Below are 141,722 nucleotides of genomic sequence, written 5' to 3' on the forward strand. Positions count from 1 at the left end.
GGAGAAAAGACCATAACTAGCATAGTCCTAAATGCACAGTAACATTGAGCTGCCTTTCCACGTATCATGGAACAGCGCAGTGAATATCTGTTCTACTTGTTCCTAATTCTGTAGCTGGTGACCCCTCCACATAGTGGGGACTGTGCACCTTCTCCTGCCTAGAGCAGCTAGGTATGAGACGGGGAACATCCTCTCTTAATCCTCCCCCTGTCATATGGAGATAGACACATACTGTACATGGCCTGGCTCTGTCATATGGATCATATTGAGCTTAAGCATGCAGTATTTCATATGCAGTATTCCGTACTCAGTACACAGTAAGCAGTATGCACAGGGCTTGTGCGCAACTGTACATAGATTCCAGTGTGTGAAAAGAACATATGTTTACCCATACTACTGAGTGTGCAGGGGTCAGCGACTAGGTCAAAACACAGTTGGACCAAAAGGTTTTTGGAATGGACAAAAATCATGCTTCTACCCATAACATACTAAATAGACTGTCATCCTAGAGGAATTATTATTGACCCACCTTGAGCAAACACTTCTTCACAGCATTGACAGACACACCCTAAAGATATTGTGAATCTAAAAATGTGTGTGTGTGTGTGACATTCCGTTGGTTTACAGCTCCCTGAGGCAGGGATGGAAAGGAACCAGAGACAACAGAGAAGAGAGCAGAGGAGCTGTTCCAACATGCAGAGAGAGAAATTATTTCCCTGAGCGCAATCCAAAACCTCACCCTACCCCTCCCTAACCCTGTAGTTACTCCTCCCTCCCTCTCCTTCCCAAAACCTCACCCTACCCCTCCTTACTCTGTAGTTACTCCTCCCTCTCAAAACCTCACCCTACCCCTCCCTAACCCTGTAGTTACTCCTCCCTCTCCCTCCCAAAACCTCACCCTACCCCTCCCTAACCCTGTAGTTACTCCTCCCTCTCCCTCCCAAAACCTCACCCTACCCCTCCCTAACCCTGTAGTTACTCCTCCCTCTCCCTCCCAAAACCTCACCCTACCCCTGTAGTTACTCCTCCCTCTCCCTCCCAAAACCTCACCCTACCCCTCCCTAACCCTGTAGTTACTCCTCCCTCCCTCTCCCTCCCAAAACATCACCCTACCCCCCCACTAACCCTGTAGTTACTCCTCCCTCTCCCTCCCAAAACCTCACCCTACCCCTCCCTAACACTGTAGTTACTCCTCCCTCTCCCTCCCAAAACTTCACCCTACCCCTCCCTAACCCTGTAGTTACTCCTCCCTCTCCCTCCCAAAACCTCACCCTACCCCTGTAGTTACTCCTCCCTCTCCCTCCCAAAACCTCACCCTACCCCTCCCTAACCCTGTAGTTACTCCTCCCTCCCTCTCCCTCCCAAAACATCACCCTACCCCCCCACTAACCCTGTAGTTACTCCTCCCTCTCCCTCCCAAAACCTCACCCTACCCCTCCCTAACACTGTAGTTACTCCTCCCTCTCCCTCCCAAAACTTCACCCTAACCCTCCCTAACCCTGTAGTTACTCCTCCCTCCCAAAACCTCACCCTACCCCTGTAGTTACTCCTCCCTCTCTCTCCCAAAACCTCACCCTACCCCGGTAGTTACTCCTCCCTCTCCCTCCCAAAACCTCACCCTACCCCTCCCTAACACTGTAGTTACTCCTCCCTCCATCTCCCTCCCAAAACCTCACCCTACCCCTGTAGTTACTCCTCCCTCTCCCTCCCCAAACCTCACCCTACCCCTCCCTACCCCTGTAGTTACCCCTCCCTCCCTCTCCCTCCCAAACCCTCACCCTACCCCTCCCTAACCCTGTAGTTACTCCTCCCTCTCCCTCCCAAAACCTCACCCTACCCCTCCCTAACCCTGTAGTTACTCCTCCCTCTCCCTCCCAAAACCTCACCCTACCCCTGTAGTTACTCCTCCCTCTCCCTCCCAAAACCTCACCCTACCCCTCCCTAACCCTGTAGTTACTCCTCCCTCCCTCTCCCTCCCAAAACATCACCCTACCCCCCCACTAACCCTGTAGTTACTCCTCCCTCTCCCTCCCAAAACCTCACCCTACCCCTCCCTAACACTGTAGTTACTCCTCCCTCTCCCTCCCAAAACTTCACCCTAACCCTCCCTAACCCTGTAGTTACTCCTCCCTCCCAAAACCTCACCCTACCCCTCTAGTTACTCCTCCCTCTCTCTCCCAAAACCTCACCCTACCCCGGTAGTTACTCCTCCCTCTCCCTCCCAAAACCTCACCCTACCCCTCCCTAACACTGTAGTTACTCCTCCCTCCATCTCCCTCCCAAAACCTCACCCTACCCCTGTAGTTACTCCTCCCTCTCCCTCCCAAACCCTCACCCTACCCCTCCCTAACCCTGTAGTTACTCCTCCCTCTCCCTCCCAAAACCTCACCCTACCCCTCCCTAACCCTGTAGTTACTCCTCCCTCTCAAAACCTCACCCTACCCCTCCCTACCCTGTAGTTACCCCTCCCTCTCCCTCCCAAATCCTCACCCTACCCCTCTCTACCCTGTAGTTACCCCTCCCTCCCTCTCCCTCCCAAAACCTCACCGTACCCCCCCCTACTTTGTAGTTACTCCTCCCTCTCCCTCCCAAAACCTCACCCTACCCCTCCCTACCCTGTAGTTACTCCTCCCTCTCCCTCCCAAAACCTCACCCTACCCCTCCCTACCCTGTAGTTACTCCTCCCTCCCCCTCCCAAAACCTCACCCTACCCCTCCCTACCCTGTAGTTACCCCTCCCTCCCTCTCCCTCCCAAAACCTCACCCTACCCCTCCCTAACCTTGTAGTTACTCCTCCCTCTCCCTCCCAAAACCTCACCCTACCACTCCCTACCCCCTGTAGTTACTCCTCCCTCCCAAAACCTCACCCTACCCTTCCCTACCCTGTTGTTACCCCTCCCTCCCTCTCCCTCCCAAAACCTCACCCTAACCCCCCTACTTTGTAGTTACTCCTCCCTCTCCCTCCCAAAACCTCACCCTACCTAACCCTGTAGTTACTCCTACCTCTCCCTTCCAAAACCTCACCCTACCCCTCCCTAACCCTGTAGTTACTCCTCCCTCTCCCTTCCAAAACCTCACCCTACCCCTCCCTAACCCTGTAGTTACTCCTCCCTCCCTCTCCCTCCCAACACCTCACCCTACCCCTCCCTAACCCTGTAGTTGCTCCTCCCTCCCAACACCTCACCCTACCCCTCCCTACCCTGTAGTTACTCCTCCCTCCCAACACCTCACCCTACCCCTCCCTAACCCTGTAGTTGCTCCTCCCTCCCAACACCTCACCCTACCCCTCCCTAACCCTGTAGTTGCTCCTCCCTCTCCCTCCCAAAACCTCACCCTACCCCTCCCTAGCCCTGTAGTTACTCCTCCCTCTCCCAAAACCTCACCCTACCCTGTAGTTACTCCTCCCTCCCTCTTCACCCCTCCCTAACCTTGTAGTTACTCCTCCCTCTCCCTCTCCCTCCCCCTCCCTAACCTTGTAGTTACTCCTCCCTCTCCCTCCCAATACTCACCCTACCCCTCCCTAACCCTGTAGTTAGTCCTCCCTCTCCCTCCCAATCCCCACCCTACCCCTCCCTAACCCTGTAGTTACTACTCCCTCTCCCTCCCAAAACCTCACCCTACCCCTGTAGTTACTCTTCCCTCTCCCTCCCAAAACCTCACCCTACCCCTGTAGTTACTCCTCCCTCTCCCTCCCAAAACCTCACCCTACCCCTCCCTAACCCCGTAGTTACTCCTCCCTCCCTCTCCCTCCCAAAACCTCACCCTACCCCTGTAGTTACTCCTCCCTCTCCCTCTCCCTCCCCAAACCTCACCCTACCCATCCCTACCCCTGTAGTTACCCCTCCCTCCCTCTCCCTCCCAAACCCTCACCCTACCCCTCCCTAACCCTGTAGTTACTCCTCCCTCTCCCCCCCAAAACCTCACCCTACCCCTCCTTAACCCTGTAGTTACTCCTCCCTCTCAAAACCTCACCCTACCCCTCCCTACCCTGTAGTTACTCCTCCCTCTCCCTCCCAAATCCTCACCCTACCCCTCCCTACCCTGTAGTTACCCCTCCCTCCCTCTCCCTCCCAAAACCTCACCCTACCCCCCCCTACTTTGTAGTTACTCCTCCCTCTCCCTCCCAAGACCTCACCCTACCCCTCCCTACCCTGTAGTTACTCCTCCCTCTCCCTCCCAAAACCTCACCCTACCCCTCCCTACCCTGTAGTTACTCCTCCCTCTCCCTCCCAAAACCTCACCCTACCCCTCCCTACCCTGTAGTTACCCCTCCCTCCCTCTCCCTCCCAAAACCTCACCCTACCACTCCCTACCCCCTGTAGTTACTCCTCCCTCCCAAAACCTCACCCTACCCCTCCCTACCCTGTAGTTACCCCTCCCTCCCAAAACCTCACCCTAACCCCCCTACCCCTGTAGTTACTCCTCCCTCTCCCTCCCCAAACCTCACCCTACCCCTCCCTACCCCTGTAGTTACCCCTCCCTCCCTCTCCCTCCCAAACCCTCACCCTACCCCTCCCTAACCCTGTAGTTACTCCTCCCTCTCCCTCCCAAAACCTCACCCTACCCCTCCCTAACCCTGTAGTTACTCCTCCCTCTCAAAACCTCACCCTACCCCTCCCTACCCTGTAGTTACTCCTCCCTCTCCCTCCCAAATCCTCACCCTACCCCTCCCTAACCCTGTAGTTACTCCTCCCTCTCAAAACCTCACCCTACCCCTCCCTACCCTGTAGTTACCCCTCCCTCTCCCTCCCAAATCCTCACCCTACCCCTCTCTACCCTGTAGTTACCCCTCCCTCCCTCTCCCTCCCAAAACCTCACCGTACCCCCCCCCCCCTACTTTGTAGTTACTCCTCCCTCTCCCTCCCAAAACCTCACCCTACCCCTCCCTACCCTGTAGTTACTCCTCCCTCTCCCTCCCAAAACCTCACCCTACCCCTCCCTACCCTGTAGTTACTCCTCCCTCCCCCTCCCAAAACCTCACCCTACCCCTCCCTACCCTGTAGTTACCCCTCCCTCCCTCTCCCTCCCAAAACCTCACCCTACCCCTCCCTAACCTTGTAGTTACTCCTCCCTCTCCCTCCCAAAACCTCACCCTACCACTCCCTACCCCCTGTAGTTACTCCTCCCTCCCAAAACCTCACCCTACCCTTCCCTACCCTGTTGTTACCCCTCCCTCCCTCTCCCTCCCAAAACCTCACCCTAACCCCCCTACTTTGTAGTTACTCCTCCCTCTCCCTCCCAAAACCTCACCCTACCTAACCCTGTAGTTACTCCTACCTCTCCCTTCCAAAACCTCACCCTACCCCTCCCTAACCCTGTAGTTACTCCTCCCTCTCCCTTCCAAAACCTCACCCTACCCCTCCCTAACCCTGTAGTTACTCCTCCCTCCCTCTCCCTCCCAACACCTCACCCTACCCCTCCCTAACCCTGTAGTTGCTCCTCCCTCCCAACACCTCACCCTACCCCTCCCTACCCTGTAGTTACTCCTCCCTCCCAACACCTCACCCTACCCCTCCCTAACCCTGTAGTTGCTCCTCCCTCCCAACACCTCACCCTACCCCTCCCTAACCCTGTAGTTGCTCCTCCCTCTCCCTCCCAAAACCTCACCCTACCCCTCCCTAGCCCTGTAGTTACTCCTCCCTCTCCCAAAACCTCACCCTACCCTGTAGTTACTCCCCCCTCCCTCTTCACCCCTCCCTAACCTTGTAGTTACTCCTCCCTCTCCCTCTCTTTCCCCCTCTCTAACCTTGTAGTTACTCCTCCCTCTCCCTCCCAATACTCACCCTACCCCTCCCTAACCCTGTAGTTAGTCCTCCCTCTCCCTCCCAATCCCCACCCTACCCCTCCCTAACCCTGTAGTTACTACTCCCTCTCCCTCCCAAAACCTCACCCTACCCCTGTAGTTACTCTTCCCTCTCCCTCCCAAAACCTCACCCTACCCCTGTAGTTACTCCTCCCTCTCCCTCCCAAAACCTCACCCTACCCCTCCCTAACCCTGTAGTTACTCCTCCCTCCATCTCCCTCCCAAAACCTCACCCTACCCCTGTAGTTACTCCTCCCTCTCCCTCTCCCTCCCCAAACCTCACCCTACCCATCCCTACCCCTGTAGTTACCCCTCCCTCCCTCTCCCTCCCAAACCCTCACCCTACCCCTCCCTAACCCTGTAGTTACTCCTCCCTCTCCCTCCCAAAACCTCACCCTACCCCTCCTTAACCCTGTAGTTACTCCTCCCTCTCAAAACCTCACCCTACCCCTCCCTACCCTGTAGTTACTCCTCCCTCTCCCTCCCAAATCCTCACCCTACCCCTCCCTACCCTGTAGTTACCCCTCCCTCCCTCTCCCTCCCAAAACCTCACCCTACCCCCCCCCTACTTTGTAGTTACTCCTCCCTCTCCCTCCCAAGACCTCACCCTACCCCTCCCTACCCTGTAGTTACTCCTCCCTCTCCCTCCCAAAACCTCACCCTACCCCTCCCTACCCTGTAGTTACTCCTCCCTCTCCCTCCCAAAACCTCACCCTACCCCTCCCTACCCTGTAGTTACCCCTCCCTCCCTCTCCCTCCCAAAACCTCACCCTACCACTCCCTACCCCCTGTAGTTACTCCTCCCTCCCAAAACCTCACCCTACCCCTCCCTACCCTGTAGTTACCCCTCCCTCCCAAAACCTCACCCTAACCCCCCTACTTTGTAGTTACTCCTCCCTCTCCCTCCCAAAACCTCACCCTACCCCTCCCTAACCATGTAGTTACTCCTACCTCTCCCTTCCAAAACCTCACCCTACCCCTCCCTACCCCCTGTAGTTACTCCTCCCTCCCAAAACCTCACCCTACCCCTCCCTACCCAGTTGTTACCCCTCCCTCCCTCCCAAAACCTCACCCTACCCCTCCCTAACCCTGTAGTTACTACTCCCTCTCCCTCCTAAAACCTCACCCTACACACACACACACACGCACACACACACACACACACCTACCTTTAGAAAGTATCCCTATCCCTTGACTTATTGCACAACGTGTTGTGTTACAGGCTGAATTCAAAATAAAATACACTGCTCAAAAAAATAAAGGGAACACTAAAATAACACATCCTAGATCTGAATGAATGAAATATTCTTTTAAATACTTTTTTCTTTACACAGTTGAATGTGCTGACAACAAAATCACACAAAAATGATCAATGGAAATCAAATTGATCAACCCATGGAGGTCTGGATTTGGAGTCACACTCAAAATTAAAATGGAAAACCACACTACAGGCTGATCCAACTTTGATGTAATGTCCTTAAAACTAGTCAAAATGAGGCTCAGTAGTGTGTGTGGCCTCACGTGCCTGTATGACCTCCCTACAACGCCTGGGCATGCTCCTGATGAGGTGGCGGATGGTCTCCTGAGGGATCTCCTCCCAGACCTGGACTAAAGCATCCGCCAACTCCTGGACAGTCTGTGATGCAACGTGGCGTTGGTGGATGGAACGAGACATGATGTCCCAGATGTGCTCAATTGGATTCAGGTCTGGGGAACGGGCGGGCCAGTCCATAGCATCAATGCCTTCCTCTTGCAGGAACTGCTGACACACTCCAGCCACATGAGGTCTAGCATTGTCTTGCATTATGGGGAACCCAGGGCCAACCGCACCAGCATATGGTCTCACAAGGGGTCTGATGGCAGTCAGGCTACCTCTGGCGAGCACATGGAGTGCTGTGCAGCCCCACAAAGAAATGCCACCCCACACCATGACTGACCCACCGCCAAACCGGTCATGCTGGAGGATGTTGCAGGCAGCAGAACGTTCTCCACGGCGTCTCCAGACTCTGTCACGTCTGTCACATGTGCTCAGTGTGAACCTGCTTTCATCTGTGAAGAGCACAGAGCGCCAGTGGCGAATTTGCCAATCTTGGTGTTCTCTGGCAAATGCCAAACATCCTGCACGGTGTTGGGCTGTAAGCACAACCCCCACCTGTGGACGTCGGGCCCTCATACCACCCTCACGGAGTCTGTTTCTGACCGTTTGAGCAGACACATGCACATTTGTGGCCTGCTGGAGGTCATTTTGCAGGGCTCTGGCAGTGCTCCTCATGCTCCTCCTTGCACAAAGGTGGAGGTAGCGGTCCTGCTGCTGGGTTGTTGCCCTCCTACGGCCTCCTCCACGTCTCCTGATGTACTGGCCTGTCTCTTGGTAGCGCCTCCATGCTCTGGACACTACGCTGACAGACACAGCAAACCTTCTTGCCACAGCTCGCATTGATTTTCCATCCTGGATGAGCTGCACTTCCTGAGCCACTTGTGTGGGTTGTAGACTCCATCTCATGCTACCACTATAGTGAAAGCACCGCCAGCATTCAAAAGTGACCAAAACATCAGCCAGGAAGCATAGGAACTGAGAAGTGGTCTGTGGTTATCACCTGCAGAACCACTCCTTTATTGGGGGTGTCTTGCTAATTGCATATCATTTCCACCTGTTGTCTATTCCATTTGCACAACAGCATGTGAAATTTATTGTCAATCAGTGTTGCTTCCTAAGTGGACATTGATTTCACAGAAGTGTGATTGACTTGGAGTTACATTGTGTTGTTTAAGTGTTGCCTTTATTTTTTTGAGCAGTGCATTGTTGGGGGGGACATGTTTTTAGACATTTGTGCAAATGTATTAAAAATGAAATGCAGAAATTTCTCATTTACATACATATTCACACATACATATTCACATGTTAGAAATAAAATGTTGATTTGGTTTTAATTTGCCTTATTTGCCTTCTGTTTTATCTAACTATACCAAACGTAACATATCATACTAATTTGAGTGTACCAGATTTATTAAGTCACCTTCTGTTTTATCTAACTATACCAAACGTAACATATCATACTAATTTGAGTGTACCAGATTTACGTTTAAAAAGTTACATCAAGTCTATGAGACCAGGTTGATTGCCCAGAAAATATAATAAGTATGAAAATAATGTCTTGCTATGGTACAGCGGTTCAGGAAGTTTGTTCTAAACTGTTTCAACGAGTATTGCATCAGCTGACACAGTTGGATTAAAGCTTCTTTTGAGACAGGCAATGCTGAAACATCAGCAACATCTGATATGTATTCATATTATCTACTCAATCATCCACTTCACTCCTTCTTTGTGCATCCTGTCTTTTCAGCAGAAGGGAATTATGCTTCTCCTTAGCAAGGTGTCACCTAGATAAATCTGATCATCTGTTCTATAAATCACCTGATTTACAGTTAACTGAGCATGACCAAATCAATCAGTGAAATGCATTTACATCAGTAGTTGTTGCAAAGTGCTTATACAGAAACCGAGCCTAAAACCCCAGAGAGCAAACAATGCAGATGAAGAAGCATGGATCCCTACGATATTGAGATGAGTGAATCTGCACAGAGAGGACAAACGAGCAATATATCTACTTCCTTTGATACTGCCATTCCCACAGGAAGAACACACCCTCGTGACTGGCACACTGGCACTAGGTACAAACACACCCAGTGGGCAAGGAGTTTCTCTCAAATGTTTAAGTCTGGCTACAATAGCCTCAAAGTGGAGTTATTTTACACAACACTGTACTATAGGGATAATATAAACATGGATTGTCTATACCAGGTCAAAGCAAAACTTTCACATCACACCCAGCCAGTTCTTCTTTGATCAAATATTGGATAGGTAATTCATTTTTTTTAAATACTTCATTATCAAATACATACAAACAGATGAAGAATGCACCAACTGCCTCTTAACTATTCCAGGAATTTGCCCTGCAAAAGATTCTTGGTGTTTCTTGATAACTGTAAACCTTGATTTGAAATGTCATTTTATGATTCATGATTTTATTCAGATCCCATTAGCTGTTGAAGAAGCAGCAGCTACTCTTCCTGGGGTCCACACAAAACATGACATAATACTGAACACCAAAAGACAAGAACAGCAACACAAATTTAAAAACGAAGAACACTACGACTACAGAACAATACAGCTAAAGTATCTAACATTTCATAATTAGACATTTCCATTGAGGCATCAGTGTGGCTTACATTACTTTGACAATGTAATAGCAGTAAATGTTATGTTTGCATTTGTCTTCCTCCTAAACAACACACTGTGGCGACAGCCAGAGCTGGGTTTGAACCAGTGACCCTGCGGAAATATAGCTAGTGCACTACCACAAGTGCCATAACGCTCCTGACATGTTGGTAAAGGGCCTTGGCTTTTATGCATACAGGGATACTGTTATTACTAAGGCTACAGGCTGTACATAAAGAGCCGTGCAAGGCCATCTAGTGGCCATGTGGTTATCAAGTACAGTAAAATGTCCCCCATGACTCAACACTAATGTAAAGTAAAGGAAATGGAGGGGTCCATATTGATAGTCTTCATATGGACAGGTGATGATATATTCATGGTGCGCTTTCAACTAGCCTGTGTTTTCAGATAAAGGCAGAGGAAGGAGAGGAAGCAACTTCAGACTATTGAGACACAGCCTAGCCTATACCCCACTTGCAGCTGCTGCTGTGGTCTCAAGATCATGATTTATATTTACAGTGGAGTCAGAGGTAAGCCTTAATGCGTGGTGGGCACACATAGACAGTGTAAATATACCCTCAGTCACCCTTAATGGTTGTTTTGCTCGCCTGTGTGGGTGAGCACTGGCGCCGTTGGTAATTATGAAGTGTGTAAGGTGGAGTAGACTATTGGTATGTGTCTGCCGGGTTGTAGCAACATCACACAAAGACCCCCAGATGGCGCCATAACCTCTCGCTGATCCGAAGGTGAGTGCGAGTTGAGCGCACTGAGGGCGAAACAAATATCCAAAAGCTTACAACATTCTCTGCAAGTGAAAAAGTTATAACAAAACAAAAAAAACTACAAAATATATAAAACCTTTGTCATAATAACAGATTGTATAATAAGGGTATCGAATCCTGATAACATGAATTGGTATTAAGGTGTACAAGGTGTCACAGTCAAGGGGATTTTTCTTTGGCTTCTTGCCCACCCATCAGTCTCCTGGTTCACGTCACACCAGACCGTCTCATCCAGAAGAGCAGACACCTGAAGCTTCAGTCATTCCATGGCTTGAATAGGAGATGACACCACTCCAACATATCTAGGCTATGGAGTAGAAACAGATAAACGGTTCATTTATTGACAACTCTCATAATAACAGTGGGCTATTTGATCATAATTTGCCACGTGTAGGCAATCATTGGAGACTTAGACAGTGGACAATTACCTTGGAGAACTACTTTTAGAATAGAATGGAATAGAAATATTATCTTAAAAGACTTAATTTCGGCAGTTGTTTGCAGGTCTGCATAGCGTTATGGTGCCATAACTGGAGTTTTACAGACTGCTGACACAGCTATGCAATCAACTCAGACTACCTCGATTCACTACACCATGCACGACTCAAAGGAATCTCAAATGTTACCCATTTCAAGGGCTACAGGATGCAACTTCTTCCCTAACCAACCAACCGGACACTGCTCGGATCCACCGCATGCCCAGCTGAAGTTTGATTCTCATTCTTTGCTGGAATATAATGGGAATAACGGTCTCTACAGTCCCGGGATGTATGAGTTTGGGTTCCCCACCTCTTACGGTGGTTACGGATCTTATATGGGCTCTTCACCTCTCACCACAGACACAGGTGGGTAACATTATCACAGTATTTCACTATTTGTTGATTCGAATGTGGCTGTGCCCTTGATTGAATGCCACTATTTGTCTGCTCCTAAGTGTGGACCGAGGTAAAAGTAGTTTGATATTGGATATTTGGTGGAAATTGTGTTTTATTTCATCAATAGCTATTGAACCAAGCGTGCCATGACTATGAAAATGTTATATTCTGAATCAGAGAAGGATAAACAAAAATCCACGGCTCTATACAAATAAAAAGTGGATTTTTCTCCATCCTCCCGATTCAGAATGTATCCTTTTCATAGTCATGGCAGGCTTTGTTTAAGAGCTATTGAAGACCCCCCTCGGTAAGAAAAGCACCACTTATTTTTAAAATTAGGAATCCAATGTGCCATTTGTTTATTTCTGTGTTTACGTGACTAATGCTACTACTTTTTGGAAAATGTGTTGTATAAAAAATGTTTTCTAATAATTTGGACAAAAGAAAAAGCGGTGGATTTTTGTCCATCCTACCTGATGAAGAATACACTGAGCGTACAAAACATTAAGAACACCTGCTCTTTCCATGACACAGACTGACCAGGTGAATCCTGGTGAAAACTATAATCCCTTATTGATGTCACTTGTTAAATCCACTTTAATCAGTGTAGATGAAGGGGAAGAGACAGGTTGAAGAAGGATTTTTAAGCCTTGAGATAATGGAGACATGGATTGTGTGCATGTGCCATTCAGAGGGTGAATGGGCAAGACAAAATATTGAAGTGCCTTTGAACAGGGTATGGTAGTAGGTGCTAGGCTCACCGGTTTGAGTGTGTCAGGAACTGCAACGCTGCTGGGTTTTTCAAGCGCAACAGTTTCCTGTGTGTATCAAGAATGATCCACCACCCAAAGGACATCCAGCCAACTTGACTCAAGTGTGGGAAGCATTGGAGTCAACATGGGCCAGCATCCCTATGGAACACTTTCTACACCTTGTAGTCCATGCCCTAATGAATTGAGGCTGGTCTAAAGGCAAAAGAGAGTGCCACACAATTTTAGTGATGGCTTTGTGTAAGAGCCATTGAAGAATGAAAGCCCCCCCCCCCAAAAAAATAATCACCATGGCATGCTTGGTCCAATAGCTATTGACGAGAGAAAACAGAATATCCACAGAATATCCAATATAAAACTAATTTTATCTTGGTTAAATGTGTATGTATCAATTATGCGCAGGTATGCAAATCCAAATGTGTACGCAAACGTGTAATACTCTCCTTTCATAACTAACCCATAATTTGGTCATTACTGTACTTTTCAGAAATATTGTGTTGGCTCTTTATGCCAGGTTTTGTTTTAATCATATTACAGGATACATTGTGTTAATCAATGATAGTACTACTATTAATGGTCATACACATTTTCTCAGAGAAAGAGGAGAAGGAGCCAGAAGTCCGAATGGTAAAGGGAAAACAAAAGAAAGTCCGGAAGCCCAGAACCATCTACTCCAGCCTGCAGCTGTGCGCGCTCCAGTGCAGGTTCCGAACGAGGCAGTATCTGGCGCTACCTGAGCGTGCGGAGCTGGCCGCTTCACTGGGACTCACACAGACACAGGTGCGCCATGTTCATTTTCTGACCATGATGGACTTCAATGATAATCATTTATGATTTCAAATATTATTATTTTCATTATATGCTAAATGTATTTCATATGTACAGTAAGTGCATTGTATTGTATACAAGTGCACTACACTACGCTTTCTGCCAAGAGGTCTGGAGTAGTAAGGCACTTGTCTGGAGGTAGCAGTGTGCTTGTACGACTGGAATTTCAAACCCCATCTATACTTCCTCTCCCAGGTGAAGATCTGGTTCCAGAACCGTCGCTCAAAGTTGAAGAAGCTATGTAGAAACGGCCAGATGCCACTGGAACAGCCGGAGACCCCGTGTGACTCCCCTAGGTCCAGCAGCTCTCCTCAGGCTACAACGGTGCACTGGGCCCCCCATGGTATTACCGAGACAGGAGGCTCAAGCAATGAGCAGAACTGTATCCCTCCAAGCAACCCATCCTTTTACAGTAACTACTCTTGGTACTCAGCAACAGACTCTGTGGCACTCTCCCAGCAGAGTCCAGTACTATATCAGCCACAGAATCCTTCAGTTGATGTGGGTTCAATTTATTGATATATAGGACTAAAGATAATGAAACCTGCTAATGGGCAAATCTGTGTGTGGACTCTGCTTTCACCTGGCAGGAATATGAGCAATTTTTATTTAGCAGATAACCAGTTTATTTCAACAAATTCCTGTATGTTTGAGAATAACATTGATATTGAATATTGTGTAATAAATGTGCCATATTGTACGTATGACAAGAATGTGGCCTAAGAAACTTAAAAGGCATCGCTTTAATAGAATTAGTGGAAATACCTAAAGCACGGTATCTAATTGGTCTAGAGGAAAAACTAAATAAGTTACTAACAATGTAGAGCTGGAGGTTGATGTGATCAGAGACTATTAGTAGGGCTGAATACGTCACACATGCAGCCAAACAACGCAGCATCAATAACATCATGACATAATCAGTCCAGCGAACGTATGATACTCTGCAAACCTTGCAGTCCTAACAACGTTAACACAAGATAATCTTATGATGCCGTCAATCAGAGAAGAATGTGCTCCCCAGATTAGAATTCATTTGATTTCCTGAAACATAAAGTCAAATGTGTTAAAGTAACATTGCAATGACCACATATTGTTTGCTAATATTTTGTCAGACAAAAAAAGTGAAAGGTAAAATATGATATGCTAATGACTCAAAGATAGACACTGTTTCTAATTAAACGTGAACTAAAGCTTTATTTAAATAATAAAATGTATTTTCTACACAGAAGTCATACAAAATAATGCACTAGTGCAGTCTCATTTGAGTCAATATCAATGCCCAGTTTTTCTAGTCTCTCTGTGGTGCTAACCCTGGGTCAATTTGGTGTTTTACCTCTTCATAGATGTTGATGTGACTGGGGTGTGAACAGCTGATCTGAAAAGAGTGATTAGACTCCTATTGGCGATGGCTCATCCTCCTCAGGTAGTTTGGTGAGAATATCCACACCGTCAGAGGTGATGACTACTGTGTGTTCAAACTGGGCTGACCTGAACACACACACATATACAGGTTAATCCGGGGTATCAGTGACACTTTGGGCTATAACCCTTTATGTCAGTCGTATGTAGGCTGTAAGTGACCTACCTCTTGTCATCTGCAGACACTGCTGTCCACTTGTCCTTCAGGATTCTGAACTCTGACGATCCTTCCATCAATATGGGCTCTGCATACACAGATTTAACATTAAAGGGATACTTCGGGATTTTGGCACAATGACTGGAAGTCTATGGGTATCTGCTAGCATGCTAGTAGACTTCCAGTCATTGCGCGAACACTAGTTAGCATTGGCTCTACCTCCAACTTCCTTCATACTGGATGTAGAGACATAAAAACGATGTAGGTAGCCTAGTGGTTAAAGTGTTGGACTTGTAACCGAAAGGTTGCAAGATCGAATCCCCGAGCTGACAAGGTCAAATCTGTCTTTCTGCCCCTGAACAAGGAAGTTAACCACTGTTCCTAGGCCGTCATTGAAAATAAGAATTTGTTCTTAACTGACTTGCCTAGTTAAATAAATAAAAGGTGAAATAAGGAAAAATCCTGAAGTATCCCTTTAACACACCTGCAGCTAGATATTCATCATAAGATGCAAAATTCATCATACTTGCTTTATGTCTGTATTTTTAAAGTTGTATATCTTGAAAGTTGACTGCTGCTAAACATTTTGGGACTATATCAACATTGGACTAATGAAACAAATACTAAAAGATAGTTTTAGGGTGGAGTTTTCCTTTAACATACACTGACAGACATTGGACATGTAACTGACCTATAGTGAAGGCCATCCCTTCATCCATGGTCATATCATTGGCATTAGCTGTCAGATAAATGAGAAAGTGATATTTAGGTCCAAATACTGTAGGTAGGGTTGCAAAATTCCTGGAACTTTCAATAAATTCCCCAGTTTTGCAGAAATCCAGGTTGGAGTCTAGATTTCCTGCTTATTCCTTCAACTGGGATTTCAGGAAAACCAGAGAGTTTATTAAAAGTTCCTGTCATTTTTCAACCCTAACTCTAGGTAATGGTGAATGAGTGGACCATATAAAACTGTAGGATTGCTGTGAGATACCAACTCTTACCATGGTGCCAGATCTCAGGATGGCAATGGAAGTAGGAGCCTATGCCATGCCCAATGAAGTAGGGACAAACATGGAAACCATTGGAATGGGCTATTTCACTGTAGAAGGAAGAGAGGGCCAGTAGATTATACAAAACAACAAAGGGGTTGTGTGTGTGTGTGTGTGTGTGTGTGTGTGTGTGTGTGTACCTGATGGTGTTACCTATAACACACAGTGGAGCCCCAGGTTTACAGGCAGCAATGGCCTCATCTCTACACTTCCTGGCTGTCTTCACTAGCTTTCGCCCCACCTCGTCCACACAGCCAATCAGGAACGTCTCTGAAGTGTCACCATGGTAACCCTCCAGATAGACCTGATGAAGGGGTTGGGGTGGTAAGGAATGTGGAACAGTGGATCGTGCCCGTGTGTGTATGTGAAGGGGGGTAAAACTCACAGTCACATCAACGTTGATAATGTCGCCATCTTGCAGTTGTCGGGTGTCAGGTATGCCATGGCAGACCACATTATTGACAGAGGTGCAGACTGATTTGGGGAACCCCCCATATCTCAGGGGAGAGGGGTACGCGTTGTGACGAATCGTCTCCTGGTGGACAATAAAATCTATCTCGTCTGTCATCATGCCAATCTGGGGGTCAGAGGTAAAAGCTATGACGTTATTAATTTGGAATGTCAGCAAACAGACAGACACACTCTCTTACTCTCTATAACACACACACACCTTGAGACTGCGTCCGGCCAGCAGCAGTATCTGTCTGGCTAGCTGGCAGGCTCTGGTCAGGCCCTGGATCTGCTCCTGGTCTTTGATCTCTATGTAGTCTGGCCAGTCTGGTACCTGACCACTGTTCACATAGTCAGGCCTCAGGATATGCTACAGACAGACAGAGAAAGAGAGAGACAGAAAGGGAGAGCGAGGGAGGAAGAGAGAAAAGGAGGCGGAAGAGTGAGATGGGGAAGGGGGGGAGAGGACAGTCATTTTATTGCATCACAAGTTTGAGAGCATCAAAACTGATATCCTGGGTAAATATCCTGGGTAAATTGTGATTGACTGACTGATCTACAAATCATATTGAGTAGTTATTCATGATGCAAAGTGATTTGTAGATCAGTCAGTCTCGACTCGCTATTCAAGTAAGCTGCAATGTTGAACGCGCCCAATGTTTGAGGTAAGTGATCCATTGTAACTTGGGCAGTGACTGGCAGAGTGAGATATGTGATGCATTGTGGGATATTGAGTACATACTGTACCTACCTTGGGCACTGAGTAGGCCGGTCTGACGACAGCCGGTCTGACTACACTGCGAGAGCTCTTCCACTTCCTCCAGAAGAACTGTCGGTGCTGCTGGGATTGGACACCCCAGGGTGAACCACACCCCCACAGACCACACACCCTCTGGAGGAAACCCCCCAATCCTGGAAAGAGACAGACACACATACAGATAAATCAGACTGAAAAGGAAACAAAACACCTAGATTGCCATTATGAAAATTGCTAAACAGTATCACTTTTTTACTTTAAACACACTCACAAAAACAGCTCTCCTCTAGTACATGATCACCTAATAGTACTGCTTGTGGGTCTTTGTGGAGTATTTCAGTGGTACACTCCCACCAATTACAGAGCGAAGATAATATTATTAGCCAATAAGGTTTAATGTAGTCAAAATATAACTATGACATGCCAGACATCTATATGACTCTGGACTACAGACAGTCATTCCATTATAGACTCTCTGAGAGGGTTCTAATAGAAAGTAATATCTTTAAATATTAGCTCATCCACTCATGGTCTGCCGGCTGCTTAACTAATTGATCAGTCACGTGAAAGTCAAGTGACTTTGACACTGATTGATTTGACTCAATATGACATGTAATGGCCTATATTAATCAACTCAAAGCAAATTGAGACATTTGCAAATGTCAGCTCTGCCCAGGAACTGATCTAAGGATAGTACATCTGGTTTCCACCCTAATGGCAAAGGTTAGAGTACTAATCCTAGAGCTTTCGTCAAGGGCCACTTCTGCAAGGTGCAGACACGACAGGCGCCCCACGTTTGTTTGCATCCGCCAAAGACAGCACCCACCTGACAGGCCGTCAAGCCTGCCAATCCCATAGGTCTAAAGTATATCCAAATGAGACATGTAGTTTTATTTCAATTACACAACTGTCAATATAGATTACAGCTGACAACCTCACGTTATGAAACAAGCGTCCTCTGATCAGTAATTCTCAGAGGTTGTCATCTATTTATTTGAAGTTCTATTAGAAGCATTGTTTTCATATCGCTCATTCGCCATCTTCGGATCAACATAGGTTGGTGGTTATCTGATTATTGACTTATTCGCGAATTCTTACCTGCTCTTGATAGAAGTTTAGCACCACTGGGCGCCGCCATATTGTTTGTAGTGGAGGATCACATTACTTTACGTCATGGATTGGATTTGCATAGATTCACTCAGGGCCATAACATGATGTTGAAGACAAGCAAGCACACACACATATATATATTTTTTTTATTTGGGAACTGACATTTTTCCAGTCCATCTCCCAGTCGAATGTACTGACCAATCAAATACTGAATGTCTTTGAGAGAAATACGATCTATTCCTTCTTCTTCGAGGAGGTTAAATGGCGGTTGGCATCCAACAAAATGTTGCATTACCGCCACCTACTGGACTGGAGTAAAATTCCCTTATACCTTGCTTAAATTTTACAAATACCCTACCATCTAATACTATACTCACAAAAAAAAGGATGGGGCACCACCACTTAACACACCCTGTAACTCTTCTGATGTCAAATCTCGCACACACAAATACCTCAAATACATCTCTGCAGCTGCCACCACAAACTCTCTTTTCTGCGACTTACGCTCCATCCCTGCAGTACAGTTGATAACCATTACTATAAATGCCAAAAATCCAATCTTACTGAAACATATATCACTTGTTGGTTTATCCCTCTGTACTGGTACATATATACTACTCACACCACTCCTCTCAGGATCCCTCCCTCTTGACCCATCTTCCTCTACTTTTTTCACTACCTCTGCATATGACAACTTCTGCACTACTCTGACCCTGGAAACCTCAACCTGCCTCTCTCTCGCACGGGACATTTCTGATCCCCAGCCCCATGGGCACCCCTGCAATACTACTACTTTCCCCAATGCTAGAAATTATTTTGTCTCATGCCCTTCTGCACACTTCTCACGCCTAGGAACCTCCCTCCTACACACTGCTGCCACATGCCCATAAGCGTGACACCTGTAACAACGTAATGTATTCGGCACAAAGCTCATACAGGATAACTTATATATCCTAACATCACTTTGTTGGGCAAAGACTCAACATCAAAACTCAAAAGAACAGACAATGACTCTTCTCTTTCACCACTCAGGCCACCCTGTCTGCGTCGCACCAAACGGCAAGCATCACAAACACCGTGAATCTTCCCCTTCAGTTGGTCAGCTTTGACATTTACCCCAGTGATCACTCCTTGACAGCAACACAGTTCAAATCTCCTTTCCCCATTTGTTTAACACTGAGTTCCTGACTCCCTCTGACCAGCAGAAACACAAACAATTATCACAAGATCTCTTCTGGTTACCCTCAACGATTCCACAGCACCCAACTCGGTTTTCACCCACCCTGAAACCACAAAGGAATCAGCCAGAAGGCAAAGGTAATTTTTTTCCTAAAACTTCACTCCTACTGTCAGAGACTCATCTTTATCCTAACCCTTGTTGCAAGCCTCAGGCTCCAAGAAATTCACCACACCTACCACCTCCGATACTTCGCCCTCATTCACTTCCATTTCTCCTCCTGTCTTAAACTCACTCTGCTTACACTTTCTACCATTCTTCTTTAACAAACCATCTCCCTTTTTTCCGCCATTTTTAACCGACTCAAGCTCACCTTCTTCCTCCCTCTCTCTTCTTAGACCTCCTCTGCCTCTCTTTTTTCCTCCACTCCTCCGTATTCCAAGTATAAGTCTCCTTACAATAATACTGCATTTCTCCTGACATACTTCTTGTTCTTGCCTTGTCAAGGGACGCTATTTAACCAGCTGTCACAATCTCTGTACAATCAGCACAAACCCCTCGGGATGTAGCGCTCAACAGTGCATCCCACTTGTAAAGCCTACAATCTATTCCAGAGGCTCATCAGCTTTTTATAGAGTGCACGTTCCTTCGCTTACGGCCATACCAGCCTGAATACGCCCAATCTCGTCCGTTGTCAGAAGCAAGGTCAGGCCTGGTAAATACTTGGATTGGAGACTGTCTGGGAATTCCAGGTGCTGCAAGGTTTTTGTCCAGTAGGGTGTACTGGTCTCTGGTATTATAAAGGAGCAACTGATGAGCCTTTTATTCATAACAGTAAAAATATGCAGGAAATTCACTTTAAAACTCCCCCCCAAAAAATGTCTGCTAACAGATGACTAAACTCAGACCCTAGCTATGGCCTTGAGAGAGAGAGATGGACTCAAATGGGAAATATATACAAGAACATATACTTTTTCCCAAACACATAGTGTAGAAACTCTAGTGTCCAAATAACCAGCCCGTCCTAGACCTTTTGTCTGAGGACCAACTAGGGTCATCCAGCCACATAATAATTCACACAGGCACAAACAACTTGAGAATACAGCAGGAAAGGGTGGCCACAGCACTCAAGGGAGTGATTGAAAAAGCTTATTCTACTTTCCCCAATGCACAAGTGGTTATCTCCACCCTGCTACCACGAAAAGACTTCCACCCTGCTACCATACAGCGGGTAAACGCAAGTATTTCCCGCGACCGTGCCTCAAAACCACAAGTTTACCTGGCCCACCACTCCACCCTAGACTTGAACAGCCTCTATGACCAGGTCCACCTATACAAGGCAGCAGTGCCCACCTTCGCCAGGACTCTAAAGGACATTGCCCTCAACCACAGCCCCAACACCTCACACAGGAGCAACAGATCAACAGACACCCCGCCCAGACCAGCGAGACACTGCTGTGGTTTTCTTTATTTTTACTATTTTCTACATTGTAGAATAATAGTGAAGACATCAAAACTATGAAATAACACATGGAATCATGTAGTAACCCAAAAAGTGTTAAACAAATCAAAATGTATTTTATATTTCATATTCTTCAAAGTAGCCACCCTTTGCCTTGACAGCTTTGCACAATCTTAGATTTCTCTCAACCAGCTTCATGAGGAAGCTCCTGGAATGCATTTCAGTTAACATGTGTGCCTTCTTAAAATAATTTATGAACTTCTTAATCCGTTTGAGTCAATCAGTTGTGTTGTGATAAGGTAGGGGTGGTATACAGAAGATAGCCCTATTTGGTAAAAGATCAAGTCCATTTTATGGCAAGAACAGCTCAAATAGGCAAAGAGAAAACGACAGTTCATCATTACTTTAAGACATAAAAGTCAGTCAATACGGAACATTTCAAGAACTTTTACATTTTCTTCAAGTGCAGTCGCAAAAACCATCAAGTGCTGTGATGAAACTGGCTCTCATGAGGACCGCCACAGGAAAGGAAGACCCAGAGTTACCTCTGCTGCAGGATAAGTTCAGGATAAGTTCATTAGAGTTAACTCCACCTCAGATTGCAGCCCAAATAAATGCTTCTCAGAGTTCAAGTAACTGACACATCTCATCATCAACTGTTCAGAGGATATTGTGTGAATCAGGCCTTCATGGTCTAATTGCTGCAAAGAAACCACTACTAAAGGACACCAATAATAAGAAGAGACTGGCTTGGGCCAAGAAACATGAACAATGGACATTAGGCCGGTGGAAATCTGTCCTTTGGTCTGATGAGTCCAATTTTGAGTTTTTTCTTTCCAACAGCAGCGGTCTTTGTGAGATGCAGAGTAGGTGAACGATGGTCTCCGCATGTATGGTTCCCACCGTGAAGCATGGAAGAGGAGGTGTGATGGTGCGTTGCTGGTGACACTGTCTGTGATTTATTTAGAATTCAAGGCACACTTAACCAGCATGGCTCCACAGCATTCTGCATCGATATGCCATCCCATCTGGTTTGCGCTTAGTGGGACTATTATTTGTTCAACAGGACAGTGGCCCAACACACCACCAGGCTGTGTAAGGGCTATTTGACCAAAAAGGAGAGGGATGGAGTACTGCATCAGATGACCTGGTCTCCACAATCACCCGACCTCAACCCAATTGAGATGGTTTGGAATGAGTTGGACCACAAACTGAGGGAAAAGAAGCCAACAAGTGCTCAGCATATGTGGGAACTCCTTCAAGACTGTTGGAAAAGCATTTCAGGTGAAGCTGGTTGAGAGAATGTCATGACTGTGCAAAGCTGTCATCAAGGCAAAGGGGGGCTACTTTGAAGAATCTCAAATATAAAGTATTAGATTATAACAGAACATGGCCAAGATGTTCAAATGTTCATAAATGACCAGCATGGTCAAACAATAATAATCACAGTAGTTGTCGAGGGTGCAGCAAGTCAGCACCTCAGCAGTAAAGGTCAGTTGGCTTTTCATAGCCGATCATTAAGAGTATGTCTACCGCTCCTGCTGTCTCTAGAGAGTTGAAAACAGCAGGTCTGGGACAGGTAGCATGTCCGGTGAACAGGTCAGAGTTCCATAGCCGCAGGCAGAACAGTTGAAACTTGAGCAGCAGCAAGGCTTGGTGGACTGGGGACAGCAAGGAGTCATCATGCCAGATAGTCCTGAGGCATGGTCATAGGGCTCAGGTCCTCCGAGAGAGAGAAAGAGAGAAAAGAGAATTAGAGAGAGCATACTTAAATTCACACAGGACACCAGATAAGACAGGAGAAGTACTCCAGATATAACAAACTGACCCTAGCTCCCCGACATATAAACTACTGCAGCATAAATACTGGAGGCTGAGACAGGAGGGGTCAGGAGACACTGTGGCCCCATCCGATGATACCCCCGGACAGGGCCAAACAGGAAGGATATAACCCCACCCACTTTGCCAAAGCACAGCCCCCACACCACTAGAGGGATATCTTCAACCACCAACTTACCATCCTGAGACCAGGCTGAGTATAGCCCACAAAGATCTCCGCCACGGCACAACCCAAGGGGGGGGGGGGGGGGGGGCAACCCAGACAGGAAGATCACGTCAGTGACTCAACCCACTCAAGTGACGCACCCCTCCTAGGGATGGCATGAAAGAGCACCAGTAAACCAGTGACTCAGCCCCTGTAATAGAGTTAGAGGCAGAGAATCCCAGTGGAGAGAGGGGATCCTTCAGGGGATGTCACGCCTGAGGGGCCTGTTGGGATCCTTGGGCAGATTATGTAGGTATTCCAGTTGTGAAGGATCAGCGGGGTTCCGTGCCCCGTACCGGCAGTAGAAGGGGTCCAGATATTGTAGCCGAGGAGTGGGCTTCAGGAGTAGCCCAGGAGCCCTAGCCGGGAGATGGATCTAGCATGGGCTTGCCCCAGGCCAGTTGGTGCTTGCTCTGGGACAGAAACGTTAGCCAGGAGAAGTCAACCCGGGTTGCGGTTAGCTAGCTGCCATGATCCAGATGAAAGGGTTCAGAGTTTGCGATAGGAATCCGGTGATATGGACAAACACAAACAGAACCCACAGAGCCCGAGGACAGCAACACAATTAGACCCAACCAAATCATGACAAAACAAAAAGATAATTACTTGACACATTGGAAAGAATTTACAAAAAAACTGAGCAAATTACAATGCTATTTGGCCCTAAACAGAGAGTACACGGTGGCAGAATACCTGACCACTGTGACTGACCCAAAATTAAGGAAATCTTTGACTATTTACAGACTCAGTGACTCAGTGCTATTGAGGAAGGCTGTCGAAGGGAAGACCTTGCTCTTAAGAGAAGACAGACTATGTGCATACTGCCAACAAAATGAGGTGGAAACTGAGCTGCACTTCCTAACCTCCTGCCCAATGTATAACCATATTAGAGACACATATTTCCCTCAGATTACACAGACCTACAAATACATTTTGATAAACTCCCATATCTATTGGGTGGAATACCACAGTGGGCAACCACAGCAGCAAGATTAGTGAACTGTTTCCACAACAAAAGGGCAACCAGTGAAGAACAAACACCATTGTAAATACAACCTATATTTATGTTGATTTATTTCCCTTTGGTACTTTAACTATTTATTATTTCAACACTGTATGTAGACGTAATTATTGTTAAATTTGACTTTTGTGTATTATCTATTTCACTTTCTGTGTCACTGTAAACATATGTTTCCCCTTAAGTTGAAATTGAAAAATCCCCTTAAGAGCGAGAGAGAGGAAAACAGGACAGAGCAGATAAGTGTCCCAGTTGTCTATTCTCCTCTTTCCTCATTACACATGAGACAGTTCCCATTAAAGCCCTCTGCACTTAACTGGATTGCAGCAGAGTTAAGGCACACATACTCTGTGTTCTGGCCTGGGCTTGGCAAAAGGGTGTCAGCTTTAAACTGATTTCAGATCTTCGAAAAGGGGGGATGTTTACACACATTGCTTATAGGTTTGGTTTCCAATTTTTATTTCAACCTGGAGAACAATAGGATGGGAAAACTTGCAGTTTGAATGTAGTCCCTATCAATAAACTAGTCAACATAACCTTTAGTTGATATAGCTTTCACAAGTTAGGCCTAACATAACATTACAAGATGTGTGTTATTGGTTTAGGCTCCTGCTTCATGTTTTTTTCTTCCAGTCAATCAGGTTGAGTGAGTTTCAGCCTCTGAGAGAGCCTACAGGTCATTCAATGATTGAATGATGTGTAGCATATTGATATATGCAACATAGGAAGTAGTTTGCAAGAGAATTAAAGGCTCAGTGCAAAAATATTAATATCAAAAGTATTAATATATATATATATATATATATTTATATGATTTTTCAGGGGGTGCTGCAGCACCCTCAGCACCTCTACTACCCACGGTTATGCTATGCAATATTTGTTCTACCACAAATAGGCTACTGTATTTGTGTGGCCAGGTTAATTATTCGATTGGTCTGACTAGCTAGCAGTCTATTTTCACTTTTCACTCAGGCTTAGACACTGTGCAATAGAAACGTGTCCTTACATCACCCTTGGAATGCTCGAACCACGACCGCTACAGCTGAAGAGACACATACACCCACTAGAACAGAGTCAGAGGGACACGCACTAGACTAGAATAGTGGGGTTGATACAACCGTCTCACATTAGACCGGAGTTTGCTTTTCAATTCATTTATTTGGAATTCTGCAGTGAAAGCGCCTGCGCCAGCTAACTAACTGTTCGTGACGTCAAAACCAACATGGCGGTCAAGGTGACTTCGGCATCGCTTGCTTTACGTTTCAGAAATCGCTTTTAATGTTGTCTGCATGTTTGATCTGTTTTGTATTGGGTATATGAATATATCGTTTAAAGGATTACTTGAGTCTCTTTTTGTCGGGTGTAGGGCATTCATTGCTCCGTGCATCACTGCGGTAACGCCCGGTCTCTGGCCTTGAATGAATATCCACAAGGCGGAGTTAGCGATAAGGCTAGCGTCTACATCTGATTAACATTGCGATACTAGCTATTTACGAACTCACAAGATTGTGCAATAATGACAACCGCATCACTCAACTACCATCGTGTGTCTAAATACCCTCTTATCCGTTCTGCTCTTTGCGGTTTTAAACCTAACGAGTCATTTGAAGAAGGGTTTGTGTCTTCATCTTTTGAGTAACGTTACTGTAGCTAACTAGCCAGTAGCTAGCTAGTTAGCAGTAGCAGTGTTTCCTGGTCAACTCACCTGCAGGAACATTTGGTGTGATACTTTACATTAGCATTCGTTTTGACAATAATGATATGTCTTGTAGGATAGCAGTCTTTCAAGTCCTCTTTGCTTTTGGAATCTTTTCATTTGAAATTTCAAATTGCAAGGAGACACACTTTATCCCAGTGTCAGCTAGCTAGTATTGATTACAAAACCAAACAGCTAGTTAGTTAACCGTTTACATTATGTAAATGTAACTAGTCGCTGTGTACTTGTTTTTTTCTGCAGAACGAGTCATTACCTTAACATTTTTATCTTAATCATATTGCTTGGCAGGTGCAATCCACCAAACGGGCAGACCCGAGCGAATTGAAGGTTATCTTTCAGAAGGTAAGAACAACTATTTGTCCTTCAATTTTAGCCTGCCTCAAATAATCACTATGCACAGTTTATATGCAAAGTGACTCACAATCTCAGCTTGGAATCAGCTACCCTCCCTAAATCCTAACCTCCGCCATCAGGAAGATGATGCGAAACGGAGTTCCTTGGGGAAACATCTAGGGTCACAATCCCCCCAGGGTGAACTGAAGTCATGATTTAGCTTGAGGGAATCTTGTGGGGAGCTGTGTCACCATGCTCTTTAAAGACCAACCCACACACTTTATGTAGTTCTGTCCTTGAGCTGTTCTTGACTATTAATGTTCAGTATTATTACATGTTTTGTGTGAACCTTAAGAAGAGTAGCTGCAGTTTTTGCAACAGCTAATAGGAATCCTAATAAAATACCAAAATACACACAACATACACATTCATGGTGAAAGGTGTATCTCAAGTGTTTCCACTTCATCTGTTCTACATGGACAAGAGGCTATAGAGTATTAATGCACCCTATGCATTAAATCACTGAGAAGCGCAGGCTGTAACATGTATGGGCATGGCATGAGTGCCCGGCTGGTAGCAAACATCAGTGTCATTTAACCTTGCCACAAGAAATCCCTCTGCCATAGCTTGAGTCATGTGACATTTGCCTGTGTTTGAATGTGGCAGGCATTCTGTGATGGAGTAAGCAAGCATCTATCGGCTGAATTACAAAGCTAAACGCCTGTGTTCACACTGTGGGAGGGCTGTCAGTTCTGCCTGTTTCCCTTCCTGGCAGGGCACCTATACACAGAGTGTACAAAACATTAGGAACACCTTCCTAATATTGAGTTGCGCCCCTTTTGCCCTCAGAACAGACTCAATTCATTGGAGCATGGACTCTACAAGGTGTCAAAAGAATTCCACATGGATACTGGCACATCTTGACTCCAATGGTATCCATAGTTGTGTTAAGTTGGCTGGATGGCCTTTGTGTGGTGAACCATTCTTGATACACACGGGAAACTGTTGAATGTGAAAAACCCAGTAGCGTTGCAATTCTTGACACATAAACCAGTGCGCCTGGCACCTAATAACCTGTTCAAAGGCACTTAAATATTTTGTCTTGCCCATTCACTCTTTGAATGACACAGATATACACAATGTCTTAAGGCTTACAAATCCTTCTTTAACCTGTCTCCTCTCCTTCTACACTGATTGAAGTGGATATAACAAGTGACATCAATAAGGGATCATAGCTTTCACCTGGTCAGTTAGCAGATGGTACATTAGGCTATACAAAGGGGGTTATACACATTTTACATACTGTATGTCATGTGAGAGTTTAGAGGTCATGTATTAGTCAAAAAATTGAAAGATTTACAGCATTTAGTATTCAGCATTTCTCAGAACCCGCTGAAGCTGTGAGTTCCATGTTGAACATAAATAAGGGCTCTTCTAAAGTGTATTCACAGTTGCACACTGTTGTGCTTGATCCTTCATGGCTCTGTGGATGAAACAGCAGTCCGTGCCTTGTATGGGCTAATAGAGCTACTGAAAACATAACATAAAGCCTAAGATGGCTTAGCTCACAAAGCTGGGGCGACAGCTAGTCCGAGCCGACTAGATGAAAAATTGGTCAGTGCGCCCTTGTGCTAGTTTCTTAACCCTAATTGCTCCTGTCAGTCGTTCTGGATAAAAGTGTCTGCTAAATTACTAAAATGAAAGGTTAGTTAAAGATACCTTACACAAAATACTTTCTACAAAGTTCTTATTCCTCTAAGGAATCTTTGTAAATAGGCTAGTTCACCTTTAGTTGTCAGTCGGACATGTCAAGTCATATGCATAACTGCGGGTAGGTGTGCTGAGGGTGCTGTAGCACCCCCTGAAAAATCCGAATTTAAAAAATGAACTGTATTAAAAAAAATGGTGCACTGGGCCTTTACCAGTATTAGCAGACCAATATTTGTTGCGCAGCAAAAAATAATTCAATCTCCGCTTTAGCAAGAAAGTTACTTGTATAATGAAGAACAGTATCTTGCAGGATTCAATAGTTGGAATTGTAAGAGTTGTTGCCCTGTCCCTTTATCTGTGATGTCATTCTAATGGAATCCAGAAAGAACAAAACCCTGTTCTCAAACATTTACATCAAATTAAATATTTTTCTTGATCAAATAACATGAAAAACAACCACTTTGTACAGTATTAATTTACCATCCTTACAAACCACTTAATGTAAATGTATATTACTGTATTGTACATAGGCTGGTCATCTTGGTTTGTACCTGTAGACTTTCCATCACCATGATGGAAAAACATTTAGTGCATTGAGACATCAAGTGGTTTGTGGTGATGTGGCTCAGTTGGTAGAGCATAGCGCTTGCAATGCTAGGGTTGTGGGTTCGATTCCAATGGGGGGCCAGTATGAAAATGTATACACTCACTACTGTTATTTGCTCTGGATTAAAGCATCTACTAAAATGTAAAGGAAACTGAAATGTTCATTTTAATGTAGAAAAAGTTGCATTTGCAAAGTATTTCAAGAGACTGGAAAACATTTCAAGGAAGTATTTTTATATTCCATAAGTATTTTCATAGTAACTGTTTTGTACAGATAATTATCAAACTCAAGTCACATGCTGGTAAACACTCACACATTTAGTTTAAATTATTTTCACAAAAGTAGTGCACTGGGCCTTTACTAGTTCTGTGTTAGTGGTCTGATATAGACATGGGCAAGAAAAAAATTGCAGCACCCCCAAACTACTTTCTGTGGCCATTGTCATACGTAGTTATATTTGGAGAGTGATGCTCATTGATTGAGTATATCTTATGCATATAGGCTTTCCAGTTGTTCAGACGGTGTCTACACACAGTGCACAGTTTATACTGCCAGAGTGTGAGGCCTTAACAAAATCAATGCCCTAATCGTGTGTGTCTACCCGGGAAGAAGTAAGAGCCACATTATAGCGTCACATTTAGAACCACCTTAGCGTGCCAGTGTGTTGGATAAGCGTTAAGTCAGGAACTCAAACTCCACCTGTATGCATTCTATCCTAACCCCCTCAACATGTCAGTGTTTAGCAGGAAACTCAAAATGACGTGATGTGGGTTTCTGTCGTAACCCTTCTAAGCATGACAGAGGAGTTGATAATGCTCAGGGTTATGATTTTTATAACAGTACAAGGAAGGGACCCAGTGTGACTCTGTCATAACCCCTCCAGCATGCCAGTGTGGTGGATGCAGATGGCGAGAAGTTGATGACCCCGGGGGACTTTGTGCAGAAATACCTGGGCCTACACACACAGATCCATCACAACCCCAAAACTGTCCAGCTCATCGCAGGTGTAGCTGATACCACCAAGGACGGGTAAGGAGCTGCCTACATTCACCCTCTCTCTGTCATCCTCCTCTATGTCTATCTTTATTTCGCATACCCTCTCTTCACCAAAAGATGGGTAAAGAGCTGCCTCCCTTCTCTCTCTCTGTTCTCCTTTTCTGTGGAACAGTTGCTCAAGCATCCTGCCTTGTCTCCTTCCCTTTCTATTTCTCTCTCCTGTGTCTCATTTCAATTCAAAGGGCTTTATTTGCATGGGACATATGTTTACATTGCCAAAGCAAATTAAATAATAAGAAATAAAAAATGTACAGTAAACATTACACTCACAAAAGTACCAAAGGTATAGAGACATTTGAAATGTCATATTATGGCTATATGCAGTGTTGTAACAATGTGCAAATAGTTAAAGTACAAAAGGGAAATACATATGGGTTCTATTTACAATGGTGTTTGTTATTCACTGGTTGCCCTTTTCTTGTGGCAACAGGTCATAAATCTTGAATTTGTTTTGAGAGCCAAGTCTGCCTACAGTGGCCTCTCAATAACTAGGCTAAGCTCACTGAGTCTGTACACTGAGTACTCTCTGTGCCAAATAGCATTGTAGTTTACTCATTTTTTTTCTATTTTTTTCCCCCCAATGTGTCAAGTAATTATTGGGCAGCGATTACAGCCTCGAGTCTTCTTCGGTAAGACGCTACAAGCTTGGGATTAGAGGTCGACCGATTATGATTTTTCAACGCCGATACCAATTATTGGAGGACCCCAAAAAATCGGGATCGGCCGATTAAAAAAATAAAATAAATAAATTTAAAAAATAAATATATATTATTAATAATAATAATAATAATAAAACATGTAATAATGACAATTACAACAATACTGAATGAACACTTGTTTTAACTTTATATAATACATCAATAAAAATCAATTTAGCCTCAAATAATAATGAAACATGTTCAATTTGGTTTAAACAATGCAAAAACAAAGTGTTGGAGAAGTAAAATTGAAATATGTGCCATGTAAAAAAGCTAGGGTTTGAGTTCCTTGCTCAAAACATGAGAACATATGAAAGTTGGTGGTTCCTTTTAACATGAGACTTCAATATTCCAAGGTAAGAAGTTTTAGTTAATATAGTATTTATACAAATATTTCGCTCTCTACCATTTGTATTTCATATACCTTTTGACTATTGGATGTTCTTATAGGCACTATAGTATTGCCAGTGTAACAGTATAGCTTCCGTCCCTCTCCTCGCCCCTACCTGGGCTCGAACCAGGGACACATTAACAACAGCCACACTCTAAGCAGCGTTACCCATCGCTCCACAAAAGCCGCGGCCCTTGCAGAGCAAGAGGAATAACTACTCCAAGTCTCAGAGCGAGTGACGTTTGAAACGCTATTAGCGCACACCCAGCTAACTGGCTAGCCATTTCACGTTGGTTACAACAGCCATTAGGCTGATAGACTTGAAGTCATAAACAGCGCTGTGCTTGCGAAGAGCTGCTGGCAAAACGCATGAAAGTGCTGTTTGAATGAATGCTTACGAGCCTGCTGCTGCAGGCAGATGTCAAATGTCAGTAGACATTTGACTTCAGATTCTAGTTAAGGCGATCAAGTTTTTTCCATATTTGTATATATATTTTAAAATATTTTTGTATTTCACCTTTATTTAACCAGGTAGGCTAGTTGAGAACACCTTTATTTAACCAGGTAGGCCAGTTGAGAACACCTTTATTTAACCAGGTAGGCCAGTTGAGAACACCTTTATTTAACCAGGTAGGCCAGTTGAGAACACCTTTATTTAACCAGGTAGGCCAGTTGAGAACACCTTTATTTAACCAGGTAGGCCAGTTGAGAACACCTTTATTTAACCAGGTAGGCCAGTTGAGAACACCTTTATTTAACCAGGTAGGCTAGTTGAGAACACCTTTATTTAACCAGGTAGGCTAGTTGAGAACACCTTTATTTAACCAGGTAGGCTAGTTGAGAACACCTTTATTTAACCAGGTAGGCCAGTTGAGAACACCTTTATTTAACCAGGTAGGCCAGTTGAGAACACCTTTATTTAACCAGGTAGGCTAGTTGAGAACACCTTTATTTAACCAGGTAGGCCAGTTGAGAACACCTTTATTTAACCAGGTAGGCCAGTTGAGAACACCTTTATTTAACCAGGTAGGCCAGTTGAGAACACCTTTATTTAACCAGGTAGGCCAGTTGAGAACACCTTTATTTAACCAGGTAGGCCAGTTGAGAACACCTTTATTTAACCAGGTAGGCCAGTTGAGAACACCTTTATTTAACCAGGTAGGCCAGTTGAGAACACCTTTATTTAACCAGGTAGGCCAGTTGAGAACACCTTTATTTAACCAGGTAGGCCAGTTGAGAACACCTTTATTTAACCAGGTAGGCCAGTTGAGAACACCTTTATTTAACCAGGTAGGCCAGTTGAGAACACCTTTATTTAACCAGGTAGGCCAGTTGAGAACACCTTTATTTAACCAGGTAGGCCAGTTGAGAACACCTTTATTTAACCAGGTAGGCCAGTTGAGAACACCTTTATTTAACCAGGTAGGCCAGTTGAGAACACCTTTATTTAACCAGGTAGGCCAGTTGAGAACACCTTTATTTAACCAGGTAGGCCAGTTGAGAACAGGCCAGTTGAGAACACCTTTATTTAACCAGGTAGGCCAGTTGAGAACACCTTTATTTAACCAGGTAGGCCAGTTGAGAACACCTTTATTTAACCAGGTAGGCTAGTTGAGAACACCTTTATTTAACCAGGTAGGCTAGTTTGAGAACACCTTTATTTAACCAGGTAGGCTAGTTTGAGAACACCTTTATTTAACCAGGTAGGCTAGTTGAGAACACCTTTATTTAACCAGGTAGGCTAGTTGAGAACACCTTTATTTAACCAGGTAGGCTAGTTGAGAACACCTTTATTTAACCAGGTAGGCTAGTTGAGAACACCTTTATTTAACCAGGTAGGCTAGTTGAGAACACCTTTATTTAACCAGGTAGGCTAGTTGAGAACACCTTTATTTAACCAGGTAGGCTAGTTGAGAACACCTTTATTTAACCAGGTAGGCCAGTTGAGAACACCTTTATTTAACCAGGTAGGCCAGTTGAGAACACCTTTATTTAACCAGGTAGGCCAGTTGAGAACACCTTTATTTAACCAGGTAGGCCAGTTGAGAACACCTTTATTTAACCAGGTAGGCCAGTTGAGAACACCTTTATTTAACCAGGTAGGCCAGTTGAGAACACCTTTATTTAACCAGGTAGGCTAGTTGAGAACACCTTTATTTAACCAGGTAGGCTAGTTGAGAACAAGTTCTAACCAGGTAGGCCAGTTGAGAACACCTTTATTTAACCAGGTAGGCCAGTTGAGAACACCTTTATTTAACCAGGTAGGCTAGTTGAGAACACCTTTATTTAACCAGGTAGGCTAGTTGAGAACAAGTTCTCATTTACAACTGCGACCTGGCCAAGATAAAGCAAAGCAGTGCGACACAAACAACGCAGAGTTACACATGGAATAAACAAACATACAGTCAATAATACAATAGAGAAACGGTCTATATACAGTGTGTGCAAATGAGGTAAGGCAGTAAATAGGCCATTGTGGTGAAATAATACAATTTAGCAATTAAACACTAGAGTGATTGATGTGCAGAAGTTGAATGTGCAAGTAGAGATACTGTGAAGCAAAACAATTATAATAACAGTGGTGATGAGGTCGTTGGATAATGAGGTCGTACGGTAATTTGGTAAAAAGCCCATTTTTGACATTTGATCAGTACATTGTTTTCACTGACGAAATGTACTGCTGTTAATAATAATGCAGAGGGTTTTCCCAAGGTTGATGTTGACACACATCCTACGGTAGTAATTGGGGTCAAATTTGCCTCCACTTTTGTGGCTTGGGGTGATCAGTCCTTGGTTCCAAATATTGGACTCCTTTAAAAAAAAAAAAAAAAAATGTAATTACATTTTTTTTAAGGCCTTCTTTGTTTTGTCTATGAACATCCCCCCGACACACCCATTCATTACCCCCACTCCTCCACTGTGAGGTAATACAGAATATTGCAAATCCTCTAATGTTGATGACTGGGTTCTTTCTTGTCAATTGTTTCTATAAAGTTGTGTTTAAATTGCTCAGCCATTACTATTGTATGCGGTATTAATGTTTGGATTACCCCTGTGCTGTGACGTGTGTGTTAGCCAGTGGAGAGAGAATATATCTGGCAAACAGGCTACCCTCTCTTCGGCTGATGTGTGTCTGGTAGCAGTACTCCATCTATCCTACTCTTTTCCTTTCAGCAGGGTTAATACCTGCCTAATATATATCTTTACCCCTCTCTTACAATACCGCTACACAGACACAAGCAGTTTCCAGGTAGCCTAGCGTCAGGTAGCCTAGCGTCAGGTAGCCTAGCGTCAGGTAGCCTAGCGTCAGGTAGCCTAGCGTCAGGTAGCCTAGCGTCAGGTAGCCTAGAAGTTAGTGTTGGGTCAGTAACCAAAAGTTGCTGGTTCAAATACCAAAGCCAACAAGGTATATAAAAAAAAAAAACTGTGCCCTTGAGCAAAGCACTTTACCCTAACATTCCCCAGGGGGCAGGCACACTACTATTATGGCTGACCCTGTAAAACAACACATTTCACTGCACCTATCTGATGTACAGTAGTTCCAGTCAAAAGTTTGGACACACCAATTCTTTCAAGCGTAGTTCTTTATTTTTACTATTTTCTACATTGTAGAATAGGGGTCAACGGATTTTATGATTTTTCAATGCCGATACCGATTTATTGGAGGACCAAAAAAAGCCGATACCGATTAATCGGACGATTTTTATATATATTTGTAATAATGACAATTACAACTACTGAATGAACACTTGTTTTAACTTAATATAATAAATCAATAAAATCTATTTAGTTTCAAATAAATAATAAAACATGTTCAATTTGGTTTATATAATGCAAAAAATAAGTGTTGGAGAAGAAAGTAAAAGGGCAATATGTGCCATGTAAAAAAGCTAATGTTTAAGTTCCTTGCTCAGAACATATGAAACATGGTGGTTCCTTTTTAACATGAGTCTTCAATATTCCCAGGTAATACGTTTTAGGTTATTATAGGACTATTTCTCTCTATACCATTTGTATTTCATATACCTTTGACTATTGGATGTTCTAATAGGTACTTTAGTATTGCCAGCCTAATCTCGGGAGTTGATAGGCTTGAAGTCCTAAACAGTGCAATGCTTGAAGCACAGTTAAGAGCTGCTGGCAAATGCAGGAAAGTGCTGTTTGAATGAATGCTTACAAGCCTGCTGCTGCCTACCACCGCTCAGTCAGTCTGCTCTATCATATCATAGACTTAATATAATAAAACACAGAAATACGAGCCTTAGGTCATTAATATGGTCAAATCCGCAAAGTATCATTTTGAAAACAAAACGTTTATTCTTTCAGTGAAATATGGAACCGTTCTGTATTTTATCTAACGGGTGGCATCCGTAAGTCTAAATATTGCTGTTACATTGCACAACCTTCAAAGTTATGTCATAATTATGTACAATTCTGGCAAATTAATGACGGTTTTTGTTAGGAAGAAATGATCTTCACACAGTTCACAACGAGCCAGGTGGCCCAAACTGCTGCATTTACCCTGACTCTGCTTACACAGAACGCAAGAGAAGTGAAACAATTTCATAGTTCAACGAAATTCATGTTAGCAGACAATATTAACTAAATATGCAGTGTCGTGGTAATTTCCTGTATTACTAAACATTGAGCGAGCAAACCACACAAGTCAGAGTTATATTATAAAGTCCATCTTTAATTATATATGAGCTTCGCCATAGCCCTGTGACTCTCAGATCAATTCAGTGTCTATAAATGAATTCTCTGAGAGTGCTTACAAAACAATTCTTAGTATCATTTATAGCTAAGACACACCCATCTCAACTCACATGACGAAACACTTAGGAACATTACAAAGGAAGACTTTACTTGAGAGAGGAGTATCCCATAGCTAGATAGCATTAGCTATAAATTATTGTTCAGTTTGCTCTCTTAGACGAGATTCTAATCTCGTTCTTGGTACCACTTAGGACCAAAACATTACCTCATCCAATGGCATATATCAATTGTCAATTCTAGATACTCCCATCTCAAATACAACCCCTCCTGGACAAGCTCACAGAGACAGTGAGCATCTTAGGTCATAAACTAAATCAAGATAATGGCAACCTCAGAGGGGACATACAATAGTTACAGACACATTCCCATAAGAAGACAAGCCTCCATTCTGTAATCCTCCCCTTCTGATATTCTTCATAGCATCACATGGTTTAACAGATACAATGACATATGAAGACCAGCCTGACCTCTCCCCTCTCTGGGCCCCTAGTGACTAAGCCCTGGAGAAGAGAGAACTGCAACTACCAGTATAGTCCAAAAATAAGATAAAACATCTTATTTATCTATGTTACCTAACTAATTCTGATTCAGCCACGACAGCAGGTATTGATTTTAAGAAAGGCGTTGATGTTTAGGGTTAGGTACACATTGGTGCAAAGACAGTGCTTTTTTTCGCGAATGCGCTTGTTAATCACCCGTTTGGTGAAGTAGGCTATGATTCAATGATAAATTAACAGGCACCGTATCAATTATATTCAACACAGGACAAGCTAGATAAACTAGTAATATCATCAACCATGTGTAGTTAACTAGTGATTGTTAAGATAGTTTTTTATAAGATAAGTTTAATGCTAGATAGCACCTTACCTTGGCTCCTTGCTGCACTCGCATAACAGGTAGTCAGCCTGCCACGCAGTCTCCTCGTGGAGGGCAATGTAATCGGCCATAATCATTGTCCAAAAATGACGATTACCGATTGTTAGAAAAACTTGAAATCGGCCCTAATTGTTCGGCCATTCCGATTAATCGGTCGACCTCTATCGTAGTAATTGTAATAATTGTGAAGACATCAAAACTATGAAACAACACACATGGAATCATGTAGTAACCAAAAAAAGTGTTAAACGTATCTAAATATATATATATTTTTATATTCTTCAAAATAGCAACCCTTTGCCTTGATGGCGGCTTTGCACACGCTTGGCACGGTGCAGAACCACACATCTGTGTCATTCAGAGCTGATTAAAAGTAATGACCTACAAGCAGCCAATCCCCAATGAACCTTCTAATTTTAGTTCAGTCTGGAGAAACCATGCAGTATTTTTAGAAATACTGCATGGTCTAATCTCACCCTACATCATTGTTGACATTTTTCTGATGTTTCAGCGAAAGCTGAGCCTTTCTCCTTCTGATTGGATGTTGTGTAACTGAAGCTTTGTCCTGCATGGCTTCATGTGTGTAATGTGTTTTAATGTTGCCTCTCTTTCTCTCTTTCCACAAAACACACACAGGCTGATCTCGTTCCAGGAGTTCTTAGCATTTGAGTCGGTGCTGTGTGTTCCGGATGCCCTCTTCATCGTAGCCTTCCAGCTGTTTGACAAGACTGGCACTGGAGACATCTCTTTTGGTACGTTACTGTGTGTACATGCTTTCGTCAACTGTTCCCATGGTTTCAGCCCAGAAAATGTTGCAATAATTTAATTGTTCATGGGATTACGATTTAGCACACTATTACGTTCTCTCTAAATCACTCTCTCACACACTTTTTAGTGCTTGAGGGGGGGTGTGTGTGCCTGGCATGCCTAATAAAAATTGTTAGTATACTCACTCAGCCTAAAGGTTACTGTAATTCTAAATCTCATGAATCTGGCATAGAATCAGAATGAGTAGAACAGATTGTCCCTGTGTTCACAGAAAGAAACAGATTTAAAAATGGTACACCCAATATGGCCGCTTTTTCTCCCAACACAACATTGCATTCAATGGCAAGCCCATTCTACTCATTCCAATTCTATGGTTCTCTCTCACTTTATCCTCCCCTTTAACAGAGAATGTGCGGGACATCTTCAGCCAGACCACAGTGCACCACCACATCCCCTTTAACTGGGACTGTGAGTTCATCCGCCTGCACTTTGGACACGATCGCAAAAAACGCCTTAGCTACCTCGAGTTCACCCAGTTCCTACAGGTACGCACACACACACACGCGCACAGGCGCGCGCACACACACACACACACACACACACACACACACATACACACACACAGTCTTCTTTGTCTACAGGAGTTACAGTTGGAACATGCGCGCCAGGCCTTTGCCCAGAAGGACAAGAACAAAAGCGGCACAATCTCTGCCATGGACTTTAGTGACATCATGGCCACCATCCGACACCACGTGCTCACACCGTTCGTGGAGGAAAACCTGGTTTCGGTAAGAGCGTGTGTGTACTGTAAATGTGATGGTGTGTTGGGGAGGTCAGGGGGAGGCCTGGCTGTTCTAACCCTCCTCTGTGTGATTGTTCTCCCAGGCTGCGGGGGGCAGCACCTCTCACATGGTCAGCTTCTCCTACTTCAATGCATTTAACTCTCTCCTAAACAACATGGAGCTGATCCGCAAGATCTACAGCACACTGGCCGGTAGCCGCAAGGATACACTGGTCACTAAAGGTAACACACTGGTCACTAGGGGTAACACACTGGTCACTAGGGGTAACACACTGGTCACTAGGGGTAACACACTGGTCACTAGGGGTAACACACTGGTCACTAGGGGTAACACACTGGTCACTAGGGGTAACACACTGGTCACTAGGGGTAACACACTGGTCACTAGGGGTAGCACACTGGTCACTAGGGGTAACACACTGGTCACTAGGGGTAACACACTGGTCACTAAGGGTAACACACTGGTCACTAGGGGTAACACGTATTCCCATCCATACCAATCGTATACCCTTCCACACACACTGTACTGTACCGACACACCAGGGTTCTCCCCAAAGAATGCGAGAGGCACTGCTCCACCTTTGTGGACTGGCTGCTCCACTATGTAATACAACAAATACAAAATTAACTACTTTTATTTAATATTAGCTTTTTTGTTGCGTTTTTCTCATTAGGCATTTTTTTGCTCTAGATTGCGGGAAATGGCAGTTACAGGTGTTAAACGCCCAAATCTCTGAGTCCAAAGGGGGGCACTACCACCCTCTGGGTCTCCTCCCCGGCCGTACTCAGCAGAACCACCTTGTTAAAAAATCCTGGGGAGTACCCTGTTTCGGACATGTGAGAGCAGTAGTGGGATCACCCTTCCCAGTCGTCTGTTAGCTGCCAGCAGAGGAACTGTCATGTTGAAGAGTCTTTGGCGAGCTCTCTCAATCTCTATGTAGTATGTCTGTGTTATGCAGACTTGTTAACCATCTCTTTTTCTCTATCACACTGTTTCTCTTCCCCTCTTCCTCCCTCTTGATCTCCCTCTCTCTAGAGGAGTTTATCTTTGCTGCTAACAAGTTTGGCCAGATCTCTCCCATGGAGATCGACATCCTGTACCAGTTATCAGGCCTTCACTCCCACTCTGGGTAAACACATGCATGAGTATCGCTCTTCAGCCTTGCACTGTATGCATAATGTATGTGTGCCTTACCAAACATACCTGTTCAGAATGCTGGGGCAAGCTTATTGTATACTGTCTGGTAATGGTGCTGTGTTTTGCCTCAGACGTCTGAACGTTTCTGACATTGAGAGGATAGCCCCACTGGAGGAGGGAGCGCTGCCCTATCACCTGGCTGAGATACAGAAACAGGTAAGAGACCTGTCTGTGTGTGCTAGTGTCAGTGTGTGTGCTAGTGTCAGTGTGTGTGCTAGTGTCAGTGTGTGCTAGTGTCAGTGTGTGTGCTAGTGTCAGTGTGTGTGCTAGTGTCCGTGTGTGCTAGTGTCAGTGTGTGTGCTAGTGTCCGTGTGTGCTAGTGTCAGTGTGTGTGCTAGTGTCAGTGTGTGCGCTAGTGTCCGTGTGTGCGCCAGTGTCCGTGTGTGCGCCAGTGTCCGTGTGTGCGCCAGTGTCCGTGTGTGCGCACCAGTGTCCGTGTGTGCGCGCCAGTGTCCGTGTGTGCGCGCCAGTGTCCGTGTGTGCGCGCCACTGTCCGTGTGTGCGCGCCACTGTCCGTGTGTGCGCGCCACTGTCCGTGTGTGCGCGCCACTGTCCGTGTGTGCGCGCCACTGTCCGTGTGTGCGCGCCACTGTCCGTGTGTGCGCGCCACTGTCCGTGTGTGCGCGCGCTAGTGTGTGTGTGTGTGTGTGTGTGTGTGTGTGTGCGTGCGTGCGTGCTAGTGCGTGTGCTAGTGTGTGTGCGCCAGTGCGTGTGTGCGCGCGTTGGAGCTGTGTGAGCGTTGGGGTTGTGTCTGCGTGCGTGCCCTAGCGTGCGCGCGCGCCAGTGTGTGTGTGTGCTTGCTAGTGCGTGCGTGTGTGCTTGCTAGTGCGTGTGTGCTTGCTAGTGCGTGTGTGCTTGCTAGTGCGTGTGTGCTTGCTAGTGCGTGTGTGTGCGCTAGTGCGTGTGTGTGTGCGCTAGTGCGTGTGTGTGTGCGCTAGTGCGTGTGTGTGTGCGCTTGTGTGTGTGTGCTAGTGTGTGTGTGTGCGCTAGTGTGTGTGTGTGCGCTAGTGTGTGTGTGTGCGCGCGCTAGTGTGTGTGTGCGCTAGTGTGTGTGTGCGCGGGCGCTAGTGTGTGTGTTTGCGCTAGTGTGCTCTAGTGTGTGTGTGCGCTAGTGTGTGTGTGCGTGTTACTGTTTGTGCGCTAGTGTGTGTGTGCGCGCTAGTGTGTGTGGGTGTGTCAAATAACTTTATTTGTCATATACACATGGTTAGCAGATGTTAATGTGATTGTAGCGAAATGCCTGTGCTTCTAGTTCTAAACATGCAGTAATATCTAACAAGTAATCTAACTATTTCATAACAACTACCTTATACACACAAGTGTAAAGGAATGAATAAGAATATGTACATAAAAATATATGAATGAGAGATGGCCAAACGGCATAGGCAAGATACAGTAGATGGTATAGAGGACAGCATATACATATGAGATGAGTAATGTAGGGTATGTAAACATTATATAAAGTGACTAGTGATACATTTATTACATCACATTTTTTATTATTAAAGTGAGCTGGAGTTGAGTCAGTATGTTGGCAGCAGCCACTCAATGTTAGTGGTGGCTGTTTAACAGTCTGATGGCCTTGAGATAGAAGCTGTTTTTCAGTCTCTCGGTTCCTGCTTTGATGCACCTGTACTGACCTCGCCTTCTGGATGATAGCGGGGTGTACAGGCAGTGGCTCGGGTGGTTGTTGTCCTTGATGATCTTTATGGCCTTCCTGTGACATCGGGTACTGTAGGTGTCCTGGAGGGCAGGTAGTTTGCCCCCAGTGATGCGTTGTGCAGACCTCACTACCCTCTTGAGAGCCTTACGGTTGTGGGCGGAGCAATTGCCGTACCTGGCGGTGATACAGCCCGACAGGATGCTCTCGATTGTGCATCTGTAAAAGTTTGAGTGGTGACAATCCAAATTTCTTCAGCCTCCTGATGCGCTGTTGCGCCTTCAACACACTGTCTGTCTGGGTGGACCATTTCAGTTTGTCCGTGATGTGTACGCCGAGGAACTTAACTTTCCATCTTCTCCCCAGTGTTGAGGATCAGCGGGGTGGAGATATTGTTTCCTACCCTCACCACCTGGGGGCGTCTCGTCAGAAAGTCCAGGACACAGTTGCACAGGGCGGGGTCGAGACCCAGGTTCTCGAGCTTAATGGCGAGTTTGGAGAGTACTATGGTGTTAAATGCTGAGCTGTAGTCTGAACAGCATTCTTACATAGAAGTCTGCGACTGGGCTGGTTTTCTTTTTGTAGTCCGTGATTGACTGAAGACCCTGACACATACCTCTCGTGTCTGGGCTGTTGAATTGCAACGCTACTTTGTCTCTATACTGACGCTTAGCTTGTTTGATTGTCTTGCGGAGGGAATAGCTACACTGTTTGTATTCTGTGATGTTTCCGGTCGCCTTGCCCTGATTAAAAGCAGTGGTTCGCTCTTTCAGTTTGTGTGTGCTGGTGTGTGTGTGCTAGTGTGTTTGTGTGTGTGTGTGCTAGTGGGGGTGGGGGTGCTAGTGTGTGTGTGGGTGGGTGTGCTAGTGGGGGTGGGTGTGTGCTAGTGTGGGTGGGTGTGCTAGTGTGGGTGTGCTAGTGTGGGTGGGTGGGTGTGGGTGGGTGTGCTGGTGTGCTAGTGTGTGTGGGTGGGTGTGATAGTGTGTGTGCGCGCGCGCGCGTGTGTGTGTGTGTGCGCGCTCAAGTAAATGAGCATGCATGTGTGACTCTCTCTCTCTCTGTCCCTCTATAGCAGAGCCAGGGTGATGGTTCCAGGTCAGTGTTGCTGCAGGTTGCAGAGTCAGCCTACCGTTTCAGCTTGGGCTCAATTGCTGGAGGTAAGGGACTGGGGAGGGGTAAGGGACTGGGGAGGGGTAAGGGACTGGGGAGGGGTAAGGGACTGGGGAGGGGTAAGGGACTGTGGAGGGGGTGATGCAGTAAGGGACTGGGGAGGGGTAAGGGACTGGGGAGGGGTAAGGGACTGTGGAGGGGGTGATGCAGTAAGGGACTGGGGAGGGGTAAGGGACTGGGGAGGGGGTGATGCGGTAAGGGACTGGGGAGGGGTAAGGGACTGGGGAGGGGGTGATGCAGTAAGGGACTGGGGAGGGGTAAGGGACTTGGGAGGGGGTGATGCAGTAAGGGGCTGGGGAGGGGGTGATGCAGTAAGGGGCTGGGGAGGGGGTGATGCAGTAAGGGGCTGGGGAGGGGGTGATGCAGTAAGGGGCTGGGGAGGGGGTGATGCAGTAAGGGGCTGGGGAGGGGGTGATGCAGTAAGGGACTCGGGGAGGGGGTGATGCAGTAAGGGACTCGGGGAGGGGGTGATGCAGTAAGGGACTCGGGGAGGGGGTGATGCAGTAAGGGACTCGGGGAGGGGGTGATGCAGTAAGGGACTCGGGGAGGGGGTGATGCAGTAAGGGACTCGGGGAGGGGGTGATGCAGTAAGGGACTCGGGGAGGGGGTGATGCAGTAAGGGGGGTGGGGTGAGGTAAGGGACTGGGGAGGGGGTGATGCAGTAAGGGGGGTGGGGAGGGGGTGATGCAGTAAGGGACTGGGGAGGGGGTGATGCAGTAAGGGTCGGGGGGGTGATGCAGTAAGGGACTGGGGAGGGAGTGATGCAGTAAGGGACTCGGGGTGAGGTAAGGGACTGGGGAGAGGGTGAGGTAAGGGACTGGGGACGGGGTGATGCAGTAAGGGTGGTGGGGAGGGGGTGATGCAGTAAGGGACTGGGGACGGGGTGATGCAGTAAGGGACTGGGGACGGGGTGATGCAGTAAGGGGGGTGGGGTGAGGTAAGGGACTGGGTTAGGTAAGGGATGGGGGTAAGGTTTCAGGTAAGGGATAGTACATTTGAAATATTTCCAGTTTCAATAGCAGACTTAGAAGCTCATTTGAGATGGTTCAAATCTTCTGTGTATGTCGACAGACATGTTTAACTATAGAATCATTTAACTATAGCATATTAAACAGAACAGAAGTTCTACCAACTGGGGACATTTGGACTATTTCTAGGCGGTTTAGGGTTTAAATTAGGGGGCCTCCCGAGTGGTGCAGTGGTCTAAGGCATAGCTAGGTGCGTCACTACAGACCTGTGTTCGATCACGGGCTGTATCACAACCGGACGTGATCGGGAGTCCCATAGGGCAGCGTACAATTGGCCCAGCTTCGTGGGGGTTTGGCAAGGGTTTTGCCGGGGGGCTTTACTTGGCTCATCGAGCTCTTGTGGCAGGCCGGCAGTGAGACGAGATCAAAAAAGGGGGTAAAATACAACAACCAAAAATAAAAACAATTAGGCTTGCTTGTTGAAGGTTAGGTTTAGGGTTAAGGTTAGGTTTCGGGGTTAGCGAAAATAGGATTTTGAATAGGAATCAACTGTGTCCTCACAAGGTTAGTAAAACAAGACTGTGTGTGTGTAGCTACGGGAGCGACAGCGGTGTATCCTATAGACCTGGTTAAGACCAGGATGCAGAACCAGAGGAGTACAGGCTCGTTCGTAGGAGAACTGATGTACAAGAACAGCTTTGACTGTGCCAAGAAGGTGCTGCGCTATGAAGGCTTCTTCGGCTTCTACAGAGGTACGGACAGACACCTCTTCCCCTCATGGCTGCTCTCCTGATCACTCTTCTTCCCCTCATGGCTGCTCTCCTGATCGCTCTTCTTCCCCTCATGGCTGCTCTTCTGATCACTCTTCTTCCCCTCATGGCTGCTCTCCTGATCGCTCTTCTTCCCCTCATGGCTGCTCTTCTGATCACTCTTCTTCCCCTCATGGCTGCTTTCCTGATCGCTCTTCTTCCCCTCATGGCTGCTCTCCTGATCGCTCTTCTTCCCCTCATGGCTGCTCTTCTGATCACTCTTCTTCCCCTCATGGCTGCTTTCCTGATCACTCTTCTTCCCCTCATGGCTGCTCTCCTGATCGCTCTTCTTCCCCTCATGGCTGCTCTCCTGATCGCTCTTCTTCCCCTCATGGCTGCTCTCCTGATCGCTCTTCTTCCCCTCATGGCTGCTCTCCTGATCGCTCTTCTTCCCCTCATGGCTGCTCTCCTGATCGCTCTTCTTCCCCTCATGGCTGCTCTTCTGATCACTCTTCTTCCCCTCATGGCTGCTTTCCTGATCGCTCTTCTTCCCCTTATGGCTGCTCTCCTGATCGCTCTTCTTCCCCTCATGGCTGCTCTCCTGATCGCTCTTCTTCCCTTCATGGCTGCTGTTTTCCCCTCTATCCATCTCTTCTGCTCTTTATCTCTCTTTCTATCCCTGTCTCCTCCACTCTTTTCTCCTGTTCCACATTTTTCATATCCTGCTCTTCTTTTACCTACACTCAGCAAAAAAAGAAATGTCCTCTAACTGTCAACTGTGTTTATTTTCAGCAAACTTAACATGTGTAAATATTTGTATGAACATCACAAGATTCAAATACTGAGACATAAACTGAACAAGTTCCACAGACATGTGACTAACAGAAATGGAATAATGTGTCCCTGAACAAAGGGGGGGGGGGGGGTCAAAATCAAAAGTAACAGTCAGTATCTGGGTTGGCCACCAGCTGCATTAAGTACTGCAGTGCATCTCCTCCTCATGTACTGCACCAGATTTTCCAGTTCTTGCTGTGCGATGTTACTCCACTCTTCCACCAAGGCACCTGCAAGTTCCCAGACATTTCTGGGGGGATTGCCCCACCCCCCCACGCACAGAACGAGCAGTATGGCTGGTGGCATTGTCATGCTGGAGGGTCATGTCAGGATAAGCCTGCAGGAAGGGTACCACATGAGGGAGGAGGATGTCTTCCCTGTAACACACAGCGTTGAGATTGCCTGCAATGACAACAAGCTCAGTCCGATGATGCTGTGACACACAGACCCTCCACCTCCAAATCGATCCCACTCCAGAGTACAGGCCTCGGTGTAACGCTCATTCCTTCGACGATAAACGCGAATCTGACCATCACCCCTGGTGAGACAAAACTGCGACGCATCAGTGAAGAGCACTTTTTGCCAGTCCTGTCTGGTCCAGCAACGGTGGGTTTGTGCCCATAGGCGACGTTGTTGCCGGTGATGTTGTAAGGCACGCCCTGACCAGACAGGCCTTCAGTCCAGCCTCTGTCAGCCTATTGCGGACAGTCTGAGCACTGATTGTGCGTTCCTGGTGTAACTCGGGCAGTTGTTGTTGCCATCCTGTGTACCTGTCCCGCAGGTGTGATGTTCAGATGTACCGATCCTGTGTAGGTGTTGCTACACGTGGTCTGCCACTGCAAGGACGATCAGCTGTCCGTCCTGTCTCCCTGTGGCGCTGTCTTAGGCATCTCACAGTACGGACATTGCAATTTATTTCCCTGGCCACATCTGCAGTCCTCATGCCGCCTTGCAGCATGCCTAAGGCACATTCACACAGATGAGCAGGGACCCTGGGCATATTTCTTTTGGTGTTTTTCAGAGTCAGTAGAAAGGCCTCTTTAGTGTCCTAAGTTTTCATAACTGTGACCTTAACAGCTTACAGTCGGTAGGCAATTAGTGGTTTAACGACAGTTCCACGGGTGCATGTTCATTAATTGTTTATGGTTCATCCCAAGCATGAGAAACAGTGTTTAAACCCTTTACAATGAACATCTGTGAAGTTATTTGGATTTTTACAAATTATCTTTGAAAGACAGGGTCCTGAAAAAGGGATGTTTCTTTTTTTGCTGAGTTTATTTTCACTGCTCTCCTCCTTCTGCTCTCTCTTCTGTTAATGGGAAAAGGACTGAAGGCTCCCATCTAGTGTTGGCTCACCCACACTGCAACACTAAACCTGCATCCATCCATTCACTTCTTCCTTGGTCCTTTTAATTCTTCCCTTTCCTTCATTCTCATCCCTGCACTCTTCTCCCTTCTCTCCTTCTACCCTGAGAAACTAGTCATCGTGAGATGTGGTTCATGTCATGTGTGGACTCAATCTCCCATGCTGCTCTCCAGGTCTTCTTCCCCAGCTCATAGGCGTGGCTCCAGAGAAGGCCATCAAACTCACAGTGAGTCAAACTCCTCTCCCTCCTGTTCACTCAGCCAATCACTATGGAGATGAATCCTTAATTAACACTACATTCTTTCTAAGAGGTTCCTGACAATTCCCTCTGTAGTATCTCTGCTGATTCCCCCTCTCTCTCTACCCCCTCTCTCCCTGTAGGTGAATGACTTTGTGAGAGATAAGTTCACCGGTAAAGGCGACACCATTCCCTTTGCTGCTGAGGTGCTGGCTGGAGCCTGTGTGAGTAAGACTGGTCAATCAAATGTATTTATAAAGCCCTTTTTACATCAGCTGATGTCACACAGGTGCTGTACAGAAACCCATCCTAAACCCCAAAACAGCAAGCAATGCAGAAGCACAGTGGCTAGGAAAATCTCCCTAGAAAGGCCAGAACCTAGAGAGAAGCAGAAGCAGGCTATGAGGGGTGGCCAGTCCTCTTCTGGCTGTGCCGGGTGGAGATTATAACAGAACATGGCCAAGATGTTCAAATGTACATAGATGACCAGCAGGGTCAGATAAAAATAATCACAGTGGTTGTGGAGGGTGCAGCAGGTCAGCACCTCAGGAGTAAATGTCAGCTGGCTTTTCATAGCCGATCATTCAGAGTTAGAGACAGCAGGTGCGGTAGAGAGAGAGTCCAAAACAGCAGGTCTGGGACAAGGTGGCACATCCAGTGAACAGTTCAGGGTTCCATAGCACAAGCAGAACAGTTGAAACTGGAGCAGCAGCATGACCAGGTGGACTGGGGAGAGCAAGGAGTCTTCAGGCCAGGTAGTCCTGAGGCATGGTCTTAGGGCTCAGGTCCTCCGAGAGGAGAGAGGGAATTAGAGGGAGCATACTTAAATTCACACAGGACACTGGATAAGACGGGAGAAATACTCCAGATATAACAGACTGAACCTAGCCCCCCGACACAAACTATTGCAGCATAAATACTGGAGGCTGAGATGGGAGTGATCGGGAGACACTGGCCCTGTCCGACGATACCCCCCGGACAGGGCCAAACAGGCAGGACACCACTAGAGGGACATCTTCAACCACCAACCTACTATGCTGAGACAAGGCCGAGTATAGCCCACGAAGATCTCCCCCACATTCTAGGGACAGTAAGGAGGCCTGTGTCTTGTAGAGGTTGACCGATTAATCGGAATGGCCGATTTAATTAGGGCCGATTTCAAGTTTTCATAACAATCGTAAATCTGTATTTTTGGACACCAATTTGGGCAATTAAAAAAATATATATATATATTTTTTTTTTTACACCTTTATTTAATCTTTATTTAACTAGGCAAGTAAGTTAAGAACACATTCTTATTTTCAATGACGGCCTAGGAATGGTGGGTTAACTGCCTCGTTCAGGGGCAAAAAATAAATAAAATGCATTGATGTTCATGGTTAGGTACACATTGGAGCAACGATACGCACCGCATCGATTATATGCAACGCAGGACACGCTAGATAAACTAGTAATATCATCAACCATGTGTAGTTAACTAGTGATTATGATTGATTGTTTTTTATAAGATAAGTTTAATGCTAGCTAGCAACTTACCTTGGATTACTGCATTCGCGTAACAGGCAGTAGTCTCCTTGTGGAGTGCAATGAGAGGCAGGTGGTTAGAGCGTTTGACTAGTTAACTGTAAGGTTGCAAGATTGAATCCCCCGAGCTGACAAGGTGAAAATCTGTCGTTCTGCCCCTGAACGAGACAGTTAACCCACCGTTCCTAGGCCGTAATTGAAAATAAGAATGTGTTAACTGACTTGCCTAGTTAAATAAAGATTAAATAAAGGTGTAAAAAAAAAATATATATTTGTTTTTTAAATCGCCCAAATTGGTGTCCAAAAATACCGATTTCCGATTGTTATGAAAACTTGAAATCAGCCCTAATTAATCGGCCATTCCGATTAATCGGTCGACCTCTCGTCTAAGCAGATGATTTGTTGCGGTTGCAAACGTAATAAAATCTTGGTCCGATAGTCCAGGATTTTGAGGAAAAACATTAAGATCCACAACATTTATTCCATGGGACAAAACTAGGTCCAGAGTATGACTGACAGTGAGTAGGTCCAGAGACATGTTGGACAAAACCCACTGAGTCGATGATGGCTCCGAAAGCCTTTTGGAGTGGGTCTGTGGACTTTTTCACGTGAATATTAAAGTCATCAAAAATGTGAATATTATCTGCCATGACTACAAGGTCCGATATGAATTCAGGGAACTCAGTGAGGAACTCTGTATACGGCCCAGGAGGCCTGTAAACAGTAGCTATACAAAGTGATTGAGTAGGCTGCATAGATTTCATGACTAGAAGCTCAAAAGATGAAAACCCAGTCATTTTTTGGGGGGAAATTGAAATTTGCTATCATAAATGTTAGCAACACCTCCGCCTTTGCGGGATGCACGCGGGATATGGTCACTAGTGTAACCAGGAGGTGAGACCTCATTTAACACAGTAAATTCATCAGGCTTAAGCCATGTTTCAGTCAGGCCAATCACATCAAGATTATGATCATTGACTATTTCCTTGGAAGTGAGGGATCTAATATTAAGTAGCCCTATATTGAGATGTGAGATCACAATCTCTTTCAATAAAGACAGGAATGGAGGAGGTCTTTATTCCAGCGAGATTGCTAAGGCGAACACCGCCATGTTTAGTTTTGCCCAACCTAGGCACAGACACGGTCTCAATGGGGATAGCTGAGCTGACAACACTGACTATACTAGTGGCAGACTCCACTAAGCTAGCAGGGTGCAGGCCTGGCAGAAGGCTATCTCATTGTGGAGCTGGGGGAGTTAGAGCCCCGTCTATGTTCATAGATAAGATGAGAGCACCCCACCAGCTAGGGAGGAGTGAAGGTCCTGATTTGTGGGTGAGTCCAATTATCTAAAAATTAAATATTTTGGGAGGGGCAGGAACGTTTTCAACCAGCGATTGAGTTGTGTAGAGCTCATCACTCCCCCTAACTGGGAGGGGGCCAGACACAATTACTCGATGCCGACTCATCTTTCTAGCTGATTTACACGCTGAAGCTATGTTGTGCTTGGTGACCTCTGACTGTTCCATCCGAACATCGTTGGTGCCGACGTGGATAACAATATCTCTATACTCTCTACACTCGCCAGTTTTAGCTTTAGCCAGCACCATCTTCAGATTAGCCTTAATGTCGGTAGCCCTGCCCCCTGGTAAACAGTGTATGATCGCTGGATGATTAGTTTTAAGTCTAATACTGCGAGTAATGGAGTCGCCAATGACTAGGGTTTTCAATTTGTCAGAGCTAATGGTGGGAGGCTTCGGTGTCTCAGACCCTGTAAGGGATAGAGGAGACTCTGACTCGTTGCTTAAAGGGGAGAACCGATTGAAAGTTTCTGTCGGCTGAATGAGCTATACCGGTTGAGCATTCCTACAGAATTTCCCTCCAGAAGCCATGAGAAAGTTGTCCTGCTGCGGGGACTGTGCGAGGGGATTTATACTACTATCTGTACTTACTGGTGGCACAGATTCTGTTTCATCCTTTCCTACACATAAATTACCCATGCCTAACGATTGCGTCTGAAGCTGGGTTTGCAGCACGAAACGTTAGCAACAAACCGCACAGCAGCACATAAACAAGTCTGTTCCATCTTACTCAAACTTCCCAACCCTAAACCCCGCTCATTCTATTCCACCTAATCCTACTTAACTGGGAGGCTGTGGTAGCAACCCTCCCTTCCTCATGTCCCCTATGTCTCTCTCTCTGCAGGCAGGGGGTTCCCAGGTGGTCTTTACTAACCCGCTGGAGATAGTCAAGATCAGATTGCAGGTGGCAGGAGAGATCACCACAGGACCTAGAATCAGCGCCCTCAGTGTTATCCGAGACCTCGGCTTGTTCGGCCTCTACAAGGTGTGTGTTTGACCATTACGTCTGGTGGCATTGTGCTTGTATTTCGAGAAACAAAGGCCTTTTGATTGAAAATGTCTGTCACTTACCCTTTGTGTATGTAGGGTGCTAAAGCGTGTTTCTTGAGAGACATCCCTTTCTCAGCCATCTTCTTCCCAGTGTACGCCCACACCAAGGCTCAGTTCGCCGACGAACAGGGAAGACTGGGCGCATTTCAGCTGTTAGCTGCTGGAGCCATCGGCGGTACACACACACCTACCGAGCGATGCAATTCAATTCCATTTTATTTGACTGTCAAAAACAGTCATAGCCACAGGTGATACCCTTTGACTCCATTTCCCAGGTATCCCTGCTGCCTCCCTGGTGACGCCTGCCGATGTCATCAAGACGCGCCTGCAGGTAGCAGCGAGGGCGGGACAGACCACCTACACTGGAGTCACGGACTGCTTCAGGAAAATCATGCATGAGGAGGGATTCAGAGCACTGTGGAAGGGAGCTGGAGGTGTGTGTGTGTGTGTGTGTGTGTGTGTGTGTGTGTGTGTGTGTGTAGAAATGGGAATTTGCTTACTTACTCTGTCTCTCTCCCCAGCTCGTATGTGTCGATCCTCTCCTCAGTTTGGGGTGACTCTGGTGACCTATGAGCTTCTACAGCGGTGGTTAAATGTGGACTTCGGAGGGCAGTAAGTACACACACACACACACACACTCTCCCTGCTCTTATAACGCAAGTTATCATACAATGTCTCCCATTTCCCTATCTTTCTCTCTCCAGTCGTCCGTCAGGGTCTGAGCCCACTCCTAAGTCTCGTATCTCAGAGCTTCCTCCGGTCAGTGCTGACCACGTGGGCGGTTACCGTCTGGCTACGGCCACCTTCGCTGGCGTGGAGAACAAGTTTGGCCTCCACCTGCCCAAGTTCAAGTCCTCTGGAGTGGTCTCCATTCACCATGATACCCCTTCTGCCTCCACTCAAGAGGAGGCTGCTGCCCCCTAAAGACTGGGCCTTTAACTACCTGCCCACTCCACTAGGGACTATACACTTAGACACACACTCCCAGGGGCCATGCAAAATAAATACATACTAATACACACACACTGTTTGTAGGGCCATGTAACCAGAAATACACACACACTCCCAGGGTCATTGTAACCAGATGTACACACTGCTCCCCACTCCTCCCAGGGACTAATTCAGTGCTCTCTCTCCCTGGTCCTGGAGAGCTGACTGTAGGTCAGTAGTTAAAGCTCAGTCAGTAACCTGAACACTGCACTGTGTTGTACTGTGTTGTATCTCCAGTGGCTGCATGCTCCTCTTCTCTCATCCCTCTTTTCATCTGAAACATGTATTTGAAAAGAAGCCTCGTCCCCCCCCCACATTCCCGTGCCCCCCCCCCCCCCCCCACACACACACATTCCGGTTGCTCGCCTCTCCCCCACTCTGCGCTCTCACCCATGCTGCGCTCTCGCTCTCTGGTGGCTCCTCTCTTCTCAATAATAACTGATTTAGATTTTCTAGGATTTCTTTCGGATGCACATTGTGTGTAAGGCTACTTTGATTGGACAGTGTGTAGGGGATATTTGATTGGACAGCGTGTGTAAGGCTGATTGGGCCTTGCACAGGAAGTTACTGTACATATTGTAGATCTGCTGTACAGAGACGTGACACTGCTGGAAAGGAATTGGTACTGTAAGGTTGGACAATGTTATGGTAACGTTAGAGCAACACCATGAGGATAATGAGAGAAACATTTTGGTTACAGAAGTGTTGCAGTAATGTTAGAAAGCAACGTGACTAACGTCGGAGTGACGTTACTGTTATGTTAGAATGACGTTGGGACTCTGTCTCTTGAGAATCACTGATGTACAGACCTTTTCAACATAAGTGTTTATTGAGGAGAATCATGACCAAATGATTAGATAACTTAAATCCATTTCAATTCATTGTGTATTTTATTGAAATAAATAAAGCATATGTATGGTTTTAATTCTAGAGGTTAGTGTTTATTTCAAGGGGAATGAACAGCAAAAATGGACAAGCAAAACCTTACCAGGAGTTTTGGCGTAATACTAGACTTGGTCACTTCATGTTATACTGACACAATTTTACAAAATGTCCTATCATATCATTCATTGAGGAGCACAGAGTGCATTTGGAAAGTATTCAGACCCCTTTTCCACATTTTGTTACGTTACAGCCTTATTCTAAAATTGATTACATTAAGTTGTACTCATTAATACACCATAATAACAAAGCAAAACATTTAAAAAAAATTGTACCCAAAAAATATGAAATACCTTATTTACGTTTTACGTATTCAGACTCTTTGCTATGTGACTCAAATGGAGCTCAGGTGCATCCTGTTTCCATTGATCATCCTTAATGTTTTTACAACTTCTACAATTCAATTGATTGGACATGATTTGGAAAGAGACACACCTGTCTATAAGGTCCCACAGTTAATAGTGCATGTCAGAGCAAAAACCAAGCCATGAGGTGGAAGGAATTGTCTGTAGAGCTCTGAGACAGGATTCTGGCGGCACAGATCTGGGGGAAGAGTACCAAAAATGTCTACAGCATTGAAGGTCCCCAAGAACACAGTGGCCTCCATTCTTAAATTGAATACGTTTTGAACCTCCAAGGTCGCCCAGGCAAACTGAGCAGTCGGGGGAGAAAGACCTCAGGGAAGTGACCACGAACCCCAATCGTCACTCTGACAGAGGTCCTCTGTGGAGATGGGAGAACCTTCTAGAAGGACAACCATCTCTGCAGCACTCCACCAATCAGACCTTTATGGTAGAGTGGCCAGACAGGAGCCCGCTTGGAGTTTGCCAAAAGGCACCCGGACCATGAGGAACAAGATTCTCTGGTCTGATGAAACCAAGATTGAACTCTTTGGCCTGAATGCCAAGCCTCACGTCTGGAGGAAACCTGGCATCGTCCCTACGGTAAAGCATGGTGGTGGCAGCATTATGTTGTGGGGATGTTTTTAAGCGGTAGGGACTGGGAGATTAGTCAGGGTTGAGTGAAAGATGAATGGAGCAAAGAACTGAAAGATCCTTGACAAAAACCTGCTCCAGAGCACTCAGAACCTCAGACTGGGGTGAAGGTTCACATTCCTTCAGGATAACGACCCTAAGCACACAGACAAGACAACGCAGGAGTGGCTAGGGACAAGTCTCAATGTCCTTGAGTGGCCCAGACAGAGCCCGGACTTGAACCCAGTCGAACATCCTCTGGAGAGACCTGAAAATAGCTGTGCAGCGACACTCCCCGTCCAACCTGACAGAGCTTGAGAGAATCTGCAGAAACCCTCCAAATACAGGTGTGCCAAGCTTGTAGCGTCATACCCAAGAAGACTCAAGGCTGTAATCAGTGCCAAAGGGGCTTCAACAAAGTACTGAGTAAAGGGTCTGAATACTTATGTAAATGTGATATTTCAGTTATACATTTTTAAAAACCTGTTTTTACCTTGTCATTATGGGATATTGTGTGTAGAATGATGATTGGGGGGGGGGGGGACTATAATCCATTTTAGCGTAAGGCTGTAACATAACAATGTGGAAAAAGCCAAGGGGTCTGAATACTTTCTGAATGCGTTGTGTGTGTATATATACAGAGTTTGGTAAACTCCTTCCAACAGAGAATTGTGTAATGGACAATGTTCCCACAGCAAAAGTCTAGTTGAAATGCTAATTAGAATTTGGTGCCAACATGGTGAATAGTTGTCCAAACTCTGTATGGATCTATGGCTCTTCATATGAGGAAATACTTCATTAACATCCTTTCAGGAAGGAGAGAGACACTGGGTTTCTTTTAAGAGACCTACGGGTACAGTACATTTTTAAATGGATAAAGTCATTAACTTTGGTTTATTCAAAAACCACTAACATATTCAGTCAAGGCAAGTAAAGTTTAAAAAGCACTTTGTCTTGTAGTGGTATGAGCTTAGGTGTAGTGCTAATGTTAAGGGATTTACTAGTAAAGCTATCCGCAGACACGTTTAAATATGTAATATGTTTAAAATATGTGCAACCGCATATGATAAATAAGAGCATGGATAAATAAAATCTAAGGACATTGCTGCCCTAGTCTATAAAGGTTGGAATGGGTCATCCTATTTCTTTGTCTTCACCATTAAACCCACATGGTCAGCCTTTAGGGAATACACACAAGAGCTGCAAAGTAGTAAAAAGGTAGAAAGTTTTGCATATTTAGGGAAGAGCTGTGGACAGAACACGCAAATGTTCTAGAACCTGAGAGGATAAACATCACTCCTGTTCCAACTGGAGGGAGGATTTGGAAGCAAGTGCAGGAGGGGAGTGGTTCCCATGGTGATCAGGCGACTAGGCGCTGCGCGGCCAGCTCCTCTCCTTCATCACGGTTCTCGTTGATCTCCACCAGCGTGTGTACCAAACGGGTCCATTCATCTGCCTTGGGCACACAGATTTGCTGTGGAAACACACACAGGTGAAACAAATTGCAGGTATGACAGGTGATTTATTTCAGTGCAGCAATATAAGGGTTTTACTAGATGAATGAATGGGTCTCTCACCTCCCCTACGTCATACACCAACACCTGTCCGTCTGAGTCTCCTGTAGCGATCTCTCTCCCTGAGTGAGCCCACCGCACACGGTTCAGAGCAGGAGACCCATTCACACACACACTTGCACTGGGCACCTAGGACACACAGTGTTTATGTTGAATTGTTCATTGCATGTCTGTTGTTTGTACCGTGTGTATGAATGTGTGTGGGGGAGGAGCTATAGGAGGACGGGCTCATTGTAATGTCTGGAATGGAAATTTTGGAACGGAGTCAGAGGTTTCCATATGTTTAATACCGTTCCATTACGGTGAGCCCGTCATATAGCTCCTCCCACCAGCCTCCTCTGGTGTGTGTACCTCTGTGTCGTTGTTGAGGTTCCACAGGTCCAGGCGTCCAGATCCGTCTACACAGGCGAAGAGGGCGGGGTGTGTGGGAGACCACATGACATCATACACATAGTCACAGCTGTCCTCAAATGAATACAGAGGACGGGTACTCTACAGAGAGAGAGAGAGGGTACTGTTAGAGAATGAGGTGGGGTTGATGTTTCTGCGTGTGTGTGTGTGCGTTACCTTGGTGGTCCACAGCTTGACGGTCCAGTCGAAGGAGGCGGAGATGAACAGATGGGAGAAATCCACAGGACCCCCAGCACTGTGACAGCTCAACCCAGTGACCGGACCATGATGTCCCTCAAATACATCACTGATACCTGCTTTACTGTAACACAGACCATGTGCACAAAGCAATCGTTACTCCACATCGTCAAATAAAATCACACACACACACACACACTCGCGTACCTCTAGAATCTCACACACACACACTCACGTACCTCCCGAATCTCACACACACACACTCACGTACCTCCCGAATCACACACACACTCACGTACCTCCCGAATCACACACACACACACACACTCACGTACCTCCCGAATCACACACACACTCACGTACCTCCCGAATCACACACACACACTCATGTACCTCCCGAATCACACACACACACACACACACTCACGTACCTCCCGAATCACACACACACACTCACGTACCTCCCGAATCACACACACACACTCACGTACCTCCCGAATCACACACACACACACACACTCACCTCCCGAATCACACACACACTCACCTCCCGAATCACACACACACACTCACGTACCTCCCGAATCACACACACACACTCACGTACCTCCCGAATCACACACACACACTCACGTACCTCCCGAATCACACACACACTCACGTACCTACCAAATCACACACACACACTCACGTACCTCCCGAATCACACACACACTCACGTACCTACCAAATCACACACACACACACACTCACGTACCTCCCGAATCACACACACACTCACGTACCTCCCGTGGCGGCAGGCAGTGTAGACTGATCCATCTTCACTCCCGACCACAAAGTTGTTCACATCACCCAGCGGAAAAGCCATGGAGGTCACTGCTACTGCCTTAGACTGCTTAAACACCAGCTCCAGACTGTCCTGGAACGCACACACACACACAGCATTAAGACTGACAAAACACTAGCTCTGCGATGTCCTAGAACTCACACACACACACGCTGCAGTCGTACCTGTGGTTGAGACAGCATGTCCAGGCTCCAGGAGCACATCTTTCCATCAGTCGAGATGCTGATGAGGTTGTGAGCATTCTGGGTCCCCACCACGTTCACACAGTACACTGGGTGCTGAACATCACAGGACACAGACACAGTTCAGTCTCTATGGGCGGCAGGTAGAGTAGTGGTTAAGAGCGTTTGGCGAGTAACTGGAAGGATGGTTTGAATACCTGAGCCTTGAGCAAGGCACTTAACCCTAGTGGCTCCTGTTAAGAGCGTATGACAAATGTCAGTAGCTAACAGTAGCTTGTAAGCTAATATAATGTAAATAACTTCACAATTTGAAAGCTATTGAGCACTCTGCGTATGTTACCGTGTGAGCAGATGCAGAAAGAGGAGTTCTCTGTACAGGTGTTCTCTTGTTGCTCCTGTTGTCCCATAGGACGATCTGGCCTGAGTAAGTCCCACCCACGACCAGGTTAGGATGGAACCTGGCGAACGCTGCTGACATCACTGCAGACTGGAGGACAGGCAGAAGAAAAGGATTTTCGCAGAGCAGTGCGTGTGTGTGGTGGCACCTTAATTGGGGAGGATGGGTTTGTGGAATGGTATCAAATACATCAGACACAAGGTTTCCAGGTGTTTGATACCATTCCATTCACTCCGTTCCAGACATTATTATGAGCCGTCCTCCCCTCAGCAGCCTCCCCTGGTGTGTGTGTATGCTCGTTCATGCGTTTGTGTACCTGGCAGTGGAAGGTGTATTCAGGTGTTGCCTTCTTGAACTTCATGTTCCAGACCAAAGCCACTCCGTCAGGCTCATGAGGAGCATCCTCGTTGTTGTTGTAGGAGGCCACCAGCAGCTCAGGGTACTGAATCAAACAGGAGTCGAACACGAGATTAATATGAATCCGACAGTTACATATAGTATATACACTGAGTGTAAAAAACATTAGGAACACCTTCCTTTTGCCCTCATAACAGCCTCGTTGGGGAATGGACTCTACAAGGTGTCAAAAGTGTTCCACAGGGATGCTGACCCATGTTGACTCCAATGCTTCCCACAGTTGTTTCAAGTTGTCTGGATGTCTTTTGTGTGGTGAACCATTCTTGATTCACACGGGAAACTGTTCAGCGTGAAAAACCCAGCAGCGTTGCAGTTCCAAACACACTCAAACCGGTGAACCTGGCACCTACTACATACCCTGTTCAAAGGCACTTCAAACTGTTGTCTTGCCCATTCATCCTCTGAATGGCAAACACACACAATCCATGTCTCAAGGCTCTTTAACCTACACCCCCCCCCCCCATCACCTTCAACTACACCAATTGAAGTGGATTTAACAAGTGACATCAATAATGGATCACATCTTTCACCTGGTCAGTCTATTTCATGGAAAGAGCAGGTTTTGTACACTCAGTGTATATTTACAATAATTACACACTGTCTTACCTGAGGAGACCAGTCCAGACAGGTGACCACCCTGTTCTTGGACCAACGTTCGTCAGAGAACGCCCTGTTCAGAGACATCTTAGCCCCCGCCTGCATCTCACTGGAAAAGAAGAACGAGAAGGAGAGAGTAGAGAGGAGCAGGATGGGAGAGAGAAGAGGAGGGGGAGAGGGGAAGGAGAGAGGAGGGGAAGGAGAGAGGAGGGGAGAGAGAAGAGAAGGGGGAGAGGAGAGTGGGACAGGGGAGAGAGAGGCCGTTATAGGGAGAGAGGAGGTGTTTGTTGTTATTATTGATATTGATTATTGTACTAAAATGTTGAGGGAGCTAGCACACAAGCATTTAGCTGCACCTTTTATACCAGCTGGGAAGTGTGTGTGTGACTAATAATAATTATTATTATTTGACAGTTTGGGGTGTCTCACCCCTCCTTGTCTTCCAGGTCTCGGCCGCTGTAGTCAAAGCAGACGTCTACTCGTTCAGACAGAGCCCGCTCCACAATCCTGCTACCTCGATAGAAGAACGCCATGAATTCCTCCGAGTGGAGAAGCTGCATCTTCTCCTCTTCAGTCAGATCTTTGGGAGTGACTACAAACACACACACGAATATCAGCTGTGGTGTAGGCAGGGCTAGCCAATTTACAGGTAAGAGGTTAAAGTCAGTCTCACCTTCTTCCTGCTTTTCCTCCTGATCAGCTTTCTCCTCCTTGGACTCCTCTGCTGGCTTGGGCTCAGCCATCTCCTCCTCCTCTTCCTCCTCCGCTACAAACACCCACACACACACAGGTTCAATATCATGCTCACAACAACACAACATACTTTTAAAAGTCTGTAAATTGCTGGTAACACAGAAAACACAAGGACTACCTGGTTTGGCCTGTGTGTGTGTTTGTGTGCAGGTGGGGGTCTGTGTCTCCTTGGAGTAGGACACAGACTGTTTGGGTGGGAAATCCACCTGGGTCACCTTTGCCATGCCAAGCCTCAAACTACGCCTGGAGACACATACATAGTCAGGGAGACACATACAAACCTAAAAACACAGCCACAAGATTATACAGACTCTCTCATGCACGTACACACAAGGTCGGAGACTCTTCCACATCCAAATACACCATCAGAAAGACAAACACTCTACATGCGCTAGCAGACAGCAATGTGCATGATGCAAACATGTCCACCAAGGAAAGACCAGGACGAACAGAAGAGAGGAGCAGTACCCCAGCCAAGTAGGGAATATGTCTTAGATAGTAAGAGAGAGAGGAGCAGTACCCCAGCCAAGTAGGGAATATGTCTTAGATAGTAAGAGAGAGAGGAGCAGTACCCCAGCCAAGTAGGGAATATGTCTTAGATAGTAAGAGAGAGAGGAGCAGTACCCCAGCCAAGTAGGGAATATGTCTTAGATAGTAAGAGAGAGAGGAGCAGTACCCCAGTAGGTCGGAGTCAGAGTGCAGCTGTAGAGTAGAGGGGTCAGGATCCCAGTGTAACGTCCTGATACAGCCACAACGCACCACCGGGGAGAAGCAGAGAGGGGGAGAGCAGGAGAGAAAAGTTAGATGAGAGAGAAGTAGACAGAGAAGGAGAGATGGCGAGAGAGAAAAAGAGAAAACAACAGGGAGTGAGAGAGGAGTGGGAAGTGAAAGAGAGAAAGCAGACAAGTCAGAATTTACAAACCTGTTGTTAATAAATACTGAGCCAGGAAATACACTGAACTAAAATATAAACGCAACATGCAACAATTTCAAAGATTTTACTGAGTTACAGTTCATATGGGTAATCAGTCAAATTAAATAAATTAATTAATTAGGCCCTAATCTATGGATTTCACATGACTGGGAATCCAGATATGCATCTGTTGGTCACAGATACCTTAAAAAAAGTAGGGGTGTGGATCAGAAAACCAGTCAGTATCTGGTGTGACCAACATTTGCCTCATGCAGCGCGACACATCTCATTCACAATGTTTACATCAGCATTACGCTTGTCCACACGAAGCCATACGCGCTTTCTGCCATCTGCCCGGCACAGTTGAATCCAGGATTTATTTGTGAAGAGCACACTTTTTCATTGTGCCGGTGGTCATCCAAGGTGAGCATTTGCCCACTGAAGTGAGTGACGACGCCGAACTGCAGTCAGGTCAAGACCCTGGTGAGAATGACGAGCACGCGTCCCTGAGGTTTCTGACAGTTTGTGCAGAAATTATTTGGTTGTGCAAACCCACAGTTTCATCGGCTGTCTGGGTGGCTGGTCTCAGACGATCCCGCAGGTGAAGAAGCCAGTGGAGGTCCTGGGCTGTGAAGAAGCCAGTGGAGGTCCTGGGCTGTGAAGAAGCCAGTGGAGGTCCTGGGCTGTGAAGAAGCCAGTGGAGGTCCTGGGCTGTGAAGAAGCCAGTGGAGGTCCTGGGCTGTGAAGAAGCCAGTGGAGGTCCTGGGCTGTGAAGAAGCCAGTGGAGGTCCTGGGCTGTGAAGAAGCCAGTGGAGGTCCTGGGCTGTGAAGAAGTCAGTGGAGGTCCTGGGCTGTGAAGAAGCTAGTGGAGGTCCTGGGCTGTGAAGAAGCCAGTGGAGGTCCTGGGCTGTGAAGAAGCCAGTGGAGGTCCTGGGCTGTGAAGAAGCCAGTGGAGGTCCTGGGCTGTGAAGAAGCCAGTGGAGGTCCTGGGCTGTGAAGAAGCCAGTGGAGGTCCTGGGCTGTGAAGAAGCCAGTGGAGGTCCTGGGCTGTGAAGAAGCCAGTGGAGGTCATGGGCTGTGAAGAAGCCAGGGGAGGTCCTGGGCTGTGAAGAAGCCAGTGGAGGTCCTGGGCTGTGAAGAAGCCAGTGGAGGTCCTGGGCTGTGAAGAAGCCAGTGGAGGTCCTGGGCTGTGAAGAAGCCAGTGGAGGTCCTGGGCTGTGAAGAAGCCAGTGGAGGTCCTGGGCTGTGAAGAAGCAAGTGGAGGTCCTGGGCTGTGAAGAAGCCAGTGGAGGTCCTGGGCTGTAAAGAAGCCAGTGAGGTCCTGGGCTGGCGTGGTTACACGTGGTCTGCGGTTGTAAGGCCGGTTGGATGTACTGCCAAATTAAAAAAAAAACGACTATGGAGGCAGCTTATGGTAGAGAAATGAACATTAAATTATCTAGCGACAGCGCTGGTGGACATTCTTGCCATCAACATGCCAACTGCTTGTGTTGTGTGACAAAACTGCACATTTTTGAGTGGCCTTTTATTGCCCCCCCAGCACAAGGTACACCTGTGTAATGATCATGTTGTTTAATCATCTTCTTGATATCCCGCACCTGTCAAGTGGATGAATTATCTTGGCAAATGAGAACTGCTCACTAGCAGGGATGTAAACACATTTTTGCACAACATTTGAGAGAAATAAGCTTTTTTGTGCTGATGGAAAATATCTCGGATCTCAGCTCATGAAATATGGGACCAACACTTTACATGTTGTGCTTATATTTTTGTTCGGTGTAGTTAATCACATAGACACACATACCTAGAGTTTCCATCTCCAGAGTCCTGGCTTCCTGTCTCGCTGCACATTGATTTGGCTGAGGGAGACATAGGGGCGGGGACTAGATAGTGAAACAAACACGTATCCTCTGTTATTACTCTCAGAGGCTGGGCTGTTGAGTGAGTGAGTGAGTGAGTGAGTGAGTGAGTGAGTGAGTGAGTGAGTGAGTGATCAGTTGGTTAGTCATAAAATAAAAAAGGGGGAAGATACAAAAAAGGAAAATAAATAAAAGGAGAAGAGAGAGAAAAGTAGGTGTAAGTGACATGCTGAGGCTTCATGCTGAAAGGTTTAATCAAAACCAGAAGAGAAAACAACAGAAAAGATGTGAAGAATTCTTTAACAATTCAACAAAACCAAGACAGGACAAGGAAATTATATTGGTGTAACACTCAAATGTTAAACACATACAATGAATGTTAAATTAGAATACAAACTGTGTGTGTGTGTGTTTGTGTGTGTGTGTGTGTGTGTGTGTGTGTCTCCTTACCAGTGGTTATATCAGGGGCGATCCCCATGCTCTGCAGTAGAGCTTCAGCCTCTCTCCTCTTCTTCTCCAGGTCAGACGAGTCTGGCGCCCCAGCTGCACCCCCCTCCCCTCCCCGCTTAGAGTCAGACCCCTACAGGGGGGAGGGAGGAAGGGGGGCGAGGTACCGTGAGGGGATTTGTTGAATGGCAGGGACAGGGAGACAGTAATATAATAAATACTGCATGTTGGCTATAACATAATAATCATATACTGATAGCGCCCACTCCTCTGCATCAAGCCAGCAGTCACAGCAGGTTCTACATCATTCTTCTATTCTCTCTACTCACATCCTTCTTCTTGTTCTTCTCCTCCTCCTTTCTCTTCTTTTCCTCTCTGATTTGGGCCAGGCGTTGTTTCTTCCTCTCCAGCTCCGCCTTCAGCTCACTCTTATCCTGTTTATCTGCCATGCTATAAGAGAGAGGGAGAGAGAGAGAGAACAAGTCAATATGAGTTTGGAGATGTGTGTGTGTGCGTGTGCGTGCGTGCGCTGGGGGTGTCACACTGGAACCATGTGAACACAAAGGGACAACTATTCATGACAATGTGTCCTTTATCTGTGAAATGTAAAGTAAGAAACAAAGTAGTGACAGTATCTATGCTATGCCTATGTTAAACTGGGTTGTTATTAGCGCTCGAAAACTCTAGGCGGCATTCTGCCTTCTCCCTTCAGTTCTCAGCCATTAGCTTCGCCCATGACTGCCTCGTGTGAACTACAACACCGAAGATGTGTATTAATGTTTAGAAACTTGAATAACCATCACCCGCGATGCGGCTTTCGAAACATAGGGCCTTTATCTTTCAGCGGGAAATAATCATTCAAATGAAAAAGGTAGACTTCCTGTAGCAGTTACAGATCCATACAGCTATGGTGCCTTACTGTAGAAGTTACAGATCCATACAGCTATGGTGCCTTACTGTATGGTGCCTTACTGTAGAAGTTACAGATCTATACAGCTATGGTGCCTTACTGTAGAAGTTACAGATCCATACAGCTATGGTGCCTTACTGTATGGTGCCTTACTGTAGAAGTTACAGATCTATACAGCTATGGTGCCTTACTGTAGAAGTTACAGATCCATACAGCTATGGTGCCTTACTGTAGAAGTTACAAATCCATACAGCTATTGTGCCTTACTGTAGAAGTTACAGATCCATACAGCTATGGTGCCTTACTGTAGAAGTTACAGATCCATACAGCTATGGTGCCTTACTGTAGAAGTTACAGATCCATACAGCTATGGTGCCTTACTGTAGAAGTTACAGATCTATACAGCTATGGTGCCTTACTGTATGGTGCCTTACTGTAGCAGTTACAGATCCATACAGCTATGGTGCCTTACTGTATGGTGCCTTACTGTAGCAGTTACAGATCTATACAGCTATGGTGCCTTACTGTAGAAGTTACAGATCTATACAGCTATGGTGCCTTACTGTATGGTGCCTTACTGTAGCAGTTACAGATCCATCCAGCTATGGTGCCTTACTGTATGGTGCCTTACTGTAGAAGTTACAGATCTATACAGCTATGGTGCCTTACTGTAGAAGTTACAGATCCATACAGCTATGGTGCCTTACTGTAGAAGTTACAAATCCATACAGCTATTGTGCCTTACTGTAGAAGTTACAGATCCATACAGCTATGGTGCCTTACTGTAGAAGTTACAGATCCATACAGCTATGGTGCCTTACTGTAGAAGTTACAGATCCATACAGCTATGGTGCCTTACTGTAGAAGTTACAGATCCATACAGCTATGGTGCCTTACTGTATGGTGTCTTACTGTAGAAGTTACAGATCCATACAGCTATGGTGCCTTACTGTAGCAGTTACAGATCCATACAGCTATGGTGTCTTACTGTAGCAGTTACAGATCCATACAGCTATGGTGTCTTACTGTAGCAGTTACAGATCTATACAGCTATGGTGCCTTACTGTATGGTGCCTTATTGTAGCAGTTACAGATCTATACAGCTATAGTGCCTTACTGTAGAAGTTACAGATCCATACAGCTATGGTGCCTTACTGTAGAAGTTACAGATCCATACAACTATGGTGCCTTACTGTAGAAGTTACAGATCCATACAGCTATGGTGCCTTACTGTAGAAGTTACAGATCCATACAGCTATGGTGCCTTACTGTAGCAGTTACAGATCTATACAGCTATGGTGCCTTATTGTAGCAGTTACAGATCCATACAGCTATGGTGCCTTACTGTAGCAGTTCCAGATCTATACAGCTATGGTGCCTTACTGAGCAGTTACAGATCTATACAGCTATGGTGCCTTACTGTAGCAGTTACAGATCTATACAGCTATGGTGCCTTATTGTAGCAGTTACAGATCCATACAGCTATGGTGCCTTACTGTAGAAGTTACAGATCCATACAGCTATGGTGCCTTACTGTATGGTGTCTTACTGTAGAAGTTACAGATCCATACAGCTATGGTGCCTTACTGTAGCAGTTACAGATCCATACAGCTATGGTGTCTTACTGTAGCAGTTACAGATCCATACAGCTATGGTGTCTTACTGTAGCAGTTACAGATCTATACAGCTATGGTGCCTTACTGTAGCAGTACAGATCTATACAGCTATGGTGCCTTACTGTAGAAGTTACAGATCCATACAGCTATGGTGCCTTACTGTATGGTGCCTTACTGTAGCAGTTACAGATCTATACAGCTATGGTGCCTTACTGTAGCAGTTACAGATCTATACAGCTATGGTGCCTTACTGTATGGTGCCTTATTGTAGCAGTTACAGATCCATACAGCTATGGTGTCTTACTGTAGCAGTTACAGATCCACACAGCCATGGGGTCTTACTGTAGCAGTTACAGATCCATACAGCTATGGTGCCTTACTGTATTGTGCCTTACTGTAGCAGTTACAGATCTATACAGCTATGGTGCCTTACTGTAGCAGTTACAGATCTATACATCTATGGTGCCTTACTGTATGGTGCCTTATTGTAGCAGTTACAGATCTATACAGCTATGGTGCCTTACTGTATGGTGCCTTATTGTAGCAGTTACAGATCCACACAGCCATGGTGTCTTACTGTAGCAGTTACAGATCCATACAGCTATGGTGTCTTACTGTAGCAGTTACAGATCCACACAGCCATGGGGTCTTACTGTAGCAGTTACAGATCCATACAGCTATGGTGCCTTACTGTATGGTGCCTTACTGTAGCAGTTACAGATCTATACAGCTATGGTGCCTTACTGTATGGTTCCTTATTGTAGCAGTTACAGATCCATACAGCTATGGTGCCTTACTGTAGAAGTTACAGATCCATACAGCTATGGTGCCTTACTGTAGAAGTTACAAATCCATACAGCTATGGTGCCTTACTGTAGAAGTTACAGATCCATACAGCTATGGTGCCTTACTGTAGAAGTTACAGATCTATACAGCTATGGTGCCTTACTGTATGGTGTCTTACTGTAGAAGTTACAGATCCATACAGCTATGGTGCCTTACTGTAGCAGTTACAGATCTATACATCTATGGTGCCTTACTGTAGCAGTTACAGATCTATACAGCTATGGTGCCTTAATGTATGGTGCCTTATTGTAGCAGTTACAGATCTATACAGCTATGGTGCCTTACTGTATGGTGCCTTATTGTAGCAGTTACATATCTATACAGCTATGGTGCCTTACTGTATGGTGCCTTATTGTAGCAGTTACAGATCCACACAGCCATGGTGTCTTACTGTAGCAGTTACAGATCCATACAGCTATGGTGTCTTACTGTAGCAGTTACAGATCCACACAGCCATGGGGTCTTACTGTAGCAGTTACAGATCCATACAGCTATGGTGCCTTACTGTATGGTGCCTTACTGTAGCAGTTACAGATCTATACAGCTATGGTGCCTTACTGTATGGTTCCTTATTGTAGCAGTTACAGATCCATACAGCTATGGTGTCTTACTGTAGCAGTTACAGATCCATACAGCTATGGTGCCTTACTGTAGAAGTTACAGATCCATACAGCTATGGTGCCTTACTGTATGGTGTCTTACTGTAGAAGTTACAGATCCATACAGCTATGGTGCCTTACTGTAGCAGTTACAGATCCACACAGCCATGGGGTCTTACTGTAGCAGTTACAGATCCACACAGCCATGGGGTCTTACTGTAGCAGTTACATATCCATAAAGCTATGGTGCCTTACTGCATGGTGCCTTATTGTAGCAGTTACAGATCCATACAGCTATGGTGTCTTACTGTAGCAGTTACAGATCCACACAGCCATGGGGTCTTAATGTAGCAGTTACAGATCCATACAGGTATGGTGCCTTACTGTAGCAGTTACAGATCCATACAGGTATGGATGGACCTTACTGTAGCAGTTACAGATCAATACAGGTATGAACCTTACTGTAGCAGTTACAGATCCATGCAGGTATGAACCTTACTGTAGCAGTTACAGATCAACACAGCTATGAACCTTACTGTAGCAGTTACAGATCCATACAGGTATGAACCTTACTGTAGCAGTTACAGATCAATACAGCTATGAACCTTACTGTAGCAGTTACAGATCCATACAGGTATGGGTGCCTCGATCCGACGAAAATAGACTTCTGCTACACGTCCCGAGTTATGTTTACACACAGATGTTCGCAGAAAGATAGCTAATGTGCACATATGGTCGGTCACCTCTTGTCTTTTGTCTGTTTTCCGTAAACAACAAGCTCTGTCACATGGAGATATGGCTGTGTGGGAACGAACACTAAGCATAACCCTATCAAGGTGTGTGTCAATTTAACCTTTTTGTAAAAAAGGTATTATTATTTCTCAGTGATATGAAAGATAAGGTCCTTTTGCTTCCAAAACCGTACCGCTAGTGATGCATAGCTATGCCTGTTAATGTTCAGACCCATGGCCGGCTCCAGGCATAAGAGACATAAGTGGTCGCTTAGGGCAGTATTTCCCAACTCTAGTCCTCCAGTACCACTACCAGTACACATTTTAGTTGACAAACACACCTGATTCAACTTATCAGCTAATCATCAAGCCCTCAATGAGTTGAATCAGGTGTGTTTGTCCAGGGTTACAACTAAAATATGTACTGTTGTGGGTACTGGAGGACTGGAGTTGAGAAACACTGGCCTAGGGCCTCAGGCTGCTAACCGAACTGTTTTATTCTTTTTTAAATGTAGGTACTCAGTCGGGGTCTCAACTTACTGTTGAGAGTAAAATAGTATAATACACACGGTGCAAGTTCAAAATTTGATTGTGCATCAGCAATGTTTCTCTTGTTATGTCAGTTAAATCAAATCAAATGTTATTGGTCACATACACATGGTTAGCAGATGTTAATGTGACTGTAGCGAAATGCTTGCGCTGTTAGTTCCGAACATGCAGTAATATCTAACAAGTAATCTAACTATTTCATAACAACTACCTTATACACACAAGTGTAAAGGAATTAATAAGAATGTGTACATAAAAATATATGAATGAGCGATGGCCGAACGGCATAGGCAAGATGCAGTAGATGGTATAGAGGACAGCATATACATATGAGATGAGTAATGTAGGGTATGTAAACATTATATAAAGTGGCATTGTTTAAAGTGGCTAGTGATACATTTAATACATCAATTTCCATTATTAAAGTGGCTGGAGATGAGTCAGTATGTTGGCAGCAGCCACTCAATGTTAGTGGTGGCTGTTTAACAGTCTGATGGCCTTGAGATAGAAGCTGTTTTTCAGTCTCTCGGTCCCAGCTTTGATGCACCTGTACTGACCTCTCCTTCTGGATGATAGCGGGGTGTACAGGCAGTGGCTCAGGTGGTTGTTGTCCTTGATGATCTGACAGTCACTCAATTAGCCAGGTCAGCTAACAATTTATGGATTGGTAAATTAGTCTAGCCAGCTATCTAAACTTGTAGTTATCATGGCCGAATGCCGACTGGTCACGCAGGGCACGTGCCCAGGGGGCCCCCATTGGTTTTGTTAGTCACTCTCACTCAGATATCATTAACATGGCATAAGTCATGGCAAAATGGATAGAATTGCAGGAAATGAGTTGTAAAACAGGGGGGAAATTCTCTGCCCTATGGCAAAATAAGTAGAACTGCATGAAATGTGTTAAAAATGTTATTTCCGCCATATGGCAAAATGTGTAGAATTGCAGAAAACTTGCTTTATAACTGCAACATTTGTATCACGTTTTAAGGCCTCCGGCTGCTAGGGGGACCCCAACCCTAACTGTTTTATTTTTTAATGTAGGTACTCAGGGTCTCAATTTACTGTTGAGAGTTACAACAGTAGAATACACAAGGTGCAAGTTCGAAATTTGGTTGCATATCAGCAATTTTTCTATTGTTATGTCAGTCACTGAGAGTCACTGAATTAGCCATGTCATCTAACAATCTATAGATTGGTAAATTAACCAAATCTCAGTTTGGGCCTATTTAGACCGAGTGTCAGGGATTTTAACAAAACTCCCCCGTACAGAAGACACCTTCGTCCAATGTCTTACATGTAATGTAATGGAACCGAGTCATGATCAAGGTCTGTGTTATTATATTTTGATCAAAACTAATTCGGGTCAGATCTTATAATGGGCAGATGAGATATAAAATGTAGGCCTATTTCTTGTCGTTGATTCATGACGTAGATACAATCATGAGATTACAACATTAACAAAAAAAGCTTGTTATTAATACCAAATTAATTATATGGTTGATTGGAAAGGTCAAACGGGTTGAGTGGGACATGGCTGATTGGCCACATCCCAGTTTCATCTGATTCTGCGATGGAGCAGTAGCTGCTGGCCCGCTGGCCAACAGTCAACATCACCTGTGTTGGCAGTCAACGTCATCGGTGTCCCGGGAGTCGACGTCATGTGTTGGCAGTCAACGTCATCGGTGTCCCGGGAGTCAACGTCATGTGTTGGCAGTCAACGTCATCGGTGTCCCGGGAGTCAACGTCATGTGTTGGCAGTCAACGTCATCGGTGTCCCGGGAGTCAACGTCCTCCGTGTCCTGCTCCATCTTCTTTTTAGAGTCTATGTGCTCGATGCCAAGCTAGCCAGCTAACGGAGCACACATTGACTGAAGAGAAAGCCGCAACCCTTCATTTAAACTCGCTTAATTGTACAATGGTAATCTGATTATCCACATGTACATTTACTTTTGACAATAATCTCCTAGCCATTCTTGCAAGGCAAGGGCGTTAGCTAGCTAGCCGGCGATAAGCCTGACAGTGACAGCTAAATTAGCTAATTTAACCATCCTGTTACACGGTGACCGACTCGGACATGATCAAATCACGTATCACGGTTTTAAAATACTAAAACATGAAAGTAGCTAGTATATTTGCACTTACTTGATATAATGCTTTAAATTAAATCCAATTTGTATGGCGCTACAGTGGTTAACGTTACAGTACTAGGTCGGTGATGGAACTGACAGCTCCACAAACAATGAGTGGATGATGTCATACCGAGAAAGGAATTATTTCCCCCAGACGCTGATCTAAGGTCAGTTGAGTGCTTATTCCCTCCTGGTTAAGGTTGGAATTCGGGGTGGATACTCTGATCCTAGGTCTGTGAATACGAGCAATTTCCAGACATATTTTTCTACATGGATGGGACCTGAGGAAGGACAAAATTGTTAACGTGCATTTGAATCGTGTTCCTTCAAGTCCTTGCGAACATTTGGCGCTAGATGGCGCCAATGGTTCATTCAAAGATATCAGCTTGACCCTGGCTCAATCTCTTGCACTCATCAAGGAGTTAGGCTAGAGTCATCCCTTGTAAACCCTTGTAAAGCTCTCATCAACATTAAAGTCTGGGTTACACATGATATTTCAAGGTAGATCAGGTTTCAGGCATCTGTACTTTGGGGTCATTATGTCCCCTTTCTGATGTAACATGTCTTTAAGTTTGTAAACCTGTGTCCATAACACATGATTAATAGCTATATGAAATAAGAGATTAGTGGATTCGCATAAGACCTTCAACTGTGGTCAGTTTATTGCTTTGTATATCTACTAAAAAGGATAAACTATTATATCAACAGAACTATTGAGCAAGTTAAGGGTCATGGGTTGGGGTAAAAGTTAATGGTTTAAATTATGTTGGTTTGAAAGCATTGTACTTTGATCTTCCTCTTGAGCATGGCCAGATACTGATGACCGCACGTTCCTTATCCACTGGCTTATTGCAACTGCTTTTCAAAATGGCTGCCACCTTTCCCTCTCTGCCTTTCTTATAGACTGGCAGACATTTGATGCACTTGGAATGCTCTGGCTCTTATTACATGGCAGTATGCAGTAGTTTATTCTCTCTCTCCCCCTCTCTCTCCATTAATTAACTCAATTTCTATAGGGAATGGGTTATTTAAGCAATAAGGCCTGAGGGGATGTGGTATATGGCCAATATACCCCGTCTATGGGCTATTCTAAAGCACGACGCAACTAGGGGTGCCTGTAGATATGTAGTGGTGTAATAATGTTATATGATGTACTGTTTTATCTTTTGTTTCATGTGTGATGTAAGTGCCTTATTGCGTTCGGACCCCAGGAATAGTAGCTGCTGCTTTGGCACAAACCCCCGAGGTGACTTATTGCTATTATAAACTGGTTACCAACGCAATTAGAAGACTCAAAACAAATGTAATAAGTCAAATGTAATAAGTCACTTCTGGGGTTTGTGGTCTATTGTCAATATACCACGGCTAAGGGCTGTATCCAGGCAATCTGCATTGCGTCATGCACAAGAACAGCCCTTAGCCGTGGTATATTGGCCATATACCACAAAGCCTTGAGGTGATTTATTGCTATTATAAACTGGTTACCAACCTAATTAGAAGAGTAAAAATAAATGCTTTGTCAAACCCGTGGTATACGGTCTAATATATCACTGCTGTTAGCCAATCAGTATTCAGGGCTTGAACCACCCAGTTTATAATCCTGTTTACACAACATGAACTGTAATTTTATTTTGGGCTATTTTTGTGTGGATGGGAAGAGAATAGGATTGTGTGCGTTTCTGTTCACTCTATTGTACGTATTAAATATTCCTCTTCCTCTATAACAATGCCTGTAAAGGGTTATCACTCTGTAATAATACCTGTAAAGGGTTATCACTCTGTAATAATATCTGTAAAGGGCTATCACTCTGTAATAATGCCTGTAAAGGTATATCGCTCTGTAATAATGCCTGTAAAGGGCTATCACTCTGTAACAATGCCTGTAATGGTATATCGCTCTGTAATAATGCCTGTAAAGGTATATCGCTCTGTAATAATGCCTGTAAAGGGCTATCACTCTGTAACAATGCCTGTAATGGTATATCGCTCTGTAATAATGCCTGTAAAGGTATATCGCTCTGTAATAATGCCTGTAAAGGGCTATCAATCTGTAATACTGCCTGTAAAGTGTTATCACTCTGTAATACTGCCTGTAAATGACTATCACTCTGTAATACTGCCTGTAAAGGTATGTCGCTCTGTAACAATACCTGTAAAGGGCTATCACTCTGTAATACTGCCTGTAAAGGGATATCAATCTGTAATACTGCCTGTAAAGGGCTATCAATCTGTAATACTGCCTGTAAAGGGCTATCACTCTGTGACAATGCCTGTAAATGGCTATCAATCTGTAATACTGCCTGTAAAGGGCTATCACTCTGTGACAATGCCTGTAATGGTATATCGCTCTGTAATAATGCCTGTAAAGGTATATCGCTCTGTAATAATGCCTGTAAAGGGCTATCACTCTGTGACAATGCCTGTAAAGGGCTATCACTCTGTGACAATGCCTGTAAAAGGCTATCACTCTGTTACTGTTACCATGGAAACTCATCTCATGACATAACCTGATTTTTATCACGAGCAGGTGCATATCGGGTGTGTGTGTGTGTATATGTGTACCTCACTCGCTTTCTCAACCAAATACAACATATTTCCTGATGCAACTTACTTGGAACACACACAGACTCTCCATCAAATATATCAAACCTTCCAACAAACAAGCTCCCGTTCAGAGAAAAAAAGATTAAATATGAAATATCCACACATTGTTTCATTCAAGCCTGTTGATGTAATGTATTCATTGGCATAAAACAGTGAGTGTAGTGATTGTAAATAATATCATGCTTATCCTCTACCCCCAGACCTACTGTAGGTGCAAGAGTCAAAACAAATCACATTTTATTTGTCACATGCTTGGAAAACAACAGGTATAGACTAACAGTGAAATGCTTACGGGCCCTTCCCAACAATGTAGAGAGAAAGAGAAATAATAGATAAGTAATAATAAATACACAATAGTGAGTGCGTGTGTGATGATCATCTTAACCATTCTCTATGATAACTTTGTGCTGTCAGAATCATATAGACTAATCTGTTACCGAGAGAGCTCGTCAGTGGAACCCACAGTGAGTCTGTTGTTATGTTATTTAACATTTATTTTATCAGGGAGTCATACTGAGACCAAGTTCTCTTTTACAGATGAGCCCTGAATATCAGAAATGATAGAAAATACACACATCAACATTGTTCAGTCTGCCATTAACCTGCCTTCGCCTGGTCGGCTCCATTTGGGTGTAAAGAGTTAAGTCACCCAATGACCAACACAAACACATCCAAATAAAGGTGTGAGTGTGTGTGTGTGTGTGTGTGTGTGTGTGTGTGTGAATTCCACAGTGACGTCACAAAAGCTTCACCACAACAACATAACATATAGACCTAGCTGGCTGATGCATTGCACCAGATTTGGAACAAAGCATTTTCTCCATCTGTAGATCATAACATTGTCCTCCTTCATCAAGCATGTTCACTTCTTTTTTTATAAGATTCATTTTTAATATGGGCCAATACAACAATACTCATGTTTTCAACTTGCCAGTGTGTAATGGAATTCAACCATGCACACAGCCCACACACACACCAAGTGAACAGCCTTCGGAAACAAATCCTGACATCTGAAAATGCCTGTAGTCAGAAGCCGTTTTTCAATGGATGTGTACTAAAGGCATTCATATATTTATACGAATAAAAGTATAAATAAAATAAATTGTAGTCATGTAATTTTTCCTCTACCATTTCATTCAATATTTTGTTCGTGCGAGGAGAAATGAACTTGTGTGACTTACGGCCATTTTTGGGGTGTCGCTTCATTGTTTTCGCATCATCTCATCCACAGCACGAGCGAGGTGCGCGCCAATCATAGATATAGGCTTAGTAGATATTTTCGACCCATGCATTTTTTGGGTGGTACATTTCTGGTAGCTGATCTGTAAATTGATACATCATCCAACATGGCTGAACAATATACATTGTCATTTAAATACACGTTATTCAAATGTGGCATAGAATTTTGAGATGATAATGATTGACCATACATTATTCGAACGGTCTAATTGGATATGGGTTCTATTGATATATTGCTATGGCGCTAACCTCGCGATAGCCTATTCCAGGATTGGAGCGCTGTTCGCGAACTGATGCTGACAGCCGCTCGATCGATGCAAAGGTTACATTTTATCCTAGCATGCTACTTCAAGACGCATACGCACTGCAGAGCTTACTGAAATATAAGTGTTTACAAAAAATGGTAAAAATTAGATTGATTTCCGTGGCTATGTAGCAGTTGCCTGATGGTGGATGCACTTTTGGGATTTCGGATTTGCACGGACGCCCGTGTGTCTGCTCTCTCACTAGTAAAGTGGCTTCATGAGTGTCCAAAGTAACAGTGGAAGTGGTGGTGGAAGTTTGGAGGCGACGCCATCTTGGTCGCAGCTATCCTCGTCCCTAACGATTTCTCAACAACACATAACGGCCACCACCAAGACCAAGGAAGGTAAATTCAGCAACAATGTCATTCGTCGAAGTCTGTTCGATGGGAAATTGATACTGTTTCCAGTTATATCGGCCCAATTCGACGGAAATATGGATGTCAATGGATGCCGCAAATTGATGGCCGAACCTTGTCAGTTACAGTCAGTACAGTAGCTAGCTAACGTTACCTCGCTATAAAGGTGTCAGCACTCAGCTACAGTAGAACAATAGCGATGGAATATTCAGACAGGAGCAGACCGATTGAGTGGAAAACAAGTAGGACTGAGAGCAGTCTAGACCGCTGGACCGACAGATGGCCAAGCCCAAGGCATTGTTGTTTATGTAGTTAGCTAGCGATGTTGCCGAGACCTCTGATAAACAGCTGTGGGTAGCTAGTTGCCTTTAGTCTTCCGTCGAACAGCAATGCTACTGCAGGTCCATGCGAATCCACTGAGTTATGATGAATTCAAATTCCTTGTTCTTTGCCAAACAAAGAAGTGTAGGCCTACATTCTGATCACTTCAACATCAGAACAAGAATAGAATGTTGCTGTCATGCAACAGAACTAAAGCCTGTGACTCTGATGCCATCGAAACGGAAGTTTGTCACAGAGGCTCACGTTACTTTAGTATATTAGTGTGTCACAATTGTTACTGTTGCAAAATATTCCAATTGGGATTGTAATAACAATGTAACTATGGCTTCCTGCTGGACTGGGTTCAAGATGAGGCCTTGATGTGGTATTCCTGTGGACATATTTAGTGCTTGGCGGTTGTCAATGCATTATAACTGTTGTCTGGTTTCCCTTTACTTGCACCTCTGTCATAAGGTGTGTGTGTCAGTGTCAGGGTCAGACATTCCATGTTGTGTGTTTTGGTGATTCAGGAAGGCAAAGTTAACTCTTTGAGTTGAAGTTCAGGCCCACAGCTCAGCTGTTGAATCAGAGCTAATGTGCTTGTCTAGTCCAGTACCAAATACTGACTGCTAGGTTGTATTGGTCATACAGTCTAACATACTGTTGACACCTGATACATACTACAGTACCAGTCAGAAGTTTGGACACCTACTCATTCAAGGATTTTTCTTTATTTTGACTATTTTCTACATTGTAGAATAATAGTGAAGACATCAAAACTATGAAATGACACATGGAATCATGTAGTAACCAAAAAAGTGTTGAAAAAAATCAAAATATATTTTAGATTCTTCAAAGTAGCCACTTGCTTTAATGACAGCTTTGCACACTTTTGGCATTCTCTCAACCAGCTTCACCGGGAATGCTTTTCCAACAGTCTTGAAGGAGTTCCCATATATGCTGAGCACTTGTTGGCTGCTTTTCCTTCACTCTGTGGTCCAACTCATCCCAAACCATCTCAGTTGGGATGAGGTTGGTTGAATGTGGAGGCCAGGTCATCTGATGCAGCACTCCATCACTCTCCTTCTTGGTTACATAGCCCTTACACAGCCTGGAGGTGTGTTGGGTTATTGTCCTTTTGAAAAACAAATGGTAGTCCCACTAAGCGCAAACCAGATGTGATGGTGTATCACTGTAGAATGCTGTGGTGGCCATGCTGGTTAAGTGTGCCTTGAATTCTAAGTAAATCACTCACAGTGTCACCAGCAAAGCACCATCACTCCTCCTCCTCCATGCTTCACGATGGGAACCACACATGCAGAGATCCTTTCTCCTACTCTGCCTCTCACAAAGACATGGTGATTAGAACCAAAAATCTAAGGACAGATTTCCACCGGTCTAATGTCCATTGCTTGCGTTTCTTGGCCCAAGCATGTCTTATTGGTGTTCTTTAGTAGTGGTTTCTTTGCAGGAATTTGACCACGAAGGCCTGATTCACACAGTCTCCTCTGAACAGTTGATGTTGAGATGTGTCTGTTACTTGAACTCAGAAGCATTTATTTGTGCTGCATTTTCTGAGGCTGGTAACTCTAATGAACGTATCCTCTGCAACAGAGATAACTCTGGGTCTTCCTTTCCTGTGGCGGTCCTCATGAGAGCCACTTTCATCATAGTGCTTGCAACTGCACTTGAAGAAACGTTCAAAGTTCTTGAAATGTTCCCGGATTGACTGACCTTCATGTCAAAAAGTAATGATAGTTTCTCTACTTATTTGAGCTGCTGTTGCCATAATATGGACTTGGTGTTTTACCAAATAGGGCTGTTTTCTGTATACCAACCCTACCTTGTCACAACACCTCTGATTGGCTCAAACGCATTAAGAAGGAAAGAAATTCCACAAATTAACTTTTAACAAGGGACACCTGTTCACTGAAATGCATTCCAGGGGACGACCTCGTGAAGCTGGTTGAGAGAATGCCAAATGTGTGCAAAACTGTCATCAAGGCAAAGGGTGGCTGCTTTGAAGAATCTCAAATATAAAATATATTTTGATTTGTTTGATGCTTTTTTTGGTTACTACATGATTCCATGTGTGTTATTTCATAGTTTTCTTGTTTTCACTATTATTCTACAATGTAGAAAATAAAAAATAAAATAATAAAATAAAACCTTGAATGAATAGGTGTGCCCAAACTTTTGACTGGTACTGTAAGTGCTATAGCTTGGTGCTCCATAATGTGTTCACTAAAAGCAGATAGGCTAAGTTGATGTGGGACTGGTGAAGTGCACTACACTCAAACCATTTGCACTTATCTGATGTGCACTTATTGGAAGTGGATAGTAGTGTGAGACAGTCGAATACAGTTTGTTGTATCCTTACATAGCCATATGTGTTATGTTGTGTTTAGGCCCCATGGAGGAGCTGCACAGCCTGGACCCTCGCAGGCAGGAGCTTCTGGAGGCCAGGTTCATGGGTGCGGTCAGCGGCAACACCGTAGGAAGCAGCGCCAGCGGCGGGGCCAAGGTGACAGACACACCCGTTATTACGCAATTACTATCTCACACATAAATACTAAAACGCACACGTGCAGGTTTTTACTCATACCAGACACACCAAAAAGTTTTTTTAAAAGGCAAGCACATGAAAATTGCACATTACACACACTCTTAAACAGTTATGTCTGACTTGTCTGTATGTCCAGGGTCTGGCCAACGAGTGCTCCAACCACAGCTATGGCAGTCTCGGCTCTTCCAGCGACAAAGAGTCAGAGGTGAGACACACACACCATGCAGAGACGATGTCAGTGAGGGACGGGTCTGGCCTAGTTTCAGTGATTAGATGTCACACCATATCACCGACACACAGGTGGCTTACTCGCTGTTAAAAGAAAAGACGCCATTTAGTTTGAGTGGAGACAGGGAAGGCAGGCATTTTGTCTATGTAGCCATTTACATTTTTGGAACCATGGACAGTTAATCAGGAGACTGAATGATATCTTTGTTTGTCCTTGCATGACCCACCTCAATCTTTCTCTTTCCTCCCTTTTTCAACCTTCCTCGCTATCTTTCCTCCATCCCTGTCTCACCCTCTCCTCACTCTCTTTTGAATGTATCTTTCTCTACCTAGAACTCTGATATGAAGAGGGGGAGTTCTCCTGCATATTCTGTACGTACTCTTCCTTCCTACTGTCCTACCCCCCCACCACACACACACACTCATACACTCTCTTCCTAAGGGGACACGCGAATGTCAGAATAGTGATTTACTATTTGTTTATTCTCAGACCCCTGAGAAGAAGCACTCTGAGTCGCCCAGAGGAAGGAAGAGGAAAGCTGACATCCAATCGGAGAACAGCCAGGGTATGACACATACATACAGTGCCTTCAGAAAGTATGCACACCCCTTGCAAAAAGGCATTAAAATTGGAAGAAATTTGGCAAAGAAACAAACTTTGTCATGAATTCAAAGCATTGTATTTAAGGCAAATCCAAAACAACTCTGAATAGCCGAGTTACACTTTTGCCTAAATCTGCTTTATAATCTATGGCAAGACTTGAAAATGGCTGTCTAGCAATGATCAATAACCAACTTGACAGAGCTTGACTTTTAAAAATAATAATATGCAAATATTGTACAATCCAGGTGTGCAAAGCTCTTAGAGACTTATCCAGAAAGACTCACAGCTGTAATCGCTGCCAAAGATGATTCTAGCATGTATTGACTCAGGGGTGTGAATACTTATGTAAATAAGATATTTCCATTTAACTAGGCAAGTCAGTTAAGAACAAATTCAAATTTTCAATGACGGCCTAGTTACAGTGGGTTAACTGCCTTGCAGAATGACAGATTTTTACCTTGTCAGCTCAGGGATTCGATCTTGCAACCTTTTGGTTACTAGTCCAACGCTCTAACCACTAGGTTAGCCACCCCATTTTTAATACATTCGCTGAAGTTTCTAAACATGTTTTCATTTTGTCATTATGGGGTCTAGATGGGTGAGGAGAAAAATCTATTTCATCCATTTTGAATTCAGGCTGTAACACAACAAAATGTAAAAAGTCAAGGGGTTTGAATACTTTCTTAAGGCACTGTACCTGTTTTCTATGATTGTGTTTTGTAATCCTGTCTTGCATTTTATATTTGCATGTGATGTGTGTGTCTTTGTAATTACAGGGCTCATTTGTAAAAGAGACCTTGGTCTCAACCTGACTCCCTGTCAAAAATAAATAAATGCTTCAATAAAATAAAAACAACAGTCATTATAAACAGGGGTGAAATGATCTGGTCAGGACCTGAAGGAATTTTAGATTCTCCTTGGTACTTGATTTATTTTCATGTCAAAGTCACTCACTCGCAAGCTCCCTGTCGGTAGTCGGGCCCTTCCATTAGACAATGTGTATTCTGAATGTCACATGGTATCACTCAGTTAAACAAGGTATATTGAATGTCACATGGTATCACTCAGTTAAACAAGGTATATTGAATGTTACATGGTATCACTCAGTTAAACAAGGTATATTGAATGTTACATGGTATCACTCAGTTAAATAAGGTAAACTATATATACAAAAGTATGTGGACACCTCTTCAAATTAGTGGATTAGGCTATTTCAGCCACACATGTTGCTGAAAGGTGTTTAAAATCAAGCACACGGCCATGCAATCTCCATAGACAAACATTGGCAGTAGAATGGCTTTACTGAAGAGCTCAGTGACTTTCAACGTGGCACCGTCATAGGATGCCATCTTTCTAACAAGTCAGTCCACTCAATTTCTGCCCTGCTAGAGCTGCCCCGGTCAACTGTAAGTGCTGTTATTCTGAAGTGGAAACATCTAGATGCAACAATGCTTCAGCCGCGAAATGGTAGGCCACATAAGCTTACAGAACGGAACCGCCAAGTGCTGAAGCTCATAGCGTATAAAAAAGGTCTGTCTTTGGTTGCAACACCATCTACCAAGTTCCAAACTGCCACCGGAAGCAAGGTCAGCACAAGAACTGTTCGTCGGGAGCTTCATGAAATGGGTTTCTATGGCCTAGCAGCTGCACACACACACAAGCCTAAGATTACCATATGCAATGCCAAGCGTCGGCTGGAGTGGTGTAAAGCTCTCCGCCATTGGACTCTGCAGCAGTGGAAATGTGTTCTTTGGCGTGATGAATTATACTTAACCATCTGCTGTCCGACCGACTATTCATGGTTTGGCGGATGCCAGGAGAAAGCTAACTGCCCCAATGCATTGTGCCAACTGTAAAGTTTGGTGGAGGATGAATAATGGTCTGGGTCTGTTTTTCATGATTCGGGCTAGACCCCTTAGTTTCAGTGAAGGGAAATCTTAATGCTACAGCATACAATGACATTCTAGACGATTCTGTGCTTCCAACTTTGTGGCAACAGTTTGGGGAAGGCCCTTTCCTGTTACAACATGACAATGTCCTTATGCACGAAGCAAGGTCCATACAGAAATTGTTTGTTGACATTGGTGTGGAAGAACTTGAGTGGCCTGCACAGAGCCCTGTCCTCAACCGCTTCGGACACATTTGGCATCAATTGGAACATTGACTGCGAGCCAGGCCTAATCACCCAACATCATTGCCCGATCTCACTAATGCTCTTGTCGCTGAATGGAAGAAATTCCCCGCAGAAATGTTCCAACATCTAGTGGAAAACCTTTCCAGAAGCCTGGAGGCTGTTTTAGCATCAAAGGGGCACAAACTCCATATTAATGCCCATGATTTTGGAATGAGATCTTCGACGAGCAGGTGTCCACATACGTTTGGTCATGTAGTGTATGTTCTGAATGTCACTCTCCGTTAAACAAGGTGACACAGTGTCATTGTTACATTCTGTTGTAAGGTCCCTGGGCTGTGCTAACCTCTATCTGTGTTAATGCGTTGCTAACCCACGGTATCTGCTCTGTGTTCTCCTCTACCACAGGGAAGACTTCCACACGGGGGCCCAAGATCAGTGACTACTTTGATGTGAGTGTCGTATTATGTAGTTGTTCCAGACTTGTTATTTATATGCACTTTGTGTTCTCTCTGTGTAAGTTAAACTAAATGTAAGCCTTCCATGGGCCAAGCTGGTTGGTCTTGACTCGCAAGATGTCTAGTGAGATGCAGCCTATGTGGAGTTGCCAGAAAACGCTAACATCCTGTTTTTAGGGATACAGTATTTTCAATCTAACTTCCATTTCCGCTGAAAAATGGAAGTAGGGACTCGGCTCAGGCATCTTTCTACGCCTGCTATGTTAGGTTAAGTGAGATGATTGGTGATTGGGTCGTGGTGTGATGATTATGATTGGTTGACATTGTGAATTTCCCAACTTGAGACATTCTTCTATACACTATGAAAGTCCCATGTACTTCCTGGATCATGTCCCTTGCTGTTTTAAGAATGGGATTCCACAAATGTGTCCTCAAATTTATGCATGTCCTCAAATATTTGAGAAAGCAGTCATTTAAGATGCATGTAAAATGATATTCCTATTAGTGGATTATTTACTTTTACCCAATGCCTTTAAGGTTTTCCATAATGAAAAATATAATGCAATGGAAACCCTTTATTATTATTATTATTATTATTGTAATAATATATATATATATATATATTTTTTTTTCTCGTTTTATTTTGAGATTTGTATATATATATATGTGTGTGTGTGTGTGTGTGTGTGTGTGTGTGTGTGTGTATCTATATCAAATTTTTACTTTTTACCCCTTTTTCGTGATATCCAATTATCCAATTGGTAGTTAGTCTTGTCCCATCGCTGCAACTCCCGTACGGACTCGGGAGAGGCAAAGGTCGAGTGTGTCCTCCGAAACACAATCCAACCAAGCCGCACTGCTTCTTGACACACTACCCGCTTAACCCGTAAGCCAGCTCCACCAATGTGTTGGAGGAAACACAGTACAACTAGCGACTGAAGTCAGTGTGCACTGCGCCCGGCCCGCCACAGGAGTCACTAGAGCGCGATGGGACAAGAAAATCCCGGCCAGCCAAACCCTGCCCTAACACGGACGACGCTGGGCCAATTGTGCGCTGCCTCATGGGTCTCCTGGTCTCGGCCGGCTGCAACATAACCTGGGATCGAACCCGGGTCTGTAGTGACGGCTCTAGCGCCTTACACTTCGAACACACGGACAGCGTCATTGCATTTTGGTACACCAGAATTACATTCATTTCCAATGAAACTCTGCGTTTGCCTTGCCGCGTTGCAAAGGCAGTTGCAGTGCGTTCATTGTGGTGCATGCGTTGGATTTATCGAATGTATGTGTCAAACTATATGTGTAGACAGCTTGACAGAAATGGTAGCAGAAGGTGAATGTTGAACTTTTGTTGCATACATTTTTAGATGATGCTGCGACTATTTTGCGCAACGACGCTGTCGGTGTGTTGGAAGCATTAGACCGCTGCGTCACTTGGGAGAATGGAAAACTTTAATGAAAGCCATTAGGTAGAACAAAATTAATCCTAAAATACAAATAGAATTATACATATATCTTAAATGAATGCATTCAAAAACAGTATGGGGCATGATCCAAGAAGTAGGCGGGACTTTCATAGTGTATTGCTGGGCAATATGTATGTGATGTCACTTCCTGTTCCTCACCCTGCTGTTTCCTATGTGTAGTTCCAGGGGGGGAGTGGCTCCAGTCCGGTGAGGGCTATACCCCAGTTCCTCCGCTCACCACAGAACTCCCACCAAGGTGCTCACTCTGCACCTGGTTCTAACGTACGTATACACACGTGGTAGGACCTTTTTGGGCTTTGGTGTGTGTTTCATCACCTTGTTTATAACAGTGTTGTATGTGTGTTGTCTCTCTGTAGATCAGACAGAACAGCTCCTCTCCTACCAGTCTGTGTTTCGGAGATCACCTGATGAACCACAAAGCCTCCTCCAGCAAGTGTGTTCAGGTAAGACTGGCACACTCTCTCTTTCCTCAAACTCTTATCACATCTCCTTATGCTCCTCATACCTGTCACACTTCTTTCTCACCTACTCCTCTCCTGTCTCTCTCCAGACAGAGTTGACAGGTCTGAAACTGGCTGCTCTGGAGAGCAACAAGAGTCTGGACCTGGAGAAGAAAGAGGGACGCATAGATGACCTGCTTAGGGTGAGTTTAGGTGCTAGTTAGGGTACTACAGGTGATGGGTAGAGGTTGTACTAGTTAGGGTACTACAGGTGATGGATAGAGGTTGTACTAGTTAGGGTACTACAGGTGATGGGTAGAGGTTGTACTAGTTAGGGTACCACAGGTGATGGGTAGAGGTTGTACTAGTTAGGGTACTACAGGTGATGGGTAGAGGTTGTACTAGCTAGGGTACTACAGGTGATGGGTAGAGGTTGTACTAGTTAAGGTACTATAGGTGATGGGTAGAGGTTGTACTAGTTAGGGTACTATAGGTGATGGGATAGAGGTTGTACTAGTTAGGGGACTATAGGTGATGGTTAGAGGTTGTACTAGTTAGGGTACTATAGGTGATGGGTAGAGGTTATACTAGTTAGGGTACTATAGGTGATGGGTAGAGGTTGTACTAGTTAGGGTACTATAGGTGATGGTTAGAGGTTGTACTAGTTAGGGTACTATAGGTGATGGTTAGAGGTTGTACTAGTTAGGGTACTATAGGTGATGGTTAGAGGTTGTACTAGTTAGGGTACTATAGGTGATGGGTAGAGGTTGTACTAGTTAGGGTACTATAGGTGTTAGGGTACTACAGGTGATGGGTAGAGGTTGTACTAGTTAGGGTACTATAGGTAATGGGTAGAGGTTGTACTAGTTAGGGTACTACAGGTGATGGGTAGAGGTTGTACTAGTTAGGATACTACAGGTGATGGGTAGAGGTTGTACTAGTTAGGGTATTATAGGTTATGGGTAGAGGTTGTACTAGTTAGGGTACTATAGGTGATGGGTAGAGGTTGTACTAGTTAGGGTACTATAGGTGATGGGTAGAGGGTGTACTAGTTAGGGTACTATAGGTGATGGGTAGAGGTTGTACTAGTTAGGGTACTATAGGTGTTAGGGTACTATAGGTGATGGGTAGAGGTTGTACTAGTTAGGGTACTATAGGTGATGGGTAGAGGTTGTACTAGTTAGGGTACTATAGGTGATGGGTAGAGGTTGTACTAGTTAGGGTACTATAGGTGATGGGTAGAGGTTGTACTAGTTAGGGTATTATAGGTGCTGGGTAGAGGGTAGAGGTTGTACTAGATAGGGTACTATAGGTGATGGGTAGAGGTTGTACTAGTTAGGGTACATTAGGTGATGGGTAGAGGTTGTACTAGTTAGGGTACTATAGGTGTTAGGGTACTATAGGTGATGGGTAGAGGTTGTACTAGTTAGGGTACTACAGGTGATGGGTAGAGGTTGTACTAGTTAGGGTACTACAGGTGATGGGTAGAGGTTGTACTAGTTAGGGTACTACAGGTGATGGGTAGAGGTTGTACTAGTTAGGGTACTACAGGTGATGGGTAGAGGTTGTACTAGCTAGGGTACTATAGGTGATGGGTAGAGGTTGTACTAGTTAGGGTACTATAGGTGATGGGTAGAGGTTGTACTAGTTGGGGTACTATAGGTGATGGGTAGAGGTTGTACTAGTTAGGGGACTATAGGTGATGGGTAGAGGTTGTACTAGTTAGGGTATTATAGGTGATGGATAGAGGTTGTACTAGTTAGGGTACTATAGGTGATGGGTAGAGGTTGTACTAGTTAGGGTACTATAGGTGATGGGTAGAGGTTGTACTAGTTAGGGTACTATAGGTGATGGGTAGAGGTTGTACTAGTTAGGGTACTATAGGTGATGGGTAGAGGTTGTACTAGTTAGGGTACTATAGGTGATGGGTAGAGGTTGTACTAGTTAGGGTACTATAGGTGATGGGTAGAGGTTGTACTAGTTAGGGTACTACAGGTGATGGGTAGAGGTTGTACTAGTTAGGGTACTATAGGTGATGGGTAGAGGTTGTACCAGTTAGGGTACTACAGGTGATGGGTAGAGGTTGTACTAGTTAGGGTACTATAGGTGATGGGTAGATTTTGTACTAGTTAGGGTACTATAGGTGATGGGTAGAGTTTGTACTAGTTAGGGTACTATAGGTGATGGGTAGAGGTTGTACTAGTTAGGGTACTACAGGTGATGGGTAGAGGTTGTACTAGTTAGGGTACTATAGGTGATGGGTAGAGGTTGTACTAGTTAGGGTACTATAGGTGATGGGTAGAGGTTGTACTAGTTAGGGTAGTACAGGTGATGGGTAGAGGTTGTACTAGTTAGGGTACTATAGGTGATGGGTAGAGGTTGTACTAGTTAGGGTACTACAGGTGATGGGTAGAGGTTGTACTAGTTAGGGTACTATAGGTGATGGGTAGAGGTTGTACTAGTTAGGGTACTATAGGTGATGGGTAGAGGTTGTACTAGTTAGGGTACTATAGGTGATGGGTAGAGGTTGTACTAGTTAGGGTACTATAGGTGATGGTTAGAGGTTGTACTATTTAGGGTACTACAGGTGATGGGTAGAGGTTGTACTAGTTAGGGTACTATAGGTGATGGGTAGAGGTTGTACTAGTTAGGGTACTATAGGTGATGGGTAGAGGTTGTACTAGTTAGGGTAGTACAGGTGATGGGTAGAGGTTGTACTAGTTAGGGTACTATAGGTGATGGGTAGAGGTTGTACTAGTTAGGGTACTACAGGTGATGGGTAGAGGTGGTACTAGTTAGGGTACTATAGGTGATGGGTAGAGGTTGTACTAGTTAGGGTACTACAGGTGATGGGTAGAGGTTGTACTAGTTAGGGTACTACAGGTGATGGGTAGAGGTTGTACTAGTTAGGGTACTATAGGTGATGGGTAGAGGTTGTACTAGTTAGGGTACTATAGGTGATGGGTAGAGGTTGTACTAGTTAGGGTACTATAGGTGATGGGTAGAGGTTGTACTAGTTAGGGTACTATAGGTGATGGTTAGAGGTTGTACTATTTAGGGTACTACAGGTGATGGGTAGAGGTTGTACTAGTTAGGGTACTATAGGTGATGGGTAGAGGTTGTACTAGTTAGGGTACTATAGGTGATGGGTAGAGGTTGTACTAGTTAGGGTAGTACAGGTGATGGGTAGAGGTTGTACTAGTTAGGGTACTATAGGTGATGGGTAGAGGTTGTACTAGTTAGGGTACTACAGGTGATGGGTAGAGGTGGTACTAGTTAGGGTACTATAGGTGATGGGTAGAGGTTGTACTAGTTAGGGTACTACAGGTGATGGGTAGAGGTTGTACTTGTTAGGGTACTATAGGTGATGGGTAGAGGTTGTACTAGTTAGGGTACTATAGGTGTTAGGGTACTACAGGTGATGGGTAGAGGTTGTACTAGTTAGGGTACTATAGGTGATGGGTAGAGGTTGTGTACTGTTGTGTGTTTATACCTGTATTGTTTTCCCTCCAGGCCAACTGTGACCTGAGGAGACAGATTGATGAACAGCAGAAACTCCTGGAGAAATACAAGGAGAGACTGAACAAATGCATCACAATGAGCAAGAAACTACTCATAGAGAAGGTGTTGATTTGTTTGTATGGATGTCTGTTACTGACACAAGCCCATGTGCGATTGTGTAACTGGCGTCTATTTGTGTGTATGTAGAGCACCCAGGAGAAGCAGTCGTGCAGAGAGAAGAGCATGCAGGACCGTCTCAGACTGGGTCACTTCACCACTGTACGACATGGAGCCTCCTACACTGAACAGTGGACCGACGGATACGCATTCCAGAACCTTGTCAAGTGAGAATACACACACTTCACAAACCCACATATAATATACTGTATGTACATGGTCTGCTCTCCAAAGCATAATGAAACGATAACATTTCCTATGACCTGTTATGTGTGATATGACTTTCTTTTGACCTGTTATATGTGATTACTTTCTTATGACCTGCTATAACACTTTATAACCCCCCCCACACACACACACACTCTCTGTGTGTAGGCAGCAGGAGGGTATCAACCAGCAGAGAGAGGAGATTGAGCGTCAGAGGAAGCTGCTAGCCAAAAGGAAGCCTCCCAACCCCTCCTCCTCCCCCTCCCTCTCCTTAGGAACCACCTCCGAACCCAAACAGCGCAAAGCCAAGGTTGTAAACGGCAATGACCCCGACCCTTTCCTCAAACCCTCCCTGCCTCAGATGTGAGTACACACATACACTGAGGGACACACACACTTGTACATACAGGCATACATACGCACGGGCAGATGGATACACACACTTTTGCGTTGTTGGTGCAGTGACGTTTATCAACATTTTTTTTTAGGTTGACTCTGGCTGAGTATCATGAGCAAGAGGAGATCTTCAAGCTTCGCCTGGGACACCTGAAGAAGGTTGGTTTCACTATGAACACAAACATGTTTGTTCAAAGTACTAAAATGAATACGATTAACTGTCTGAGTAATGTGGTTGACTGTCTCTCAGGAGGAGGCTGAGATCCAGGCAGAGCTGGAGAGGTTGGAGAGGGTGAGGAACCTCCACATCCGAGAGCTGAAGAGGATCAACAATGAGGACAGCTCATCGTAAGTACAAGACAGGAAGACGCAATCATATAGAAGTCCTGACCCCAGCACTGTCTCCTGGTTCAAAACCCAACCCTAGTGCCTACATATCCGTAGGCCAGTAGCTGTAGTGTGGCTGACTGCCAAGTTGATACTTTCTAGGTGTTCATAAGATAATAATTGTAATATATGCCATTTAGCAGACACATTTATCCAAAGCAACTTAGTCATGTGTGGATACATTTTATATATGGATGGCCCAAGCAGGAATCGAACCCACGACCCTTGGCATTGCAAGTGCCATGTTCCACTGACTGAGCCACAGCTCTTGTAGGTGTTATGTGGTGGGTAAATTATCCTTTTATACTATAGGAAGCAGCCTGTTCAGTCTATCTGTCTGTCTGTCAGGTTTAAAGACCACCCCACTCTGAATGAGAGGTACCTGCTGCTGTATCTGCTAGGCAGAGGAGGCTTCAGTGAAGTCTATAAGGTATGGATTGACTACTGGTATGTGCTTGTGAATGATTATTAAGAGATTCTAGATCCATACTGTACCTGTGCTTGTGAGTGTTTGTCTGATGTGTGTTCTGTGTCTTCAGGCCTTTGACCTGTTTGAGCAGCGCTACGCAGCCGTTAAAATCCACCAACTCAACAAGAACTGGAGAGAGGAGAAGAAGGAGAACTATCACAAGTATGAGACGCAGAATTTACAACCAAGTTTACATCCAAGTTTTAAACGGTATTTGACCAGACTTGCTTACACACAATATTGTTTTCTGTCCCAGGCATGCCTGTAGAGAATACCGGATACACAAACAGCTGGACCACCCCAGAATAGTCAAACTCTATGACTACTTCTCCCTGGATACAGACACGTAAGTGGCGTTTTACCCCAAACATAGTACAGTTCTTTCACAGATCAGATGAAGGAGAGGAAGCCATTTTAGACTGTTGAGATGCCTCTTAGGTTATAGTTAATGGAGTCCATTGTCTTCTCTGTTTCTCTCTGTTTCTCTTGCTCACACTCTTTCTCTGTTTTTCTCTTGTGGTGGAATTATTGTAATCGAGAGGATTACAAAAACAAACAAACTTAATTATTTAATTAGTGCAGTAATGGAGCTGGTCGGTAATCACCCCTGGAGGTGATCACTGAGAACTAAACAAATCAAATCAAATTTATTTATATAGCCCTTGGTACATCAGCTGATATCTCAAAGTGCTGTACAGAAACCCAGCCTAAAACCCCAAACAGCAAGCAATGCAGGTGTAGAAGCACGGTGGCTAGGAAAAACTCCCTGGTTTGAGCCACAGCATTTTATAACAAAGTCCATTCCTCTTCAGTCTACATGACTAACAACAGATGTATGGAATGGGTCACAAGGTTAAGATTTGTATGAAAGATACTTATAATTCACAGCAGACAGTATCTGTCCTCATTGTGTAGAGACCAAGGTCTGGCCCACCAACTCCATACTGGAGCCATCTCCCCCTGGTACCTGAGTACAGAAACATTAACTCATCCTCTGGAATGCGGTATCACCCAAAGACATCGTAAATCTCCTGCCAGTGTTACATCTCCCAGAGGCCCACTTTCAGTTCGTACAGACACAATAGAGTTATAATAACCCTCTATTCTGTTGCATAATACAACCATTTGATGCAATTACAACATTATAACATGATCTTGCAATTTTGCCATCACATGCCCCCATTTTGAGAGTCCTCTCAACTTAAAAGAAAATTACAACATTTAAAACCTGTTAAGTCTACCCCCTCCTTTTTCGAACATTCTGTTAAAAATCGCGCAACTTTTCAGCGTCCTGCTACTCATGCCAGGAATATAGTATATGCATATGATTAGTATGTGTAGATAGAAAACACTCTGAAGTTTCTAAAACTGGTTAAATCACGGCTGTGACTATAACAGATCGTGTGTTTCATTGAAAAGCGCAAGAAAAACTGCTCTCTGAAAGCTAAAAATTATTTCCATGCGTCACTTTCATGGGTTGTTAAAAGGGCACAAAATGTATTATCGACCTGCATGCAATTCCTACAGATTCCACACGATGTCGCCATTGTCGTCATTTTCAAGGGAGTTTTTTCTTGGTAAATCCAACTAACTGGATTCCGTTTCTTCCGGTCTCCACCAGGATGTTTTGAATGTGCACATTGGCAGCCATTGATTTGAAAACGAGGAGCTATTGAATATGCATCGCCCTGTAATCATTTTGATAGATTATAAACGTTTACTAATACCTAAAGTTGGATTACAAAAGTATTTCGAAGTGTTTTGTGAAAGTTTATCGTCGACTTTTTTAATTTTAAAAATGACGCAGCGTTTAAAAACGATGTTTTTTTCTGAATGACACAGCTTCCATAGAAAGCTATTTTGGGTATATATGGACCGATTTAAACGAAAAAAAGACCCAATAGTGATGTTTATGGGGCATATAGGAGTGCCAAGAAAGAAGCTCGTCAAAGGTAATGAATGTTTTATATTTTATTTCTGCGTTTTGTGTAGCGCCGGCTAAGCTATATCTTTGTTTACATCGCATTCAGGCATTTTGGGGTGTTGCATGCTATCAGATAATAGCTTCTCATGCTTTCGCCGAAAAGCATTTTAAAAATCGGACTTGTTGGCTAGGTTCACAACGAGTGTAGCTTTAATTCAATACCCTGCATGTGAATTTTGATAAAGGTTTGAGTTTTAACGAGTACATTTAGCATTTAGCGTAGCGCATTTGCATTTCCAGGTGTCTACTTGAGACATCTGCGTCTCAAGTAGGAGCAAGAAGTTAAAAAACATTAATTCACATGTAGAAAATGCATACATTCTTCAAAAACCAAGAAGCATGAAAGCAATAACTCATTGTATGGGTTCCTGCTCGTGACCGACTGACCAGAGATGGCGCCGACAGAGATGGTCGTCTCGCTTCGCGTTCTTAGGAAACTAGCAGTATTTAGTTTTTTTTATGTATTAATACTTACGTTGTTACCCCAGGAAATGTTAAGTCTTATTACATACAGCCGGGAAGAACTGTTGGATATAAGAGCAACGTCAACTTACCAACATTACTACCAGGAATATGACTTTCCCGAAGCGGATCCTCTGTTCGGACCACCACCCAGGACAATGGATCAGATCCCAGAAAAACAGTGCCGCAGACTGAGCGGCCTTCTGGTCAGGCTCCGTAGACGGTCACATCACTATCCGCTCCCGAGTATACTACTCGCCAATGTCCAGTCTCTTGACAACAAGGTAGACGAAATTAGAGCAAGGGTTGCCTTCCAGAGAGACATCAGAGATTGTATCATTCTCTGTTTCACGGAAACATGGCTCACTCGGGATATGTTATCAGAGTCGATACAGCCACCCGGTTTCTTCACGCATCGCGCCAACAGAAACAAATATCTCTCTGGTAACAGGAAGGGCGGGGGTGTATGCCTTATGATTAACGAGTCGTGGTGTGATCATAATAACATACAGGACTTAAGTCCTTTTGTTCATCTGACCTAGAATTCCTTACAATCAAATGCCGACCGCATTATCTACCAAGAGAATTGTCTTCGATTATAATCACAGCCGTGTACCCCCCCCCCGACGCAGACACCTCGACGGCCCTGAAAGAACTGCATTGGACTCTATGTAAACTGGAAACCATATTTCCTGTGGCTGAATTTATTGTAGCTGGGGTTTTTTCCACAAAACGAATATGAAAACAAGGCTCCCTAAAGTTTATCAGTATATTGATTGCATGACCCGGGCTGGCAGCATTCTGGATCATTGTTACTCTAACTTCCGCGACCCATACAAAGCCATCCTTTTGGCAAATCTGGACCAGGACTCCATTTTGTTGCTCCCAGCATATAGACAGAAACTTAAACAGGAAACGAACGCCAGTGCTCATGTCTGCTTGACGTTGGTCCGACCTATCGGATTACACGCTTCAAGGTTGCTTCGATCACGTGGACTGGGATATGTTCTGGATAGCCTCAGACAACAACATTGATGTTTACGCTGATTCAGTGAGAAAGTTTATTAGCTAGTGCATCGGTGATGTTGTTCCCAGGATGACTATTACAACCTTCCTCAACCAGAAACCGTGGATTGATGGCAGCATTTGCGCAAAACTGAAAGCGCGAACCATTGCTTTTAATCATGGCAAGGCGACCGGAAAAATGAGCGAATACAAACAGTGTAGCTATTCCCTCCGCAAGGCAATCAAACAAGCTAAGAGTCAGTATAGAGACAAGCAGTCCCAATTCAGACACGAGATGTACAGTGGGGAGAACAAGTATTTGAAACACTGCCAATTTTGCAGGTTTTCCTACTTACAAAGCATGTAGAGGTCTGTAATTTGTATCATAGGTACACCTCAACTGTGAGAGACGAGATCTAAAACAAAAATCCAGAAAATCACATTGTATGATTTTTTAAGTAATTAATTTGCATTTTATTGCATGACATAAGTATTTGATACATCAGACAAGCTGAATGTAATATTTGGTCCAGAAACCTTTGTTTGCAATTACAGAGATCATACGTTTCCTGTAGTTCTTGACCAGGTTTGCACACACTGCAGCAGGGATTTTGGCCCACTCCTCCATACAAACCTTCTCCAGATCCTTCAGGTTTCGGGGCTGTCGCTGGGCAATACGGACGTTCAGCTCCCTCCAAAGATGTTCTATTGGGTTCAGGTCTGGAGACTGGCTAGGCCACTCCAGGACCTTGAGATGCTTCTTACGGAGCCACTCCTTAGTTGCCCTGGCTGTGTGTTTCGGGTCGTTGTCATGCTGGAAGACCCAGCCACGACCCATCTTCAATGCTCTTACTGAGGGAAGGAGGTTGTTGGCCAAGATCTCGCGATACATGGCCCCATCCATCCTCCCCTCAGGTGCAGTCGTCCTGTCCCCTTTGCAGAAAAGCATCCCCAAATAATGATGTTTCCTCCTCCATGCTTCACGGTTGGGATGGTGTTCTTGGGGTTGTACTCATCCCTCTTCTTCCTCCAACTCAAAACCTACATACGTCTACTTATTGGTTGTTTAAGTTGCATCTCATTATGTTCCCAGTATTACTTTACAAATCTCCAGTTGTCGATTATACACACATACAACTCATCATATTTTCATATCTGATTACGTACTCACATCATCCATTCCATGTGTGTTTTCAAGGACTCTCCCCAGCTACGAAGCAGCGCTCCAAACATACTCCCAGTGGAAACAAAAAAAAATACTTGTATTTCCCGTACAATGACCGGCCTGTCATGGGATCCTCAACAGTTCTCTAACCTCCCAGGAACCACGCAAAGTCTAGGCTCCCAGAAACTATAGACTTGCTGCTAACGTCCCTCTCTCAATACTGCCCGAGATATTCTATGATGGGCAGCGATGGAAATAACATTTAAGTCAACATTTTTTAACCAAATTTCAATCATCTTATTATGCAAATGTTTATCTTATTTACACACTCACACAGTACTGTTCCCAAACACATTTAAACAATATTTTTTATAACCTGCAGGAATAGTTTATAGCTTTCACATAGTTACTTAACTATTTGAAACCATTGCATACCATTAACTTATCTACTAATTATTATTTATCTCAGGCTCACACAGAGCCTTCATGATCACCCACACAGGTTTGATCGAATGCTTACACAGAACATGACTAAATAACCATCCACACAGGATTGGTAAGATGTCCTCACAGAACATCATTGAAAGGTTACCCACAGACTCAACCTATCGCGCCCACACAGAACGCTTCTACAAAGATTACCCTCACAGGATTTCAAACCCTGTCTATATGAACAGGGAAACCCATACCATTATCAAAATATAGCCTTATTAGTGGTCCCACAACAGGGCGTTTGGTAAACAAATTGAAACGCTCGTGCAACTTCCAGCGGAAAGGTCGGACGAAAATTCCGCTGGAAGTTGCATGAGCGTTTCGATTTGTTTACCAAACACCCTAACAAAAGGAGGTATATGGACATAAATGATGAACTTGATCAAACAAATCAAACATTTATCGTGGAACTGGGATTCGTGGGAGTGCATTCTGATGAAGATCATCAAAGGTAAGTTAAAATTTATAATGCTATTTCTGACTAATGTTGACTGCGCAACATGGCGGATTTTTGGCTCCGAGCTCCGTACCCGTACTCAGATTATTGCATGGTATGCTTTTTCCGTTGTTTTTTTTAAACAAATCTGACACAGCGGTTGCATTAAGGAGAAGGTTATCTAAAGTTCCATGCATAACACTTGTATTTTCATCAACATTTATTTGGAGTATTTCTGTAAATTGATGTGGCTCTCTGCAAAATCACAGCATGTTTTGGAACTACTGAACATAAACACGGCAATGTAAAATGCGATTTTTGGATATAAATATGAATTTATCTAACAAAACATACATGTATTGTGTAACATGAAGTCCTATGAGTGTCATCTGATGAAGATCATCAATGGTTAGTGATTTATTTTATCTCTATTTTTGTGACTCCTCTCTTTGGCTGGAAAAATGGCTGGGTTTTTCTGTGACTTGGTGGTGACCGAACATAATCATTTGTGGAGTTTTCGCTGTAAAGCATTTTTGAGATCAGAAACTGTAGCTGGATTAACGAGAATGTTATCTTTAAAATGGTGCCTAATACTTGTATGTTTGAGAAATTAGATTTATGAGATTTCTGTTGATTTGTATTTGGCGCACTGCAATTTCATTGGCTGCTGGCGAGGGGTACCCCGTTCCCAGACAAGTTAACAAAAGTTTTTATCAATTACATACATGTTAAAATTTGAACTTCACTAAAGTCAGATGCCTCGCAAAGGCGTCACCTGCACTCTCGTTCTTCATTCAATACGTTAAAACCTCTTACTTCTACCCCCTCCTTTTTCGAACATTCTGTTAAAAATCGCGCAACTTTTCAGCGTCCTGCTACTCATGCCAGGAATATAGTATATGCATATGATTAGTATGTGTGGATAGAAAACACTCTGAAGTTTATAAAACTGGTTAAATCACGGCTGTGACTATAACAGATCGTGTGTTTCATTGAAAAACGCAAGAAAAACTGCTCTCTGAAAGCTAAAAATAATTTCCATAAGTCACTTCCACGAGTTGTTAAAAGAGAACAGAATTTAATATCGACCTGCCTGCAATTCATACAAATTCCACACGATGTCGCCATTGTCGTCATTTTCAATTGAATTAATTGTTGGAAAATCCATCTATCTGGCATCCATTTTCCCAGTCTTCACCCGGATGTTGTTGATGAAGACATTAGCAGCCATTGATTTGCAAGCGAAGACCTATTGAAAATACATCGCCCTGTAATCATTTTGATAGATTATAAACGTTTACTAATACCTAAAGTTGGATTACAAAAGTATTTCGAAGTGTTTTGTGAAAGTTTATCGTCGACTTTTTTAATTTTAAAAAATTACGCAGCGTTTAAAAACAATGTTTTTTTCTGAATGACACAGCTTCCATACAAAGCTATTTTGGGTATATATGGACCGATTTAAACGAAAAAAAGACCCAATAGTGATGTTTATGGGGCATATAGGAGTGCCAAGAAAGAAGCTCGTCAAAGGTAATGAATGTTTTATATTTTATTTCTGCGTTTTGGGTAGCGCCGGCTACCGCAAAATCTGTTGTTTACGTGTCGTGCTGGCATTTTGGGGGGTGCATGCTATCAGATAATAGCTTCTCATGCTTTCGCCGAAAAGCATTTTAAAAATCTGACTTGCTGGCTAGGTTCACAACGAGTGTAGCTTTAATTCAATACCCTGCTTGTGAATTTTGATCAAAGATTGAGTTGTAACGAGTACATTTAGCATTTAGCGTAGCGCATTTGCATTTCCAGGTGCATACTTGAGACGTCTGCGTCTCAAGTATGGTCAAGAAGTTAACCTCAGCAATCCTACTGTGATCAACCCAGTACCACGGATCTGGACTTTTGGTCGCCCACAACTGGCTAATTAACAATCATGTCAAAGGATTCCGCACTTAAGAACACTCTAATCAACACAACTCAGTCCTGCTAGTCACCCCAGCTGTGGCCCTCTTAAGGAACACCTCGCTCTAAGTGTACCCTCAACAGGGGCTTTTGTTATTTTTTTATGTTGTTTTTCTTTTTTATCTTTTCATCACTTGTTCAGTTAATGTTTAATTAGTACTATTAATTCTGTGCATGTTCAAGTCTCACCCTTAATCCAATTCTGTTCTAAATTATGTATCCATTCAGCTGACGCTCTCAGCCAGGTGGGGATCCGATCTGCTCCAAATAGTGGAGAATGGCTTTCCCCTGGTTGCATCTAATGCAACTACCTATGCACGGTTAACCTGAGTTTCACTGGGAACAATCAGATAAATTGAAGTTTATCATCCCATCCTCGTCGCCAAAATTGTGGTGGAATTTTTGTAATCAAAAGGAGAGACTAAGATTTCTTCAAAACAATCCAACTTTATTATTTAATTACTGCAGTAAGGGAGCTGGTCGGTAATCACCCCTGGAGGTGACCACAGAACTCAACAAGCTGGTTTGAGCCACAGCATTTTATAGCAAAGTCCATCCTCCTTCAATCTACATGACAAACAACAGATGTATGGAATGGGTTAAGATTTGTATGAAAGACACTTATAATTCACAGCAGACAGTATCGGCTGTAAAAACTGTTATCATTGTGTAGAAACCAGGGTCTGGCCCCCTGATATCACCCAAAGACATGGTAAATCTCCTGTCAGTGTTGAATCTCCCAGAGGCCCACTTTCAGTTCACACAGACACAATAGAGTTATAAGAACCCTCTATTCTGTTGCAAAAACAACCATTTGATGCAATTACAGCATTATAACATAATCTTGCAATTTTGCTCTCACGCTTTCTCTTTCTCTCTGCCTTTAGGTTCTGTACGGTTCTAGAGTTCTGTGAGGGGAACGACTTGGACTTCTATCTGAAACAGAACAAGCTGATGTCAGAGAAGGAGGCGCGGTCTATCGTCATGCAGATAGTCAATGCCCTGCGATACCTCAACGAGATCAAACCCCCCATCATACACTACGACCTCAAACCAGGTACACACACACACACATCCGCTACGACCTCAAACCATTTACACACACACCACAGGAGGCTGCTGAGGGGAGGACAGCTCATAATAATGTCTGGAACAGAGTAAATGGAATGGTATCAAACACCTGGAAACCATGTGTCTGATGTATTTGATACCATTCCACTGATTCCACTCCAGTCATTACCACAAACCCGTCCTCCCCAATTAAGGTGCCACCAACCTCCTGTGACACACACTACAACCTCAAACCAGGCACACACACACACACACACACACTCGTTCACACAGTGACTCATGTTTGTGTCGGTGACATACACACATACTCAACTCACGCCTCTTGTCTGTGCAGGTAATATCTTGCTGGTGGATGGGACTGCATGTGGAGAGATAAAGATCACAGACTTTGGGCTGTCTAAGATCATGGATGATGACAACTATGGTGTGGACGGCATGGACCTCACCTCACAGGGAGCTGGCACATACTGGTGAGACACGACACACAACACATGACACACAAATAGTTATATTAGGTTTTTTTCTATTGTATATTGCTTTCTTCATGTTTTCCCCTTGTCCAGGTACCTTCCCCCAGAGTGTTTTGTAGTAGGCAAGGAGCCTCCTAAGATCTCTAACAAAGTGGACGTCTGGTCGGTCGGGGTCATCTTCTTCCAGTGCCTCTATGGACGGAAGGTAAGCACTCACACTCATTAGGGTACCTCTGAAGTGTACTCATTTTATTTTTCTCAGTGATCAGGGCCTAAAATTAACACCTGCCAAATGCGGGTAGATTTTGGCATTGGCGGGTAAGATGTCTATTTTACCAGCCACGTTGGCGGGTGGTCAGGGCTTCACAGTTTGAGCATTTCACTCGCATTTGTGAATAAAAAAACGTTAATTATGATAATGTATAGTCAAATACTGCAGTAGTTGTTTTCAAAGTAAAAGTTGGTCTAATTTACTTAAAGCAAAAATCTACTGAGACTTTGTCCTTATGTTTCTTGGCTATTTCCATTGTTTTGTTCACAAGCGAGGTTGTTTTCTATGTTTGAGTTTCTACTGCTAGGGAGAGAAGACAATGCTTCTACTAACTAGTCAGACTCAATCTCACAGGAACAAACATGACTGGAGGTTACCACGGTAACCCCCCCGCCCTTAAAGGGGCAGGTGAACATATTTGTCATCTGTGACATTTCGGTTAAAAGACTCAGGTCACAAAAAATGAAATTAAACAATATATCACATTACTTCTTATTAGTAATGCATTTATTGTTTTAGAAAAATTGCAAAGCATAAGCATCTGTAATTTCTTGTAAAATAATTTACCACAGTGGTTGGTAGACCAAAAGGTGAATTTTAGGCCCAGTCAGTTATACCTCAGTTTTGTTTTAACTGTGTGTGTGTTCATGCAGCCATTTGGCCATAACCAGTCTCAGCAGGACATCCTTCAGGAGAACACCATCCTCAAAGCCACCGAGGTCCAGTTCCCTGCCAAGCCCCAGGCCAGCACAGAGGCCAAGGTGACTCATACTTACTCTGAATTGTACACTCGTCAGGACATGTCTGAATGTGACTAGGACAGACAAAGCATGAGAAGCTGATCCATATTCTATAGATTAACTAACATCTCTCGCTCCATCTTCCTTCTCTATCTCTCCCTGTCAGGCGTTTATCCGGCGCTGTCTGGCCTACCGTAAGGAGGCTCGTTTCGACGTTCACCAGCTGGGCACTGACACGTACCTCCTCCCTCACATGAGACGCACCAACTCCTCAGGCTCCCTTCAGCCTGCCTCCTCCTCAATCTCCTCCTACTGAATGGCTGATGGACATGACTGACAGGCCCACCGGCCAATCCTATAGCAGAACTGATCCTAATATGGGAAATGGAGTGGTGTTGGGTATTCAGAATCCCCCAGCCGCAGTGAAAGGGACGTGAATTTGTTTGGCTGAATAGAATGGAATGGATGACACGTGAGATGGGGAAAGAGAAAGACAGAGTGGAGGTGGAGACACTGCTAATGTTTCCAAGTAGCTTTGCCGAAATGTTGCACTGTGTTCTGATCCTGAAGGTGTACCTGCTTTACAGAGAGAGAGAGAGAGAGGGGAAGGAAGAGAAGCTCTACCCCTTGTGCATGCCATTGGACATGCTGTGTCTGTTGCCATGGGGACTTAAGTGGGGCTAGGCCACACCCCTTGCTAATGTTGAACTGGGCTCTTATTGGTGGAGAGGTAAACTGTAAACAAAAAGCAACACGGTTAGTTGTTTATTGGAATCCCCATCAGAAGTCCATTCCTAAATAGTCCACTAGCTTCTACTATAGAAGGCACTTCCTGTAGATCTGAAGGGATTGGATAGGCATTAAACTATCTCCACCTTGTGCCTGGATAGGCCAAGTGGAATGTTCTCCATATTGCTTAGACCTCTGCAGTCAGTTCAGATCTACACCAGTATGTTGGTGCTAGAGGTCGATTTGGGATGTGGCTTGAATCCCCAGAATAGATCAGTTGGTTTGCCAGACTCACAGTAAACCTTGGACTAAATTGCACTTATAATCAAGATGATTTGGTTTCATGGACATGACTTCTTGAAATAGTCCTGGACTAAGGCTAAGCTTCAGTCCCAGACTGTCGGACAGAAGCTCATATTTAATATGTTCATAAAGTCACGTTTTTAGATCTTGAATCAAGAATGAAATCTACTCCTGGATTAATATAATCTGGCTGTGTGAAAGAAGTTGGTTTTAGGCAGTTTAGGTCCTCCGTGGATCCATCCCTCTACAATGTGCTGAGTGCTAGGCCTGTTCAGGCAATGACGTCTGTTTAGCAGAACACAATGAAACCATATAAGGATCAGCTTTATTGTAAAGATTAAGGTTTCAATACTCAAATCATCTGGAGGAAATTCAATGTACATTTCATGTGTAGGAGTGACATATCTGCAATCTCAGTCTGTACAGGGGGTCAAACACACTCAATGTACTGAACTCTCACTAGGCAGTGCCCCGTCTGCACCTGTTCTCAAATGAATAAAAGACAAAACGCCTAGAAACATAATTTTCTTATTTCCCACTTTGCTTTGAAATTGTACCCTTCCCTTACTCTGTTTTATTGTCTATTCTACCTTCACGTTTTATATTGTAGATGGGAAATAACAGGTGAAACGTTGAGCACATGCAAAGCTTTAGCAAGTCCAACTTGGTTTCTCATGTCTCCTTGTTCATTTGTGCTACAAAATGATTTGGTTTATTTTGCTGCTATGTAGATGTGGCTTTTAGTTAAGATCTATCTGTATGAGCTACCTCAGGTACAGATAGTGCAGACCCGTGCGAACAGGAACACTCTAGGGCCCTGAAGTGTATAGCCTACTCTTTAGTGGCCCTTTGAAGTGTACACTCCACTGTGGTGAGAAGAATAATGCTTCTGTATGCCAGGAGTTCCAATAACGTCAAACTGTTTTACCACAGCAATGTTTATTAGTAGTCTGGAAACCATGTGTCATATATATAAAGTTGTATAAAACTGTTCTATATGAAGGAAAAGCGCAGTTTGATGAAGGCTCTCTTCACTAACACTTTACTTGAAGTCTGTCATAAGGCCTGCGTAACACTGACATAACAGGTGTCATAAGGAGTTATTACAGCATATTGGTAGTGTACCGAATGTAAGTGTTTATATTGGAAGACTGGAGCGTTAAACAGACCATAAAGCAGGAGCCACAGCAGTTGAACACAATGTAAACTGGTTTCACCACTGTCTGATACATACAGATACGAGAATGAATGGGAGGCAATGTCAGGTCCTGTCATTCATATGCAATAAAGATTGCCCTACCAAGGTCGCCGCCTTTGGTTTGTGCGCATAATGTCTCCCACAGACAACACACGTTTATCTAGAAAAGTTTTTCCTGATCCAAGACTTGGATCGGTCAGATGCCGTAGTGGTCAGTCACACCTGATGAAAGCATGGCAGACAGATGCCATTTGTCAAAAGGCTGGGAGGTCAGTTACAACCATAGACTTGGATAACTTCGCATCGTTCCATTATGGCGTCTGTGAGCATCTCCATTTTGAACTAGTCAACTTTCATCTACGAGATGGCAAAAAGGGTGCATACTGCCACCTAGAGTGTGTTGTTTGAACAGGTAAAAAGCCAAGGTTGGAGATTTACTGCCACCTGGAGTTAAGGAATGTTTCCTCACTAGTTTAATTCATTGGCTGATCCCTCCTGATGACCTGGATGGAATTATGTGATCCTTCCTTAACCCATAGGAGGTCCCACCCAGTTGAAGTCCTCAATGGTGCTGCCCATACTAAAACAAGTCCTCTCTCTCTATAGTTACATGCTGGATGATTGAAGAAGGCTTCTTCAGCATGTTGTCTAGTGAGTAAACACTCGTCAGGAGAGAAAGGGGAAAATGTAAGGCTGTGGATTGAGGGATTAGGAGAGGAGTGTCAGGCGAGTCCAGGGGTAAGTGATGGTGTAATGTCACTCCAGTCCAGGGTTCTCCACGGTAGTCTTGTCTCTGGGTCCTCCTGGCTCTGAATGGACCTGAGCTCTAATGTCCATCTGGTTCCAGGTCCTTCTGAGCCCGTTCCTGCTCCCAACGCTCTGGCTGCTCCTCCCTATTGCCACTGCAGAGCTCCCCGGCCCAGAGTCACTAGAGTCACCCTCCTCTGGAGGTTTGGAGCTTCTAGACTTGGAGTGGGATGATCGAGAGAGCTGTGGTGGGGAGAAATGATATTACATAATATCACTATTACTGTAGTGACAGTTACATTATTACTATTAATGTAGGCCTGCTAGTAGTTTAGACATTAATTAATCAACTAATTAACTACCAGCCTTTCTACATATTGTGTGTGTGGTGAACGCTCACCTTTCTGATCCCTGTGATGGTGGTGAATGTTCCATGGTTGGGCTTACACCTGAAGTACCTGTTACCATGGAGACTGCCTTCATTTTCTCCACCTAAAGTTGAATAGGAAGAGGTGTTACCAGGGCTGGCTCCAGGAATAAGCAACATAAGCGGTCACTTAGGGCCCCGGGCAGCTAGGGGGCCCCCAAAGTAATAAATGTATAAGTATTATTTTAAAAATTAGAAGCTCAGTCGAGGTCTCAACATACTGTTGAGAGTTAAAATAGTAGAGCACACAATGTGCAAGTTCAATGTGTGTTTGTGCATCAGAAATCTTTTTCTTATGTCAGTCGCCATGTCAGCTGACAATTTTTAGATTGGTAAATGAATCTAGCCAGCTATCTAAACTTGTAATCATAGCCGAATACCGACCAGGCATGCAGGGCATGTGCCCAGGGGCCCTGAACTCCAAAGGACCCCCATTGAATTTGTTAGTCACTCTCACTCTAATACACTACATGACCAAAAGCATGTGGACACCTGCTCATCGAACATCTCATTCCAAAATAATGGGCATTAATATGGAGTTGGTCCCACCTTTGTTGCTATAACAGCCTCCACTCTTCTGGGAAGGTTTTCCACTAGATGTTGGAACATTTCTGCGGGGACTTGCTTCCATTCAGTCACAAGAGCATTAGTGAGGTTGGGCGATTAGGCCTGGCTTGCAGTCGGGGTTCTAATTAATCCCAAAGCTGTTCGATGGGGTTGAGGTCAGGGCTCTGTGCAGTCCAGTTAAGTTCTTCCACACCGATCTACAAACCATTTCTGTATGGACCTCACTTTGTGCACATGGGCATTGTCATGCTGAAACAGGAAAGGGCCTTCCCGAACTGTTGCCACAGAATCATCTAGAATGTTATTGCATGCTGTAGCGTTAAGATTTCCCTTCACTGCAACTAAGGGAACTAGTCCGAACCACGAAAAACAGCCCCCAGACCATTATTACTCCACCAGTTTTTTTATTTATTTGTTACATGCGCCGAGTACGTAGACCTTATAGTGAAATGCTTACTTACAAGCCCTTAACTAACAATGCAGCTTTAAGAAAATAAGTGTTAAGTAGAAAATAAAAGTATCAAATAATTAAACAGCAGCAGTAAAACAATAGTGAGGCTTTATGCAGGGGGTACCAGGGAACAGAGTCAATGTGGAGGCTATATACAGGGGTTACCGGGGAACCGAGTCAATGTGGAGGCTATATACAGGGGGTACCGGGGCACAGAGTCAATGTGGAGGCTATATACAGGGGGTACCGGGGCACAGAGTCAATGTGGAGGCTATATACAGGGGGTACCGGGGAACCGAGTCAATGTGGAGGCTATATACAGGGGGTACCGGGGCACAGAGTCAATGTGGAGGCTATATACAGGGGGTACCGGGGCACAGAGTCAATGTGGAGGCTATATACAGGGGGTACCAGGGAACAGAGTCAATGTGGAGGCTATATACAGGGGTTACCGGGGAACCGAGTCAATGTGGAGGCTATATACAGGGGGTACCGGGGCACAGAGTCAATGTGGAGGCTATATACAGGGGGTACCGGGGCACAGAGTCAATGTGGAGGCTATATACAGGGGGTACCGGGGAACAGAGTCAATGTGGAGGCTATATACAGGGGGTACCGGGGAACCGAGTCAATGTGGAGGCTATATACAGGGGGTACCGGGGAACAGAGTCAATGTGGAGGCTATATACAGGGGGTAAAGGGGGAACAGAGTCAATGTGGAGGTTATATACAGGGGGTACCGGTACAGAGTCAATGTGCCGGGGCACCGGTTAGTCGAGGTAATTGAGGTAATATGTAGGTAGAGTTAGTGACTATACATAGATAATAAACAAAGAGTAGCAGCAGTGTGAGAATGGGGGAGGGGCAATGCAAATAGTCTGGGTAGTAGTCTGTGACTAGGGTGGCTGGAGTCTGACAATTTTATGACATTCCTCTGATACCGCCTGGCATAGAGATCTTGGATGGCAAGAAGCTTGGCCCCAGTGATGTACTGGGCCGTACGCACTACAGTCTGTAGTCCCTTGCGGTCAGAGGCCGAGCAGTTGCCATACCAGGCAGTGATGCAACCAGTCATCACCAGTCATGCTCTCGATGGTGCAGCTGTAGAACCTTTTGAGGAGGATCTGAGGACCCATGCCAGATCTTTTCGGTCTCCTGAGGGGGAATAGGTTTTGTCGTGCCCTCTTTATGACTGTCTTGGTGTGTTTGGACAATGATAGTTTGTTGGTGATGTGGACACCAAGGAACTTGAAGCTCTCAACCTGCTCCACTGCAGCCCCGTCGATGAGAATGGGGCCGTGCTCAGTCCTCCTTTTCCTGTAGTCCACAGTCATCTCCTTTGTCTTGATCATGTTGAGGGAGAGGTTGTTGTCCTTGCACCACACGGCCAGGTCTCTGACCTCCTCCCTCCCTATAGGCTGTCTCATTGTTGTCGGTGATCAGGCCTACCACTGTTGTGTCATCGGGAAACTTGATGAGTGCTGGGGTCGTGCCTGGCCATGCAATCATGAGTGGACAGGGAGTGCAGGAGGGGACTGAGCACACACCCGAGGGGCCCCCGTGTTGAGGATCAGTGTGGCGGATGTGTTGTTACCTACCCTTACCACCTGGGGGCGGCCCATCAGAAAGTCCAGGATCCAGTTGCAGAGGGAAGTGTTTAGTCCTTAGCTTAGTGATGAGGTTTGAGGGCACGATGGTGTTAAACGTTGCGCTGTAGTCAATAGGTAGTCACATAGGTGTTCGTTTTGTCCAGGTGGGAAAGGGCAGTGTTGAGTGCAATAGAGATTGTGGATCTGTTGAGTTGGTATGCAAATTGGGTGGGTCTAGGGTTTCTGGGATAATGGTGTTGATGTGAGCCATGACCAGCTTTTCAAAGCACTTCATGGTTATAGACGTGAGTGCTACGAGTCGGTAGTCATTTAGGCAGGTTACCTTAGTGTTCTTGGGCACAGGGACTATGGTGGTCTGCTTGAAACATGTTGGTATTACAGACTCAGTCAGGGACAGGTTGAAAATGTCAGAGAAGACACTTGCCAGTTGGTCAACGCATGCTGGTTATCCATCTGGCCCTGCGGCCTTGTGAATGTTGACCTGTTTAAAGGTCTTACATCGGCTGTGGAGAGCGTGATCACAGTCGTCAGGAACAGCTGATGCTCTCATGCATGTTTCAGTGTTGCTTGCCTCAAAGCGTACACAGAAGTAATTTAGCTCATCTGGTAGACTCGTGTTACTGGGCAGCTTGCGGCTGTGCTTCTATTTGTAGTCTGTTGTAGTTTGCAAGCCCTGCCACATCCGACGATCATCGGAGCCAGTGTAGTACGATTCAGTCTTAGTCCTGTATTGACGTTTTGCCCATTTGATGGTTTGTCAGAGGGCATCGCGGAATATCTTACAAGCTTCCGGGTTGGAGTCACGCTCCATGAAAGCAGCAACTCTACCCTTTAGCTCAGTGTGGATGTTGCCTGTAATCCATGGCTTCTGATTGGGTTATGTACGTATGGTCACAGTGGGGACGACGTCATCAATGCTGTTATTAATGAAGCTAGTGACTGATGTGTACTCCTCAATGCCATTGGAAGAATCCCAGAACTTATTCCAGTCTGTGCTAGCAGTCCGGTAGTTTAGCATCTGCCTCATCTGACCACTTTTTTTATTGACCGAGTCACTGGTGCTTCCTGCTTTAATTTTTGCTTGTAAGCAGGAATCAGGAGGATAGACTTATGGTCAGATTTGCCAAATAGAGGGCGAGGGAGATTTTTGTAAGCATCTCTGTGTGTGGAGTAAAGGTGGTCTAGAGTTGTTTCCTTCTGGTTGAACATTTAACAAGCCGGTCGAAATTAGGTAAACCGGTTTCCCTCATTGAGTGCGGTCTTAGTGCAAGCATCGGGTTGTGGTAGTAAATAGCTACGAAGAATATAGATAAACTCTTGGTAAATAGTGTCGTCTACAGCTTATCATGAGATACTCTACCTCAGGTGAGAAAAACCTTGAGACTTCCTTAGATTTTGTGCACCAGCTGTTTACAAATATACATAGACCACCACCCCTTGTCTTACCAGTGGTCGCTGAAAAAGCGTAAAACCCACCAGCTGTATGTTATTCATGTCGTTGTTCAGCCACGACTCGGTGAAACATAAGATATTACAGTTTTTAATGTCCCGTTGGTAGGATATACGTGATCGTAGTTTGTCTATTTTATTATCCATTGATTGTACGTTGGCTAATAGGACCGATGGTAAAGGGAGATTACCCGCTGGCTGTCGTACCCTTACAAGACACCCAGACCTCCGTCCCCAATATCTCTGTCTCTTTCTCTTGCGAATGATGGGGATTAGGGCCTTGTCAGGCGTCTTAAGTAAATCCTTGTGTCCGACTTGTTAAAGAAAACATATTCCTCCAGTACGGGGTGAATAATCGCTGGCCTGATATCTAGAAGCTCTTTTCGGCCCCAAAAGAAACACATTAGCACAATTGGTTAGGAGACCGTAAAACGGCAGCCATCTCTTCCAGTGCCATTCATTATGCATTGGGGCAGGTAGTGTTCTCCTGGCATCCGCCAAACCCAGATTTGTCCGTCGGACAGCCAGATGGTGAAGCGTGGTTGATCACTCCAGAGAACGCGTTTCCACTGCTCCAGAGTCCAATGGCGTGAGTTTTACACCACTCCAGCCGACGTTTGGCATTGTGCATGGTGATCTCAGTCTTGTGTGCAGCTGCTCGGCCATGGAAACCTATTTTAGGATGCTCCTGACAAACAGTTATTGTGCTGACGTTGCTTCCAGAGGCAGTTTGTAACTCGGTAGTGAGTGTTGCAGCCGAGAACAGACACTTTACACACTTCAGCACTCTGCAGTCCCGTTCTGTTAGCTTGTGTGGCCTAATAATTTGCGGCTGAGCCGTTGTTGCTCCTAGATGTTTCCACTTCGCAATAACAGCACTTATAGTTGACCGGGGCAGAACATTTGACGAACTGACTTGTTTTGCCCGCGGGGTGGGCCCCCAAAAGGCTAGAGCCACATCACAAGGGGCATACATCTGAAGCATCTGTTTAGAGGCGGGAGGAGGGGAGGGAGTGGGAGGAGATGAAACTTGACCGACATTGAATGTTTCATCGATGATAAAAAATGAGCACAATCTCAATACAGTTTTCTGTTTACAAAATGAGAATCTGTTAAGAACTGAGAGCAAAGTTTTATAGACTTAACCCTTTGCCAAAGTTTTTTTTAGGGTGAATTGAGTTATTGCACACACACTTCAGAGTAGGCGGAACGCAAATATGCAAATCATTGCTAAAATGCACCAATAAGATCTCACTTGTGCTTGGCTCTGCCCACCTTCTTGCTTGTTCTGCCCACTATGCTTCATTTGCTCCCATTGGAAACGACCCCAATGATAAATCTTGGGTTAGAGCTAGGTTCAATCAGATTGACAATTTTTACATCCACATAGCGTTGTTTTGGCTGTGTGTGGTGGTAGAACTGCGTTAGAGCTGTCAAACCCACAAGCGGCTCGTTGCGTTACCTTATCACGGATACTGCCGTCGGAATGCCACCAAACCCCACGCGGCTATAATCTGACAAATCCCAAACAACTGCATTAGAAGTTCATGCAGCCTCATTACAAGTTCAAACACTCCAACTTGACGGATAAATCACACCATCCAAATGTTATTGGTCGTATAAATATATTTAGCAGATGTTATTGGTCGTATAAATATATTTAGCAGATGTTATTGGTCGTATAAATATATTTAGCAGATGTTATTGCGGGTTTAATGAATTGCTTGTATTCCTAGCTCCAACAGTGCAGTAGTATCTAACAATACACATCAATACCCACAAATCTAAAAATAAAAGGTAATTAAGAAATATAGGACGAGCGATGTCAGAGTGTGTGTGTGTGTATGCATATACAGTTGAAGTCGGAAGTTTACAAACACTTAGGTTGGAGTCATTAAAACTCCTTTTTCAACAACTCCACAAATTTCTTGTTAACAAACTATAGTTTTGGCAAGTCGGTTAGGACATCTACATCTATGACAAGTCATTTTTCCAACAATTGTTTACAGACAGATGCATTCACTGTATCGCAATTCCAGTGGGTCAGAAGTTTACATACACTAAGTTGACTGTGCCTTTACACAGCTTGGAAAATTCCAGAAAATGATTTACCTACACCTTAGCCAAATACATTTAAACTCAGTTTTTCACAATTCCTGACATTTAATCCTAGAAAAAAATCCCTGTTTTAGGTCATTTGGGATCACCATTTTATTTTAATAATGTGAAATGTCAAAATAATATTTGAAACTATTAATTATTTCATCTTTTATTTCTTTCATCACATTCCCAGTGGGTCAGACGTTTACATACACACAATTAGTATTTGGTAGCATTGCCTTTAAAAATGGTTTCACTTGGGTCAAACGTTTTGGGTAGCCTTCCACAAGCTTCCCACAATAAGTTGGGTGAATTTTGGCCCATTCCTCCTGACAGAGCTGGTGTAACTGAGTCAGGTTTGTAGGCCTCCTTGCTCGCACGCACTTTCAGTTCTGCCCACACATTTTCTATAGGATTGAGGTCAGGGCTTTGTGATGGCCACTCCAATACCTTGACTTTGTTGTCCTTAAGTCATTTTGCCACAACTTTGGAAGTATGCTTGGGGTCATTGTCCATTTGGAAGACCCATTTGTGACCAAGCTTTAACTTCCTGACTGATGTCTTGAGATGTTGCTTCAATATATCCACAATTGTCCTGCATCATGATGCCATCTATTTTGTGAAGTGCACCAGTCCCTCCTGCAGCAAATCACCCCCACAACATGATGTTGCCACCCCAGTGCTTCACGGTTGGGATGGTGTTCTTCAGCTTGCAAGCCTCCATCTTTTCCCTCCAAACATAACGATGGTCATTATGGCCAAACAGTTAGATTTTTTTCTTCAGACCAGAGGACATTTCTCAAAAAAATACGATCTTTGTCCACATGTGCAGTTGCAAACCGTAGTCTGGCTTTTTTTATGGCGGTTTTGGAGCAGTGGCTTCTTCCTTGCTGAGCGGCCTTTCAGGTTATGTCGATATAGGACTAGATTTTCTGTGGATATAGATAATTTTGTAGATGAACGTGGTGCCTTCAGGCGTTTGGAAATTGCTCCCAAGGATGAACCAGACATGAGGTCTTCAAAAAATTTTCTGAGGTCTTGGCTGATTTCTTTTGATTTTCTCATGATATCAAGCAAAGAGGCACTGAGTTTGAAGGTAGGCCTTGAAATACATCCACAGGTACACCTCCAATTGACTCAAATGATGTCAATTAGCCTATCAGGATCTTCTAAAGCCATGAAATAGTTTTTTTGAATTTTCCAAGCTGTTTAAAGGCACAGTCAACTTAGTGCATGTAAACTTCTGACCCACTGGAATTGTGATACAGTGAATTGTAAGTGAAATAATCTGTCTGTAAACAATTGTTAGGAAAATGACTTGTGTCATGCACAAAGTAGATGTCCTAACCGGATGGTTAGAATAGTATATGTACAGCAATAGGTAAATCGGTTGGCCTTGATGAGAACACAGTACATACATATGAAATGGGTGAAATAGTATGTAAACATTATTAAAGTGACCAGTGATTCCATGTCTATGTACATAGGGCAGCAGTCTCTAAGGTGCAGGGTTGAGTAACCGGGTGGTAGATGGCTCGTGACAGTGGCTAAGTTCAGGGCAGTGTACTGGGTGGAGTCCGGCTAGTGATGGCTATTGAACAGTATGATGGCCTAGAGATAGATTGAAAAACAGATTATCTCATGTACCAACTTTGATGCACCTGTACTGACCTCGCCTTCTGGATGGTATCGGTGTGAACAGGCTATGGCTTGGGTGGCTGAGATCTTTGATGATCTTTTTGTCCTTCCTGTGACACCGGGTGCTGTATATCCTGGAGGGCAGGCAGTGTGCACCCGGGATTGCATTGGACAGACCGTGCTACCCCCGGGAGAACCTGTGGTTGCGGGCGGTGCAGTTGCCGTACCAGGCGGTGATACAGCCCGACAGGATGCTCTCAATGGTGCATCTGTAAAAGTGTGAGGGTCTTAGGGGCCAAGTCCAATTTCTTCAGCCTCCTTAGGATGAAGAGGCGCTGTTGAGCCTTCTTGTCCACGCTGTCTATGTGGGTGGACCATTTCAGATTGCCAGTGGTGTACGCCCAGGAACCTGAAGCTTTCAACCTTCTCCACTGCAGCCCCGTCAATGTGGATGGGGTTATGCTCCCTCTGCTGTCTCCGGAAGTCCACCATCAGCTCCTTCATTTTGTTGACATTGAGGGAGAGGTTATTTTCCTGACACCACTCTGCCAAGGCCCTCAACTCCTTCCTGTAGGCTCTCATCGTTGATGGTAATCAGGCCTACCACTGTTGTGTCGTCTGTAAACTTGATGATTGAGTTGGAGGCGTGCATGGCCACGTAGTCATGGGAGTACATGACAGGCTGGGCACGCACCGTTGTAGGGCCCCCGTGTTGAGGATCAGTATACTGGAGGTGTTGTTTGTGTACCTTCACCACCTGGAGGAGGCCCGTCAGGAAGTCCAGGACCCAGTTGCACAGGGCGGGGTTCAGACCTAGGGCCCGAGCTTAATGATGAGCTTGGAGGGGACTATGGTGTTGAATGCTGAGCTACAGTCAATGAACAGCATTCTTACATAGGTATGCCTCTTGTCCAGATGGGAAAAGGCAGTGTGCAGTGCGATGGCGATTGCATCGTCTGTGGATCTATTGAGGCGGTATGCAAATTGCAGTGTGTCTAGGGTGCATGAAAACATGCAGTAGCCTAACATCAATGGTTTGATATTTGAGAATAATTATTTCTAACATCGATAGAGCCTAAACTTTCTAGCACTGTTTTGAACTAACGCAGTAGGGATAATAAGGGGGTGGTTTGTGACAGACAAGAGCAGCCGCTCACCTATATTTCAGCTCATACCACAGTTACACCTCCAACACCGCCAAAACATCTGCTATGCGGATGTCGACCAATGCTGGTTAATGCTCGATCTGATTGAATCCAGGCCTTATTTACCAGTATCTTTGGTGTTACTGTCACAGTTGTAATGGTGATGAGAATGCCAGATATTCACACACAACATAAACACACACACACTGCACACACACACACAAACTCACTGGCTGTGTCCAATTCCACTCCGATATAGATGTCTGTAGACTCAGTGTTTTCCAGTGGTCCGATGAACCTCACAGCTCCTCTTCTCCTCTCCTCTCCTCTCCTCCTCCTCTCCAGCACTACACGGTCATTCACACACAGGCGGTGCTTTTTCCTGATATGCACATGCATGCACGAACGGACATACGCACCACACAGTTAAGTTCTTTAAATCACAATTATTGTGAAATTAGTCATTAATACAGTATAATACGGTAATACACAGAAGAGAAACTAAAGCGAGAATATAAGTGTACCTGGTGGTTAATGCCCTGGGGTCCAGCCCTCCTGCTGCTTGGACTGTGGACGAGGAGTCAGGACAGTCTGGGGCCAGACACCACCTCTCCTCCTCTTTTGTCTCCTCCATCTCTCCCCTCAGAGGTCCACATGAGGCACTTCTCCTTAGGACATTCTCTCTTTTCTGCTCACAAACAACAACAATATCAATGACCAAAAACAAACTACCACAAAAACAGCTCATCATAAAGGCTGTAACATCCTCATGTGTCCATTGTGAAGTATGATAATGAGGTCCAGCCTTCAGCGTGTGTTTTCGGTCCGATGTCTGTCCACCCTGCTCAGACGACAGGTTTCCCTTCTCCCTCCTCCTGACTGAAACACAAACACACACAATGTCCTGACATGGTGAGCACACAGCAAAGACAGACTGAAACTTCACATTCTCCTTGGTCATAATTGCTATGAATAAAACAGACATTCCAATTCAAAGCACTGCTTCATTATGTAAAACAATTTACACCTCTTTCTCTGGGATTGCTGTCACTATGGGAGGAGTGAGGCATGATGGGTAAGGGTTGTGATCCCAGATCTTCTTCTACAGAGGGTAGAGTAAGTCTGTTGTCTTCTTGTCTCATTTCTCCCCCTCTCTTCTTCACCCTCTCATCTCCTCTCCTGCCTTCCTTTTCTCCTGGATCCTCCTTCTCATACTCTTTCACACAGGGCAGAACTGCTGTCTGACACAGAGAGACAGAGGGTGGGGTAGTTTGTGTGTATACCTTTACGTGAGTGTTGACTTGTGAGAGAGATCATGTGTGTCATACATACCTGTCTCCTCTGAGGGGTGAGGTTGTGAAGGGGGACCAGAGGAGGGAGGCAGGGGGGTGTGGTGCTAAAGGATAGAGGGGGGAGGCAGGGGGGTGTGGTGTTAGAGCACAGGCTGCCCCTCCCAGAGCTGTATAAGGAGGACACACTGGGGGAGACACTGGCTGGGGGAGAGGGGAGGTAGGGGGAGGAGGCGGCGAGAGAGATGGAGGGGAGGCAGGAGAAGGGAGAGGTGGAGTTGGTCTGGGATCTGTTGGAATCTGAGGGACCCACGGGAGCAGCTGGAGCAGTGGACAGAGAGCACATCAGCTCCTCTATTCGGGCCCTTTGGACCTCTACGGTCCTGTGCAGACTAAGATATGAGAGGAGGCGCACACACACACACACAGCAGAGTTAAGCAAAGGTCAGACAAACTCAACCGAAACAGTAAATGGTTAACTTTCTCATGGAGGAGGCAGCTGAAAACTGGTGTGAATCAGGCATGTGACAGTGGGAATTTGTTTGATACAACAGGCCTATGGTTCTCACCGTTGATTCTCGCGCAGTATCTCGGCTATACTCGAGCACAGGTGCACTGCACCTCTCCTCGAACCATTGATGAAGAACAGTACAGCTTGCGAGGCGACCTCCTTGTCCTCCTCAAGACCCCCTGACGAACTGCCCACTTGGTATAGGAAGGCAGAAATACTACAGTAGTAGAAAACTATTTGTCTATCACTTTATTACCTTTATTCAGTGGTTTTGTAGCAGTTATTGCAGCACAGCAAACAAATTGTCCCCATCACAGGCGTCCCTATTAAAAAAATGACAAGCTATATCGAATGTAGGCTACTTTACCAGTTTGACATGGTTTAGTGACGTCAACTTTAATCAAAGCTTTCTTATTCAAAGAAAAGCACAACTTCCAAAGCTGTAGCCTAGGTACCCGTGCGAGTCCCACCACGACTGAGTGAGCTCCAAATCATTGTTTCCATACCTGTCTGGGACGCACGCGAGTCAAGGTCCGAATCCAACGACCAGGTTCGGTTTCTACTGCGCTCGCGACCACTCATATCCCAGTTCTCTAAATAACAAATGTCTATTGATTTGTAATTTGTTATTGATTGTACTACTCTACTGTAAGCCATGTGTTGCGTTTTTTCACTAACCCTAGACGACGTAACTCCACTTGGGGTGCGTAACACCCAATGAAACGCAGGTTGGTGGCGCTAGGTTGGCTCACAATAGTACAGATAGCGTCATGCTTTCTTGGTGAGGGTTTTAGGCTATAATTATTGTAATACGCTTGCTCTGTCTGGTCATTTTAAGCAGGATAATGAAATATGCAAGGTAAAAGCTTAAAACAAGTAGGCTAATCTATAGACAACTTATACATTGTTGAAAGCAAAGAAAGTGCATATTTTGAAATAGAAAAACACGCACAAATAAGAAAGTATTTTAAAATTCCATTAGCTTTATTGCTCGAGTATGTGTACAGGGTGTTTTCATAAAGTTGTAACACAGCGCCCTCGTGTAGTTGAAAAGCCTCACTTCGCCTTCATTTCCTACCTCTTCAACCCACCATGCCAGAGGCAGCGCCGTCTAACCCCCAATACGATATTTACCACAAACCCTAGCCCAGCCACAAATAGTTCATAGTTCTTACGATATCCCTGCCTATTTCGGTCCCCTCTGGCATGGCCATCTAGTGACTACCACCCTCACACAACGTTTAAGGGTAGGCTATAGAGTTCTGTTAGAAACGAAAGGTGCATGGAGAGAAGAACACAGGGACAAACATGCCTAATATTTTTCAAAACGTGGTGCAAAATAATGCAGATTTCATTCTTTAACAGGAACAATCAAAGCAATTAAACAAACAAAAAAATATATATAAAGGAATATCTAGCTGTCTGTGTTTACTAAAGGGTACTGAAGAGAATTTGAATTTTGAATGAAACTAAGGCAGTGTGGGTCAGACAGGCAGGCAGGGCTTCCCTGCTTGTTGCCACTCAGCCACTTCTTTATTCCTCTGCTCCATGTTTCCAACTGACTGCACCAGCTTCACCGTGGCAAATTATTCTGTCCCTCCTGGCTAAATAAATATGAGAGAGAGAGTGAGTGAGTGAGAAAGAAAACGAGAGAGAGAAACCGGCAGGTTCGATTCTGGGTATGAGACTTTTCCTGTGTTACGACGACGTCTTCGTGGCAGCCTTTGATTTCATGATGGTCGCCGAGGCGACGGCTGGTTCTGTGGCGGCAGAAGCGGGAACTGTGGCACCAGGGAGGGTCTGCTGCTCTGGGGCGGGGGTGACTGTGGAAAGGGTGAGGGGGGTGAAGGAGGAGATGTCGACAGGGGGAAGGGATGTTACCCCCTGGGGTAGGAGGGGGAGCTGGGACAGCATGGCAGGCAGGGGGGGGAGGGGGGCTAGACCGGGCAGGTTCAGAGGAGGGAAGGGTGCGAGTGGAGGGAATCCTGAAATGGAGGGGAGAGGAAGGGGCAGGTGAGAGAAAAGAGAGATCTGTAGTTGAACACATGAATAATCACACTGGTACATAATACGTTAATGCCTGGGGGTGGAAACCCACTGTTAGCATTAGCTGTTAGCTGTATAAACCGGCTGTTCCTGGTGGCAGTAGCCCGCTAATACCTGCTAGCGATACAGCGCTGAGGTCTGGTAGTGCGGCGAGGTTGAGGTTGGAGAGGTTTGGGAATGGGGGCAGGCCGCCAGGGAGAGGCAACAGACCTACAATAGCACACAAATAAACATACTTAATCAGTGTAGAAAAGGTATTGTGTGTAAGATTAGATAATTTCAATTCGATCTTGAAATATAATTCTGAAGAGGCGTGTACTGACCTGGTAGCGTGGTGGCAGGGTTGAAGGTCGTGGAGGCTGGGTTTAGGGGGCTAAGGGAGGTGGGCAGCAGGGGAACGGTGGGGAGACCTGGAAAAGAGTGAGAGTTTGAGCAGTTAGCACACAGTTGTATAGGAGAGAGAGGACCTTTTAGACCAAGGGTGGGCAAACTACGTCCCGCAGGCGCCAGCAGGAAGTTTGAGTAGAAAATGTCATAAATAAGTAATTACTTTGGGTAGATTTTTTTTAATACTCCAGGCCCCACTAATATTTAAAACTAAATAGAACTTAATAAATTATAAAAGGCTCTGGAGCAACAAACCGCCCTTGCTGTCTCTGCCTGGCCGGTTCCCCTCTCTCCACTGGGATTCTCTGCCTCTAACTCTATTACAGGGGCTGAGTCACTGGCTTACTGGTGCTCTTTCATGCCGTCCCTACGAGGGGTGCGTCACTTGAGTGGGTTGAGTCACTGACGTGATCTTCCTGTCTGGGTTGGCGCCCCCCCCTTGGGTTGTGCCGTGGCGGAGATCTTTGTTTGCTATACTCGGCCTTGTCTCAGGATGGTAAGTTGGTGGTTGAAGATATCCCTCTAGTGGTGTGGGGGCTGTGCTTTGGCAAAGTGGGTGGGGTTATATCCATCCTGTTTGGCCCTGTCCGGGGGTATCATCGGATGGGGCCACAGTGTCTCCTGACCCCTCCTGTCTCAGCCGCCAGTATTTATGCTGCAGTAGTTTGTGCGGGGGGGCTAGGGTCAGTTTGTTATATCTGGAGTACTTCTCCTGTCTTATCCGGTGTCCTGTGTGAATTTAAGTATGCTCTCTCTAATTCTCTCTTTTTCTCTTTCTTTCTCTCTCTCGGAGGACCTGAGCCCTAGGACCATGCCTCAGGACTACCTGGCATGATGACTCCTTGCTGACTCCACCTGGCCGTGCTGCTGCTTCAGTTTCAACTGTTCTGCCTGCGGCTATGGAATCCTGACCTGTTCACCGGACGTGTTACCTGTCCCAGACCTGCTGTTTTCCACTCTCTAGAGACAGCAGGAGTGGTAGAGATACTCTTAATGATCGGCTATGAAAAGCCAACTGACATTTACTCCTGAGGTGCTGACTTGCTGCACCCTCGACAACTACTGTGATTATTATTTGACCATGCTGGTCATTTATGAACATTTGAACATCTTGGCCATGTTCTGTTATAATCTCCACCCGGCGCAGCCGGAAGAGGACTGGCCACCCCTCATAACCTGGTTCCTCTCTAGGTTTCTTCCTAGGTTTTGGCCTTTCTAGTGAGTTTTTCCTAGCCACCGTGCTTCTACACCTGCATTGCTTGCTGTTTGGGGTTTTAGGCTGGGTTTCTGTACAGCACTTTGAGATATCAGCTGATGTACGAAGGGCTATATAAATAAATGTGATTTTATTTAAAGGACCTACAGTGCATTCAGAAAGTATTCAGGCCCCTTGACTTTTTTCACTTTGTTACGTTAAAGCCTTATTATTTTCCCTTATCTACACATAATAGCCCATAATGACAAAGCAAAAACAGGTTGAGATAGTATTGCAAATGTGTTAATAATAAAAAACAGAAATGCCTTATTTACATAAGTATTCAGACCCTTTTTTATGAGACTGGAAATTGAGTTCAGGTGCATCCTGTTTCCATTTATCATCCTGGAGATGCTTCTACAACTTGTTTGGAGTCCACCTGTGGTAAATTCAATTGATTGGACATGATTAGGAAAGGCACACACCTGTCTCTATAAAGGTCCCACAGTTGACCATGCATGTCAGCAAAAACCAAGCCATGAGGTCGAAGGAATTGTCTGTAGAGCTCTGAGACAGGATTGTGTCGAGGCACAGATCTGGGGGAAGGGTACCAAAATATTTCTGCAGCATTGAAGGTCCCCAAGAACACAGTGGCCTCCATCATTCTTAAATGGAAGAAGCTTGGAACCACCAAGACTCTTCCTAAAGCTGGCCGCCCAGCCAAACTGAGCAATCGGGGGAGAAAGGCCTTGGTCAGGCAGGTCACCAAGAACCCGATGGTCACTCTGATAGAGCTCCAGAGTTCCTCTGTGGAGATGGGAGAACCTTCCAGCAGGACAACCATCTCTGCAGCAATCCTCCAATCAGGCCTTTATGGTAGAATGGCCAGATGGAAGCCACTCCTCAGTAAAAAGGCACATGACAGCCCGCTTGGAGTTTGCCAAAAGGCACCTAAAGGACTCTCAGACAATTACAAACAAGATTCTCTGGGCAGATGAAACCAAGATTGAACTCTTTGGCCTGAATGCCAAGCGTCATGTCTGGAGGAAACCTGGCACCTCCCCTACTGTGAAGCATGGTGGTGGCAGCTTCATGCATTGAGGATGTTTTTCAACGGCAGGGAACCTGACAGCGCTTGAGAGAATCTTCAGAAAAGAATGGGAGAACTCCCCAAATACAGGTGTACCAATTTTGTAGCGTCATACCTCCTTTTGATCATCTTTCCTTCCAGTTCTCTGCTGTCCATGACTGGAACGAATTGCAAAAATCTCTGAAGCTGGAGACTCACATCTCCCTCAACAGCTGTCAGAGCAGCTCACAGATCACTGCACCTGTACATATCCCATCTGTAAACAGCCCATCGATCTACCTACCTCATCCCCATACTGGTATTTATTTATTTATTTAGCTCCTTTGCACTCCAGTATCTCAACCTGCACATTCATCTTTTGCCGATCTACCATTAGTGTTTAATTGCTATATTGTAATTACTTCGCCACCATGGCCTATTTATTTCCTTAACTTACCTCATTTACACTCACTGTATATAGACTTTTTGTTTTCTTTTGTTCTACTGTATTATTGACTGTATGTTTTGTTTATTCCATGTGTAACTCTGTTGTTGTATGTGTCGAATTGCTACGCTTTATCTTGGCCAGGTCGCAGTTGCAAATGAGAACTTGTTCTCAACTAGCCTACCTGGTTAAATAAAGGTGTTCTCAACTAGCCTACCTGGTTAAATAAAGGTGAAATAAATAAAAATACCCAAGAAGACTCCAGACTAATCGCTGCCAAAGGTGCTTCAACAAAGTACTAAGTAAAGGTTCTGAATACTTATGTGCATGTGATATTTCCGTTTATTATTTGTAATAAATTTGTAATTTTCTTTTTTTTATTACTTAAAACATTTTCTTTGTCACTATGGGGTATTGCGTGTAGATTGATGAGGGTGGGGGAAACTAAGCAATTTTAGAATAAGGCTGTAATGTAACAAAATGCTTAAAGTCAAGGGCTCTGAATACTTTCTGAACTGCACTGTATATATTTTCAAATAACTGCCTGTTTTCTGGCCCGCAAATTGATATTGACCAAGAAAAATCATCAACATTTTTTATTTTAAAGTGCGACCCTAAGTTGTATTTCAAAATCCCGATGTGACCCTGGAGAAAAAAGAAAGAGTTTCCCCACCCCTCTGAGACCATCTGTAGCATTTCCACTGGGAGTTTGAAAGGGGTGGGGAGGCCATCTGGACCCATATTAAAAATGATTGGTCGAACCCTGGTGCCACATTCCATTCCAGACATTTCCTAACACTTTGATACCATATTATGTTGAGAGAGAAAGTAAGAGAGATTAAGTACCTGTCTGAAGCGCACTTGGAATGGTGGGTGGAGCTGAGTTGATTGACAGGCTGGACAGCGAATCTTCTAACCCCGTGGGGACAGAGGGCACAGCAGGGGGTGGGGTTACAGCAGAGAGCTGAACCTGAGTGGGAGGGAGAAATAAGGCAAAAGCAGAGAGAAAGATAGATGGAGAGAGGAATAGAGAAATATGTGAGGGATGGCTGATGAACAGTGAAGGTCAAGTGCATTTAAAACAAGTCATTCATAATTCTAATGAAAACCTTTCCTCTCAGTCTTGCCTGTCTGCACTGGGAGGGACAGTCATACATTCAGTACCAGTCAAAAGTTTGGACACCTATTCATTCAAGTTTTTTTCAAACTATTTTCTACATTGTAGAATAATAGTGAAGACATCAAAACTATTAAAATAACACATATGGAATCATGTAATCATAAACGTGTTAAAGAAATCAAAATATATTTTAGGAGTTTCTTCAAAGTAGCCACCCTTTGGGCGCCCAGTGGTGCAGCGGTCTAAGGCACTGCATCTCAGTGCGAGGCTTCACTACAGTCCTTGTTTCGAAACCAGGATGCATCACATCCGGCCGTGATTGGGAGTTCCATAGGGCTGCGCACAATTGGCCCAGCATCGTCCAGGTTTGGCCGTCATTGTAAACAAGAATTTGTTCTTAACCGACTTGCCTAGTTAAATAAAACGCTTTTTTGCCTTGACAGCTTTGCACGCTCTTGGCACTCAACCAGCTTCATCTGAAATGCTTTTCCAACAATTTTAAAGGAGTTCCCACATATAATGTGTACTTGTTGGCTGCTTTTCCTTCACTCTGCGATCAACTCATCCCAAACCATCTCAATTAGGTTGAGGTCAGGTGATTGTGGAGGCCAGGTCATCTGATGCAGCACTCCATCACTCTCCTTGGTCAAATAGCCCTTACACAGCCTGGAGGTGTGTTTTGGTTCATTGTCCTGTTAAAAAACAAATGATAGTCCCACTAAGCGCAAACCAGATGGGATGATGTATCACTGCAGAATGCTGTGGTAGCCATGCCGGTTAAGTGTGCCTTGAATTCTAAATAAATCACTGACAGTGTCACCAGCAAAGCACCCCCACACCATGCTTCACAGTGGGACCTACACAGAGATAATCCGTTCACCTACTCTGCATCTCACAAAGACACGGCGGTCTGAACCAAAAATCTCAAATTTGGACTCAGACGAAAAGGACCGAGTTCCACAGGTCTAATGTACATTGCTCATGTTTCTTGGCCCAAGCAAGTCTCTTCTTATTGGTGTTCTTTAGTAGTGGTTTCTTTGTAGCAATTCGACCACGAAGGCCTGATTCACAGTCTCCTCTGAACAGTTGATGTTGAGATGTGTCTGTTACTTAAACTCTGAAGCATTTATTTGGGCTGCAATTTCTGAGGTTGGTAACTCTCATGAACGTATCCTCTGCAGCAGAGGTAGCTCTGGGTCGTCTTTTCCTGTGGCGATCCTCATGAGAGCCAGTTTAATCATAGTGTTTGATGGTTTTTGCAACTGCACTTGAAGAAACGTCAAAGTTCTTAATTTTCCAGATTGACTGACCTTCATGTCTTAAAGTAATGATGGACTGTCATTTCTCTTTGCTTATTTGAGCTGTTCTTACCATAATATGGACTTGGTCTTTTACCACATAGGGCTATCTTCTGTATACCACCCCTACCATGTCACAACACAACTGATTGTCTCAAACGCATTAAGGAAAGAAATTACACAAATCAACCTAACAAAGCACACCTGTTAATTGAAATGCATTCCAGGTGACTACCTCATGAAGCTGGTTGAGAGAATGCCAAGCATGTGCAAAGCTGTCAAGGCAAAGGGTGGCTACTTAGAAGAATCTCAAAATATATTTAGATTTGTTTAACACTTTTCTGGTTACTACATGATTCCATATGTGTTATTTCATAGTTTTGATGTCTTCATTATTATTCTATAATATAGAAAATAGTAAAAATAAAGGAAAACCCTTGAATGAGTAGGTGTATCCAAACTTTTGACTGGTACTGTACATACATAATGAGCCTTTCATAGCTCATAACCTAGCCCTGGTCGGGGGGGGGGGGGGGGGGTTCTTTTTGCCCTCATAACAGCCTCAATTCGTCAGGGCATGGACTCTACAAGGTGTCAAAAGTGTTCCACAGGGATGCTGGCCCATGTTGACTCCAATGCTTCCCACAGTTGTGTCAAGTTTGTGAAAAAAAATCCAGCAGCATTGCAGTTCTTGACACAAACTGGTGTGTCTGGCACCCTCTACCATACCCCTTTCAAAGGCACTTACATATTTTGTCTTGCCCATTCACCCTCTGAATGGCACACATACAAAATCCTTCTTTAACCCATCTCCCCCTTCATCTACACTGATTTAAGTGGATTTAACAAGTGACATCAATAAGGGATCATAGCTCCCATCTGGATTCACCTGGTCAGTCTGTCATAGAAAGAGTTCTCAATATTTTGTACACTCAGTGTATGTCATAGTAGAAGGATTACAAAAGAGCATAAAGTGACAGTGTCCACTGACCGTCCAGGCAGTTATCGCTGTTCTGATTCTGGGCTCTGTTTTGGTCGAGTTCTGGGTCGATACTAACCTCAGTGAATCCGTCCTTGAGCGCGCTGATGGGCTCACCACTGGGAATGTGACCCGGAAAACTAATCTTCTTCCCTTCTTCAAATGGCCGGGTGGGAATTCTGTGCAGGTAACCGTATCCGATGCCACATCCCAGACTGTAACAGGGGAACAGGAGATAGCATTAGCGTGATGTCACTTGTCAGACTGAAGTGTGTAGCGTGTGTATTGTATGTTGGTTACCTGCCCTCCCCTCCCCAGGAACTGTTGGGGGTGATGACCACCTCTCTGCAGTTGTCTGTGTCTGTGTTATAGACATATAGCTTCAACCCCTTCCCCTCATGGGTCTCAATCAGAGAAAACAGGTCCTCCGACTGATGAGAGAGAGAGGTGGAAGGGAGGGAGATAGAGATCAACTTCAATGACTTGTACACAAATGCTGATTGGCTAGTCTTAACTCCTAGTGTAGAATGCATGGAATAGTAGTGTCAGTGTGTGCGCACCTCGTTCATAACGGTGTCGGCTCCTATGATGTAATCAGTGTGGGGCCGCAAGCCAGCCAGGGCTGCCGGAGAGTTAGGCTCCACCTCCTGAGAAAGAGAGAGACCCTTGGTTAATTGTATTTTATATAACAAAGCAAGTCAGTTAAGAACAAATTTGTATTTACCTACCCCGGCCAAACCCTAACACTGGGCCAATTTTGCTCCACCATATGGGACTCCCAATCACGGACGGTTGTGATACAGCCTGGAATCGAACCAGGGTCTGTAGTGACGCCTCTAGCACTGAGATGCAGTGCCTTAGACCGCTGCGCCACTCGGGAATCCCAACTTATATCAAGAGTTACACCTGCCCGGTACACTGGGGCGAGCTAAATTGGGCACAGCCATTGACTGGCTACTCACCAGCACATGCCAGATGTTCTCATTGGCTCCCTCGAAGCTGCAGAAGCGTATGGAGACACCCAGCAGGCCCTGGCCACCCCAGAGGTTGCTTGGGGTGACGGTGGACTCCCTGAGCTCCAGGGTCTTAGAGGAGTAAACCAGCATTCTAACTGGCTTCTCCACACTGGCCTTCAACAGGTCCTTCAGAGTGTCATTGTCCTTGTTCTGAAACACAGACAGGGTAAATTATAGAATTAGAATAAGTAGAATGGACAATCAGAGCTATACAGTACAAGATAGCATCCTCAGTGGGAGTTTGTGTATGTGCATGTAGTACGTGTGTTGAACATACCGATTCAACAGCATGTCTTTGCTTACCAGTCTTTCGTTGTTGATGGAGACAATAAAGTCAAAGAAAGGCTCCAGTCCTGCACGGTGTCCTGGAGAATTCTCCTGAACCTGAGGAGAAGAGAGAGGAGACATGACTTGTAACAACTGTATTTTGTGATTGAAGGGGAGCACCTGGAACAAGGTTTGAACAAGGACCATGGAAGTTACAGGGTATCTACACCACCGCCTGTGACATGAGATCCAGCTAAGGTCCTGTCTTCTTGGAAAATGTTAGGGCGTTGCACATCATCTTTGAACTTTTAGCAGTAGCCTTAGAATGAAATAGGTATTACAATCCTTGTCACATCAACATATTGAAGATGGAGGTCTATACATTTAGGGAGTAATGAGACATTCAGGTGGTCTGACAAATGTGTAAATCAAAGACATGACTGACTCTGTGATGTTGAGGATTCTGTCAGCAATGCGGCAGCACCTACAAAAGTTGACATTATGACAGCTAGCTAGCATTGAGCTCATTTAAACACCATTCACTCTATCTAGCTGCCTGGTTGTTTTGACAGCTAACCTTGTTACCAAACAATACATGCAACCAATAACACTCATTTACCTTTCAAAGCTGCATGTAAAATGATACATGCAAATATTTAACTTGGACAATTACACAATACAACTGTAGCAAATGCTGGGGAAAATAGCGTTAACAATGTCTATTAGCATTAGCTGCATGTAGGCCGGAATGTGATCCCCGGCCTCTATCTGACGGTGAGGACACAATTAGATCCTGCTGTGGGACCATTCTTACGGATGCTAACATTATTTTGCAAACGTCAAAAAAAATCAAAAAAATACACATACCCGAAGAACATGGTAGCCTTCGGATCCTCCTCCCGGTATCTCGACACTCTGCGACCCCCCCATGTCACGGCTGGTTTATATCGTAGTTAGGATTTAATGCTTGATATTTTTCTGCTCAAGTAATATTGCTAACTGGCTAGCTTCAACTCTAATAAGGCGGCCTGCCAGCTGAGCACTTGTGTTGTTACGTGGCAGTCCACCAGGAAACAGGGCTGATGGGAGTTTTCCCATAGCCGCAGATCTAGAATCAGTTTATCCACCCAAATCCTGTAATTATTCATTAGTGGGAAAATTGCAAAACTGACCCAAGACCAGTGTCTATGACCAAGTGTAGGCTGGTGACATGCGCAAGTCTAGGGCTTCAGGTGCTGCTTTTGAATTGTGATATGCAGTATACTCAGACAGTAGTACTAGTATTGGCATATTGTACCATTATATCACAATTGACTGTAAAACCTAGCAGCTGTTTTTCACCCCTCAAAAAAGTGGGTAACAGATTGATAAAGTAACACTGGTAACATTCGGCAAGCGCTACCGGAGTGCCAAGTCTAGGACCAAAAGGCTTCTTAGCAGTTTCTTTAATGCAGGGAAACTTAAATCCGTTTTACCAAATTTCTATCAGCATGTTAAATGTGCAACCAGAGGAAATAGAACTGAACCACCTTTACTCCACACACAAAGCTTTCCCTCGCCCTCCATTTGGCAAATCTGACCCTAATACTATCCTCCTAGTTCCTGTTTACAAGCAAAAATTAAAAGCAGGAAGCACCAGTGACTTGATCAATAAAAAAAGTGGTCAGAGGGGGAAGATGCTAAGCTACAGGACTGTTTTGCTAACACACTGGAATATGTTCCGGGATTCCTCCGATTGCATTGAGGAGTACACCACATCAGTCATTGGCTTCATCAATAAGTGCATCGATGACTTCAACCCCACAGTGATTGTACGTACATACCCCAACCAGAAGCCATGGATTAACAGGCAGCATCCTCACTGAGCTAAAGGCTGGAGCTGCCGCTTTCAAGGAGCGGGACCTGAAAGCTTATAAGAAATCCCGCTATGCCCCCCGACGAACCATCAAACAGGCAAAGTGTCAATACAGGACTAAGATTGAATCGTACTACACTGGCTCCGATGATCGTCGGATGTGGCAGGGCTTGCAAACCATTACAGACTACAAAGGGAAGCACAGCCGAGAGCTGCCCAGTGACACAAGCCTACCATGAGCTAAATTACTTCTATGCTCGCTTCGAGGCAAATAACACTGCAACATGCATGAGAGCACCAGCTGTTCTGGAAGTCTGTGTGATCACGCTCTCCGCAGCTGATGTGAGTAAGACCTTTAAACAGGTCAACATTCGCAAGGCCACAGGGCCAGATGGATTACCAGGATGTGTACTGTGAGCACAAGCTTACCAACTGGCAAGTGTCTTCACTGGCATTTTCAACCTCTCCCTGTCCGAGTCTGTAATACCAACATGCTTTAAGAAGACCACCATAGTCCATGTGCCCAAGAACACTAAGGTAACCTGCCTAAATGACTACCGACCCGTAGCACTCACGTCTGTAGCCATGAAATGCTTTGAAAGGCTGGTCATGGCTCACATCAACAACATCATCCCAACAGATCCACAGATGATGCAATCTCTATTGCACTCCACACTGTACTTTCCCACCTGGACAAAAGAAACACCTATGTGAGAATGCTATTCATTGACTACAGCTCAGCGTTCAACAACATAGTGCCCTCAAAGCTCATCACTAAGCTAAGGGTAGGTAACAACACATCCACCACGCTGATCCTCAACACAGGGTCCCCTCAGGGGTGCGTGCTCAGTCCCCTCCTGTACTCCCTGTTCACTCATGACTGCACGGCCAGGCACAACTCCAACACCATCATTCAATTTGCCGATGACACAACAGTGGAAGGCCTGAACACCGACAACGACGAGACAGCCTATAGGGAGGAGGTCAGAGACCTGGCTGTGTGGTGCAAGGACAACAGCCTCTCCGTCAACGTGATCAAGACAAAAGAGATGTTTGTGGACGACAGGAAAAGGAGGACTGAGCACGGCCCCATTCTCATCGACGGGGCTGCAGTGGAGCAGGTTGAGAGCTTCAAGTTCCTTGGTGTCCACATCACCAACAAACTGATATGGTCCAAGCACACCAAGACAGTTGTAAAGAGGGCACGAAAAAGCCTATCCCCCTCAGGAGACTGAAAAGATTTGGCATGGGTTCTCAGATCTTTAAAAGGTTCTACAGCTGCACCATCGAGTGCATCCTGATGGGTTGCACTGGTATGGCAACTGCTCTGCTTCCAACCGCAAGGTACTACAGAGTGTAGTATGAACGGCCCAGTACAACACTGGGGCCAAGCTTCCTGCCATCCAGGACCTCTATACCAGGCGGTGTCAGAGGAAGGCCCGAAAAATTGTCAAAGACACCAGCCACCCTAGTCATAGACTGTTCTCTCTGCTACCGCACAACAAGCGGGACCGGAGCACCAAGTCCAGGTCCAAGTGGCTTCTAAACAGCTTCTACCCCCTAGTCAAATGGCTACCTAGACTATTTGCAGTGCCCCCCCCTCCCCCCTCTCCCCTCTCACCCCCTCTTTACACCACTGCTACTCTTTACACCACTCACACTGCTTTTCTTTATCTTGGCCAGGTCGCGGTTGTAAATGAGAACTTGTTCTTAACTGGCCTACCTGGTTAAATAAAGGTGAAATAAACTCTCTGTTGTCATCTATGCATAGTCACTTTAATAACTCTACCTACATGTACATATTACCTCAACTAACCAGTGCCCCCACACATGGACTCTGTACCGGTACCCCCCTTGTGTATAGTCTCACTATTGTCATTTTACTGTTGCTCTTTAATTATTGTTACTTTTCTCTCTTATTCTTATCCATATTTTTTTTTACTATATTTTTGGTTAGGGGCTCGTAAGTAAGCATTTCACTGTTGTATTCGGGGCATGTGACTAATAACATTTGATTTGATTTGAAATACTTTACACTGCTGCTATTGGCTGTTTATAATGCATAATCCCTTTACAAATTATCTTGACTAACCTTGTACCCCCGCAGATTGACTCGGTCTCTTTTTCTTGAACTTCAAAGTTGGTTAAGGTCTTGTAAGTAAGCATTTCACGGTAAGTATTTGTATTTGGCGCATGTGACAAATAACATTTGATTTAATTTGATAAGGGAATATGAATCTAAACTCTCACTGATAATATACACAGTTTAAACCTGTAACGGATGTCGTCTGGAGATAGAGAGGAGGACCAAAGCGCAGCGTGATAAGTGTTCATGATGTAATATTTAATGAAACGAACTGAACACTGAAATACAAAACAATAAAGTGAACGAACGAACGAACGAACAAACACCAAAACAGTACCGTGTGGACCAAACACTCACACGGAAAACAAACACCCACAAACCAAAAGTGAAACCCAGGCTGCCTAAGTATGATTCTCAATCAGGGACAACAATTGACAACTGCCTCTGATTGAGACCCATACTAGGCCGAACTCAAAAACAAACATAGACTGTCCACCCCAACTCACGCCCTGACCATACTAAAACAAAGACAAAAACAAAGGAACTAAGGTCAGAACATGACAAAACATTTGGAAACCTTTCAATCATAAGATATTTAATGATATATGTTTTTATGGTTCTACTACTACCACTAGCTTAATCTTTCACCTAGCTGCCTTCTGGGGTGTTAACAACTAACTAGATGTGTGTGAATGTGTACATGTACACCTACTCTTTCCATGACAGACTGACCAGGTCAAAGATATGATCCCTTATTGATGTCACTTTTTAAATCCACTTAATCAGTGTAGATGTAGGGGACAGGTTAAGCCTGGAGACAATTGAGACATGGATTGTGTATGTGTGCCATTCAGAGGGTGAATGGGCATGACAAAAGATTTAAGTGCCTTTGAAAGGGGTATGGTAGTAGGTGCCAGGTGGACTGGTTTGTGTCAAGAACTGCAACGCTGCTAGATTTTTCAAGCTTAACAGTTTCCCGTGTGTATGAAGAATGGTTCACCACCCTGTGGAACGCTTTCATCATCTTGTAGAGTCCATGCCCCGACGAATTGAGGCTGTTCTGAAGGCAAGGGGGGGGGGGGTGCAACTCAATATTAGGAAGGCACACTTCATGTTTTGTACACTCACTGTATATATTGCTACACCTGCGACAACATCTGCAAATCTGTGAATGCCAGTGCTTGACTTGGACTGAAATAGGTGCCAGTTCTCATTTTGGGTGTGCCAGTACTGTTTATATTTAGGTGTAGGAGCTCCACAATATTTTTGAGCTAATATTCTATAAGAGAAACAGGAGCTCCAGCAGTAGGACATTTGAGGTACCGGTACTCTCAAGTCAAGGACTGGTGTACGCGACCAATAAACTTTGATTTGATATGTGTGTTATCAGGGTCAGATAAGGACAGCTTTCCTCTTGACACATTCAAGTTGAGTGTATTCATTTGTATTACCTAAATTGAAAACTATACGAATGAGTAACTATGGGCAATGCATTGTTTCAATCTCTGGGAATAGCAAAGAAAGTGACTAACTTCTGGATTCAAAGAGGAAAATGTCCTCTTCTGAGACCAACATTTTTTTATTTGGTTTACTAATATACAGTCTTCTTACTAGTATACAGTCTCAAATAAAATCTAACTTTATTTGTCACATGCGCTGAATACAACAGCTGTAGACCTTACCGTGAAATGCTTATACAAGCCCTTAACCAACAGTGCAGTTCAAGAAAGAGTTAAGAAAATATTTAGCAAATAAACTGAAGTAAAAAAGAATACAAAATAACACAATAAAATAACAATAACGAGGCTATAAACAGGGGTTCCCTGTACCTAGTCAATGTGTGGCGTTACAGGTTAGTCGAGGTCATTTGTTCATGTAGGTAGAGGTAAAGTGTCTATGCATAGATGTCAGGAAGCTTGGCCCCAGTGATGTACTGGGCCGTATGCACTACCCTTTGTAGCACCTTGCGGTCGGATGCTGAGCAGTTGCCATACCAGGCTGTGATGCAACCGGTCAGGATGCTCTCGATGGTGCAGCTATATCACTTTTTGAGGATCTGAGAACCATGCCAAATCTTTTCAGTCTCATGGGTAAAAGCATGTAAAGATTAACTGTTCATGTAGACTAGGCCCACATCACGATCACATTAGACCAAAAAGCCCCCCCTTCCAAAATAATAACAATAATAACATTTACACATCTACAACACAACATACAATATAGATTAGGGTAAATCAATTAATAGAAACAAATAAGAAAGAGAAAAATAAACCTGTCTGTTATTAATTTAGGTAGTTGAAGCATTACTGTTTGTGTTATAAGTACTGTAGTTTCCATCCTAGTCTCTGACTGATGGTCATCAGCCCCAACAGAATAAGACCTAAATACAAACAGACAAATAGACTTCAAATGGATGACACTCTTCAAATAAACAACAAGGAAAGTATGATGATTACAATGCATAGAGAATAAGAATTATGTGGAAAAATTCTACATCTCCGACACAAATTGTGTTTATCACTGTTTATTACCAAAATAAGAAAAACTAGTAAATGAATAGTAAATTAACAGTAACTATGCATTAATTCAATCTCTGTGAATTGAATACAAAATAAATCAACAAAAATCACTTTAGTCAGACAAAAATGAATGACAGCAATAAAGCTCCAAGTATTAGATTATTTCTGATGAGTTTTTAAACAGATTCTCATATTGGACCTTTGAGTAAAACCCTTCCCACAAGCATAAACACATCTGTGTCTCTTATGGCCAGTTCCGTAGTCCAACCGCATTGGGCACACAGAGCAGGCGAACGGGCGCTCACCTGTGTGCCGTTGCTCATGTACTTTGACTGCCATGGATGTCATGAAAGTTTTTCCACAGTGTGTACAAATGAAAGGTCATTCTCCTGTCTCATAACGCTTGTGCCTGTGCAGCTCCCCGGACACTAGAAAAGCCTTCCCACATACGCTACACAGGAACTACTTCTCCCCCTTGCATCATGAGATGTCAAACCAATGGATTCTTCTGAATGAACCTCTTCCCACAGTCAGAGCACCTGTAAGGCCGTCCTCCATTGTGAATGTGCAGGTTTATTTTTAAGACCTGTGCAGCAGTGTAACCCTTGCCGAGTGTACCTCCTGTCTCACCTCCCCCTGTGTCACCTCCCCCTGTCTCACCTCCCCCTGTCTCACCTTCCCCTGTCTCACCACCTCCTGTTTCATCACCTACTGTCTCACCTCCCCCTGTCTCACCTTCCCCTGTCTCACCTCCTCCTGTCTCACCACCTCCTGTCTCACCTCCCCCTGTCTCACCACCTCCTGTCTCACCTCCCCCTGTCTCACCTCTCCCTCTCTCACCTCCCCGTCTCACCACCTCCTGTCTCACCTCCCCCTGTTTCACCTCCCCCTGTCTCACCACCTCCTATCTCACCTCCCCCTGTCTCACCACCCCCTGTCTCACCTTCCCCTGTTTCACCTCCCCCTGTCTCACCTCCCCCTGTCTCACCTCCCCCTGTCTCACCACCTCCTGTTTCACCTCCCCCTGTCTCACCTTCCCCTGTTTCACCTTCCCCTGTTTCACCACCTCCTGTCTCACCTCCCCCTGTCTCACCACCTCCTGTTTCACCTCCCCCTGTCTCACCTCCCCCTGTCTCACCTTCCCCTGTTTCACCACCTCCTGTCTCACCTCCCCCTGTCTCACCTCCCCCTGTCTCACCTTCCCCTGTTTCACCTCCCCCTGTCTCTTCTCCCCTGTCTCACCGTCGCCTGTCTCACCACCTCCTGTTTCACCTCCCCCTGTCTCACCTTCCCCTGTCTCACCTTCCCCTGTTTCACCTTCCCCTGTTTCACCTCCCCCTGTCTCACCTTCCCCTGTCTCACCTCCCCTGTTTCACCTCCCCCTGTCTCACCACCTCCTGTCTCACCTCCCCCTGTCTCACCACCTCCTGTTTCACCTCCCCCTGTCTCACCACCTCCTGTCTCACCTCCCCCTGTCTCACCACCTCCTGTTTCACCTCCCCCTGTCTCACCTCCCTCTGTCTCACCTCCCCCTGTCTCACCTCCCCCTGCCTGGAAGTCAGCAACCCTAGAACCATTTCTGTCACAATGGTCACAATCTCCTCCAGCTTCCCAAAATGCAAACTTTGCTGAGCCAAATTCCACATGAAGGCAGACATTAGGCGAAGCGGTGGAGCCAGTAGGTGGAGAGAGAATAATGACAGATGTGAACCTGCCTGGTCTGAAATTACAGGAGAAACAGGACAGACAACATGACACTCATCTGAACCTTTATCACTGTAACATAACGTCTGGGAGTCCTCTACTGCCTCCACCAGAGACTCTGGCTTCATCATGCAAGGTCCATGGACCGAGCACCTGTTGCAGCTTACCCTCTCTCCGCATTGCACTGTTAAGTTGATGGCAGCAGTGGGTTAGTCTTTGTAGGATGCAGGGCTTTGTGTGTGGGTGAGGATTCTTACAGAGGATGAGGATACTATAACATGGTGTATGAAGTGTTTTCTGTCTCATCCTGAGGCTCATGCTTTAACCTTAGTGATGCACAGACTAAGTTTTGTAGACTTTACCCTTTGCAAAGGTTTTAAAAAATCGTGTTGTTTAGAAGGAGTGCAAAGGCACTTCACAGAGTAGGCATTCCATAACGGAAATATGCAGATGATGCTAGAACCCGCCAATAGGATCGCGTTAGCTTGTGCTTGACTCTGCCCACCTCTATCCTTTTTCTGCCCACTATGACAAATGTTTTCCCATTGGAAACGACAGGCTGTTTTCTATCCTTGTTTAGTTCTAAACATCTTTGGTAATATGGTGCGCTTCAAATGAAAATACTTCCGGCATCTTGCGACATTGGCAATTGTCCACAGCAATACGTGGTTGACGTCAGTGCTATCTACTGGCTTTAATGTCTATGCCATGGACAGATCCAGTGTACACAATAATGTTTTTCTTTGTTCTTCTATTTTCTACTTTACAAAGACAAAAATAGACACAAAAAAAATAAACAAACAGCAACATTAAATACAGAATACAAGAATAGAGACGAATAACCTACAGAAAAATAAACTTTTCTGTGATTAGTTTACAAAGCTAAAAATATGGTGTATATGTAGGCTACCTGCCTTGGGTGCAGGTAGCCTAGTGGTTAGAGTGTTGGACTAGTAACCAAAAGGTTGCAAGATCAAATCCCCAAGCTGACAAGGTAAAAGACTGTCATTCTACCCCTGAACAAGGCAGTTAACCCACTGTTCCTAGGCTGTAATTGTAAATAAGAATATGTTCTTAACTGACTTGCCTATTTAAAAAAAATGTAAACTAATTTTATTGGTCGCATGCACAGGTTTAGACTTTACTTACGAGCCCATTCCCAACAACACAGAGTTAAAAAGTAAGACAAATATTTGCTAAATTAAAAAGGAGATAGTAACGCAATACAACATTAATGAGGCTATATACAAGGAGTACCAGTACAGAGTCAATGTGCTGGGGTGGGAGGTAGTTGAGATGATAGAGTATGTATAAATAGGGGTAAAAGTGACCAGGCAATTAGGTTGCATAATAAACAGAGTAGCGGTAGGCTATGTGAAGAGTGTGGAAGTGTGTTTACTGTATCTTTTGTAACTATATGTAGCTTCCATCTTAAGTATTTACTAGTAACTGATAGACAGCTCAGATAGGATAGTCTGAATGCACAAATACATTACAAATAATATCCAGTCAGTTAAAAGAAGGGGTTAATATTGATGACACTCTTCAAATAAACAAGGAAAGTATGATAACCACAACAATGCATAAAGAATAATAATTATGTGGAACAAGTTTGACCCATGCTTGACCTCACAGGAGGTTGGTGGCACCTTAATTGGGAAGGACGGGCTCGTGGTAATGGCTGGAGCGGAATTAGTGGAATGATATCAAGTACATTAAATACGTGGTTTCCATGTGGTTGATGCCATTCCATTTGCTCCGTTGCAGACATTATCATGAGCTGTCCTTCCCTCAGCAGTCTCCCCTGGGTTTGTATATAATGTGTCCAATGACCAAATCTTCAGACATGGTGACACTCGACAGAGGACAGAGCATGATGCCCTCACACAGACTGCCCTCTGCTAAATGGAGTTTACTCTTATTGACTGTTCTTTTTACTGGGTAATTGTGTTGAGCCCATGTAATGTTATACCAGTCTGATGTATTTTGGTGTGATGTCTGTGTGTGTACATACAAGCAGCCAGGCATGTTTTTGCCTCTGTGTGTGTCTCTGTCTGTGCTCTCTCTCTCTCTCTCTCCTCTGTTTCTCTCTCGCCTTCTTTCTCTCTCTCTCTCTCTCTCTCTCTTTCTTTCTCTCCTTCTCCTTCTCTCTCCTGTCTCTCTCCCTCATTATTTCTCTCTACTCTCCCTCTCTCTCTCTTTCTTTCTCTCCTTCTCCCTCTCTCTCCTGTCTCTCTCCCTCATTCTTTCTCTCTACTCTCCCTCTCTCTCTCTTCCTCTCTCTCTCCTCTCTCTCTACTTCTATCTCCCTCCCTCTTTCGCTCCTCTCTCCTTCTCTCGCTTTACTCCCCCCCCCTCACCACACACACACACAGTAAACACACATACTGTAGGCCTACATAAAGCTCAGGAAACAGAGACACACACAAAAGAGCACATCGCAAAAATAACTTGATCTAGGAGAAAGAAGACAGCCCCCTTTCCTCCATTACAGTCAGGAGCTGGTTCTCTCTCTCTCTCTCTCCCTCTCTCTCTCTCTCTCTCCCCGGCTACCTCCTCCATATTCATTAGTTCTCATTATTGTTCCATGATTGGAACACCTGCTTCCAAATTACTGCTGTAATGAGCAATTACACTCCAGACAATATCATCACCTTCTACTGTGTGGATGCTGCCAATAGCCTTTTTGTTTACTTAATGAAGATTTTTCTGTTCTTAAATTGAAATGTAATTTCACTACACATTTATATCTTCATGACTTTGAGGTAGAAATGTCTTAGAGCTTACAAGGTTCCTTATTCGGCAATCGGCATGCTTGTTTATCTCTGGTGGAGGCATGGTCGAGAGCCACCACCAGGGGGAGTCATACCACATCATTCCACTCAGATGGGTGGCTGAGCGCCAGAGGGGGTTGATACAGGGAGAGAGGTGGAGGAGAGGGGACTGATAGAGGAAGAGAGGTGAAGGAGAGGGTGCTGAGACAGGGAGAGAGGAAGAGAGGTGGAGGAGAGTGGGCTGATATAGGGAGAGGAAGAGAGGTGGAGGAGAGGGGGCTGATACAGGGAGAGGAAGAGAGGTGAAGGAGAGGGGGCTGATACAGGGAGGAAGAGAGGTGAAGAAGAGGGTGCTGATACAGGGAGAGAGAGAACCAGCTCCTGACTGTAATGGAGGAAAGGGGGGTTGTCTTCTTTCTCCTAGATCAAGTTAGTTTTGCGATGTGCTCTTTTGTGTGTGTCGCTGTTTCCTGTGCATTATGTAGGCCTGCAGTATGTGTGTTTACTGTGTGTGTGCTTGTGCATTCTATGTGTTCTCTACATTTATCAGCATAAAGGGGTGCAGATGTGGACACAATCCTGTCATACCAGAAACAGTTGAAACAACAGACAGACTTTATTGTAGCTGCAACATTGCATGATTGTGAGTTAAAGTGCCTTCCTAAGGACAAACCTCCCACTACGGCTTCATACACATCCAAATTGGTCACATGATTTAGGTCATTGTGCAGTTTACTTAGCTGGTCCCTACATACCATAAAGATATATTTATAATGACATAATTCTTAACTTACTGCAATACACATCCATTTCAAATGAAATGAATTAAAAAGCATAGTAGTGTGCAAAGACACAAACTGAAGCTCTTTGATTTACCAATGAGTTCCCAAAACGCGGAAGGTATATAATACAGACAGTATAAGTTAGTATATTACATTCATGTAATTATATTCCTGTCAGACAAGATCTATTTCTTTATAATCTCATAATAATTACGTATCATACAGACAATCTGATCACTGCAAAATATTCACTTTCTTTGGCTCACAAATTCACTATAATATAATTGATGAATTATTATTAGAATCTACAGATTACATCGAGGCTATAGAATATCAATCAAAGATACTCATACAAATGGAAGAAAATACCTGACTTTTAAAACACTCGTAATGCTATAAATTAAGCATATTTATATATATCATTATCGTGTTAATATTTAAACATTTTCAAAAATGGTTACATACTGTTTGGTCCTTGCTATCCGGGATACTTGGAACGTCCTTACCCCATTGAAGTAGAACTTTTAAATGGTTAAGTAAAGGTTTAGGATTGGGTAAGGGTTATGGTTATGGTTAAGGTTAGGGTTTAGGGTAGGGACGTCCCAATGAACCCGGATAGCACTGACCCATACTGTATGCTTGTTTCACACACGCAAGGAGATCGTTTTCTACACGCTGCAAGTAGAAGTCGCTTTTAGACAAAGATCTAGGATCAGCTCACCCTACCCCCAAACCCTAATATTAACCATAAGGGAGAAAAACATAACAGTGACCCTAGATCAGTATACAGGGGCAACGTCATCTGACAGTTAACACTAAGGTCATAGTTCAAAGGTCAATACAGCATTAGGTTACAGCACAGGGTACACACACTGTTACACACACTTACACACACACACACACCTCCACAAAACACACACTGGAGTTCAAGGTTTAACACTTTGAGTTGGTACATCTGACTCTAGAATGATCCTATATATACACTGAGCTCAAATGAAGTATCTCATATATCATAATATCACAATACACTGAGTGTACAAAACATTAAGAACACCTGCTCTTTCCATTACATAGACTGACCAGCTGAATCCAGGTGAAGCTATGATCCCTTATTGATGTCACTTGTTTAATCCACTTCAATCAGTGTAGATGAAGAGGAGGAGACAGGTTAAATAAGGATTTTTAAGCCTTGAGACAATTGAGACATGGATTGCGTGTGTGTGCCATTCAGAGGGTGAATGGGCTAGACTAAAGATGTAGGTGCCTTTGAACAGGGTATGGTAGTAGGTGCTAGGTGCACCTGTTTGTGTCAAGAACTGCAAAGCTGCTGGGTTTTTCACACTCAATAGTTTCTTGTGTGTATCAAGAATGGTCCACCACCCAAAAGACATCCAGCCAACTTGATACAACTGTGGGAAGCATTGGTCAAGATGGGTCAGCATCCCTGTGGAACATTTGACACCTTGTGGAGTCCATGCCCCAACGAATTGAGGCTGTTCTGGGGGCCACATGTGTACACTATACTATTTGTGCTCTCAAGCATTTCTTTGTATTTACACACACACATGCACACACACACAAACACACAAACACAAACACACACACACACACTGATGTAGATGGTTTCCCTGTGTTACGTTACCATGGTTCCTCTTATGAATCTTCTGTACACAGATAGACAGATGACTACTGGACGACTGAGGGACTAGAACACAAACACACAACACAGGACTCTACACACGTTAGTAAAAATGTAGTATCGCAGTGTGTACCCACCACATTGAAGGCTCTGGTTTACACATTCTACCTATGGAGAGAATTGTTTAGAACAAATCAAGAACAGCTAAAAATTATTATATATTTTTTTATCTCAGAGCCGATTCTTATGGTCACAGGTAAAACATTGAAAACTACAATTTTGGCCTCTGCCCACTGGGGTGGCACTGTTTACAGGTCATGCCCCAGCCTCTCGATTTCGTCAATGAGGAAGTCGATGTCTGACTGGAGGGCTGCGGGGTTGGAGACGACCATGCGGAAGAAATTGACCTTCTGGCCCTGAGGCTGGTAGCCCACCATGGTCGTCCCTGACTCCATCATCATTGCCTTGATCTTGGGCGCCACCTGAAGCATGGGAGGGGAATTGAACATATTTAGAACTCTGAGATAATGTTTAATGAAAATTTGAAAAGTTAGAATATTGCATAACACTTTCCTTGTGAAGTTTTTCTCGATACTCCTCACTGTTGTGTTCCAAGCCTCTCAGACTGGGTGGGATGTACCAGAAACACACGTTGGTGTGCTGGGGCTACAGAGAGAAGACACACATTTGGAATAGTTGGACCTATGGAACTACAAAAGGAAGGAAAGAAGGATGGAAGGAGGGATGACTGAGGGACGAGAGGATAGAGGACAGTAGCTTACCACTCCCTGGAACACCATCTCGTATCCCTGTCTGTTTCTGATCTTGTCGTAGAGGTACTGAGACAGATCCAGACACTTGTCAATGTGCTGCTCAAACCCTATAGTGCCCTGTGGAAGAAGGAGACTATTACAAACCCTATAATGCCCTGTGGAATAAGGAGAATATTACAAACCCTATAGTGCCCTGTGGAAGAAGGAGAATATTACAAAACCTATAGTGCCCTGTGGAAGAAGGAGAATATTACAAACCCTATAGTGCCCTGTGGAGGAAGGAGAATATTACAAACCCTATAGTGCCCTGTGGAAGAAGGAGAATATTACAAAACCTATAGTGCCCTGTGGAAGAAGGAGAATATTACAAACCCTATAGTGCCCTGTGGAAGAAGGAGAATATTACAAACCCTATAGTGCCCTGTGGAAGACGGAGACTATTACAAACCCTATAGTGCCCTGTGGAAGAAGGAGAATATTACAATGATTTATTTAGGGATGTAATTACAGATGTGCCAGCTGGGGACGGCATCCCTATAAGTGTGGAAACCTCATTGTGGTCCGGGCATATACTGTATGTAAATGGAAGGCTGGATATGACCTACACTGGCTACACGAGCTCACCTTGGCCTTCCACATGAGCCAGAACTTGAAGATGTCAACGTGTCGGCCACACTGGATGGCCTTGTCTCCCGTGTCATAGCTGACATCATACTGTTTATCAGGCTGGAACAGGTACCCAGCACACATCGAGTTACAGCCTGCCAGAATACCCTACACACAGAGAGAGAGCAGGGTTAAAGTGTGTGAGTGTGTGTCACAGGAGAATGATAATGTCTGGAACAGAGTAAATGGAATGGTATCAAACACCTGGAAACCTTGTGTCTGATGTATTTGATACCATTCCACTGATTCCACTCCAGCCATTACCACAAACCCGTCCTCCCCAATGAAGATGCCACCAACCTCCTGTGGTGTGTGGTGTGTGGTGTGCGTGTGCGCGTGCGTGTGCGTGTGTGTGTGTGGTTCCTCACCTTTTCTCTGACTAGGATGGCGGAGCACTGTAGAGGCACTCCCATCATCTTGTGAGGATTCCATGTGACAGAGTTAGCCCTGAGAGAGGAAATGCAGCTGTTAGTGTGTGTGTGTGTGTGTGTGTGTGTGTGTGTGTGTGTGTGTGTGTGTGTGTGTGTGTGTGTGTGTGTGTGTGTGTGTGTGTGTGTGTGTGTGTGTGTGTGTGTGTGTGTGTGTGTGTGTGTTAAACACACAAAATTTGACCAACTGTGGACATTTTGTTTGTCACCACGAGGTCAAATGCTATTTCGGGTTCAGGTTTAGAATAAGGTTTAGGTTTAGAAGATAGGGTTAGTTTTAGGGTTAGGGTTAGGAGCTAGGGTTAAGGTTAGGTGTTAGGGTTAGGTTTAGGGTTAAGATTTTGAATGGGACTGAATTGTGTGTCCCCACAAGGTTAGCTGTACAAGACTGTGTGTGTGTCAGTACCTCTCTACTCCGCTGAACTTATGGCGATGCTTCCTGGACATCAGAAGACCACCGCCCCATGCACCCTGGAGAAAGAACACACAAACCAGTAGATCAATTGGACAAAACATTATTGTCCCGAAACACACAAACGCACGCACACACGCACACACACACACACACGCACACACGCGCACACACACACACACAGTCCTCACGTCTACGTGCAGCCACATGTCGTATTTTTCACAGATGTCAGCGATCTCATTGATGGGGTCAAATGCTCCGTAGACTGTAGAACCAGCTGTAGCATTCACAAACAGAGGATGGTAACCCTGGAGGAGCACAATATCACAGAAATCACAATGGGATGTAAGCTTTCATGTGAGAAACAGAGAGAGATAGAGAGGGAGAGACAGAAAGAGAGAGGGGGAGAGAGAGAGAAAGAGAGAGGCAAAGAGCGAGAGAAGGGGAGGAGAGAGAGAAAGACTCACCTTCTGCTTGACATCGAGGATCTTAGCTTCTAGATCAGCAGGAATAACTCTCCCCCTGAGAGAGAGCAGGAACAGAGATCCATCTTAATGTTGTCGTTCAAAAGTTAGAGGTCACGTCGCAATATCCTTGTTATTGAAAAAGCATATTTTTTGTCCATTAAAATAACATCAATTTGATCAGAAATACAGTGTAGACATTGTTAATGTTGTAAATGACTATTGTAGCTGGAAATGGCTGATTTTTAATGGAACAACTACATAGGCGTACAGACGCCCATTATCAGCAAGGACAAGTACATTAGAGTGTCTAGTCTGAGAAACAGACACCTCACAAGTCCTCAACTGGCAGCTTCATTAAATAGTACCTAAAAACACCGGATTCTGGTCTTCTAGGCGGAGTTGCAAAGAAAAAGCCATATCTCAGACTGGCCAATAAAAATAAAATATTAAGATGGGCAAAATAACACAGACACTGGACAGAGGAACTCTGTCTAGAAGGACAGCATACTGGAGTCGCCTTTTCACTGTTGACGTTAAGACTGGTGTTTTGCGTGTACTATTTAATGAACCTGCCAGTTAAGGACGTGTGAGACGTCTGTTTCTCAAACTAGACACTCTAATGTACTTGTCCTCTTGCTCAGTTGTGCATCGGGGCCTCCCACTAATCTTTCTATTCTGGTTAGAGTCAGTTTGCACTGTTCTGTGAAGGGAGTAGTACACAGCGTTGTACGAAATCTTCAGTTTCTTGGCAGTTTCTTGCATGGACGTGTTTGTGTGTGTGTGTGTGTGTGTGTGTGTGTGTGTGTGTGTGTGTGTGTGTGTGTGTGTGTGTGTGTGTGTGTGTGTACCTCTCATCTGTGCTCAGCAGGACCACGTTCTCAGAACCAAAGCCCAGAGCTGCCCCGGCCTTCTTGATAGAGTAGTGGCTCTGTAGGAATACAGGAAAATACCGGAACATAAACAACTTAAAACCTTAATTTCTTCAAATGTGTGTGTGCAGCTGTGTGTATGCATGACATACATGTTCTGATGTGAAGAGCACCAGGCGGGGAGCGGCAGACATGCCCTTGGTCTTGACCTCTGGGAAGTACTTGTAGCGAGCAATCATCACACTGTACATGTTAGAGATGGCGCCCCCTGTGGACAGAGAGGGAATGACAGGTCAGTCCATGACTGGGACAGCAACTAGTCCAACACAGAGAGATAGAACCAGGGGGTAGGAACCGATTCAGGGAACAGAATCGAAAACGGGAATGAAAGTGATCTATACTGCTCCTGAGCAGAACAGTTATTGTAAAAGCATGTGAATCGGTTAATAACGTTCTTTTATCATTCTGGATTTTTTTTCCCAGTCGCACAAACAACGCAACAAAGCACCTATGCAAAGCCGTCAGTCTTATTCCAGTGTATGCCCGTCTTCCCGCTGAAAATCTTTGCCATCGTGAGTGCGTGTAGGCTATCGTGATTCAGAAAGTAGGGAGAGATTTTTAATTAGTGAAGAATGTACACATATTTTCAACGCCGGTTAAGGATACTATAGTTATTACGTTTCACATTGGATTTATTAACTACAAAAAGGTAAGACGTGTTTTTATAACAGTTCTGGTGCCGCTCTGCACACACAAGCTTGTTAGCTAGCTAGCTCATTTTGGTCGAACGTTAAACCAACTCTCTGGAGTTTAAAGACGTTCAAAGTTCCTTCATTGAAGCTGGTCCTCCGTAGGTATAATTCTGTGGGCCTAATTCAAACAATGCATGTCATAACAAAAAGATGTCCGGAGCGTCAGAGAAAGCCTCCTCCTCCAACCGCAAAATGTCAGTCGCATCTCGTACCCCAAACTTGTCTGTCGAATGCATGTAAACAACTATAGCTTTTCCCGTCGAGCTAAATCTAAAAAGAAAAATGTTTATTTCAGAGGTTTGAAGAGGAACAGAAAGCAAGAATATTAACAGTTACTTTTTTGGGGTTTGAACCAATTCAGAACTTTATTCTCCTGGTCGGAACAGAGGAACGGAACTAAATAAATAATGGTTCTGTTCATTATTGTAAATAATGGGTTCCATTACTGCATTGTCGGAACTAGAAGCACAAGCATTTCGCTACACTCGCATTAACATCTGCTAACCATGTGTATGTGACAAATACAAATTTGATTTGATTGATTTGATTTGGGTTCCAACCCCTGGACAGAACAACCTCATATTTGCAATATAAAATGACACATTTCCACATGAAAGGACAATTTAAGGAGTAGGCTGTCATTGTAAATAAGAATTTGTTCTTAACTGACTTGCCTAGTTAAATAAAGGTTAAATAAATACAATAAAGTCATATTGTACGATATCAATTGAATATTGTAAAGGTATCAAACGGTACTGGACATGTAGTAACATACATCCTGGCCTCCCTTGTAAAATAGACCTTGTTGTCAATGGGACTCCCTGCTAAAATAAAGCTGTGGAAACAACATTAAACACACACATAGACCCGAACACAGCGGCTCTCTCTTCTACATACCTGGTGAGAATATGCCGTCCCCCTCTCCCGATGGCCAGCCAATCATCTCTCTCATCTTCTTCAACGTCAGCTGCTCCATCAGGACAAACACTGGAGCGATCTCATAGGTGAACCTGCCAGTCAATATATGAATCCATGAATCAATCAATCCATACATACAGTTGAAGTCGGAAGTTTACATACACTTAGGTTGGAGTCATTAAAACTCCTTTTTCAATGACTCTACACATTTCTTGTTAACAAACTATAGTTTTGGCAAGTAGGTTCGGAGATCTACTTTGTGCATGACACAAGTCACTTTTCCAACAATTGTTTACAGACAGATGATTTCATAGTATTACAATTCCAGTGGGTCAGAAGTTTACATACACTAAGTTGACTGTGCCTTTACCCAGCTTGGAAAATTCCAGAAAATGATGTCATGGCTTTAGAAGCTCCTGATAGGCTAATTGACATAATTTGAGTCAATTGGAGGTGTACATGTGGATGTATTTCAAGGCCTACCTTCAAACACAGTGCCTCTTTCCTTGACATCATGAGAAAATCAAAAGAAATCAGCCCAAAAAATTGTAGACCTCCACAAGTCTGGTTCATCCTTGGGAGCAATTTACAAATGCCTGAAGGTACCACGTTAATCAGTACAAACAATAGTACGCAAGAATAAACACCATGGGACCAAGCAGCCGTCATACCGCTCAGGAAGGAGACGCGTTCTGTCTCATAGAGATGAACGTACTTTGGTGCGCAAAGTTCAAATCAATTCCAGAACAACAGCAAAGGACCTTGTGAAGATGCTAGTGGAAACAGGTACAAAAATATCTATATCCACAGTAAAACGAGTCCCATATATCGACATAACCTGAAAGGCCGGTCAGCAAGGAAGAAGCCACTGCTCCAAAACCGCCATAAAAAAGACAGACTATGGTTTGCAACTGCACATGAGGACAAAGATCGTACTTTTTGGAGAAATGTGCTCTGGTCTGTTGAAACAAAAATAAAACTGTTTGGCCATAATGAGCATTGTTATGTTTGGAGGAAAAAGGGAGGCTTGCAAGCCGAAGAACACTATCCCAACAGTGAAGCACGGGGGTTGCAACATCATGCTGTGGGGGTGCATTTCTGCAGGAGGGACTGGTGCACTTCACAAAAATAGATGGCATCATGAGGCAGGAAAATTATGTGGATGTACTGAAGCAAGATCTCAAGACATCAGTCCGGAAGTTAAAGCTTGGTCGCAAATGGGTCTTCCAAATGGACAATGACTCCAAGCATACTTCCAAAGGACAACAAAGTCAAGGTATTGGAGTGGCCATCACAAAGCCCTGACCTTAATCCTGCAGAAAATTTGTGGGCAGAACTGAAAATGCGTGTGCGAGCAAGGAGGCCTACAAACCTGACTCAGTTACACCAGCTCTGTCAGGAGGATTGGGCCAAAATTCCCCCAATTTATTGTGGGAAGCTTGTGGAAGGTTACCTGAAATGTTTGGCCCAAGTTAACCTGTTGAGTGTAGGGGGCAGTATTTTGATGTTTTGATGAAAAACGTACCCAAATGAAACGGTCTATTTGGGGCGGCAGTGCAGCCTAGTGGTTAGAGCGTTGGACTAGTAACCGGACGGTTGCAAGTTCAAACCCCCGAGCTGACAAGGTACAAATCTGTCATTCTTCCCCTGAACCCACTAGGCAGTCATTGAAAATAAGAATTTGTTCCTAACTGACTTGCCTAGTTAAATAAATAAAGGTTAAAAAAAATTATCAGGCCCAGAATCTAGAATATGCATATAATTGAGATTAGGATAGAAAACAATCTAAAGTTTCCAGAACTGTCTTGTCTGTGAGTATAACAAAGCTGATATTGAGGAAAATCCAACCCGGAAATGCTGTTTTTCCTGAAAGCTCTCTGTTACATTGCCTGCCTTCGCTCCATTTAAAGGGATATCAACCTTTTTCCTATGGCTTCCACATGGTGTGAACAGTCTTTAGACATAGTTTCAGGCTTTTATTTTGAAAAATGAGCGAGAAAGATCACATCACGTCATTGTATGGCTGGGTGCCAGCAGCATTTTGCATGCGCAACAGAGTGGAGCAGACATTTCCTCTCTCTCTCCTATTGAAGAAGCTACAGTCCGGTTGAAATATTATCGATTATATATTGTAAAAACCACCTTAGGGTTGATTATAAAAAACGTTTGACATGTTTCTACAAACTTTACGGATACTATTTGGAATTTTCGTCTGCCCGGTCGTGACCGCTCGAGCCTGTGGATTTCTGAACATAACGCACCAACCAAATGGAGGTATTTTGGATATAAAAAATTATCTTTATGGAACAAAAGGAACATTTATTGTGTAACTGGGAGTCTCGTGAGTGCAAACATCCGAAGATCATCAAAGGTAAGCGATTCATTTTATTGCTTTTCTGACTTTCGTGACCAATCTACTTGGCTGCTAGCTGTTTGTAATGTTTTGTCTGCTGAGAGAGATGTCCTGACATAAACGCTTGGTATGCTTTCGCCGGAAAGCTTTTTTGAAATCTGACATGCCAGGTGGATTAAC

General features: G+C 44.7%; 8 protein-coding genes across 19 annotated transcripts in view; 3 read left to right on the forward strand and 5 right to left on the reverse strand.

Annotated features, from left to right (window-relative positions):
- Positions 1-8,565: 8,565 nt before the first annotated feature.
- On the reverse strand, positions 8,566-18,311 carry LOC139387440 (methionyl aminopeptidase type 1D (mitochondrial)). Of its 2 annotated transcripts, XR_011629165.1 has the most exons (10): positions 18,207-18,311; positions 17,103-17,263; positions 16,572-16,721; positions 16,287-16,478; positions 16,042-16,205; positions 15,854-15,951; positions 15,544-15,591; positions 14,862-14,940; positions 14,610-14,764; positions 8,566-11,110 (listed from the first exon to the last, which is right to left on the reverse strand). XR_011629165.1 is itself a non-coding variant. In XM_071133618.1 (9 exons), the coding sequence occupies exons 1-9, from the start codon at positions 18,244-18,246 to the stop codon at positions 14,665-14,667; spliced, it is 1,032 nt and encodes a 343-aa protein (XP_070989719.1). In that variant the 5' UTR covers positions 18,247-18,311; the 3' UTR covers positions 13,859-14,664. The 2 variants fall into 2 exon arrangements, 1 of the variants encoding a protein (XP_070989719.1); XM_071133618.1 differs by lacking the exon at positions 8,566-11,110 and having other exon boundaries at positions 13,859-14,764.
- Positions 11,055-13,836, forward strand: LOC139387441 (homeobox protein Dlx2b-like). The gene is made up of 3 exons (XM_071133619.1): positions 11,055-11,648; positions 13,044-13,228; positions 13,472-13,836. Exons 1-3 carry the CDS (start codon positions 11,363-11,365, stop codon positions 13,793-13,795), a joined length of 795 nt encoding a protein of 264 aa, XP_070989720.1. The 5' UTR covers positions 11,055-11,362; the 3' UTR covers positions 13,796-13,836.
- Positions 18,312-24,984: 6,673 nt separating the features above from the next.
- On the forward strand, positions 24,985-51,683 carry LOC139386934 (solute carrier family 25 member 12). Of its 2 annotated transcripts, none has more exons than XM_071132825.1 (18): positions 24,985-25,153; positions 25,925-25,978; positions 29,170-29,315; positions 36,720-36,835; positions 37,257-37,396; positions 37,493-37,639; positions 37,737-37,875; positions 38,690-38,783; positions 38,923-39,007; positions 41,584-41,668; positions 43,243-43,401; positions 45,772-45,824; positions 45,980-46,060; positions 49,563-49,703; positions 49,805-49,943; positions 50,044-50,202; positions 50,290-50,380; positions 50,473-51,683. In XM_071132825.1, exons 1-18 carry the CDS (start codon positions 25,142-25,144, stop codon positions 50,690-50,692), a joined length of 2,061 nt encoding a protein of 686 aa, XP_070988926.1. In that variant the 5' UTR covers positions 24,985-25,141; the 3' UTR covers positions 50,693-51,683. The 2 variants fall into 2 exon arrangements, with proteins under 2 accessions (XP_070988926.1, XP_070988928.1); XM_071132827.1 differs by having other exon boundaries at positions 25,142-25,533.
- LOC139386935 (dynein, cytoplasmic 1, intermediate chain 2a-like) lies at positions 51,626-68,778 on the reverse strand. Of its 5 annotated transcripts, XM_071132829.1 has the most exons (18): positions 68,642-68,704; positions 67,057-67,120; positions 61,578-61,698; positions 61,252-61,381; positions 60,747-60,876; positions 58,706-58,768; positions 58,148-58,272; positions 57,950-58,042; positions 57,706-57,868; positions 57,286-57,385; positions 56,579-56,704; positions 56,206-56,352; positions 55,848-55,961; positions 55,622-55,755; positions 54,816-54,960; positions 54,600-54,740; positions 54,252-54,377; positions 53,813-54,148 (listed from the first exon to the last, which is right to left on the reverse strand). In XM_071132829.1, exons 3-18 carry the CDS (start codon positions 61,695-61,697, stop codon positions 54,035-54,037), a joined length of 1,971 nt encoding a protein of 656 aa, XP_070988930.1. In that variant the 5' UTR covers position 61,698; positions 67,057-67,120; positions 68,642-68,704; the 3' UTR covers positions 53,813-54,034. The 5 variants fall into 5 exon arrangements, with proteins under 5 accessions (XP_070988933.1, XP_070988931.1, XP_070988930.1 ...); XM_071132830.1 differs by lacking the exon at positions 67,057-67,120 and having other exon boundaries at positions 51,630-54,148; positions 60,747-60,825; positions 68,642-68,778; XM_071132828.1 differs by lacking the exon at positions 67,057-67,120 and having other exon boundaries at positions 68,642-68,728.
- A 3,955-nt stretch (positions 68,779-72,733) lies between these two features.
- On the forward strand, positions 72,734-98,109 carry LOC139386936 (serine/threonine-protein kinase tousled-like 1-B). Of its 2 annotated transcripts, XM_071132833.1 has the most exons (22): positions 72,734-73,120; positions 75,862-75,977; positions 76,156-76,224; positions 76,581-76,619; positions 76,738-76,813; positions 79,391-79,434; positions 81,087-81,188; positions 81,284-81,370; positions 81,478-81,570; positions 84,881-84,991; positions 85,076-85,212; positions 85,421-85,615; positions 85,741-85,807; positions 85,899-85,996; positions 86,384-86,465; positions 86,575-86,666; positions 86,761-86,850; positions 94,895-95,064; positions 95,413-95,548; positions 95,642-95,753; positions 96,473-96,580; positions 96,726-98,109. In XM_071132833.1, the coding sequence occupies exons 1-22, from the start codon at positions 72,994-72,996 to the stop codon at positions 96,873-96,875; spliced, it is 2,301 nt and encodes a 766-aa protein (XP_070988934.1). In that variant the 5' UTR covers positions 72,734-72,993; the 3' UTR covers positions 96,876-98,109. The 2 variants fall into 2 exon arrangements, with proteins under 2 accessions (XP_070988934.1, XP_070988935.1); XM_071132834.1 differs by lacking the exon at positions 76,581-76,619.
- Positions 98,110-99,504: 1,395 nt separating this feature from the next.
- Positions 99,505-110,842, reverse strand: LOC139386937 (uncharacterized). The gene is made up of 7 exons (XM_071132835.1): positions 110,782-110,842; positions 110,256-110,604; positions 109,951-110,164; positions 109,448-109,802; positions 109,154-109,305; positions 99,937-100,028; positions 99,505-99,779 (listed from the first exon to the last, which is right to left on the reverse strand). Exons 2-7 carry the CDS (start codon positions 110,556-110,558, stop codon positions 99,546-99,548), a joined length of 1,350 nt encoding a protein of 449 aa, XP_070988936.1. The 5' UTR covers positions 110,559-110,604; positions 110,782-110,842; the 3' UTR covers positions 99,505-99,545.
- An 842-nt stretch (positions 110,843-111,684) lies between these two features.
- On the reverse strand, positions 111,685-121,629 carry LOC139387121 (Golgi reassembly-stacking protein 2-like). The gene is made up of 10 exons (XM_071133138.1): positions 121,413-121,629; positions 120,582-120,662; positions 120,225-120,428; positions 119,823-119,909; positions 119,563-119,693; positions 119,342-119,477; positions 116,712-116,835; positions 113,093-113,179; positions 112,884-112,979; positions 111,685-112,708 (listed from the first exon to the last, which is right to left on the reverse strand). The coding sequence occupies exons 1-10, from the start codon at positions 121,473-121,475 to the stop codon at positions 112,422-112,424; spliced, it is 1,296 nt and encodes a 431-aa protein (XP_070989239.1). The 5' UTR covers positions 121,476-121,629; the 3' UTR covers positions 111,685-112,421.
- A 10,513-nt stretch (positions 121,630-132,142) lies between these two features.
- The window catches only part of LOC139386831 (glutamate decarboxylase 1-like), a 36,649-nt gene continuing 27,069 nt past the window's right edge, over positions 132,143-141,722 (reverse strand). For 4 of the 5 annotated variants that reach the window (XM_071132675.1, XM_071132674.1, XM_071132676.1 and 1 more), the window contains 11 exons: positions 139,169-139,281; positions 137,672-137,787; positions 137,499-137,578; positions 136,651-136,705; positions 136,375-136,491; positions 136,178-136,242; positions 135,712-135,790; positions 135,302-135,451; positions 134,687-134,794; positions 134,477-134,570; positions 132,143-134,385 (listed from right to left, as the gene is read on the reverse strand). In XM_071132675.1, coding sequence (XP_070988776.1) covers positions 134,213-134,385; positions 134,477-134,570; positions 134,687-134,794; positions 135,302-135,451; positions 135,712-135,790; positions 136,178-136,242; positions 136,375-136,491; positions 136,651-136,705; positions 137,499-137,578; positions 137,672-137,787; positions 139,169-139,281 — 1,150 coding nt within the window. In that variant the 3' untranslated portion in view covers positions 132,143-134,212. Of the gene's footprint in view, positions 134,386-134,476; positions 134,571-134,686; positions 134,795-134,843; positions 135,137-135,301; positions 135,452-135,711; positions 135,791-136,177; positions 136,243-136,374; positions 136,492-136,650; positions 136,706-137,498; positions 137,579-137,671; positions 137,788-139,168; positions 139,282-141,722 lie in introns of those variants that run through there. The other variant, XM_071132678.1, reaches the window with a different exon arrangement.

Source organism: Oncorhynchus clarkii, chromosome 28, assembly GCF_045791955.1.
Source record: "Oncorhynchus clarkii lewisi isolate Uvic-CL-2024 chromosome 28, UVic_Ocla_1.0, whole genome shotgun sequence".
NCBI classification, from domain to species: Eukaryota; Metazoa; Chordata; class Actinopteri; order Salmoniformes; family Salmonidae; genus Oncorhynchus; species Oncorhynchus clarkii.

Coding starts and splice junctions, on each gene's coding strand:
- LOC139386935 (XM_071132828.1), bottom strand. CDS start 61,697: ATGGCAGATAAACAGGATAAGAGTGAGCTGAAGGCGGAGCTGGAGAGG. Junction 58,769..60,746: donor TCTGGAGATGGAAACTCTAG/GTATGTGTGTCT, acceptor TGGCTGTATCAG/GACGTTACACTGGGATCCTG. Junction 56,705..57,285: donor GTCTGGACTGGTCTCCTCAG/GTAAGACAGTGT, acceptor TGTTTGATTCAG/TACCCTGAGCTGCTGGTGGC.
- LOC139386936 (XM_071132833.1), top strand. CDS start 72,994: ATGAGTGTCCAAAGTAACAGTGGAAGTGGTGGTGGAAGTTTGGAGGCG. Junction 79,435..81,086: donor AGATCAGTGACTACTTTGAT/GTGAGTGTCGTA, acceptor TCCTATGTGTAG/TTCCAGGGGGGGAGTGGCTC. Junction 95,065..95,412: donor ACACTACGACCTCAAACCAG/GTACACACACAC, acceptor TTGTCTGTGCAG/GTAATATCTTGCTGGTGGAT.
- LOC139386937 (XM_071132835.1), bottom strand. CDS start 110,558: ATGTGCTCTCTGTCCACTGCTCCAGCTGCTCCCGTGGGTCCCTCAGAT. Junction 109,803..109,950: donor CAGCAATCCCAGAGAAAGAG/GTGTAAATTGTT, acceptor TTTGTGTTTCAG/TCAGGAGGAGGGAGAAGGGA. Junction 100,029..109,153: donor AGTGGAATTGGACACAGCCA/GTGAGTTTGTGT, acceptor ATTCAACTTTAG/GTGGAGAAAATGAAGGCAGT.
- LOC139387441 (XM_071133619.1), top strand. CDS start 11,363: ATGCAATCAACTCAGACTACCTCGATTCACTACACCATGCACGACTCA. Junction 11,649..13,043: donor ACCTCTCACCACAGACACAG/GTGGGTAACATT, acceptor ACATTTTCTCAG/AGAAAGAGGAGAAGGAGCCA. Junction 13,229..13,471: donor TGGGACTCACACAGACACAG/GTGCGCCATGTT, acceptor TTCCTCTCCCAG/GTGAAGATCTGGTTCCAGAA.
- LOC139387440 (XM_071133618.1), bottom strand. CDS start 18,246: ATGGCGGCGCCCAGTGGTGCTAAACTTCTATCAAGAGCAG. Junction 15,592..15,853: donor TCCTGAGATCTGGCACCATG/GTAAGAGTTGGT, acceptor TTTATCTGACAG/CTAATGCCAATGATATGACC. Junction 14,941..15,543: donor AGGGATGGCCTTCACTATAG/GTCAGTTACATG, acceptor CTGTGTATGCAG/AGCCCATATTGATGGAAGGA.
- LOC139387121 (XM_071133138.1), bottom strand. CDS start 121,475: ATGGGGGGGTCGCAGAGTGTCGAGATACCGGGAGGAGGATCCGAAGGC. Junction 119,910..120,224: donor AGAACATCTGGCATGTGCTG/GTGAGTAGCCAG, acceptor TCTCTTTCTCAG/GAGGTGGAGCCTAACTCTCC. Junction 116,836..119,341: donor TCAAGGACGGATTCACTGAG/GTTAGTATCGAC, acceptor CCTCCCACTCAG/GTTCAGCTCTCTGCTGTAAC.
- LOC139386934 (XM_071132825.1), top strand. Junction 41,669..43,242: donor CTTGGGCTCAATTGCTGGAG/GTAAGGGACTGG, acceptor GTGTGTGTGTAG/CTACGGGAGCGACAGCGGTG. Junction 49,944..50,043: donor AGCTGCTGGAGCCATCGGCG/GTACACACACAC, acceptor TCCATTTCCCAG/GTATCCCTGCTGCCTCCCTG.